Source organism: Micromys minutus, assembly GCF_963924665.1.
Source record: "Micromys minutus genome assembly, chromosome: 17".
Classification (NCBI taxonomy): Eukaryota; Metazoa; Chordata; class Mammalia; order Rodentia; family Muridae; genus Micromys; species Micromys minutus.
The window spans coordinates 45,706,686-45,850,864 of NC_137952.1; the positions used below are offsets into that span (position 1 = coordinate 45,706,686).

The window sequence follows — 144,179 nt, forward strand, 5'->3', positions numbered from 1 at the left end:
AGATTAGACTATTAAAGGCAGAATGTTGGGAAGCTGCTTTCGGGGAGGGGAGGCTCTCCCATGGATTGAGACCAGAGGAGCTGTGGATGTGGGAGAAGAGAAGAAGAACGAAAGACCAAAACATCTGGGTTATAGAGAAACGAATCTCTGAGGTAAAGGCAGCTTAGCCCCTGGGTTGGAGAAGTTCCGTGTTGGGGGTAGGATTCGCCAAGGAGGGACTGAGGGATGCTGGGAGAACCTGGTCGGGTCTCCTTTGGTATGTAAAATATGCGCCTCAGACCCTAGACCCGGGTCCAAAACCAAGCCCTGGGGATGGGACTCCAGTTGCGAAAATACTCAGTAGTATTTCATGAAGACATTATACACAGAGCCTAAAGGTAATTTTGCAACGCATTTTTAAATAGTTTTGAGCATGGTGTAGAAGCAGATCCAGAAATAAGCCTATCTCTCTGCCTCACAAGTGCTGGCATTAAAGGAATGCGGGTCTTTTAACCCTTGGGTGATTGTAATGCAACTAAAGCATTACTGGACTTGTAGAACGAGGTGGAGCAGGAAGGGTGATAAGAGGAGAGCAACCAATAATGGGGGTTTTAGAGTGATCAAGAAATAGGTGCAAGAGGCAATTTGAGGCCGAGGAGTTTACTGACTTTTGTCCTGACATTCCTAAATTAAAATATGTGAATTTAAAAAAATCAACTGCTGGTAATCCCAAATATATAATTAAGAATTCTTGTATTATCCAGGATATCTTCCAAATAATATTTTCTTTCATGGGTGAGAATTAAGAGACAGTTGTGAAATTTATGTTTAAGCAGCACGTTAGATTTGAAAGGGAATGTAGAAACCAGTAAGAGAAAAAAAATTCTTAGTAGTTAAGTTAGTGAATGGTAGCAATAAAGTAGAAATTGACAGCCAGGATCTAGAACAGAAAAATCGATGTTTCTATCCCTGCTCTACCACTTAATTATCACATCCAATGATTTGCTTCCTCCTCCTATTGTTTAATTTCCACATTTTGTAAAATGAGAATTAAAAATTGTTGTGTGAGATAAATAAACGATATAAATAAATAAATAAAAAGTATTACCCCCTAGTGAGTAATCTATAAATGCTATTTGGTTTTTTTTGTTTGTTTGTTTGTTTGTTTTTGTTTTTGAGGAAAAGGCTCACAGTACAACTAAGGACCCTTCCAGGAATGCTCCATCCTCACCTTCCCAAGTGTTGGGATTACATGTAGCTCCATGTTGGTTTAATGAATGTGATAAATGGTAAAGAGGATTTGTTTTACACTTAGTTTATGTGTTCACCCATACCTGCCCAAGCTCATGGTGATGGAATAAACAGTCCCTGTTTCATGTTCATTCTTGACCTCTAAGAAAACATGATTTCATTCCTCCCTCTCCTCTCTCAACCCACAGTATCTCTGTAGGACTGCCCTGGTGTTTTCTCTTTCAGATGCAAATAAAATTGTCAGAGGCAGGTTGTGCTTTTAATCCCAATACCTTAATCCCAGGGAGTCAAAGCCAAACTGATCTCTTGAGTTCAACGTCAATCAAGACTACATAGTAAGACCCTGCCTCAAAAAAAAGTATCTAAAATCGTCCTTGTGTTTCCTTCTGAGTCTACCTCTTTTTCTGAGTCTGTTGTAGTCTCCTAAAACTTTGTCCCTGCAAAAGTGGTATTATATCACCCGGTGACACTCTGGGAACTCCATTGCCCTTGCGTTCACTGACTGTGCCTAATAACTATCACTAGGGATGAAGGATGATTCGAATTTATCTAGCCAAGAGGTGGGCATGTGACTCACACTAATCCAAGGCTGCTTCTTCCAGAATTGGACTCTTTGCTCAGGTTAACGCAAGGATAAAATAGCTGCTGTAATTTAGGTCAGCTCCCAGATTCCCTGCAGCTGCCCCAGCCCTTGCCTTTTCATGTTCCTTTCTTTGCTTTTTCTTTCAGTTACATACACTACCCACCAGCCCCCCAATAAAGTCCTTCCCTCCTTCCTTACGCCTTCACCCCGCCAGCAAGGCAAAGCAATGGTGAATTAGTTGGCTCAGTCTCAAGTCCTGATGACAATACATTGTATCTGGGACTCTGACCAAGATGAGTATAATTAGAAGTGGCCTAGCTGCCCTCTCTGTTTTACCCTGTGGTCTGTCTGTCTGTGTCTGTCTGTCTGTCTGTTTGCTGTGTCTCTGGCCAGTTCTGTCACCATTCCTCATCCACCAGGCAGTCTACATGTGTTTCCTGTGCCAGTTTGTGGTTCACCTTAGCATCTTTCTCCGAATTCTCAAAATGTCACTTTTTAACTATGATTCATGAATGGTGCCCCACCCGCTTCTCTCACAAAATGAGAGATTTATTGATCTGAAACCAAAGAGCTTAGTTAGTATCGGCTTTAACCAAAATATTTACGTTAAAACTGCAGACACATCCCCCCTTAGCTCCCCACCCTACCCCAGCTCATCAGTAGGACACTGCCTCAACTAACCTTGTATCGTTTTTTAAAATTTATTTTGGTGACTAATCATGTCACCTGTGAAGTGAGCTCCATGAGGAAAGTTTGTTTTTTGGTTTTTTGTTTTTGTTTTTTGGGGTTTTTTTCTGTAATCAAAACCAACTTTCTTTTTAAAAATTTTTATTCTGTGTATGTGTTCTGTTGTAAACATTTGCAGTTTGTGTGCCCACAAAGACAAGAGGACACGCACAAACACCATGAAATTAACAGAGATCTGCCTGCCTCTGCCTCCTGAGTTCTAGGATTAAAGGAATGTACCACCCCTCACAGGAAAACAATTTAAACAAAAGTGGTGAGAGAGTAGAGATAGGTAGGAAAAGTTACTTATTTGGTTTTGTTGTTCTGTCTGTTGTTTGTTTTGGCTTTGTATTGTTTTGGAGACGGGGTTTCACCCTTTAGCCCAGGTTGACATGGAATTTACTGTGTTGCCCAGGCTGACCTTGAACTCCCAGAAATCCCCCTGCCTCAGCTTTCAAGTGCTACAGTTACATGCCCAGTTATTTCTGTGCATTCAGTATACTTTCAACAAATATCAAGCTTATCCTTTGTTTGGAAACGTTAGCCTTTATCGCTTTTTATTTTAATGTTTCTTCTTGAGTGTGGGGATGTCACTGAAATGAAATATTTTTTCATATTTATCTAATATTTTTAAAAATTTTTCTTGTGGAAAGTTTTGAAGGAAGCAGGGAGAGTAAAGTGCTGCAGTGCTGCAGACAGCGGTGAATCTGTGCTTTATCTGACTTTATTCTGCTGTTCACACTTTGTTAACGGAAGCCTCTCTGCCCAGGTCTCATCTCGGCTGCCTCTGCGGCAAGCTTAGCCAGGCCGTTCTAATTTGCACAGGCAGCTCGCCTGCATTTCTGTTTCCTGGCTCAGCACAGTGCTGGAGCTGGTTCAGCCTGGAGGCCCAAGCACAGGCCAGAGATACTTGGAAGTAAATATTTTCCCAAAAGTCATCTTTGGACCAAGGAGTAAAAATGCTGTCGGTCCTTCCAGGAAGCTCCAAGAGGCTTCCTGTAGCCTTCCCACATTCTCAGAATATCATGTCCTACGTGTTAAAGAAGTATCTTTCACATAGATCTCTCCTTTTCCACAGCATCACTTGTTAACGTTCTCACCTTTGCCTCCTACAGTAAGAAACCTGTGCCAACAGTCCCTGCTCCTACAGGCTCTGCATTCTGAGAGAAGATCTAAACTGAGGCTGACACTGTTTATCCTGTCTTAGCTTTTGGTGACAGTCAAAGTCTAATATAGTTTACACAATGCACACTTGGCAGACATTTTTAGATGCTGGTCAATATGACTATTGCTATAAAAGACTACATCTGCTTTTCTACAGAAATAGATACCCAACAGACTTCTTTGGCATCTGTTATGAAATTTAATACGGTGACGGGGTACCTGGTGGGCCCATGCCAAGGTGTCCCCCTGAGAAATCAAGCCATGTGGGAGAAGAGTGAGGACCTGGAGAAGGGGTAGAGGCAGATGAGTGGACATGAAGACAGGCAGACGGATGGGAGCAGAGCCGTGAGGGCAGAAAAGGGGGTCAAGGACGGAAAGGGGCAGAGAGATGACGGGAACATGTGGGAACACAGGAAGTGCTGACGATATGCAGCCCACACCTAGTGGCGGTGGCAGGTGAGGGTGTGAGACCCCTTTTGCTGTTACCTGTTGCCAGTATAGTTTCACCTTGTGCCCTCCTCCTGAATTCTCAGTTAGGAAAAGCACAAAACTCTTAGTTTTGGAACCCGTAAATATATTTTTCCAACTGTTACCTAGCCTTACGGCTGTGTCATTATAATGGTTTGGGGTGTTTTGTTTGTAGAAATGTATTCTAGGACCTGGTCTCATCCTCCTCATGTAATTTTTCTTTTCTTTTTTTTTTTTTTTTTTTTGCCAACTTTCTAGTATAACATAATTTAGTAAATTATTTCTCCACCAGTGAAATGAACCAGTTTAAGCCATATTAGATTATATTAAATGCAGGTCTGTCAGAAAATTGCTCTGGGGCAATTTCACTGGCCCAGGACTAAGGCCAGGGAAATCACAAAGGGGAGCGAGAGGGGAGCAAGTGGGAAGAAAAAGAGAGAATGGGCCATCCCAAAGAGAGAGAAAAGAAGAAGAAAGAAAAGAGCATTAAGAGACCAAAAATGTCTGAATTATATGGGGAAGAGCCTCTTGGGCAGGGGCTGGGCTGCACAGTTTAGGGTTGGGGGCAGGGTATTTCAGGTAGGGACTGAGGAATGCTGGGAGAACCTGGAGGCCAGGTCTGCTTTGATATGTAGAATATGCACCTCAGTCTGAAACTAAACAACAATGAACCCTTTTTATCTCAGAGATAAGAATTTTAGTTAAGCATTGCTTGGCTAAAAAGGAAGAGGAAAGGAAAAGGAAAGGAAAAGTGGAAGAAAAACGTGTTAGCTGCTTTTCTGACAACTGTTTCTAAAGAACTAAAGTATGCTTTAGGGACTGAGTGCAAATAACTTCACCCACCCAACCTCATTCCCCAGCCTTACTCCCAAATCCGGCTGGAACACCATTCTAGCCATAGGTTCTGTTAGCATATACTGGCAACCAAATTGGTTCTCAGCACCTTGAAACGTGAGAGGTCACCTAGGTCTTCAGGAACGCTGGCTCTCTGATGGGAGCCAGAGGTCAGAGGGCAGCCCTTTTAAGCCTTGTGTCTCTAATGGGAACCAGATGCTTCAGACTGTTGCCTGCCATCTGCTAGCTCACCTAAGGTTTTCAGCCCTGGTTCTTTTCAGACTACCAGCTGTACAAACAAACTTTTATCTATAAGCTTGTGGGAGACAGATCTGTCTTCTCTTCTGTTAGGGGAGAATGGCAAGGTTGATTCCAAGGTTTAACTCATTAGAATAACAATTATACAAAGGTGTCCCCCTCCAAGCCCCATTTTCATTCAATCTTTAGCTTCAGTTTCCTTCACCCTCAGTAAAAGGCTGAAAAGATGGTAGGGGGTTAATCCACTGAAAGAGCAAATGAAATCTCTGTGAAATGAGAATGCATCAGAGAGATCTGTAGGTTTGTGTGAGCAGCTCATAAAAATCAAGCAGAGTGGTACGTGCCTGTAATCTCCACATTTAGGAGGTGGAAAGATCAACAAGAAACCCACATGATTGAGTTCTGGAAGCAGCTACCAACCCCTGGAACTAGCATTTCACATTTTTTGAGTCTCATTTTCCTTTACAGATAAAATGAAGGATCAAATTGTCAATGCAGGAAATCACAGATTTTGTCTCAAAGGGAGTGAAAAATAGTTTATTCTGGAACTAAGTATGAATGACCATTAACCCAGAACAGAAGGCCCAGGTTACCACAAATTCAACATTCCAGTGTGTCACAGGTCCATGATGTCTTTGTAGTAACACAGGAAAAAAAACATAATCCAGAGCCCTTTTCATCATCAGATATGTGAGTTATAGAAAAGTGGGGGAAACCTTGCCGTAGGCCTCAGATGCTGTGTGATGTCATTTTTTAGTCTTTGGGTTGGTGTAAGTTAGGGCTCTGCCTGTACATTCCAAAAGGAATTACCTAACAGTCACAAAGGATGTTAAGTCTGTTGGAAAAGAATATTCTCAATGTTAGCATTTTCTCTAGGTTCCACCCAACAGTTACCTAGCAACAGCCTAGATAAGAGTCTGAATCTCTCTCTCTCTCTCTATTTCTCTAGTCCTTCCTCCCTCCCTCTCTCTCTCCCTTTCTCAGTCTGTCTGTCTCTGCCTCTCTCTCTCTCTCTCTCTCTCTCTCTCTCTCTCTCTCTCTCTCTCTCTCTTTCTCTCTCTCTCTGTATCTCTCCCCCCATCTTCCTCTTTCCTATCTTCCTCTCTCCCCACGTTTCTTGCCGGCCTCTTTCTTCTCTCTCTTGCTGTTCTTCTCTGTCCTCTTCTTTCTTTCTCTACTCCCTTCCCCAGATCCCCTTCTCAGGTCCCAAATAAACTCTCTTTTATACTAAACCCTTATAGGAGGGGTCAGAGGAGACCTCATGTGGATGGGACCAGGACTGCTAAGGCGCCCCTCCCACTGCATCACACCACATTTTATAAAACATACCCCTCAATAGCAAACAAAACAAGTACTTTTCTGAGCGGTTACTATGTTCTTAGCCATCACTGACTTGTGTGTCCAAGTGCAGCTCCCTGAAATCTTAAGTGTCTTTACATTTTGGTGTCACTAAGCCAGAAAAAGGTAAAATCGGTGGACATTGATTTTCTGTTTTAAAAAAGTTCATTGGAAGTTAGAAAAACTAAAGAAGAGAGATTTATTATGGCCATGTATGAGCTCCTCTATGCTATACCTTTACCAGTACCACCCCTGGCCCTTGATATTTTATTTTCCAGGCCCTTGTGTAGCACAGGCTAGCCTTGAGCTTGCTATTAGCCTAAACTGGCCTTAAACTTCCTATTCTCTCCATTTTGGCCTCTTGTGTTCTGGGATTAAGGGTTAACCTTTTAAATTTTACTGTAAGGCTATTCGTCCTCCGTGGGTTTAGAATTTGAGATTGGTTAGTGTGTAGCAGAGCTGGGACCTAGTCATAAGATTCCAAACTTCCAAACTGGTTAACTTTTCTTCATCCCCCCCCCTCACTCTATATGATGAAAAGTTTCAAACATATAGGCAACTTGGAAACAAAATGCTGAGAATGGGGTCGCGTGCCTCTAAGTCCAGATCTTGGAAGACAGAGGCAAAAGGATTGTCACAACATCTAGACTAGAATACTCTACACAGTGACTTCCAGAGCATCTACACTGTATAGTGAACCCCTGTCCGTCTAAAGAAAGAAGAGATGGATAGAGGAGAAAAGGAACTCATGGTTTTTATCAGAAACACAGTTTCCCAGTAACTAATGCACTACCAAAATGGCAGCATGAAGGCAGAGTTACTGTGACCTAACTACCCCTCAAAACTATTCACCCGGATGGAGTTTCCAATTCATCACACACGTCAGACCATAGCATATGGTAATACTTTACCCCTAATTTAATTGCACTTCCTTTGTGACTTGTCTATCAACTTAGTCATTCATGCATGCAATTCTAAACCTGCCATACTTTTTAAAGGTCATTTGGAACCACTTCTGTGGTGTCATACTTCTGTTTTCATAAGCACAGTGGTTTGTAGGTGAAGCTTGCATGGGCAAGCTGGCTTGTCCTCAAGCATGTATGTGGTCCCTGGTACTATCAGAGATACTCACAACGGGGGCAGAGCTGGAAGCCAGCTCGAAATGATAGTAGGCAGGTTAGAGGAGAAGCCTAGTCAGTATTAACAAATGGCTAAGAAAAATATTGTTACCAATAAGCCTTAGGAAGAAAATAAAAAGGGAGTGATGTTGTAAAAACATATCATGTCAGAGAAAACAATATTGGACTATGCCAAAGAAGATGTATCTCATAGAAGATGTGGCATTTGAAGTATGTCTCAGAGAAGGATGAAGAAAAACATCCCTGTCAAGACCTGAAGGAGGAGGATCCAGGTAGAAAGCACAGACACAAAAGTCCCAGGAGCTCTCACAACAGAGAGACTTGGCGTAGGCTCTCTTGCCTCCTCTTCCTCGTGATCATCACTTTCACCACCAGTAGCCTAGTGGCATATTTGATAACCGGTGCAGTCTTTTGGTAAATTGAATCCCTACATTCTAATTGTGATTGTTGGAAGTAGCACTTCGAGGACTTTGCCAGTTGCTCTCTAGACAAAAATAAACAATCCTAAGAACAGTTTGGTCACACAGAAGCCCCTAAGGCCTCCAGAAACAAGCGGGGGCCCTAAACAGGAGTGTTCTGATCTTTCACTAACTTTGCAAGTTCAGAGAACAGGCTCAGGTTTCATCCAAAACAACCAGAGGTTTCCTACGCTCCTCTTTTAACATCATAATTGGCAGGCTGCAGGCCAAATAAATGTTAGTTTATCTTGTGTAAATGGTTTAAATATGTGTTTTAGCTTTAAAGTGATCCAAAACCAACACGTTGCATTGCTTTCAAGTGCCTTTTTGACTTGCCCTCTGTAAAAACCAGAATAATATACAGTTATATAAGTAAAATGCCTCTATCTGAAGAGGGGCTATTGTGCTCTCTCTGTGATTCCAAGATCATGAGACAGGCCCCTTCTTTTAAGTCAATGATTTATTTAGTTGTGAACTACAGAACACATATTCCAACTTTTAGTTTTATGGTTTTTTAAAACCACACCATGAATAATACCCAAAACATCAACATTAAATCAGATTCATATCATAACTGATCAAGAAAATATTTGGATTGAGTCTGTGGTCAACTGTTTTTTTTTTTTTTTTCCTAGTTCATTCTACAAGTACAATTGGACTAGAAAAATCCAAAATATTTCTAGAAACAGTAAAGCAGAATTTTAAAAATAGAGATTGTATAGAATGTGACCATTTAAATCACAACTTACCACAAAAAAATTTTTCCCCTGGGAGTCAAGCATATTTATGAGAAGCAAATTCTTTAAAGTACCAGAGTATTTCTCTGAATTCTCAGAATATGACTTTTGTTCATGCAAATATTAGTACACTGTCCTTTTACAACAACAGTTCTAAAAATGTGGAAGAAATCACATTGGATACTGTTATGCTCCACCTAGATCCTAGATCCTTCCAAACCCCAGCGTTCATGTTTGTGCCAGCCTCCAGTTACTATGACAAATTCCTGAGATATAGATCGTGTGTGTGTGTGTGTGTGTGTGTGTGTGTGTGTGTTTTGCGGGGGTGGTAACCTTGGAGACCAGAGCTGTGTGTCTGATCCCTTGGAGCTGGAGTTACATGGCCAGGTAAGTGGCTAAGCAGTACCAGATGTGAGCTTCCTCACATGGGCGCTGGGAAGTGAGCCTGGGTTCTTCTGAAGACGTATACATGGTTAACCACTGAGCCATTTCTCCAGCCCTTCTGTTTTCCTGGTAAAAAAAAAAGAAACCTTTGATTTTCTTCAGCTTCCTTTGGCCTGAAGATTATTTTTCTATAATGGCTTTCATGGTTGTCTCTCTCTCTCTCTCTCTCTCTCTCTCTCTCTCTCTCTCTCTCTCTCTCTCTCTCTCTTTCTTCATGTATTTGCCTATGATGTATTTAAGTATGAAATTTTTGTGCTTATCCTAATCAGAATTCATTGAGTTCTTTTTGTTCAGTGTAATGTTTGCATTACATTTGGTGGTGTTTACCTCTTTCCTTAAATTTTGGATGGAGGTATACGTTGGATTCCACCTAACCTTGTGGATCCCGCAGAGACTGGGACCCTGCCTGAAAGCCTTTGTTGTATTCTACCATTTCCCTGTATTTACCCCCTTATCTGATTCTCCCAGAAGTCCTTTCATAGCACATTATCCAAGTGCCCTACTCATCTTCATCTCAGGGTTTGGTTCTTACCCTGTAAGATCTAAGGTGGCATTCTTCAGCTCTAATCCCATCGTCTGGCAGATGCTTAACCTTGTCTTCTAATCATCAAATACTTGTGAGGGCCTTCTGTGCGCTACAGAAACAGATCTTTAGGCAAGTGGAAATGGCAGAGTTCTTGAGCTCAGGGTCCGGGTTGTCTCTGGCTCAGGTTGATCTGGAAGTCTAAAGGAGAGCATTACCAAGGATAAGGTGAAGGACCCTGGGGGCTTTCATCAGACTTAATCCCTCCGCCTCAAGTCAAGGCTAGGCCAAGTTCCATTCTCCACCCACAGTTCCTGGAAAGAGCGGGAACATTCTTGAAAAACCGAAGAATGTGCTGACTGATAGTCACCTGACCCTCTGATTCCATGGCCCTGTCACATGCTTGCTAGTCAATAGATTCAAAGACTAATATGTTTGGGCAATGAATTTAAATTATAACCTTGCTGATGTAACCTGTACCCCTAAAGAGTATAAAAACTGCTTGTAACAGCCTTTCAGGGTCTCCTCTCCTCTGGATGTAGGCCACCCCAGCACACTGGATGAATAAACCTCATGCTTTTGCATTGATTTCCGATCTCTTGTCTCATTTATGGGAGCCTCAAATAGATAAGACTCAATTTGGGTCTTATAAAGGGTGCATCTTAGACATCATTAGCTAGCACTCTGGGAGCTGGAAAATAAGGAAAACCAATGAATATCCATTGGAAAGTTATATCAATCACCCAAACTAATTAAACTCTTTCCTCCCCAGCTTGCATTTGATCATGGTTGTCTGTTACAGTGATAGAAACCATAACTAAGACATATGGTCTGGGGACCCACCATCTTTCTGGAGTACATGCTTTCCAATAACTTAATGACCTCTTTCTGGCTTGCTACCTAAGCTTCTACTGTTTTCTATTACTACTACTACCCTAGAAAGAGCAAGTCTTTATCACATAAATCTTTAGGGACACTTAAGATTCAATGGTTGAAGAAAATTACGGTTTCAGATAGAATTAAGGTTAGTAGCAAAATGATCTTTTAAACAAATTTTTACATTTATTTATTTAATGCATATGGATTTTTTCCTGCATGCCTTGTGCCTGTGGAGACCAGAAGAATGTGATGAATCTCCTGGAACTAGAGATGTAGATGGTTGTGAGCCCACCATGTGAGTAGCGATTGCTCTTAACAACTGATCCATTCCTACAACCTCAAATGATGACACTTTGAATTATTGAAATACAAAAGACTATGGACAGAATGCTTGTATATATTAAAGGAAGATAGTAAAGGGTCTTGGCCAAAAGCAGTTTAAGGAAGGAAGGATTTGTTTGGATTTAGTTTATAGTTTGAGGGTACACCCCATCATGTCGGAGTTAGAGAAACAGTTTTTTGTTATTAATCAAAATTATTCCAGCAAGTACTTATATTTTCTGAGCCTCTCCCTTTGTACCAATTTACTAGTCATCTTAGCTCCCATGTTTCTTCTAGTCTGGTTTGGGTTCTTGCCTCCCCCCCCTTTACAAAAAGGATGGCCTACAGTCATTTTGAGCGTGTGTTCCTCTGTCAACAGTAAGACTGCTGTTTTGAACAGTGAGGAGGCCACTGGTCACACTCTCTCCACAGTGAGGAAGCGGAAAGAGATGGGTGCCGGCATTCAGATCACTTTCTCCTTGTTGTTAGGGTCAGGATTCCAGCCAGGGTGTGTTTTCCTACCTCAATTAGCCAAACCTAGAAACTCCATCACAATCACACAGAGATTTATCTCCTAGGTAACTCTAAATCCTGTCAAGTTGGCAGTCAGTATGGACTATCACATGTGTTATGTTTCACTTTAGTAATGTGTCTGAAGACCCCACTCAGACAGTGTGCAAAGGCAATGAGTGTTTATTCTGCAGAAACCACCAGAATGTGAGGATCAACCAATTTTCAAAATGTCAACCTCCGACAAAAGCCCACAGGCCTTCTTATAGTGAACCAGCGGAACTCTCTTTGGTAATAACATGGGCCTGGAGCATCAACACACATACAAACACACACACACACACACACACACACACACACACACACACTGGCACCACACTCAGATATTCACACGGTTTTCAGTACTGTTCTAGATCATACCTTTGATGGTAATTCAGGTCACAGACATTGACACAGAACCCAGATGTGAAAAAAAAAAAATTATTAAAAAAAAAAAAAAACCCAGATGTGGCAGGACAATGAACCCAGTCATGGCCTTTGGTGACAGTCCCCAGGACCTCACCATGGCCTCCTCATATCTGCTTTTCACCACCACTGAGTGTTCAGTTCCATCTTTCTCCACAGTGTACAGACCTCTTGGCTTCTCTTTCTCTTCCATCTCTTCACCGAGTCCCTTGTCTTTCCCATCTCTCTGTCACACTTCCACCTGCCATAATGAAGCTCAAGGTAGCTGCTTTCGTGTCTGTCTTCAGGTTGCCCAGGCGAGCAGGACCTGCTGTTTCTGGTTTTCGTTTCCTATTTTTGTTTTTGTTTTTTGTTTTGTTTTGTTTTGTTTGTTTATTTGGTTGGTTGGCTGTTTGGTTTGTATTAGAAGAGAGAGGGAGAGAAAGGAAAGCATAAAGATGGGTAGATAAGGAGTGAGAAGGATTTGGAAGGAGTTGGGGGAGGGGTGAAATGTGAACAAATTGTGTAAAAATTAATAAAAGGTAAAGCAAAAAGTAAAATAGAAGAACAAATAGATCTCAGTGCATGGTGTGCTGAACTTTATATCTTCTCCCTCGGAATGTCCAGAGAGCAGTGCTCTGAAATCCTGTCTGGGTCTCATTCTAGAATTTGAAATCTTCCAAATAAGTTTCCAAATTCATGCTTTTGATCGAGCTCACTTCCCAGAATTTGGTCCTAGCCGTTTCCAATTACAGATGATTCTGAAAAGTAAAACTTAATATGAGGCTTTCTTTGTGCCTAGAGAAATGAGTATGCCATGAAGTGTTCTTCTGAGGCATTTCCTAGTGATCGCCATGAATTCAGCAGGAAGTAATTACATTTCCTCTGAAGGAGAGAACACACATCTCACATCACACAACCTGTAGAGTCCAGGGCCAGGAGCTACTACAAATGTTCCTGTTTTTTAAAAAGAATGCGTTCTGACCTTATTTCTAAAGGACTTAGCATATGTGGCTTGAGTTATTTTCCATTTGCTAATTACCAGTTCCTTGTCATCAGGATTTATCATTATTATTATTGGTGACTGAATCATCCTTTTCCACAAAATCTATTTTCCAGGCTCACCCTCCTGAAGGCTGGCTCGAGGTCCATTCATGAGCGCCAACACAAGCCTTTCAGATGAGTCTTCTCTACAGCACCCTGTCAGACCCTTTTGCTCCCCAAGCTGAGACAGAAAGTCTTCTTTGAACGGCTGCCTGCTTTTACATTTTGCTGCCCTGACATTTGTCTTACACTCAAACCAAAACATTCCTTCCATTCTTCTGAGACCAGGTCAGATACACTTTAATAATAAGACATCATAGAAGAAGCAGACCTGGCTAAAGTCTGGTGTCTTCCAGGACAGACCTGTGGACTCTGAATCTTGCAAATAAATGGATTGCCAGGAAAGTTCTACAGACCCACATCCGCCCTGCACTCATAAAATGAGATGGTAACGGAAATTCTAATCAATATTCTAGCTTAAAGCCACTTCAAATACAGATTTGATTTTTTAAAATTAAAAGTCCTTTATTTTATTTTTTATTTTAGGGTCTAGTTAAGAGCACTTGCTGCTCTTCCAGAAGGTCTGGTTCCATTTCCTGGCATTTACATCCAGCAACACAACTCCAGTTCCAGGGGATTTAATACCCTCTTCTGGACTTCTTGAGCACCCACACTCACATGCGTGCACCCCTTCCATAGGGGCATAATTAAAAATAAATATTAAAGTGTGCAGACTAAAAATTTTGACACTCTGAAATAAATTCCAGCAGTGTTGTAAAGCAGCCCCCACATGTGTCTAAGTCAGGGTTTCTATTCCTGTACAAAACACTATGACAAAAAAGCAAGGTAGGGAGGAAAGGGTTTATTCAGGTTACACTTCCACATTACTGTTCATCACCCAAGGAAGCCAGGGCAGGAACTCAAGCAGAGCAGGAACTTGAGGGCAGGAGTGAATGCAGAGGCCCTGGGGGTTGCTGCTTTACTGGCTTGCTCAGCCTGCTTTCTTATAGAACCCAGGACCACCAGCCCAGGGATGGCACCACCCACAATGTGCTGGACCCTCCCCCCTTGATCACTAGTTGGGAAAATGCCTTACAACTGGATCTCATAGAGGCATTTTCTCAACTGAGGCTCCTTTCTCTGTGATAACTCCAGCTTGTGTCAAGTTAACACAAAACCAGCCAGTACAATGTGCCTTTATATTTTTTTACTTGGCTTCTCAAAGGTTAACAACTTACATGGCTGAACTGGTAAGCTTTTGTTGTTGACTTGACACAACCTAGGGTCATGTGGGAATAGAGGCTCTTAGCTAGAAGTTGCTCAGATCAAACTGACCCAAGGCTATGTCATTAAGTGATAGCCTTGATTGATGACTGATATGGGAGGGTCCAGTCCACTGTTGGCAGCGTCATCCCTAGGCAGGTGGGTCTGTGCTATACAAGAAAGATAGTCTGGAATGCTGGAGGGAGCAAGCCAGTAAGCAGCATCTCATGGTTTCTGCTTGAGTTCCTTTCTTAATCTCTCAATAGCTGTGACCTTGTATGACACAAATAAACCTTTTCCTCACCTAATTTGCTTTTTGGTCATGGCATTTATCACAGCAACAGAAAGAAATCTATGGTCGCAGCCTACATATAAATAACCAAAATTTGTAAAGTAATACTGGTTCATTTCTCTTAGCTAATTTACAACTTTAGACGAGTTCACTAATCATCTGTGTGTTTCTGCTCAGATAGGAGAGAATCTTGGGTATCAGAAACCCAGGAACCACACAGCTCTGAGTTGGGACAGTGTCCCAATACAAGGGCATCCTGAGACACGGGGAGCTTAGGAACCACATAGCTCTGAGAGGAAGTCTCCTCAGCAGAGGCGGTGCAGCTCCCAGGGAGGGCATCTCCAGCTGAGCTGGGGGGTTCAAGAGCTTCAGTCCCGCTCCTTCTCTTCATTGCTTCTTTTCTGCTTAGCTTCTTCCCAAGAGAAAGTTATACCAGGCAGGAAGTCAAAGAGATTTATTGGAGGGACCAGAATCCAGGGATGGTTTCACTCTGCTCCTGGGAGCTAACAGCAGGGCAAAGGGGCAGGGCTTCCATAGGATTTTTGGGGGGTGGAGCTTCTACGGGCAGGGGCAGGGTGGCTAAGGGATTGGTGGATTTTACTGTTCAGGGATTGGTGGGTTCTGTGGGAAGTTTGGGGATTGGTGGGTTCTGTGGGAAGTTTGGGGATTGGTGGGTTCTGTGGGAAGTTTGGGGATTGGTGGCTTTTTTTCGCCTCCCTTTTCTCTGCATCTGGCCCATGAGTTAGGGTTGGAAGTCCTTCCCGGCTGCAGCCGGCCTTTGCTGATGCGCCATCTCTGTGGAGTTGCGGGAAAGGAGGCTCTGCCACTGTGGACATCTGCTATGGTGCTTCAGGAAAGCCGCAGGTTGAAGCAAGACGGTGTCAGCACCGTGGACAGCTCCTCTTGCTGGCAGTAGGCTGAGGCAGGAAAGATGGTCAACAGTGTGGATAGCTCCTGAGGTGCAGCTCCTGAGTCAGCTGGAAAGGAGGTACACCAACAGGACCAGCTCCTGTGACAGCAGCAGACTGAGGAGCCTACATTTTGGACAGCTCCTGTGGGACATTTTGCTAAGGTGGCCCTAGGCAGGGAGGGAAGAAGGGGCCTGCTGCTGCTTTGATGGCTTTAATGGCTTTTGTGGGAACAGGGACTACATTCTCTTATCCATGTTGATCACATGTTAAGTAATATCTCTTCAGCCTCTTTACATTTCAGTGACTTAATCCTTGGTTTTCATAACATCTATAGGTTGACTATGTGGAGCCAGTTATTTTGTGGAATGTCTTTATTTTTTAAATTAAAAGAACCCCTTTTTTTGTTTGTTTATTTCCAATAAAAATTTTGAGACAGGGTTTGTCTGTGTAATGGCCCTGTTTCTCCTGGAACACACCCAATAGACAGGCTGGCCTCGAACTCACAGAGATATACCTGCCTCTGCCTCCCAAGCACTGGGATTAAAGGTGTGTACTACCACTGCTGAGCTAAAAAAAAAAAAAAAAAAAAAAAAAAAACACTTTTGACAATTTTTATGCATTTATAAGTATGGACTTTTAGTTGACTGTCAGTTTGAGTATTTTTTTTCCTTAAAGAATAGTGTTTATTCTTGAAATGGCTAAAGAAGTTTCTGTGTAAAACCTGTTGTTCTGGGTCCAATCGACAGAACACACATAAACAGAAAAGTAGAAGAAACAACTTTGCAGAACTGCCCTCTGGCCACCACATGCCCTGTCCTACAATAAATAAATAAATATTGAAAAGGGATTGCTTCTCTCTTCCATGTTCCTCTGGTTGGAATTCTGAAGTACTTCTCTATTTGTGAGCAAATGAATGTTGGGGGAAGGGTGTATGATGAAATCAGATTATTTCCTTCAAAGGTAAGAGACAATTGGGTAGCTGTAACAATGACCCCAGAAAGCAGAACAGGACAGATTTCTGTTCAGTGAGGAGAAGACAGGCATGTTCCCTTCCTTTGGAATTGGTGCATAAACATCTAAGCAGAGTATGTTTCAATGGTTGGGTGTGGTGCACACCTTTAATCACAGCAGTTAGAAGACAAAGGCAGGCAGATCCCTATGAGCTCAGGTCCAGCCTGGTCTATTTAGTTAGTTCAAGACAAGTCAGAACTACATAGTGAAACCCTGTCTCAAAGTCAATCAACCAGCCAACAAACTAATCAATCAAACCTATGTTTTGGGGTTAACACACTTTACACCAAAGGCTTTAGCCTAAACCTCTCTGTTTATAATATATGTTAAAATATATTACATGTAATGCATTGTATTTACATTACTTAATATAATTATTGCTCTATATAATTAATAGCTATAATATATAAAATATACACCCTCTTTGAACTCAATTAAGTCACCACATCAAAGAACACACCAAAATACTCTGATCAATTGGTATAATATAATTTGCCCAACTAGATAAGTCAAATGACCCTATACAATTCCAACCCTTATAAAATATTCATAACAACATTATACATACAGAGATACACCGAAAGAAAGATTTTTGTCTACTTCCATGTTGTCTCCTCTTGAATCCCCCTTATTTCCCTTTCCTTGACTTTTCCTCGCCTACCTTTCTTCTCATCCAACGATAGACTCAACCCGCCTTGTTATATAATGACATCACCCTACATAATGCATGTATTTTACACACACACACACACACACACACACGTATATTTATGTTTATTCCTATGTGTATGAGTTTTTTTGACTGGATATGTTTGTTCCCACAAAAAGGTGTCTAATTTCCTGGGCCTATAGTTACAGATAAATGTTAACTGCCCTGGTGTGATGGTTTGTATATTCTTGGCCCAGGGAGTGGCACTATTAGGAGGTGTGGCCTTGTTGGAGTAGGGAGTGGGCTTACGACCCTCATCCTAGCTGCCTGGAAGTCAGTCTTCTCTAGCAGCCTTCTGATGAAGATGTAGAACTCTCAGCTCCTCCTGCACCATGCCTGCCTGGACACTGCTATGCTCCTGCCTTGATGATAATGGACTGAACCTTTCAACCTGTAAGCCAGCTCCAATTAAATGCTGTCCTCATAAGAGTTGGCTTGGTCATGGTGTCTGTTCACAGCAGTAAAACCCTAACTCAGACACCTGGGGATAGTCAGAATCAAACCTGATTCCCTGGAAGAGTGTTCTTAACCACTGAACCATCTCTCAAGTCCCCCAGACTTCTCTCTCAAAGAACAGCTGTGGATGTCCACAGCTTGCTTGTCATCTCCATTCACTGTTACTCTGCCATCTTGAATTAGCATGTCTAAAGCAACTCTTGGTAACCACCTGTCCAAAGTATTCATTGTCAATGGTCTTCCTTCCCTATACTCCTTATGGCTCCACTGTTAACCCATTTGTCTTGACCACCAGAAATCTTAAAGTTATCCCCCACTCTCTTCCACCCCCCCTCTATCTCTATCTTTATCTCTATCTCTATCTCTATCTCTATCTCTATCTCTATCCCTCTCATCAACTTCCTGCTACACTGTCAAAAACCATCCCAGCTCAGCCACTTCTCACTGGTTCTTCTGCTCACTTCAGCCCATCACCATCCATCACCATCACATCCTTGGAAGCTCACAATAACACACACTGTCCATCTGTCCATCTGCTATCGTGTGTCCTTTCTCCACAAATATCCCATTAACATACAAACATAAAAATGTAAACGCCATGGATTATTTTTGCACAGCCGTGTTTAGCCACCTTTCTAAGAACAATGTGCTGCCCACTATACTTAGTGTACTTGTGACGATACACAGGAGGTTGGAACATGTTCTGTCTTATTAATCACATTTTTAAAAATGCAGTGCAGGCGTTCAATAAACATTTAATTTTCGTAAATAGTAAATCTACCCAGAAAAGAGTGTCAGGCTATCGAGAGAGAAGAGGTGTGAATTCATTATTTGAGTTCCTTGGTCAAGCAGAACCTGAAAAGGCATCCTTGAGACACTGCAGTTTCCTAACCCAGTAAGCTCTTGGGATTTTGCTCTCTTTGGTTTGGTTTTTGAAACCAAAAGCCAGAGTTGTGTGTCCAAGACTGGCTCCAAACTCATTATGTAGCCAAGGACGACCTTGAATTTTTGGTGATTCTTCTGCCCCTACATCCTTAGTGCTCCCATAAGTGTCTGGTCCCACACTATCTCTTCTGTTGGGGATCAGACACAGGCTCCATACACGCTAGACAAGCATACTAACTATACTCCTAGCCCAAAGCTCCTGGTTTTGACTGGGTCTGTTTTGAGTTGAATTTTCAGGAAGAATTTGCAACTGGAAGAACCCTGATATATTTTGGAGCTAAACCTCAAGCAGCGAAAATGGTAAATCTGTTAGCATCTGACAGCCTATTTCAATAGGTCTTGTGACATTTGGAAGGGTTATGAGTTACTCTATATAGAATTAATGTGTTGCAACTGTGAGAGCAACAGAGTTTTGACATTTTAAAAGACATAGACCAAGAAACTATTACCTTTATGTGGTGATAAAATCGCTTGGAGAGAATCTCAGCACTCAGGATGTGAAGCCGTTAGGATCCCCAGCTCAAAGCTAGTCTTGGCTATGTGAGGCCCTGTCTTAAAACACACATAAGACGGTCATACTAGCTGCCTGAAATTCCTCCCAATGGGGTAGGACACAACGGGTATCCTGGGGGTAAATGTGTGAGAGGATTCTGGGAAGCACTGATTCACAGTTTTAAAATAAGATCATGGAATGAGGGCCAGGGTGAAAAACATGAGCCCAGGCTTCATCCTTTGATAGCAGGAGCCAAGAAAATGTCAATTGCTTATCAAAATCTCCCAGATACTTCCGGTGGCACACTCAGAACCAGAAACCAAAGCCTCTTGGCTCTGAACCTCACAGACCTTCCAGTATACAAATGTGTAATTTCTCCATGTCTGGTATTTTTTTTCTTTCTCTCTGTCTTTCTATAAAATTTTTGAAGATAAATTGTAGTTTTATCCCCATTTCAATAGTTGACTGATGGAATACTGTAGACAAGGAGAGAGAGGGAAGAAAGTCTCATTCCAGTGTTCCAGCCTTTTCCCTGCCCAGAAAACCTCAAGAGTTCAAGGCACTGGCTGCCATCTGTGCTTCGAAGGCCCGAAACATTTTCTTCCAGAGTCTTTTGGCTCTGAGGTTTTTAAATTACATTGGTCTTGAATTAATTCCTAAAGACCTTTCATAAACACTGAACTCTGTAATAAAGGAAAATGAAAGGAGGAAAATAAACTCTCAAAGTACAAGGGAAAAGAAAGCATCCACTCAAGTGTGTGGAACTTGAGAAACACATTAGTGAGGGATGGTTGACTGAGTAGAAGCCATTAGGTGACCTATTGAAGAGCTGGGGTCTACTTGTCAGAGAGCTATTTACAGAAAGACCAGCCCTTGGTGAAAGTGTAAAGGGAGTAATACCATCTTTGGTCCCTCTAATCTGTTCCTCTGTGACCTTCCCGTAGCCATCATTCTCCTGTTCCGTTTTCACTATTGGCTCTCAATCTCTTCATAGCCTTTGAAGCGAGAGAAATGTCAAGTTGGCAGTTATGTGGAGACCTGAAGCTTTGCGACTTTACTCCTGAGTCATTTGACTCCACTCTGGGGGATTGTCTCATCCGAGGTCAGAGGACAGCCCACACTGTGGATTGGATATGACTGTGTACCAGAAAGGTTTATGTGTTGGAACACTGGTGTGGTGAGGAAAAGGTGGAAACTTTTAAGAGGCAGGCATTAGGTGGTTGGAGGTGCTGGTCTTGAAAAGTCCTCAGCCTTGGTGTTTTCTTTTAGTAATTTAAAACCAACCAAAATATCACAGGGGAATACCACATACATGACTAACCAATGATCTGGTCCATCCTATCTCTGTGGAAGGAACTAGAACGAGCCTGAAAAGCCATTTCAGTTTCTGATCTCCCCACAGATTGTCTAAATTTGTAACAAGCCTGGAATTGCAATATCTTCTACCCTTCCTTTCCTCGTGCCTTTAATTCAAGGACACCCCCAATCAATGATTTATGGATCTATTGCTGTGTATGTAGCATCTTATTGGTAAAATTCTATAGGGTACATGACATGTTTTCTCACTAATATCTATTTTAAATGAGTACTTGGCTAATTCATAGAGTAGCATTATTCAACTTCTCACTTGAGTTCCGCTGTGACACAGGTACAGTGTACTTATATATAACAAATAAACAAATCTTTAAAAAATAAAAAGATGGGACGATGGGTCATCTCCTCTTGATCAGCATCTCAACATAGGCAGGAATGTCCAAGGCTCATGGCCTAGAAGTCCATCTCTCTGGGAAGTCCAGACCCTGTCACACTGAAAATTAATATTAACAATCAAGGCTTCATGAGTAACAATACATACCACGAAATCCTGATGTCCTAAGTGTAATACCCAGGACCCAGGTAAGGATTCATAGGGTCTCACTGAGACTGAACCAACAATCAGGGAGCCTGCAAGGGAGTCTAACCTAGACCCCCTGCATACATGTTACAGCTGTATAAACTCACTGTTTGTGTAGGACTCCTAACAGAGGGAACAGGAAGCTGCTTCTGACATTTTTACCTGTTTTGGGACCCTTGTTGTCCAGCCTTAATATGAGAAGAGGTGCCTAATCTTATTGCAACTTGTTTGGTTAATATTCCTGGGAAGCCTACGTTTTTGGAAGGGGAATGGAGGAGTAAATGGGGAGGAAGAAGATGGAGGGGGTAATGAAGAGGGTGGAGGATGGAGGGAGGAAACTGCAGTCGGGATGTAATGTATGAGAGAATACATTAATTAAAACAATTTTTTAAAAAAATTACACACACATGCTCCAAGGAAAGGAAAGAAGAACTAATGTATGGAGGAAAAGAGAAAGACAGGTCAGAGAGTATGGGAGGGGGAGACATAGCCCAACGCTGCTGCCTGTAGCAACCTGGGATCTTTTCAGGAACTTCGACTTAAAGATTTCCTTTTGCTCCCTTGCTTAGGGTGTTTTCCTCTGTTCTGTCTCCATGTTCACTTTTCCTTTTCATTTCATTGAGGTGAGAATTATGCAGCAGAACACTAATCATTTTAATAAAAACAATTCAGTGACCAGAGGTTTATTACTTTCACAGTATTGCTTCTACATGCATTCACATGCTGTGTACCTGCATACACACATATGCATCCCTGCATAAATATATTTCTCCTGCGTATGCCTTATTTAATTTGTCATATGTTCTCAAAGTTTATTCATGTTGTGGTATCAATCAGTGACTCTTTTCTTCTTATGGCCATACATTTCACTGTTTAACTTGCTCACGGTAAAATTTGTTTAGTCATTCACATGCTGACGTATCTGTGGCTGTTTGCAGCATTTGGCTATTGTATCATTGCAACAGACACTATACATGCGTCAGATCTCATTAACTATTGGTCTGTTTGTGTTTGGGTAAATATGTGTGTATTTGACACAACTTATATGTGGAGGTCAGAGGACGACTCTTCAGAAGTTGACTCTTGGTACTGGGCTGATGTAAGGCCTCTCATATTTGTCTCACCCTTACCAAAGGTTAGCTGAACAAGGCTTTTGGGTGACTCTCCTTTCTTCCACTCCCATCTTGCCTTGGAAATGCTGGAATCACAGATGTGTCCCACCACATCCAGCTTTTTCTCATGGGTTCAAACTCAGATCATTGATGTAACACATACCTTTTTATCTGCAGAGCCATTTTATAAGCCGGAGCTCATGAAATCTTAATGTCCATTGGTGTTCAAAATAAATCCACAGCTGAAGCACACCCAATCTTAGACTTCTTAGATCCAGAAGTAAACTCCCCATGCTCCATCTAAATTAGATCTCATTTTTGTCAACTTGAAGAATATCAACTACTACAAAACTTTAAAATATCTTTGAAAGCGTGGTCTTTGGATCTATAGAAAGCACTCTGCTCGTTACAAATACTTTGAAACAAAACCAAGTAAGAGTCTCTGAAGCTCAAGGCCCCCCCTGTTCTCAAGAAAACTTGAATAAGAATTTGAAACATTTCTGAACTACTGGAATGAGCTCAGCTAAGCAGAGAACATTCCTTACCACCACAGTGGGAAAATCGTAGCAGAGCCCGGAAGCAGAAGCTTAGGGCAAGCCAGAGTGAAGAGAGGGCATGGGAGGCACTTCAAACTAGAAGTCCAAAAAACCCAGATCTTTCCTGAGTCAACAGGTCGTCTTTACACCCCATCTGCTCCTGCTCAGAAGTCCTGGTCTCTAGTCTCTCACCGTTTGCTTTGTCTCCTGTGGTCAGGGGAATGTCAATGTTTCCTTTGCAAAGAGCTTCCAGGATTTGCCTCCGGTTTGCTTGCTTAAATCCTCTGACCCCCACACTTCTTCAAAAGGACATTGTGTCTTGTTTCTGCTGGAGAAAACCAGAATAGTGAGCGAACCTAACTGCAGATAACTCACCTTTTCAAAGGAGCAGGGCTCTGGTTCATTTTGATCTTGGCTGACTTGGTTAATGAGAACACAAACTGGATCTGAGCCTTTTCCAGTTCCCTGACCCCAGGAGCCGAGGTGATGGGCTAGAGATAAGTTTGTAGCTCTGCCATTTTTGTTTCTCTAGTCACTGACTCTTCCCTCGGGACCATTGTGGGTTCAGAATCACATTCCTGACTCCAGACAAGTAACACAGGAACAAGGAATTCTAATTTTGTGTGGTTCTTTTATTCCAATTAAGTTAATGTGAATTTAGGAACTGTCAGTCATTTGGAAGAATGATGTCTGAAGAGTCACACTTGGAGAAGACAAGGGAGAGAGGGAGGAAGAAGAAAAAATGGGGAGAAGAAGGAGAAACTTTCTTGGCTTGTGTTATTAAAGGTGGAGACTTTGACTTGGGGTGCTACTTAAATGACCTGAAGATACCCAAGGATCTGACGTCTTCCCATCTCCCCACACTGGCAAGATCAAAACGGATGCTCCAAGCCCTCACAGCTTCATACTGGTTTTCTGTCACACAGAAGAAAGGGGTTCAGAATTCCCCCTAAGATTTGAACCTTGTGATACAGGTCACATGCTTGTCTCTGCCACAGGCATGCAGTCATGGATGAGGAGTAGTGGGGATTTTGGTGTCTGGATGAGACTAGGTGACAACACCATTCCAAGAACCAGAACCTATTCCAAGAACCTAGCCAAACTCCTGGACCACCAGATTCCCCCAAAGAAACTTTGGCTATTTTGATAAAGGAAGTGATTACATGGGAGAAATCAACAAATGTCTATGTTCATCTCCCAGGGGCTGGACTCCTCTGTGCCTTCAGGATTCCTCTTAATCCACATTCTTATGAGTTGATAGATTCCCTAGTTTCCATTCTGTTGCTGCGATTAAACATCCTGATAGAAAACAACAGAGGAAACTGGACTGCTCTTCCACCGGATCAGAGATTGGTTCTCACCCATAACCACCTGTAACAGCAGTTCCAGGGGACTCACACTGTCTTCTGGCCTCCACAGGTACTGTATGTAAATAGATACATATGCAGGAAAAACACCAATATGTGTAAAATAAAGAATTTCAAAACAATGTAAGGGAGGAAAGGTCTTTGTTCAGCTTGCAAGTTATAGTCCATCATTGAGGGGTGTCAGGGCAGGAACTAAAAACAGGAACCAGAAGCAGAAACCATGGCGACATACTGCTTGCTCTCTCACTCACAGGCTCATGACTTCTTATGCCAAGACTACTTGTCCAGGGGATGGTGCTGTCCACAGTGGGCTGGTTCCTTAAACAACAATTAACAATGGAGACAATAATCCTCCAGAAGCATCTTGTCCGGGCCATCCCTCAGTTGAGACCCCTTTCTAAGATGTGTCAAGTAGACAGTTATAGCTAAGGAGGACAGTTGAGTTCTGATATTTAGAGCCAAAAAAGTTACTAAGAGGATCAAGAGAAGCAAAGCCACCAGGAACTTAAATTTATGGCAGAACACAGTGGGCTTTGTCTCAGGAATGCTCAGTTTGTGCAAGGGGACAATGACAGTCTAAGCTGCTGGTTTGGTCCTGTGCCATCCCCCCTCTGCCCCATCCCGCTGCTTCTGCTCTCCATAGTGGAGCAGGTGTCAGCTGCTCTTCTTCCGCCAAGTCTTTGTTCTGATGATGTGAGCAATTTGCCAACTAGAATACGATTCTAGTTTATGACATAAAAGATGGCTCAACAGCAGCCACTGATTTAACTATAACTCAACAGAAATGATAGGAATGGTGAAAGGGAAACAGGCTTAGCCGCTGTTCTCTGGTTCTGTACACTTCTGAAGGCATTGAAGATAACGTTTAGGTAATATTTTTCTAAAAGGCATTTGGTGTCCGTTTTGCTAATTGATAAGATATGATTCATCAGACAAACAACTGTCATCAGTGTGAAGCTAAGAGGGTGGACTATCAGTATCACCATGAGCCAGACAGGTTTGAACTGGGTGATGTTACATTGGCTAATCATAGCAGATACTGTAAAATGAGTACTGTTCTTTGTACCAAAGCAGCCTTGGTGACTGAAATCTGGACCCCTGCATACTTGAATGTTGGTGGGATAGCCCACAGAGGTTTGGTAGATAGTGAGAGGTGTCAGAATGTCCCATGGCTGTTAATCTATGAACTGTTTGTTCAGTCTGGGGAAAGTTACATAATTCCAAGAAACCGAGTATTAGGTTTCTACCCTGGTAAAATGAAAGGAAAAATGCTTACCCTACTTACTTTTCAAAGTTATTAAAAATATGTGGCTTGGGTTCGTTTAAACGGTTTGATGTTTTTTTAGAAAGCAGAATGAAAAATATTTATATGGGGAAAAATGCCAGTGCCTGCAGAGAAATTTAGTGAATAGTTTATCATGCAAAATGTACCCTTATACAGTGTACATTTTGTTCACCAAGTGCAAAAATTCAACCCAACAGGAAGTGCAGATTCTCCAGCACCCCAAAGCAATGTTAGTGGAGATAATACTTCTCATTCTATGGGTTGACAACTTCCAGCTATGAGCTTTGACCTAAACATCCTAGTAGAAGTCCACACTATAAGAGATAAGTTTTGCTTCCTAAAGTGAGATCTAATGCTAAGTCAAACAACAAATGAGATATTGGAACCAGGAACCAAGACCTAAACTTTTTAAGCAGAGCAAGTATACCTAATTGGATAGCTCATAACATGAAAGTTTTATATATGTATTTGTTTGTTTGTTTGTTTTGTTTTGTGGTTTTGAGACAGGATCCACTAGCAACCCTGGCTGTCCTAGAAACCACTAGTAGACCAGGTTAACCTGTAACTCATGGAGATACACTTGCCCCTGCCTCCCAAGTGATAGAATCACAGGTATGCCACATTCAGCGCTGTCGTTACAAAGTGGTTTTCTTCTTTAGTTTTGTATTTTATGTGTATGGGTGTTTGCCAGCCTGTATGTCTATGTGCCATGCACCTGCAGTGCCTACAGAAGGCAGAAGAGGGCACCAGATCCTCCTGGAACTGGAGTTACCCTGTGACGCAGTGCTGATGACAAAGTCCTAAACGAAGGACTCTGGCTGGGTAACAGAAGAGTTATTACTGGGCAAACAAAAGCCTAAGGCGGGTTTCAATTTAGCAGAAGAACAGATCTTGTAAGAGCCGGTTTCTGTTTACCAGGAACATCCCTTAACCCTCACTCAAAGGCCTACCTAGGGCAAGGCCATTCAGTCGTGTGTCAGTCCAAACAACCTGTATTGGCTCAGAGAACATGGCCTTTTCATTTTGATTTTACAGGGGATCACAGTTGCGTCTTTGAACTTTGGAGTTTGAAACATTGATGAGACTATTACAGACTATGGGGACTTTTGAAGTGGGACTAAATGCAGTTTGTATTATAACGTAGATAGAAACCTATGGGAACAGGAAGTGGAATGCAGTAGTTTGAATAAAAATGGCTCCAGAGGCTCAGGGACTGGCACTATTGGGAGGTGTGGGCTTGTTGGAGGCAGTGTGTCACTGGGGTTGGGCTTTTGAGGGCTCATAAGCTCAGGCCAGAACGAATGTTCCTGCTTCTCTTCCTGCAGATCCAGATGCAGAACTCCCAGCTGTCTCTCCAGCACCATGCTTCCCACCACGATGGCAATGGATTAAGCCTCTGAACCTTAAGACAGCCCTTACATGTTTTTCTTTGTAAGACTTGTCATGGTCACGGTGTCTCTTCACGGCCACAGAACCCCAAGACAGAGCTTATGGGAGCCACTCTCATTCAGGACACACTGGCCTCACTCTTGCTTCAGTTTATGTTTGTTTGTTGAGACAGGGTCTCACGCAGCCCATGCTAAGTTGGAACTCACTGTGTAGCCAGAGATGGCTTCAAACTCCTGACTCTACAACTGCTTCCACTTTCTGAGTGTTGGCAATTAGAGACATGTATGCCCCAGAGTCTGAATCTCTCTCTCTCTCCTTTCCTCTACCCTGATCCCTCTCAAATTGCACCTGTTAGACTGGGCATGGTGGTGAATGCCTTTAATCTTAGCACGTTGGAGACAGAGACAGACAGTTAAACACAGTTATATTCATTTTTATTTTTAATGTGCCTGAGCGTCCAAGCACATGTGTGGAGGTTGGAGGATGACTTGTCAGGATCAGCTTTCTGCTTCTATCATTTGGTACTCAGGGACTTCCATGAGCCATCACATTGCCTGTCTTGTTTTTCTTTGATGCTTGATTTCTAAGTGTTTATTGAGAGCAGCAGTTAGGTTCACAGGATGGCTTCCAAGTCCCTATGTGACTATTCCTAGCTTTCCTTTGTTATCGCAAAATTTTAGATATCATCAGTTTAAAGGGAGAAAGACTTTACTTTCAGCTCATGGTTTCAAAAGTATGGCCTATGGTCACTAGGTCACCTGACCTTTGTAAGGGTTTGTATATGCTTGGCCCAGGGAGTGGCACTATTAGTAGAAGGTGTGGTCCTGTTGGAGTAGGTGTGTCACTGTGGGTGTGGGTTTTAAGACCCTCATCCTAGCTGCCTGGAAGCTGAAGCCGTATTCTGCTAGCAGCCTTCAGAGGAAGATGTAGAACTCTCGGCTTCTGCACCATGCCTGTCTGGATGCTGCCACACTACTGCCTTGAAGATACTGGACTTGAACCTCTGAACCTGGAAACCACCCCCAACTAAATGTCGTTTTTTATAAAAGTTGCCTTGGTCACAGTGTCTGTTCACAGCAGTAAAACCCTAACCAAGATAACCTTGGATTCCCCTTCTTTTATTTTTTTTTAGACAGATTCTCTTGTAGCTCAGGTTGGCCTTGAATTTGCTAACTTGTTGAGGCTAACTTTAAACTGCTGATCTCCTTGCCTCTGCCTGCAAGTACTGAGACTTTAGATCTGCACTACCTCTGCCTCTGATCTTGGGTTTTCAGCCTCCATATCTATGATTAACATACTCTCCCCTCTTTCTTATTACATAACAATAGGAAGTTGATGGATATTGTTGGTTTGTTTAATGTGCTGCATTCTTAAGGCAAAGGATAGGTTCATTGGCATACAAAGAAATCTGGAGTACATTTCCTGTGTGGTCTCTGATACTTTGAGTTTTTCAGTAGGCCCCTACAATTGTTATAGAATGTAAAGGCTAGGTTATCCATTCAAATGGAGTAACTTATAGATTCATTAATTATTTTCAGAGTTTATACTTGATCAGTGAGTTGCTGCTGGAATAAGCCCATCTTTACCAGACAGTCACACATGGCTGTGGTCGTAGATATTCATGGGGGCTGGAGCAGGAAAATAGTTTGGGACCAAGAATTCAATACCAGCCTAAGTAACACAGAGACTGTCTTAAATCACACGAAATAAAACTTAAAAGTCACTTATAAAAAAGTATCTTTCCTTCTTAATTTGATAATTTTCCCCAAATTTTAATGTATTATTTTTAAAGACAAGGTCTCACTCTGTAACCAAGGAACTCATGGCAATCCTCCTGCCTGAGCCTTCTGAGATCTGAGATTATAGGTATGAGTCACCACAGCCCTCAGATGAACTCTTTGCAGTATGGTAAATTACATTCTTTCATACTGGCCCAAGAGAGAAAAGATACTGATAATTAAGTTCAGATTTTTTTCCTTAAGAAAAATATGACATCTATTCAAGACAAAAATACATACAGTAGAGGGGAAATTTTTACTCTCAACTTCTAAAGTTAATGAAAGCACTTCATATGCCCCAAGCAGGCACTGGTCCCAGCTCTCCCAGCACACACTTCCCAGCTCGTCTGTTTGCTTAGGCGCTGTCACACCATGTAGAGATTTTTGTCTCCACAGCTTGGCAAATTCGGGGTAATGTAGAACCCACACATAAGACTCAACACAGGCTCTCACACGCTTCTTCATTTTCCAATATGCCTGAGTCTGGCGGCTGTTCCTTCATAAATGTTTGGAGGAAGGCGATGATGTGAACCTGGACATACAGAAAACAGTTTGGAAGCAGAATGCCAGGCACACAAGCCTAGCAGAGCCCCGTCTCCTTTCTAGGGGGGTTTGTTTCACTTCTGCTGAGTCGAGTCCACACCCAGAAATCTGGAAACCTCACAGTTCCTAAGCATACTATTCCAGAAACTACAAGTTGCAGACAGTTTGGCCACCATGTAATAGAAAAGGAGAAATGGGGCTGGAGCTGTGTGTAGCTCAGTAAGTCTGCCCATTCAAGAAGCCTAGAGTCTATTAGCTCTACGTGCCCTGGGGTTACACAGGTAATTCCAGGAGTTGGGAGGTAGAGGTAGGAGGCTCAAAGTCCTGCAACCTGGACTATGTGAAACCCTGTCTCAAAAAGGGGTGGTGGCAGCAATATGATTTATGTTGGGGTTCAGGAATCAACACAGAACTCAGACTCCAGTCTCAGTTAAGAAAGAATAGTATATTGAACACCCCCCCCCACATACTCCCACACACACAAGACATATCAGGGTTACAGCGTAGACTTGGGAGCTGAGACTGGACCTCGAATATTTCTCAGGGCCACTTTATAAAGGGGAAATCCACAACGAGTTTATATACAGATAGGTAGGGGTCTCGGTCCTGACTTAAGCTATTTGAGTCTAGATGAAACAGTTTTAATTGACCTTTATGCTGATTGCTCCTTAAGTGGTCGTGGAATGTCTTAAGGTTAACAAATCTGGGAGATACAGAGCTTAACGGGCTCAGCATGGCCCTTCTCTGAGTCGGGTTATTTTTTGCATTAATGACTGGCAAGCATGGAACAAAATGGTTACAGTCCCTAAAGGTTCTAACGCCACTGTGCTGTCTTTGTGTTGAATGGGCTGAAGATGAAAGAGCAAGCAATCATCACCGAGAAACATGAAGATATTTGGTTGTTATGTGTTTGTTTGTTTTAGACAGTCTCAGGGGATAGTCCCAGTTGGCCTGTAACTCACTGGCCTCAGACTCAGAGGTCTGCTTGATACTGCCTCCCGAGAGCCGAAAGGTGTGTGCCACTATTCCCGGCTTATTAGATTTCTTTTACAATGTTAAACTTGGAAAAGTGCTCAGCTGTGAAGGTTTTGGACTGAGAGTCATTGGATGAAATGGTGGCTATACTCTCCCTGCAACACCTTCCACATTTCCAGCTGCTTCTACTTTGATATTTTCTTACCCTTAGACCACAGAAAAGCACTTTTGTCTGAGGATCCAAGATGGCTGTAGATGGTCCTGGAGCAGCGGGGATCTGTTACCACCAAAAGCAAGGCAGTTCCAGGGTCTGAGCTGCCTTTGGTGGATACGTGGGGGCTATACAGGACTGGCCCCACCCCTCACCCGAGCATTGTGTGAGAGCTTGACCCCACTGGCTTCAGTATTGGGAGAGTGCCCCGCACACATGGACCTGCCAGTGATGAGGATACCAGTGGGGGAAAGCTGACCCGGACACTCATCTCCAGTGAGGTGATGTGGATGAGGGAGGAGGTACCAATCCACTGTCTCCTTGCCACTCAACATATGCAGCAGGTAGAAGAGAGACCTTGTTCTTAGGGTCAGGGGGACAGAAGAGCTGGCCCTGTCCCTCACCATCTGCAGTGCGTGGTAGAATGGGCCATACACCATGCCTGGGCAGCCCAGAAGAACAGACCCTGGACGTGGGGGTTGCAGGTGAGCCAGCCCTGAGGACGTCAACATTAGCGAGTTGGCTCTGCCTCTTGTCTGCTCTGCAGTGGCATCAGGAGAGATCCCCTCCTCTGCCATAAGAGTGGGAAAACTGGCCATGTTCCTCACCAACTGCAACACTTGGGAGAGCACACCCTGTACCTTACCTGGGCAGTAGGCAGGTGGCTCTAGTTGTGGGGGGTTAGCTGGGGAGCTTGCTGGCGAGCCAGCTCTGAGGGCAAGAATGGGAGAGCTGGCAGGCTGACAAGCTCAGATATCTCTCAGGCCCAGATCTGGGGCTTTGAATTGGCCCATCCCACCATCTGTGATGGTTTGCATATGCTCAGCCCAGACAGTGGAATTTGATGGTTTGTATAGATGCTTGACTCATGGAGTGGCACTATTAGAACTGAACCTCTGAACCTGTAAACCCTAATTAAATGTTGTCCTTATAAGACTTGACTTGGTCATGGTGTCTCTTCACAGCAGTAAAACCCTAAGATACCATCGATGAACTACTGAAATGCATGAAGGGGCTGGTCCTACAGATCTAAAACTACAGGATCTCCACGACACAGGGCAACAATAGGATATCTGAGACAAGTCCCAGTGAGTCTCTCCAGTATTTATAGAGTATCAGAAGCTAGAGGGTTCACCTCCTACTAAACCAACAAGTCATTGCAATGAACATTTGCAAGCAAAACAGTGGACAAAAGGGAATATACTGTAGGGCACAGTGTGACACATTACAGCTTCCACAAGATTTTTGTTTTCTCTGTTGGGGAGGAGGTAGCAAGGGTGGAGGGCAGGTAGGAGAGGGGATAAGCAGGACTGGGTGCCTGATGTGAAATTCACAAAGAATCAAAAAATTTAAAAAAAAAGGTGACTTTGAAATCTAAGGAGTAACTTACAGACAAAGGGTTCTAAAAGAAAACAAGCATAAATAAAAAACTAGTGGGGACTTAAGGAAGAAACTGGTGGGTTCTCCTGACCCTACCTAGACTCGAGGATGTGACAACTCAGATGATACCTAGACACCTTACATGGGGACCAACTGAATGAATGGACTACTTCCCCATGTTTTCCCCAGTGTTTGCCACCAGCCCACCAAAAAGAACCCAGACTTGTAGCTGCCTAATAGTTCATGTCCTGGAACTCACTCATGCTAGTCAGGAGCTCTGCTTTCTATGAATCTACAATGTCTAACTCAACCTGTGTTACTTATTTAGCTTTGGGTTTTGGCTTTTTGAGACAGGGTTTCTCACTGTAAACAGTCTTGACTATCCTGGACTCTGTAGACCAGGCTGGCTTCAAAGAGCTGCCTGCCTCTGCCTCCTGAGTGCTGGGATAAATGTACCACAATGCTCTGCTCACTCTATTCTGTGAGTTTCATCCTTTGAATTCACCAGATGAGAACTTGGAAGCCACTGACTTAGTCTAAGTTTTATGTGGCCTTGAGTGGCTGGCTGCTGAGCCCCCAAGTTAAAGCTCACCTGAGAAAGTTCCTCTGAAGAAAAGGCATCTTACTTTTCCTACATCAAGTCCACTGAAGAGTGGTTCTGGCCTGTAACCTCAGACCTCAAAGAAGCAGAGGAAGATGTGAGCTTGAAGATGAGGATTACATCCCTATCTCAAAAACTAGCAGTTGGGCCTAGTACACATGGGCTGGGTTTTATTTCTAGTACTCAAAAGAAATTAAACCAATTAAATCTCACCCCTACTTGATCTAAATTAAAGCTAAGAAAAGTTTCCTTAAAAGAATCAAATAAGAACTATCTAAAGACAATCCTCACAAACACCCATTGACTTCATTCTCACTGATTGGTCCACATTGGGAAGTTCACAGATGTATGTCAGGAGCACCATTTGGATGGACGGTCTAACAAGAGTGCTCTATGACAAAGACAATCCTGCTTGGAGCCTTCTATTTTTCTCCATTAGAGAGCAATTTAAGAGGTGCCATTTTTTTTCCTTCCAGAAACTGTTTAAACTGTTATGATTTTATTTGCACCGAGCTTTGAATCTTTAAAAACATGCTTTCTTGGTAAACTTTGTTTTTTGTAGAAAAGATGGCAATGTTACCCAAACCTAGAGGATTTGCATCTCCTTTTAGAGGGGCTGTGTCTAATCGCTACGTCCACTTTGCCTTTTACTTTTACTTATATGTAGCAATCCAGTTTTCCTGTGTGAGTGGTCAGTTAATAGTTAAAGATTTAGAACAGGTAGAACCAGTCCTTTAATTTAAAAAAGAATTGGGGTTTCCTTAAATTTATAGCAGCCTAACCACCCCTCGGAAACACTCTAACAACCTAAAGGGCAGAGGACTTTTTGTACAAACAGGAAGAAGCTGCAGATTCCATAAACTTTTCAAATCCAATGTCCGTGTAAGAACACACCCACCTTTCCACAGAACTCTTCTTACAGAGTTTTTAGAGTAGGTGGCTTTAAATGCATGCAGTGACACAAACCAGTGCTATACAAATGACTGAAACCATCTCACACTTTTATAAATTGGTTCTACAAGCAGATTACTAAGCACAGAAAAACATTCACAGCTTCCATCCTTCACACCAGAAAAATAAATTATTTTACTCGCTTCTCAGATCTGCCTTCAGAGATTAAAGTACTACATATACATATTTTCAATTTTACACAGAAGAACTGACACTGTTTTACATAGACTGTAAATAGTATCTTAGGAAGCTAAATTAGAGTAACTGTAGGAAATGAACTTCATACAATATAAAATTCTTATGGCAAATCTGTAACAATAGTGTAAAACATGAAGTATTTACATTAGGTAAACAGTTACCTAAGGGGAACAGTTTTTCTCAATTTGATTCTAATCTTTTCTTTGTGACTGTTTTGCCTGCAATCATGTTTTGCACACACTATGGGCAAGCCGTGCCCATGGAGGCCAGGACAGGGCTCTGGGTCTCTCAAAACTGGAATTAATATGGTTGTGACTTACACGTGGGTGCTGGGAACCAAACTCAGATGCTCTGCAAAAGCACCATTATTCCTTAGCGTTGAGTCATCTCTCCAGCCTCAATGAAGAACGACTTTACAATGGTCAGAAAAGGGTACTTTTCTTATTCTAGAGAGGTGGCTTTATTCCCACTGTCCTTTATGCTGTTTCTGTGTGCTTGAGGAGATAGCACATGTACGCAGTTATTTAATCTTCTGTTTTTTTCTGGCTTGGAACTGCTCTGTTTTGTTTTTCACAGATTTAATCAGCATGGACAAGGCGGGATCCATGTGTTGCTTCTGTGCTGGCTTTCCCGTGTCCTGCTGTGCTCTCTCTACTGCTTGAATACGTAGTTCTTCTTTCCGTTCTCGATGTCGCGCTTTCTCCTCCAGAATTTTTTCCATAGCTTTGGTTTTCTTGAAGTTAGGATCAGAGGGATCCAAATTGAACAAGTGGGAAGTGTACATTGCCTGAAACCGTGCATCACTGACATTTACCTGAAAATTCAAAGAGAATAAACACGTAAACAAACACAGAGAGCTGCTGCACCCTGTGCATTGAGGTATTAGAACCAACGTCTGTCTTTTTAGTCTAGGCTGAACTAGAACTTGCTGCTTTTGATCATGGGATCCTCCTGGCCTTGGTCTCCTGAGAACTGGGATTACAGGCATGTGCCACCATATCCAGGGCAGACTCAATTCTTTTAATAACAGTTTGTAGGGTATGCTGTTCTCTTTCTCTAAATTAATCTATTTGACTAGTGGCCCATATGTATTCAGTGGCCTATAACTTGGATAATTGCTTTGACTGACTAGAGAAGTGGTTTCCAAGGCAGGGCTTCCTGTTCTTTGCTCAGCATAGGACCAACTTCTAACTTATCACAGACAAGTCAACTAGGACACTGTCTAATTGCCCAGAGTTTAAGCAATAACTACAATCTCGTGTCAGAAAAGTAGCTACTAGCTAGGCCTGGTAGCGCAGAGCAGTAACTGCAGGTACTTTGAAGGCTGACTCAGGAATTCAGATTCAAGGTCACCTTGGGCAGCTTAGCCAAACCTGTTTCAAAATATAATGCAAAATGTTAGCTGCAGATGTTGCTCAATGGAAGAGGGTTTGCCTAAGCCAGTGTGATGTTCTAGGTCAATCAACCCAGGACCACAGCGAAAAAACAATAAAACAAAGAAATTCACCCTTGAGCCCAGATTTGGTAAGGTACAAACCCCAGATTTATCTTCTATGTTTCCACAAGAAGTACTATGGTCGTACCTTGAAAAGTGTACTCTCAATCCAGACAGGCTTAGGAGTGAATGATAAAGAGAGACCTGAGTCTACTTAGTTACAGCGACATTGACAGACACCGTACCAAAAACAACAAAGGAACTCTGATGAAAATTCAGTGTGTGTTCACGTGTGTGTGTGTATGTGTGCATGTGTGTGTGTGTGTAGGTGCCTGAGGGTGAGGTCGGCTGTCGACCTTTTATGCTCTCTACCTTAGTTTTTGAGACAGTTTCCCTTCTTGAAGTGAGAGCTCATCAACTGTGTAGGCTGGCTGTCAGCTGTCAGCAGGCCCTGACCCTTTACTCACCACGGCTCTGGGACTACAGACATCTGCTGCTGCTCCTGGCTTTTACGTGAGCACTGGGATCCGAACTCAGGTCTCGGGACTGTGCAGCAAGTTCTTTACCCACTGAGCCATTGCCAGCCCTCACGCAAAAACTTAAAAGAGCTCATAATAGAAAATTATTCTTTGCTTTTTTCATGAGAATAATTTACTACAAACTTCATGGGAATACAAACACATCTGAAAAGGTGGAGCAGTAATGGTCTTGCAATCCTTCTACATGCTACAAACAATTTTATGTCCTCTGTCCACTTTGACCCAATTCAAACTCACCCATCTTTTTTCTTTTTCTTCCAAATTCACTAGTGGGAACTATCACGTAATTCCTAGTGGATACTTTAAGGTTTTCTGTTGAGGGCTTGGACTCAAGCATACGGCCATGAGGACCACACACCGAGCATATGAAGGACACTGATGAGTGACAGCAACAATATACACAGAAATTAAAAAGCACGGTGCACCAAGTTGGCTACTGTACACAGCGGCTGTGAGGCCTGTCATGTGACCTCTCCAAGCTCAGCTGACTCTCACAGCATGAGCTTCCCTGGTTCTGGCTTTCACACTTAAAGGCTAGAGGTATTGGTTGTAGCATGGCTACCAACTTTCAGGTAACCATCTCATTTAGTGCTCAACCAGAGAACAGTGGTGTGATCCCTCTGGGATGAACTGTTAGATCGACAGTCAGTCACTGCCACCTTTACAGTCCTTGATAAGAGCTTTTTGAGGGTAACTTCATGCCGAATTTCTATCTCCAGAGTGACTTTAGATTTAACTCCACCTTCAAGAAGCTAATAAGGAACCTAGCATAACTATCCTCTGAGAGGCTCCACCCAGCAGCTGACAAACAGATGGGGAGACCCACAGCCAAACACTGCATGGGGCTCGGGGAGTCTTATGGAAGAGCTGGGCAAGGACTGCAGGACCCAAGGAGGACAGGAATTCCACAGGAAAACCAATAGAGTCAATTAACTTGGACCCTTGGGGCTCTCAGAGACTAAACCACCAATCAAAGAACATATATGGGCTGGACATATGTAGCAGATGTGCATCTTGGTCTTTATGTGGGTCCCCCAACATCAGGAGCTGTGACTGTCCGTAAGCTATTGCCTGCCTGTGGATCCTATTCCTGTAACTGGGCTGCCTTTTCTGGTCTCATTGGGAGAGGATGCTCCTAGCCCTGCAGAGACTTGATGCACCAGGGTGGGGATACCCAGGGGAGAGACCGTGTGAAGGGGGGAGCAAGATGTAAAATGAATTAATAAGTAAATTAATGGAAAAAAAGACACTATAATAACTTGTGCTGCTAGTTACCTCGAAGTCATCCTCAAGTAACTCCTTCTTTTTCATGAGCTGTTTCTTCTTCTTTTTGCTCAGATTCTGGTGCTCTACAATCTTGTCATAATTGAAGTGTTTCTTGCTGTCCTCTTCCTCATCCATTACAAGTAAAGCCATCTCAGCCTATGGAGAAGAAAACAAAAACTACGAATGTACAGCTGAGTTTTGCCCAGTTGCTGCTCTGAGACTTGCTTATACTCAGTGAGTGGAGCTTAGGAAGAGGCCCAAGACACACAGCTCAGGTTCATTCCAGGCTATGATGTGAGAACTAGCTACAGGGGAGGAGGGAAGACATAGCTTTTATTCAAAAGACAGGCTTCCACTCCTGTAGAGTAACCTGATTATCAGGCAGAAGGAATGAGAGCCCAGGTCTGTCAAATACATTTCATCTTCACCTTGTTCTTTTAAAGTAATAACATGAAATTTACTTTGTGATACAAATTACAGTTTCCAGATGTGTACTTTAGCAATTAGGAAAATTCTTTTACTCTTTTTTCCCTTGCTTCTTTCAAAGCTAATGCTCTTTCATGAGGCAGTCTCTGCATTTGCTTCTGAGGCTAACCATTCTGTTTCCACTGACCAGGAGACACCTAAGAGTCAGCTAAACAACCACCAGCACTAGAGACAGCACACACGCTGCGGAGCCTCCACATCTCCCTGTGTTACACACAGGAGGCTTTATTCCTCCATTCCTCTCCTTCCATCCCCGACACTCACAAGGGGCTTCCTTATTGAGCCAAGTTCCACAAGCAGATCTTTAAGTAGCTTTATGAGCACTACTTATATGTAATGGATGGAATATAGAAAAATGCATTAAGCTCAACAGTTTAGATGGCCAGTCAAGGCTCACTCCCAGAGTCACATGGGAGCTGCTGACCCCACAGAAGTACATGTACGTTGAAGTTTTGGAATCACTCAGTTATGCATAAATATGCATAATTTCTAATGAAGACTTAACATTTGTACATTAAACTTACAATCACTAATAAAAGAGAAATTATCATTTGACAAGCTATATAATAGAAACAAGTACTGGGCAGATTAAAACAGAATCAAAGGATATAAAAATACTATTAGGTTTTAGTATGTCTCGGTCACATCATGGATGTGAATGAGAACGTCTCTTAGTCATAAAAGTGTATACTCTTAAGTTCATATTAGCTACAGAAATAATTTTATTAATGGCAATATTTAAAAATTATGTAGCTAAAATATTTATCTTATAATGTATTTCAAAATCCACTTGAAAAACCAGTTTTAAAATTAGAGACAATGAGAACTCATGTGAACCACATCATTTTTGCACATTTCAATCATCAATTAACACCCAGCAACAACCATGGCTACCTTTTGTTTTTCTAGTTCAGTTTCTTCCTCTGAAGATGCGCTGTCTTTTGCAGATTTCATTGTTTTCTTTATACCTGGTACAGCAAACCAACACAGGAAGGTTAAAAGACAGGCTCAACAGTGAAAATTTGTTTATACTGTGAATAAAACAGAAAATATCTAGAAGTGATCTTAACAAATGTCAGAACTAGAAGAAGGAAAGACAAACACAGAAAGAAGGCTGTGGTCTAAGCAGAATGTACACGCCTTCTGGAAGGCAACTACGTGTTAAAAAAAGAAGGCACTTTTGTTGGTTTGGTGGCACATTTCTGTAACTCTAGCATTTGAATTTCAGAGGAAGAAGGGTTTGAGTCCTAAGTATGACACATAGTGAGACCATCTCAAAACCGTAGCAAAACCAGTAATGAACAACATGGCTTAGTCCTTTTGCAAAGAAGAAAAAAGCCTCCAAAACCCTAAAAAAAACCCCACATGCTATTCAAAAGCATAAATAATTTGCCTCATCTTAGAAAAAAAGAATTGAGTTATGTTCTTATCTGTAAAACAAGTGCTCTAAAAAATTTTTTTTGGTGGGTGTACATGTACCACATCATGTGTGAAGGTCAAAGAACAAATTGTAAAAAAAAAAAAAAAAAAAAAAAAAAAAGGAGAAATTGTGGAACTAGCTCTTCCCTTCCATGTGGGCCTTAGCAGGGGTCAAACTCAGGTCTTTAGTGTGACAGTGAGCACATTTACCCTCTGAGCTATATCTTGCACATATATGTGTGTACTTAGTGAATGCCTGGTACCCGGGCAGGCCAGAAGAGGGCATCAGATCCCTTGTCAGTTATAGCTGAGCTGCCATTTGTGTGTTAGGAACTGACACAGGATTCTTTGCAAGAAAAGTGAGTGAGCTTTTAGCCACAGAGCCATCTCCCCAGTTCCAAATAGAGAACTCAGTAACAGCAGCGACCTAGAACGCCTGTGTGGTTAATCTAGGGACTCCATGGGTGAGTGAGCTGTAAGAGTGTAGTTACTGCTTTGCTCATAGTGCTACAGATGCCGACAATTATTACCATGATTGCCTGATTATACATATTTGTCTTGTCTTATTCTTTCTCTGATGATCAATCACCTTCAATATATTCAACTGTAAAGTTATTTGAAAATGGATCTGAGGACAGGATGCAAAAACCACTTGTACACTGTAAAGCAGCACATAACCAGTATGCTGTGCACATGTAACGCAGATCTGAATGAGTCAGATGGGTACAATATAATTAACTTTCCTCGTGGTTTATAAAATCCTTAAAGATGGCAAAGCAGAGATATACCTACTTTTCAAATGACCTTCAATGGACCTTTTTCTGCAAAACTATGTTTCCTAGTTCTTATCAGGTGTTTTTCAATGTGTTTTCTCTGCAGGAATCAGCACTATGCTAAAAGATGTACCAGATCATGCCGCTTTCTTGCTTTAGGGCTTATCATAGTCAACAATAAACTCCCAACTTTCTGTCACTTCCCATTAGACCCATTGGAGCTCCACACAGAACTCCCTCTCTGGCCATGCCCAGCCATATGATGTTTTCAATTCACCCAACACTGCACACAATGTTCTTTCTCACACATCCTTCTCCTCCCTGTGCAGTGCCCTTCCCCTAGCACTATATGCTCAAAGTCTCAGCTCAAATATCACTGCCTCAAGGGAGTCTTCTTTGCCTATCCTACTTATGGGACATACCCACTTATCTCTCTTTTCTTAGTTATATTCTCTGTACTAATCTGTTTCTTTTAAAACATGTCATACTTATACAACCTGGTTTCTATTTGCAGTACATCATTTCTAAAACCAGCATTCACGAGAGTCTGTCTTGTAGGCTACACAGCACTTATCACAACACACACCAACAACTTTTAAACCACATTGAAACAATTTTTAAGCACTAAGAAACACATTGAAAGCAAACAAATTCTACCTATACTGTTTTCCCAGAATGTTTGATACTAACATGGGAGAAAGCTCATATTAAATTTAAATGTGCTGTCTTTAAGAAATTGGCTATAGGGCTGGAGAGATGGCTCAGTGGTTAAGAGCACTGACTGCTTTTCCAGAGGTCCTGAGTTCAGTTCCCAGCAACCACATGGTGTCTCATAACCAACTGTAATGGGATCTGATGCCCTCTTTTGCTGTGTCTGAAGACAGCAATAGTGTACTCACATATATAAAATAAACAATTAAAACAAACAAACAAACAAAAAACCCAAAGAAACCAGCTACTTCATGCTACTGAACCATTTAGGTTATTCTTTGAATCCTGCCCAATGTTCTGCAATCTGACCAGATTACACATGTTAAACGAAGCACTTTGGACACAGAACAAGGAAACTTTAATGCTCACATCTCTCCATTATAAACTTTTTTTTAGTCAGAGGATAAGGCTAAAATCCATCTTCTGTAAGAAATGACCACACAGGAATGATAAAAAGCAGAATATGCTAGGTTTCCATTTCCCTTGCCAATTCCTAAGAATCTCATATCCCATAATAGACTTTATTCAATTTAACCTCCTTTTCATCAATAAAATGTCAGTGCTAAGACTATAGCACTAACATTATAACACAGAGCTATAACAACCAGGACATAATTTTAAGCAATTCTGCCTTATCCTGTTGAGAACTGATCTGGCCGACTGGTGGGGGGAAAGCAGGGAAACTTCATAAAATACTTCTCTGCACAATGCCTGCGTGGAGCTGCTCAAAGAGCAGCCTGTGGAAGCTCACGTGTGTGACATAAAGATGAGGGAAGACAAAACACACAAGAGAGACACAAAGATTTCCAGCACTTTCTGCAGTGACTTGACCAAGCACATTCATAGACATCCAAAGGTAAGAATGAAAGCATCTGAAAGCACAAGAGGTGTAAACACACGGAGCCAAGACTCCTTGGATACAGGAAGTAAGACATCTTAGTTGAAGAAAAAGGGAGCTGTGAGAAAAGCTAATTTTTTTATTCCATAAAAGGATAAATGCAAAAAGGAATTAAATATTAAGCATAGGTACTCACTATATCTGAACAGAAAAGGTTAGTATACTGTAATTCCATGTACACACTTAAAAAGTATATGTGTGCCATGACAAACCCATTGCACTCTTAATTCTTCACTGCCTTTGCAGAGATCTGAAGTACAAGTATTATAATGTGGAGACTACTCCTCGTCCTAAATGACGTCGTTTTTCTAGAGTCTGTCTACTAGCTCTAAGGATAATTTCCAGAAAAGAGACCCCAGTAAACTATAACAGTTTATAAAGAGTCTCCTAATGAGGGAGCTGTAGAGATGGCTCAGCAGTCAAGAGTGTATGTAGGGGACCAAGGTTAGGTTCCTAACACCTACATGGCAGCCACAACCATCTGTAACTAGTTCCAGGTGCTGTGGCATCCTCCTCAGACACTGCATGTGGTGCACATACATGTAGGAAAAGCAGCCATACACAGCATAAAAATAAAGATATCTTTTCCAATCTTAAAAAACAAAACAACAACAACAACAACAACAACAACAACAACAAAAAACCAAACACACACATTTATCTATTTATTTTATGTATGTGAGTACACTGTCGCTGTCTTCAGACACACCAGAAGAGGGCATCGGAACACATTACAGATGGTTGTGAGCCACCATGTGGTTGCTGGGACTGAACTCAGGACCTCTGGAAGAACAGTCAATGAATGCTCTTAACCACTGAGCCATCTCTCCAGCCCTTAAAGTTTTTTTTTATAATGGCATTATTTTATATTTTCTATGTATAAGGGATATATTTACTCTTCTCAATGATTCATATGACTGAACTCTACAGGACAGATTTGGTTGTAAAACATTATCAGAGCTATCCAAATTCTAGAAAGTTTTAGATAATTGCTAGTCTGTATTATTTCAACTCATATCCTTTTCTGTGAATTCTAACAGAAAATTACAAATACAGGGTGGCTTACCTATTTTTTTAACTTCTTCAGCAAAGTAGGGATCATTTAAATCAACATCAGAAGGAAGCTCATCTTCACTGGCTTCTTCAGCAAGAGCCTTAAGGTGAAAAACAGCAGTGATTAGCAATAGCTTAAGAGTCACACATGATAGGTTATTCCAAGTACTTAGAATAACCTATTTTCTGGTTAAGGAATATGCTTTCAATTACAAAATTTTAAAACATAAATTGATGCTCTGTTCCTATATTCTGTTTAAAAAATGGTCTTGGACTAGGGAGATGACTCCGAGGTTAGAAGCCATCACTACTTCATCATAAAGACCTGAGTTCTGATACCAGTACCCATTTCAGGCGGCTTACAACCAGCTGTAACTCCAGCTTAAGAGGGCCTATTTGTGCACCTGCATATATACACATATATATGCACATACACTCAAACCCAGAAGAATCTAAAACATCTGTCATTTTAACAAATATGCTTAGATCTTAGCTTGGTCTGCTGTGTTTACATCAGATACATAGCAGACAGAAGAAGCCCACACTTCTAGGTTTCATTGTACAAAAAATATAAAAGGTCACGACAGCACGTTCTTTCGAATCTTCCAGTCCTGTAGAAGTGCACTACAGTGAGTGTTGCCTAGATGAACTCTAGAACTCTGCTGGTTTGAATACGCTTGGCCTAGGAAGTGACACTACTAGGAGGTGTAGTCTTGTTTGAGGAAGTGTGTCACTTTGGGGGTGGGCTTTGAGACCCTCTTCCTAGCTGCCTGAGAGACAGCCCTCACCTGGGTACAGCTGAATCAAGATGTAAAACGCTTAGCTTCTTCAGCACGTTTGCCTGGATGCTTCCTGCCACGATGATAATGGACTGAACCTCTGACACTAAGCTATCCCTAATTAAATGCTGTCCTAATATAAGAGCTGCCTTGGTGTCTCTTATAAGGTCACAGAATGGAACAAACAAAACTAATTTAAAACCAACTAACCAACCCAACCAACCAACCAACCCAACCAACCAACCAACCAACCAACCAACCAAGAAGTTTAGAGACACAACCAAAATCAATAAACTAAAAAAGATGAAAATGTCTGCGTGGTACCCAAGAAAACACAACCCTAAGGCTGAAATGACATGACAAAAAGAATACAGGTTTTTAGAAAAAAGAAATACTGAAGAGACCTCAGGTTGAAATGAAGGTAGAACTGAAAAACTTAATGCAAACAGAAAACTCAGACAAAGTCTTTACAAGTAAAATTGATAGAATATAAGGTAGCCTATATTTTATAGTTTCTATATATCTATGCTACCTACATACCTATATATATATATATATATATATAGGTAAAAATTATATTTAGGTAAAGATACACACATATACAAACAAAAAGCCTCTGAACTACAAAACAAAACATAGGAAAAGAATGATGGAACTCATGAAATTCCAAGTCTTTGAATTTTAATCATAAATGATCCTAGTTCAATGGCACAAACAAGGTGTTCAAAGGAATCATAGAAGAAAACTTTCAAGCTAAGGAAAGATAGACCCAGATGGTCTAAGAAGCGTAGCTGTTAACATAAAATAGACGAGCACAAAGTAAAACTCCCCACATCATCATAGTTAAAACACAAACAAGAACAAAGTAGTGAAAGCTCCAAGAAGAAAATCATTAGTCACATAAAAGAAAAAGCCATCAGAATTACAGCTGACTTCCCAATGGAAACTCTGAAATCCAGAAGAGTACAAGTTTTACACAATTCTATCTAGACTACTGTACCCAGTAAAGCCATTTGCCATAGTTGAAGGAGAAAGAAAAACTTCCTATGATGCAAACAGGCTAAAAAATTTATGTCCAGAAAACCAAGCCTAAAGAGAATACTGGAAACAATACTTCTGTGTAAAAGCATTCACCTGTCAATAGAAAGCTGATTGGCCAATGAGCGGAAGCAGAATTAGAAGTGGACATCTGGCAGAGAGACAGGATTCTGGGAAGGTGTGGAGATTTGCCCTGAATACTGAAGGAGACAGTTGCACGAAACCAAGGAGACCCAACTAATGGTGGAACTTAAAATAAAATAAATAAGTTAGAAGCTAGTTGTGGAGCAAGCCCAAGCTTATTTATTCATAAATAATTAAGTCTTAGAGTTGTTATTTCTAGGAACAAAGAGGCTGGGTGGAAAAACTAATGGTTACAGCAAACCAAACTAAAACAACCAACCAACCAACCAACCACTACCAACACAAAAACAATAAAATGACTGCAATCATCACAGGCTTTCAATAATTTTAAATTTTAATAGCCTCAATTTTCAAATCGAAAGACAAAGGCTGGCTGAGTGACTTAAGATACAAGTCTATCTTTCTGTCATCTACAAGAAACTCAGTTTTAAAGATAAGCATCATCTTAAAGGGGGAAGGATGGAAAAAAGCATTCAAAGCAAAAGTAACAGGAAGCAAGCAGCGCTATCATCCTATTAGCTGACAACATAGACTTCAACTAATTAAAAGTGATAAAGGGCACTTCATTTTAATCAAGGGTATAGTTAAGCAAGAAGATATTCATTCTACTTAGCAGCCACAGAAGTATCTGTATAATAAACCATACCTTATAATAGTAAACAAATTCTTAACAAATTTAGAAAAAAATCAACTCTGTATATCCTATCTGTCCATATGAAATAAAAGCTAAAATCAATATCAAGAAAATCTCCAGTAAGTACAGAAACTTATGGAGATTAAAACCCTGTTACTGAAAAATGATGACACAAAGAAGAAACCAAAAAACAAAAAAACAACAACAACAAAAAAAAACAAAACAAAAACCAAACAAACAAAAAACAAAAAAACAAAAAACCAAAAACCTGGAACTACTCTGGGAGACATTAAAAGCAGCCCTACAAGAGAGATTTATAGCCCTGAGCACCTACATTACAAAACTATAAAAAGTACAAATAGATGACTTAATGATGCAACTAAAATTTTGGAAAAAGATAACAAATTCAGTAGATGGCAAGACACAATAAAATCAGAGCAGAAACCAGTGAAATGGAAGCAAAGAAAACAATACAAGATTCAACAAATCTAAGAGCTGGTTCTATGAGAAGATAAACAAGGTTGACAGACCCTTGGCCTAACTAACCAAAAGAACAAAATGGCCCAAATTAACAAAAACAAACAAACAAACAAACAAACAAACAAAAAACAGGGAAACATTACAACAGATAAAAGAAATTCCGAATATTATAAGGGAATAATTAAAACACCCATACACTATTATGTTGAAAAAAATCTAAAAGAAACAGATAAATTTCTAGAGTCATCCAAATTATCAAAGCTACAACAATCTAAACAGACCCATAACAAATGAGATTGAAAAAGTAATAAGGTTTCTGCTTAAAAAGAAAAAGCCCAGATGAATTCACACTTTCATAGATCTAAGTCAATCTTTAATTTTCTTAAGATTTTAAAGAATAATAGAAACAGAATACTCCAAAACTCCTACTGTGATGCATGCCAACACATGTCGGTATCACTCTAATCCCAATGTCAGGGAAAGACAACAGAAAAAAAAATCTAACCCCAAATGAAAATACATTTTAAAAAGTTCTCAATAAGGGCTGGAGAGATGACTCAGAGGTTGAGGGCCTTGGCTGCTCTTCCATAGGACCCAGATTCAAATCCTAGCACTCACATGGTAGCATGCAACTGTGTAATTCCAAGATCTGACACTTTTATACAGACATGCATGAGGCAAAACACCAATGCACATAAATGTAAATAAATAAATTACAAAAAATATCCTCAATAAATATGTATCAAAAAGATGACCCACTATGACTGTCTTAGGGTTTCTATTCAAGCATAAACATCATGATCAAGAAGCAAGTTGGGGAGGAAAGGATTTACTCAGGTTACACTTCCATATCGCTGTTCATCACCAAAGGAAGTCAGGACTGGAACTCAAGCAGGTCAGGAAGCAGGAGCTGATGCAGAGGCCATGGAGGGATGTTACTTACTGGCTTCCTTCCCCTGGCTTGCTCAGCCTGCTTTCTTATAGAACTCAGGTCTACCAGCCCAGGGATGGCATCACCCACAATGGGCTGGGTCCTCCCCCTTGATCACTAGTTGAGAAAATGCCTTACAGCTGGATCTCATGAAGGCATTTCCTCAGCTGAGGCTCCTTTTTCTGTGATAACTCCAGCTTGTGTCAAGTTGACACAAAACCAGCCAGTACAATGACCAAGTTGGCTTTATCCTAGAGATGCAAGGTTGGTGCAACATATGCAAGACAATAAATACAACAGATCACATAAGTAGAATTAACATGATCAGTAGATGCTAAAAAAAGCCTTTGACAAAAATCAAACATGTCATTATAATAAAAGTCCAATAAACAGTAGTTGTGGAAGGAATATATCTCAGTGTAATTAAGGCATATACGTGTCAAACTCACAGCCAACATCATCCTAAATGGAGAAATAAGGAACAAAACAGGACTGTCCATTGTCCCCACTCCTTTTCAATACAGCTCGATATACTAGATGAAGCAATAAGGCAAGAAAAGGAAATTAAAGAAATACAAATAAGAAAAGGAAAAGCCAAAATATCTGTATTTGTAGATGGCCTAATATGATATAAAAGAGATCTCAAAAATTCTAACAGAAAACATCTAAAAATGATTTTTAAAAATTCAGGAAAGTGACAGGAACCAGAATAAGCTTACATAAATCAACAGCTCTTCTATACACCAACAATAAAGACAGAGAAAGAGATCATGGACACACGCCTATTCACAACGGAAATGGCTAGAAAAATATAGGTAGTGTCCTACCTATGTAAGTGTATGTATGGGTAGAACTCCATTTCCTTAGAAATTAAGGCCAACAATTGACAAGTGGAACTTTATAAAACTGAAAAGCTTCTACACAGCTAAAGAAACAATCAACTGAGTAAAGAGGAAACCCACAGAGTGGGAGGCGTTTACAGGTATATACCTGACAGATGATTCATATTCAAAACAGTCAAAGAAGTAAAAGTAGCTAAGAAATCTTAAAAAACAACGAAATGAAACCAAGCAAACAAGAACCCAACAACAACAAAAAAACCAAAAACATCATCCTTAGAAATTAGGAAAATGTAAGTCAAAACAACCACCTTCCACCAGTCAGAATGACTAAGATCAACCAAACAACTAGGAAGTGTGGAAAAGAGAACCACCCTATTTCTCCTTTGGTTGGTGGGATTGCAATTTGGTGCAGTAACTTCAGAAATGAGTGTGGAGAATTCTCAAGAAGTCACATCCCTCTGCTACATGGCCCAGCTGTAGTACTGCATAGCATATGCCCCAAAGGACTGCATCCTACTCCACAGACACTTGCTCAGCAATGCCTGCTGCTACTCACTGACAGTAGCTAGGGAACGGAACCATTCTAAATGCTTTTCAACTGATGAAGAATAAAAATGTGGGGACATACACACTGTGCAATAGACCTTGAACTTTGCACATCAACAGATGAAACTAAAAACTATGATTATGAGTCTGAGGTAACCAGAAGACTGTCTTCTAGATAGTTCAGGGAAGCTTCACCATGAAATCTCATCAATATGGTGCCTGAACAACAAGAGACCACCATGTTGACATTCCAAAATAGATGGCTGAAATCCTATAAGGTACAATGTATAGATGAAGAGCTACAGGCAATAAACATTTCTCACAGAGGGAGAGTGAGTCTTTCCTAGGGATGAGCATGCCAAATGACTGTGTGTGTGTGTGTGTGTGTGTGTGTGTGTGTGTGTGTACACACAAGGAACAGCAAGTTGCATGTATGTATTATTTTCATATATATGTAAGAACAATAATAAATAAAAGGCCATGAATTTGAATGGGACAGGGATAACATTAAGGGGGAAGAGGAAAGGGGAAAATAGCAACTATACTTTAATTAAATAAGAAAACTCAAGACTTTGCCCAATTAAAAAGGAAAGGAACAACAACCAAAAGAGACTAGACTATGGTGACCCATGCCTTTAATCCCAACACTCAGGAAGCAGAGGCAGGTGGATCTTTGAGTCCCAGGCCAGCCTTGTCTACAGAGGGAGTTCCATGACAGCCAGGGCTACATAGAGAAACCCTGTCTCAAATCAACAAAAACAAGAAGCACCAGAAAAAAGTAAAAGTGTAAGGGAAGTCTAAAGCTTAGAGAATGCTAAAGTCTTAGAGTGACTTCTGTAGTAACTCCAAACAGATTCACGACTTTTACCCACAATATAAGCCTAAAAATTATTTCACGGTAGATGGGTGTGCTAGCTCACACAATTCCAGCCTTAGGAAGAGAAACTTGAGTTATAAGGTGAGAAGCACCTTCTTATACACAGCTAGTATTCAGTAAACACCCAGTCAATTAACATGGATACCTTCTGTTTCTTTTTCAGTCTTTTCTTCTCTTTCTTCTTCTCTAAAAATTGTTCCCAAGGGGTCAGTTTATCCTTTCCTTCCAACTTGTTTTTTACCATTTCTTCTGCACTCTCCTTAAGACCTAGGAAACAAACAAAATCCAAATAGTTTAGTTAAAAATGGTATATCTTTGACCAGCTGAAAGCTTATAAAAACAAAGAGAACAAACATAATTTATGTAAGTAGTAGGTATATACAACAGTGAATGCCTGCAATATCCCAAGACCACAAAATGACAGGTAAATTATCACAGGTAAATTTACTATGGTAACCTTTATTCTGAGAGAGAGAGAGAGAGAGAGAGAGAGAGAGAGAGAGAGAGAGAGAGAGAGAGAGAGAGACAGAGAGAGAGAAAGAGAGAGAGAGAGAGACAGAGAGAGAGAGAGAGAGAGAGAGAGAGAGAGAGAGAGAGAGAAACAGAGACAGAGAGCAGAGAGACTGAGTCTATATATAGTTCTGGCTCTCCTGAAAGTCACTGTGAATATCAGGTTGGCCTCAAACTCCCAGAAATCTGCCTGCCTTTGCCTCCTGAGTGCTAGAATGAAAGGCATATGAGTCCAGGTGCTCAGAATTATTTGATTTCCTTACTAGATAGAGGAGGACCCATGCTACTCTGAGTGGTATCACTCCCTGGACAGCTGGTCCTGAGATATATAAGAAAGCTAGCTAAAGTCTGGAAAGATAATCCATACTCTCAAGCTTCATTTTGACATATTGATTTGTTAGATGCCAAACCAGAAATACAATCGTGAATTCAAAAATGTTTTTGGGGTTGGTGAGATGGCCCAGCAGTTAAGAGCACTCTGGTTGCTCTTTCAGAGGGCCCGGGTTGGAGTCCCAGCATCTACACAGTGGCTCAAAACCACCTGTAACTCTAAGTCAGGGGCTTCAATACCCTTTTCTGTCCTTAAAAGTCAAATATGACCCAGTGTGTATATAAGCAGACAAAACACTCATACATATAAAATAAAATTAAAATAAATCATTAAGACACATTTTTATGAGAAAAAATTTTATAATGCATTCACATAGGAGAAGGCAGTAAGTTCTTTTATAAGTTGATTTCACGTAACAATACAGAACATATAGAATGCATGTAGGTCAGCATACAATCAGTCTAATCTCAAATTTTAAAAGTACAGTATTATTAGATGACAGTTAAATTTTTAAAAACTTTATTATTCTGAGACAAGGTCTGGGTTGGAATAAAGGCAAATGCTACCATGTCTGGCTGGGCATAAAGGGGTTATGTCATTATTTGCATTGTGTAACTGAGGCATTATTTTACTTGGCAACTTAACCTTTTTAATATTAACGATACGTAATAAATAATAAATACAAATTAAATACTTATATGGTTCTGCTGAGAACCTGCACATGCAAGCTCTGTAAACTAAAAACAGGATGTCACACTCTCACATTCTATAACATTTAGCACAGTAAGTACTTAATAAACACGTCTGTCTTGATTTCTCTTGAAGGAAGGACTCTTATTTCCTGCCAAGTGTTTGATCTTTGATATTTAGAACATATTATTTCCAACAGAAAAGGAACCAGAACTTTAAGGTTTCTGTCTCTAAGTGATTCACGTGGACACTAGTTCTAGAATAAGTGATGCAAAATTTATCCTTGGGAAATAGTATTTTCTTCAACTTAGTTTGTTGGTAGCAATAAAGTAACAATATCTTAAGCTCAAGTCAGTCAGTCTGTAGTTTTTTTTTTTTTTTTTTTTTTTTTTTTGCCTGGCTCCCACTTACTACACCAAAATAGAGGAATGACAAACACATTGCAGTCAATTCACCACCATGAGAGCTTAAAAATGCTTTGTTCTCACTGTCATCATGAGGTCATTTACATCTCCTGCCACAGATCACAGTTGTTTATGTTCTAAGTTCTTAAAAATATGCCCATCCCAGAAGTCTCCTGGCAAATGCACAAGAACATTCTTCAGAGCCAGTTTAGCCTTTCACTTAAGAGAAGCCACAATGTGACTTGAAAAACAACTTCATTATAACTGCCTTAGTTTTGTACAAATTTGTTAAAAAAAAAACCCAAAAAGCAAACCTTTAAGCATATATCCATAGACTGCCAAATTAAAGATATCAATAATCCCACAAATAAGGGGTAAAGCCCCTTCTAAAGTTAACCACAACTGCAAATGACTCAATATAGTAATAATAATTCAATAAGCACAATCTATTCAGAACTATTTTGGCAGTTTCTGTGCATATAAAAAGACTCATAAATATTCTTACAAAATCTTCAGGAAGAATATATATTCCTTCTAGCCTTATCCACATGAAATGTTTGAAAAGTCTTCAAAGAATAGGATACAATGATTTAAAACAACTTAAGTAGGTACTGTTACAGGCTTTATTTATAAAAACAAAACGCATGTTTTAAGAGTTCTGATATAGGCTGAAACTGGCATTTTTACTTAAATATAGGCTTAGGACTCATTGGGAATATTTATGAACACTTACATATCAATCTCATAAATTTTTTGTATGTTATAAATTAGACCATGTAGCCTTCAATTCCAAAAGCTTTAAAATGTTACTGACTTCCATCACTAACACCAAAGTCCAAATCTGGAAGTCATTCTGGGTTCTGGGCTTTAGAGAGGAAAAGCACCAGCCATGTCCTGAGGAGCCCTGCCAGCAAGGCACCTCTTCCAACTAACACACTCCTGGAGGTGTGAGGACAAGGAAGGACACCGTCACTCACGTGCCAATGGTCCATATTAGTAGCTCATGAGAGTCCTGGCGTACTGCACACATCTTACAAACGTCCACAGAATAAGGAAGCAAGTGAAAGGACAATGACTCAAATCTGTCCCATGCCACTGACTGGGAGCAACAACACAAAGAACTAAAAGTAAAACAAAAACTAGTTTCAGTAACAATAGTGAATGGCTAAAGCTGCCAACCAGCCAGAGTCAACAAATGCAATCTGGTGGTACTGAATACTGTTAGAACCCTAGTCCATCTACTATGTGAAAAGTACAGTTAAAATGAGGATAATAAGGATAAATCTAAAAGATGATCAGACTGGGAATTTCTACGAACATAACCAAATGTGTATCTCCCCAAATGTTTAATAAATATCCAAGGAAGGTATGCCCAGAGTACTTACTGAACAGATGTTACTTTTTGCTGTTATTGCCTTAAATTATTTCACTGGTAGAAAGGCTTTACATTTGTCTAGAATTTGGGTTGTCTTTCTCAAACTTCTAAATTCCTTTTCAGTCTCCCTTAAAGCAATGGCTTTCAATTCCAGGGCATTAACTTTACCACACATCAAACTGTCTTCTATGCCTGCTTCTGAGCATTCAATTTTCCTACAGTGCTGGTTCAAATACAAGACATGTGGACCTCATTAGAGAGCTATTGTTTCTTGTATTTGTCTGAAGTTTATTTGTAATCACAATAACACAACTACCAAGCTGTCCTCATATAATCAGACTAACTTCTGGCCAAGTCTGGGAAGCCATTCTGCTAACTTATTTATGGCAAATACAGAAAAATTACTTGTTCTATTGTTATTTTTATATATTTATGTCATTTTTATATACTTGTAGGCAAGGTAGAAAATAAATGAAATCTATTACATGAATAGCTAAGATATAAGGAAACAAAAAGACTTCCTGAGTCAGGTCTCAATAAGGAAGCTCAAATAGAAATACTAAACTAGAGAATATCATCCTGAGTGAGATAACCCAGTCACAAAAGAACAGACATAATATGCAGTCACGATAATTGGATACTAACCCCAGAAAGCTCTGAACACTCCAGAAACAACTCACAGACTGTATGAAGTTCCAGAAAAGAAAGAAAAAAAAAAAAACAAAAACAAAAAAAAAAAAAAAACCATTATGCTTAATCTTTACACTCCAAGAAAACTTTGACTAATTCCGGGTTACATCCTGTTTTATATGTACTTTATGCTCATTGTAACTAGTAAGATATTAATGCACACTATCAAACCTTAAAAAAACAAAAGCACTGACAAAGATGTATTTGCATACTTTTATGCAAAGATGCTTAAAATTTGTACATTTATCTTTGTTTTTTGTTTTTTAAAATAAAGTTGTTCAATACAAAAAAAAAAAAAGAAATACTAAACTAGTTCAGAAGCAGGGAGTTTCCCTTGGGGACACACACTAAGCTAATATAGTCTAGTATGGGTTTTGGGTTGTTATGGGCTCTCAGCCAAGGAGGCGGGGGCCAAAGTTTGGAGTTTGATCATGGTGGGAGGTCCCAGGATCCTTAAATGTGCCCCCAGTAGATGATGACCCTCCCCCTGTAGTTTGGGGTAGTACATAGAGATCAGGGGGAGTAAAAATACAGTTCTCCTCTGAGACTTTGTAACCACAAGCCCACAAACCCACAGACTTGTGGCTGGAATTCACACTATTTGTGTGGTCCCAAAAATGTCAACTTAAAAATTCAGTAGGTCTTGGATTAGAAATGCCTCCAGGCACCTGACAAATACTCTCTAAAAGGTTGTCTGACCCAGAGTTCCTGTAAGACAAGAAGATCCCAATCAAATCCCCAGGAAACTAGAGTAAGTAGACACACAGCCAGTAACACAGGGTCACAGACTAGAGACTTGAAATAGACACAATATAAAATCAGCACTGAAGGCAAAGGAAGAAATTATTAGAAGGTTGAGAAGTTTGTAGGAAAGAAGAAAAAAACTCACTCTGGGAGATAAAAACATCACATCAAGTCACTGTCCAAGTTTAAATGCATACATCAGAGAAAGACTCAATGAAATAAAAGCAGAACTGAAGAAATTACCCAGTAAATATGATTTCTAGAAGAGAAATTGGAGAAGATGAAGAAAACCTAGAACTTTAAGGGAAAATTGATAGAGGAACTTTAAACTGACAAAAGATACTATTCAGGACTATAATATTCAACTGATTCCAAACAAGGGTTAAAATATAATCAAAACAATCCTACCATATACACTAAAGTCTAATTTGGCAAAGACTGTAAATATATCTTAAAAGTTACGAACCCAATACAGCACCTTCTGAACTGGCTTCCTCAGATATTTCCTTCTTTCAGGAAAGGGGTTAAGATCCGAGGACCAGCTGAGGATACCCACCTAGAAGGCGCTACTCTCCCCACTCTAACCTGCAACAAAGCCTCTGCAGCCCAGTTTGCTCTAAGAACAGTCCATTTACACTCTCAGCCTCATCAACACAGCTCAAAGACAGTTCCATCAGAAACAGTATCTTCTATCAGTATTCATCTTCGTTACCACAAAACCCACCAATATACATAAGACAAAAATAAACAAATCCTGAGAAAACAAAACAAAAAAAGGAAACAACCATAACTCAACTAGAGAGAAATCAGACCTGGTGCTGGAAACCCTGTTAACCACCTAGGGCTGGTGAACTTGTGTGTTTTAGGAGAACCTACAATCACCACTCTACTAAGCAGCAGAATCCCTAACTGAACATTTGTCACTATACCCGTAGGTAAGTGTAGTACTCACCCCTCATCAAGGGAACTTCTTGCTACAATAGACAGAAGAAGCCAGTACAGCAAAGCACGGAAAATGCAGTTGCAGGGTCTGTCCCAAAGGATGCGTCTACAACCTGAGGCTCAGGACCATTGTGGAAGGGGGGCAGAAAGGCTGTAAGGGCTGGAGGAACTGGTAATTTACTGTGACACGATGTCTCTTATGATTATCAAGAGCTACATTCAGAAAGTCTCACCAACCTGACTGCCTAAACAAGGATGACACCAAAGCTCATGAGTCTCCAACCCCCACAGAGAAGCTGCAGGCATCTAAGGAATGCTCATAGCAGGAGAACAGCACACCAATCGGCTCAACAGTGTCAAATGCTCAGCCCCGAAAACATATGTACAAGAAACAATACACAGAGCGAACAGGTTGTATTTCTACATTTCAGAATTACATGCATGCATGCATGTACAGCATTTACTGACAAAGAGGTCATGATTTTGGAAGAGTTAAGGCGGTTTAGATGGGAAGATATGGGAGGAACGAGAAAGGGAAAGTAAGTAATTATATCAAAGTCTAAAGAAATTAGGAATCTTAAAAAAAAAAAAACTCAGCCCTCGATCTTATGATAAACACTAGAAAAATATAAAGATATAAAATGAAAAAAGAATGTAATATAACCAGCATAAAAAGTACACCCAGTTCCTACTTTAATATTATTAAGAAAATAGGTTTTTCAATAATCCAGGAAACGGAGAAACTGACTATAGACAAAATGTGTTAGAAACACTCAGATAACCCTAGTTGCTTCTCATTTTTAAGATCATTTACTTTATGTGTATCACATTTGGGCAGGACCCCTGGAGGCCGGAAGAGGGTGTCAGAGCCACTGGAACTCGAGTTACAGACTGTTGTAAGCCACAATGTGAGTGCTGGTCACAAACCCCAGGTCTTGCACCTGCTTTTCTTCTCTCCTATTCTCATCCTCCTTCCCTTTCTATTTGCTGAAGACAAGGTTTCTCTGTGTAGCTCTAGCTGTCTTAGAACTAGCTCTGCAGACTAGGCTAGCTTTGAATTCAGAGATCTGCCTGCCTCTGCCTTCCAAGTGCTGGGACTAAAGGCGTGTGCCACCACCTGCTCCTGGTTCTCAATTTTACTACACAGCCCACAAACAATTCAAATGCTATTTACATAGTATGAAATTTCAGCTTATTACCTTAAAAGCTTTCATAGCCAACCTGTTAACTGGATGATTCAAGGATGATGAGGTTATTTAAAACATCTAGCTTTTAAAAAAACTTAAACAAAAAAGATTTTGTAAGTATATTTCAAGTAATGAATACATTGAGAATAAATGCAAACAGAAATATAGCCAAAAATAAATAGTGACCAGGTTCTCTAAAGTATCAAAAATTTAAATGTTTGGGTGAGGGTTACCTAACAAAATGAATCACTACTGATTCAAAACATTGTTTCTGAATAAAGAATAAATAATTCAATAGTCATATATGTTGTCCTTGATATCAATGTAAGTTTCCGGACAGAAGACAGTGAAAGAATAGACAGCAAAGAAAGATTGTGTGTGTGTGTGTGTGTGTGGGAGGGTGTAGTGTGGTGTAACAAAGACCAGATACTAGAATAAAATGGGATCACTATTTTGCAAGGTGTAGGCAGTTGCTGGGCAGTGGTGGTACATGACTTTCCTCCCAGCACTTTAGAGGCAGAGGCAGGTGGTTCTGGTCAGACGGGTTCTCTAGGTTCGAGATCAGACTGGTCTGCAGAGTGAGTTAGTTCCAGGATGACCAGGATATACAGAGAAACTTTGTCTAGAACCTCTCCCCCCCCCCAAAAAAAAACCCAAACCAAAACCTAACCAACCCCTTGCCAAAAAACAAAAACAAACAGAACAACAACAGAAGAAAGGCGGAAGCAGGACAAAGGGGAGAAATGGGTTGTAGCCCTACTCTGTGGCCCGAGAGGCAGGAAGAGAGGAGAGCGCACTCTCTTGCTGGGTCAGACAGGTGCTCTCACTGGCTACCTGCCCCGGCACACAGACAACGGAGAAAGAACTACTGCTGGGTAAGGCAGCAATGAGGCACATCCATTAATTAGATCAGTAGACAATGCTAATTATACCCATCACACAGCTAGTATTCCTAGAGAATCAGACAGGAACTTTACACAGAATCTAGTAGAAGAGATTACAAAGACAAAACTAAGGTATTACAGATTTTTCATGAATCTTCTAATTAATGTTTCTACATACCCTAATTAATAAGGTTGAATTACTGTATCTCCATAGGAACTAAGTACCAACAGAAAGAGTAGTTCACCTTAGTCAAGTCTACGGACAATGGATTTCTGTAAGACCGGAACCTGCTCTCTATTTCTCTCTGGACTCACACTCTGGGGATTACATGCCACATGCTCTTACAGTCAACTTAAACAGGAAGAAGTTTACACAGCATGAAGTAAAGTTTCCTTCAGTAATAAACCACAACATACTCAAACAAGTATTAGGATGACTACTGATTTTTCTTAAGAGTTTAATTTTTGGGATCAAAGCCCCATAAGAACCAATGAGCAATACATACTGTACTGGTCCTCTGTGGTTTAGTCAAGTATAATATCACAGAAGCCCACAGGGTCATAGTAATTGTTACTGAAAACCTAAACTTTTTAAAAGATAAATCTAGCAAAAATACACATGACATGAAATGTATCTTCATAAATGCCTCCAAACGTAAGTATTATGAGTCCTATTCTTCAAATTTATAAACAGTTCCAGCAAGCACATGGTGGCTCACAACCATCTGTAATGGGATCTGATGCCCTCTTCTGGTGTGTCTGAAGACAGTGACAGTGATTCATATACATAAAATAAATAAGTAAGCCTTAGAAAAAAAGATTAGCCAAATTTATTAAAAAATTTTGAGGAGTAGCTTTATTACTTCATACACTACACATAACATGTAAGAAGACCTCCTTCACCATTACAATCACACTCACAAATATGCACGAATGCAACAGGTATCCAAAATAAAAAGCACCCTATTAGGAGCCTTTAAAAATACACTTTGGGCTAGCAAGATGGCTCAGTAGATAACAGTTTTTGTCATCAGACATGGCAACCGGAATTGGTCATGCAGGAAAGGAGAGAAATGACACCTGCAAGTTGTTCTGTGATTTTTCACACTCCACCTACCTTAACACACACACACACACACACACACACACACACACACACACACACACACACAGAGTTTAATATATATATATATCTTTTAATACATTTTAAATTGAGGTGTTCAGTTCTCTAAGAAAAGCACCTTCACTCCATTCAGTGAAATGGAAACAGTGGTAATTCCCTGACACTGGAACTATTACTGACTGCTGAGGCACTAGAAACTGATGAGGAATTTTGGGAAAGAAATCTGACAGTAACGTCAAGACAGAGAAAGTGCCCATGCCCCTTCCTCGTACTTCTCTTTTGGGTAAGCTACTTCATAAAAAATAGCTCACATTATGAAAGAGATCTAGATTACTTGTAACATTTTAGACCAGTGGGTCTCAGTCTGGGGGTGGGACACCATCGGGTGTGTCAAAAGATCCTCTCACAGATGCCATCTAGTATCCTCTGCCAGATATTTACATTACAATACAGAACAGTGGCAAAGTACAGTTGTACAGTTGTGACGTAGCAATGGAAATAATCTCACGGTTGGGGTCACCACAACATGAGGAACTGTATTAAAAGTCAGAGCATTGAGAAGACTGAGTACCTGGCACTTGAGTAGAGCACAGGCTAACCCATGGCATGTGTGAAGGCTGCTATGTGAAGAAGCCACACAACTGACTAGTGGTGAGTCTGAGTGCCAACGTCTGATTCTCACCATGGCCTGGATACCTTCCACTGAGGGGTTGGGGATGGGGTGGGGGACTGATTGTTGTTAAAAAAGCTTTAAAATTAAAAGGCCCTAAAAAAGCAAGCCAAGGCAATGGCTAGGGATAAAAGCAAAGAACGCCTAGAACGAATTAATATTTGTGGCTTTGCAAACTGTCCTGTTTCTTTTCAATGCCGTACGTCTACTGCAGTGAAAGACTAGAAATATGATCAAACATTTGACAACAGAGCAATGGGAGATGGAAGCAGAACTTACCCAAGCCATAGCTGAGTCAGGGTAGTAGAATTATGGGTGGTAATTTTTCATTTTCTATTTTAAAAATACTCAAGCTAATATTAACATTCCATCCAAGATAAAAACACACTAGAGTTATAGCTCCTAATTAACTTCATGAGGGCTATTACTGTATTAGCAAGGATATTTCAAGAAAACCACAGATCAAAATTTTCATCACTAAAATGGGTAATATTTGTATCCATGGATTACATGTCCACCATTTTCAATCAAAGCGATTAAAAAAAAAAATCCTGAAACTATACCTGCACTATTTTGTTTCTTGTCCATACATATATATTTTTTACGTACATATTTATAATTTTTCATATTTTTAAAATGTAAAATATAAATAATATGTATTTTATGTATAATATATAAATATATACATGTCTATATAAAATATATTTATATAATGACAATAGTTTACATGGCCTTTATTTAGTCTTTTAGAAATAATTTTATGTATACAAGGTGATGTATACAAGTTATCTGCAAATGACAGGCCACGTTTTTATATCTGTAGGAGATATTGGAATGAATCCACCAAGAACGGTAAGCGATGACTATACGTAAGTATTAATAGTCTGTAACCACTACTGCTTTCAAATCATGCAGATATGTCTAGAACTCTTGGTGTATGTAAATGAATATTGTATATGACAAATTCTGTTTATCTATCTTTAGATCTGATACTTTAAAATTTGCCCTGTACTACTCTACTAAGACACATTTTTTAAATATAGCAAAACTGAGATGGAGCACTCAATAACACATATATTGGCGAAACCTTATGAATTAACAAACACCAAAGGCTACAGGAAAAGGGTTCTTGAGAAGTATAATTTCCTAAAAGAATTGTAATAATTAGGAAGTACAGTACTTGGCTTCAACTTTCTACATTCTAAATTGAGGAGTCAAACCCAGGAAAGGTCTATGCTTATAATTAGACAGAAATAATTTACAGTTGGTGAAACCAAGAAACTAATCAAACAGAAACTGGAAAGAGAATAAAATACCTATGGCTCAGGGATCTATGGGTAAGAGAAAGTAGAAAGATTTCAAGGGCCAGACAGAAACATCTCTCCCAGACACAGCAGGACTGACACACATGAGCTCACAGAGACTGTGACGGAACCTCCACAGGTTCATCTTAGGTAAAAATCTCAGCACTGAGAAGGGGAAGTGGACACAGGCCTATCCTTAACCAAGAAAATATTTGCAATCGATATTTACTGAGAAAGGGAAAATCAGTTTTCTCTAAAATGGAATGACACTGGGTATATCAACCACATGCTAGGGCAGACCCCATGCTTGGGAGTAGTTGGCTAATACAAAACATAGATATGATGGGGTTTGTTTGTTGTGCATTTAATTTTATTATATATGTGTGTGTGCGTGTCTGTGGTATTTTTCTTTTTAGTTTGTTTTGATTTTCCTTTTTTGAAAATTGTCTTTCTTTGAGAACATAGTTGAGTGAGTAGGTATATGAGGAGGATCCCTAATCTGGGAGGATTAGGGAAAGGGAAAAGAAAATTATCAAATGCACTGTATGATAAAATATTTTTAAGTAAACATAAAAAATGTAAAATGCTAATTCTGAGGTGAATTAACAGAACATTTCTGTAGAATAAACCCTTTTAAAAGTATGCTTCTAAAGAAGAGTTAGCATCTTATTATTCTATCTAAATGCATTCAGAAGATAACTTTTATTTATTCTCACCTGGAACCCACTTGATTTCCATTTCCATATCATTTTCTTTTCCTTTCTTTTCTTTTTCTTGAATAACCTGCAAGAGTTGTCTATACTTAGCAATTTGTTCTTCATCATCCTTCTGACTTTTCTTTGTTTTCCCATCTTCTCCTACGTTGATTCCATCTTCACCTAACAAAACAACCAAATTAATCAATCTCATTTAATATAAGCAGTTACCTTCAAATTTAATGTTTAGATCTCACGATCTCTTTAGGATATGGCTGAAAAGTCATGTCAAAGAAATACTGCAACTTAAAAACGTGTTACAATGAAACCTCAGTCTTGTACTCTGTAAAGCTCAGATGTGATGAAGTCATTGTCAGAGTGTGACATTATTCTGTTCTATATATGAAGGGTGACATTTCATCCTGTCTTTGTTCTCTGTCTGCCATCACACGGTGGCTTTAGAAATATTCTGTTCAATAAAAGGCGCCTGAATGTTGCTAGGGTGAATTTGGGACACAGGATTAACTTCTCAGGTCACAGAAAAGAGGCAAAGGAAGTTGTTTAGAACTTAATCTAAGACTGTGAGTTCTTTCCATCCGAATGTGGATAAGCACACACAGACAAACTAGGAAGCAATTCAATTAATTTTACTGTGTGAAAAGATAATTGATGTTTTTGAATTCTAGCTTCATAAACGTTAGAATGTAAAGACACAGTACAAAACCCACGAACAACAAGTATCAGAGAAAATCAACCCATATTTGTTTGCTCTATAGTTTCAACGTAAATTCTTCAAGCCAGTAACATAAATGAGAAATCTGGATTGTAATGTAAACCATACAAACTTAGCAAGTATATCAAGTGCACCATTTGCAGCAAAGGAGTTTGGAATTGCTGCAGTCCAGTTCAGTCTCCGTAACCGACTACACTGTGAGCTGTGGAAAGGTGATGTGCAGAGGCAAAGTTGTAACTATTTGAAGACTATTTTCTCCCTAAATGGAGACACAGTGGTTGTGGGCATTCTTTCCATCACCTGTCACACTTTCACATGCTCACTCACTCAGCTGAAGCTCACTTTTTTGCTGTTTGTGCTTTGTGCCACAGTAATAATGTTGGATGGAATTCTGTCATGTATCCCGTAATTCAATGGATAAAGCATGAGGAACACATTAACAAAATGGCAATGAACTTCAATTCTATTAAAAGCTTACTTCTGAAAACATAATTAGAAGCAAGATCCTTCCAGGTTGAAATTTTAGTGGTAAGTCTCTGCTGGCTTACTTTAAATTGATTTTTTTCCAGTACTAAATTGTACTTTCTGAAGCTCTAAAATGTGGGATAACTCATGTAGGTCTGCTTTTCTGATTCAAGGACAACATTTTATGGATGCCTTTATAGAACATAAGATTTGAAAAAATAAATCGAAACAATAAGCTATTCTTATAAACAATCAGGAATGTTTAAAACTCAAGTATACTAATGTAGCTATCAGAGGCATTACTAAATTACAGATCAAGCTAAGTTTGTAATCTATTAAAATACTGAAGAAAAAGGGGTGCATTTAAAAAATTACATATTTCAAACTGAAGGAAGTTAATCTTTAGTTTTAAGAGGAAACACGTAACAAAGTACTATGCTAACTACTTTATATACACCACTTCAGTCTTTCTGTGGGCAGGTACTATTATAATTCTTACTTCACAGCTATACAAAGAAAGAAACAGGTGCTAAGAAAACTTGACCTTCATTATTTTACTATGTGGTAGTCAAATTTTGAAACCTGCAGAGCCTAAGGGTCCCCCACCCCATTTTACAATATTAATGGTTAAACGTAGGGCTTCATGAACCTTGGCAAACACTCTACCATTGAGCTGTGTACCCAGTGAATCCAAGATACTAAATGTACTGAAAATTATCACTATTTTCTGATAATATCAAGTTATTCATCAATAATTAGGTGTCCTATTAAGAATTCTCAGAAAAGTACATAATGTCCACGTAGGCATATAAATTTACCTTCCATACTCACAGTACATGAACACAAATTCACCTTCTTATTTATGAGGGAAAGGCTATAAAAGGTCTGTGAGAAGGCTACAATAAGTACATTAAAAAATAAGACTTTCATCAGAAATATTAACAAGCACCAGCCACTAAGGCCTTAAGTATAAAGTACAAAAGAAGTACCACTGCAAATTACATATATTCTTTATTAAAACTTCATTACATTTATTTAGTGTGTATGCATGTGGCATGAGAACTCTGAGAGGCGGGTTTTCTCCTCTAGTAGGTGGGTGCATCCTGAAGACCAAACAAAGACCATCAGGCTTGACAGCAAGAGCCTTTACCAGATGAACCAACTCACATTTTCAAAGAGCATGAAACACTTAATTACATGGTGCTATCAATATGTAATGTATACAAAGAAATAGCAGCTATTAAACACGATTTTCTTTTCCTTACACTAATAACTACAAAACAGTATTTTGTGACAAACTTATAAGGATAAAGTACTACTTTCAGTGATATAAAAGCAAAAACCTATGGACCATTCAGACCATAAGAAAGTCTACGCTTAATGTTAAAACTTTAGTCTTATGTTAAAAGTAGAAATGTATTTCTGTATTATTTCATATGCCATAGGTTATACAAATATTACGCCATGTAAAAGGAAAACACTAAGAAAAATGTTAAACTATACTAAAGATGTTCTTTTCTGCTGATTTAAAGTACTATTATATCAATGTTTAACATTTTTGATTTTTTATTTTCTATTTACACTGAATTCATAGTTTTTAATGTTTCAGAATTCTATTGGATAAAAATAACAAAGATGTAAAGTCGATAACATTCAAAAGCTCACGGGCTCTAGCAATAGTTCAGATGAATCTCTTGAACCACACAAACTAACAAAGGAACATCAGTGGACTAAGGATGCTCAGTTGGTGGAGTGCCTGTCATGCTAACATAAAGGCCTGAGTGTGAGTCTCTAACACTGAAGTAAAAGTGTCCAACCCCAGCACTTGAAGAACAGAGACAAAGCAAATTTGAAGTTCAGTGGCCAGCTAGCTTAGCCAGTTAGTGAGTTCTATGTTCAGTTAGAGAGGAGGAGACCCTGTCTCAAAAAATAACTGAAGATACTTGATGGTGATCTTTGGCCTCTACAGCAAATGTGCACACAACTAAACACACACACACACTGTGGAGATGGAGACAGAGACTAATAAGAAATCTTAACTGAATAACTAAATTGGTATATTTTACAAAATTAGTTCTAAGCAAAAAGCACAATCTAACAAGTGCACAATCATCCACATTTCTTAAACACAGGTAGACCTGAATTACTGCTTCTAATTAGATCAGCTTTTCACTGAGAACATGAAGTTGCGTGTAATATTTTAAAAGTTTTAAAGTGATTACAAATTAAAAGTTTGAAAGAACTGACAAGTTAGTGAAGAATTATCATGTTAAAATTAAGAATAGAGAACAGACTACCACAAGAATGATCACAAGTGTTTTAAGATCTATTGTTTCTGAGCACGTATTTCCTGTTCTACAGTTGTGAACACAACTGGAAGGCAATTGAAGATCAAAAGAACACATGTCCACACCACAGAGGACAAAGTTCAATTAGTTCCTTGAAATTAAGCAGAGATTCAGAGGGAGTACCAGACAAATATCAAACTCAAGTGACTAACCTACCACAAAAGTGGTATTATTGATGTGAAAAACCAGGGATACAGGGCTTCTAGAAGTGAAACAGACAGCAACAATGACAAAGAATTCAGTGGACAGGTATACCAGCAGAATAAACACTGCTGAGAAGACACTATGGAACTAGAAGATATGTAAACAAAAGTATATATCCAGAATAAAGTACAGGAAAAAAAATGATAAATATAAGAGAACTGAAGTGTGTCAGGGATATGTCTGAGGTAGCCAGGTTTACAGAGAAACAAACAAACATCTCAAGAGAAGATACAGTAGAAGAATTTAATGCACATTTGAACAGAGTTCTAGAAAGACCGGAGAAAAATCATATGACTGAGAACAAGATACCACTTTGTGAATTAAGTGGATCCCAAAATCCCAGGTCATCTCTCTCTCTCTCTCTCTCTCTCTCTCTCTCTCCCCCTCCCTCCCTCCCTCCCTCCCTCTCTTGCAGAATAAAATCTTCAGATAACCTTCATAACCACCAGTCAAGTCAGAAGTCAGTGGAGGGTCATTATTAGTGTGGCTACAGGGAAGCCTTTGGGAATCCATTTAGAATTTACAAGCAAAAGCAAAAATTTTGGCACTTCTCACACAAATGAAACTGCAAGAGAGTTTTGACAGTAGTTCCTTCTTACTACAGGCATTTCCTCAGTAAGTACTCAGAGCTGAAGGAGAAGGTTTAGAAAGAAAAGGCTATGGAAGTAATGGAAATGTAAAACAAGGACACCCCATAATAAAGTACAAGAGTTACTTAGGACCCCTACAGTAGGCCTGAGGACGTATCTTAGTGGAATCCTTGCCTAGCATTCACAATGACCTGGTCTGCGTGTGGTTGGTCTATGCCTGTCACAGATCTTGGGAACAGAGGCAGGTAGATCTCTGTGATTTGTGACTTCAAGGTAAACCTAGTGTACAGAGAAATTAATGCAAAATTAATTAATCAGCAATAAAGTGTGTGTATTGGGGCTCTTAAAGGTATTTTACATATTTACAAGTCTAACAGGCTAGGCATTTTTACTAAGCTAGAAATTAAATAAATTTTGTGTCTATAGAAAATTAAACTAGCAAAATATTTAGAATTATTTTAAAGTCTTATTCATTGTCACCATTATTATCATCATTGTAGTCACTATTATTCACTATTACTGGTGCGTCTGCACTAGAGCATGCATGTGGCAGGCAGAAGACAACTTTTGGTGAGTCAGGTCTTCTTTCATCATGGGTTCTGGAGATCAAAGTCAGGTCACCAGGTTTGTATAAGTGCTTTTCCAATGAGCATCCTACCAGTCCTTCAAGCATACATCTATGCACGTACATGCATATAGTTCTACGTACGTACGTACGTACGTACGTATGTATGTATGTATGTATGTATGTATGTATGTATGTATGTATATGCTATGCAGCCAGTCTGGGAATCTTAAGTTAGCCCCAGTTATAGTCAGTCCTGTTGGCAACAAAGGGATTAGCAAGTACCTTCTAGTGCTTCTTCCAGCTCCTCTTCATCCTCACTAGAGGAAGCCAAGTAGGCTTGAAAGTCCATGTCCAATAGCTCATCCTTTTTAAACTTTCTGTTAAGTGTTGTGATTCTTTCATGATCAGTCTCATCCCAAGTGATCTCCACCTTGAATCCAAGAATGAAAATAAGCCCACACACAACAGCACAAAGATAAACCATACTTAGTAAAGCACACTGTTAACTTTGATGCTCAGTACTAAGTTAAAAAGCATGCGTGGAAAATGGTGGCACATGCCTTTACTCCTAGTACTTAGAGGTAGATCTCCAAGAATTTGAGAACAGCCTGTTCTACACTGAGTTCTAGGCCAGCCAAAGATACACAGTGAGATCTTGACTTAGAAAAGTTATAATATACATAAAAAGTCCAGACATGGGCATGTTAATTGTGAGCGGCATGAATTGGTATCCTATCTGTGGACGGAATCACGTGTATCCACTTTTACCTTCCCCAATTTTTAGCTATACGAATGACACCTCATTACTGAGTATGACCAAATACATTAACTGAAGGAAAAAAGAAGAAAGTATGCTAGAAAAAGTTAATATTATTATGAACCAGTGGGATTATGATTCTCATCTGGAGAACTGAAATGACAGCAGAATCACAGACTAATGAGATTTGTTAATAAAGCAACATAATCTCAACGGATACCGTTTCCTAAAAAGATTAAAACTCAGTGATGACAAAGGTTTTCAGATTATACCAATTAAGTCCATTGAAAATATGACTGAGGGAGACCAGCTCCTACCCTGTCTTCCAGTGGTCCTCAACCTCCCTAATGCTGCAACCCTTTACTGTAGTCCTCATGTTGGAGTGACCCACAACCATTAATATCTGTGTTTTCTGATGGGCTTAGGTAACTCCTGTGAAAGGGTCATCTGATCCCCAAAGCAGTTACAACCCACAGGCTGAGAAGCACTGCTTTATTCATTCAACACACAGAAACCTGTTTGTGAAAGGGTCCTGGGAGAGCTTTTATAACACAATGTGTTCAAGTCCTTGTTTTTTTCTATTTAGTCTAATTTCTCCATGTTAGACAACAAGTTAGGTACTAATTAACCAAGGATCCTTAAAAAATCCTTGTGACCCTCTCATAAGTTTTAGCCATTCACAGGGTTTAGAGTTACCTGCACTCTGATAATTAATTCTGTGCTGGTAATCGTCAAATGGTTGCTGTAAGTGGAACAGATATTGGAGATACAGACAGATGAAGATCTACAGACTAAAATAGGCTAGACATGCTGCCTATTTTAAGTACTTAAGTATTGAAAATAACATGATGTGCCTGGATCTTTTAGAATTCACTTACTATGTAACTAATCAATATCAGAATATCCTACCACCGCACAGCACACAGCAGACAGTGGCTGTCATCAGCTTTCTTTATGACATGGGAAGTGCTGCAGGCAAAGGCTTAGGGTGAAAGAAACAGAAGCCATTTAGCTACATAACAAACTTCTGCAACACACAGAAAGCTGGCTATTTGTTATTAATATGAAAACTAGTAGCCTTGAATTATTCTACTTCTGCTGTTTACAAAACTTTTGAAAACCACACCTGCAGAATATTCTGTTCTTATTCCAATGATTACTAGGTTTTTGTAGCTGTCATTTGAGGCAAAACTATGTCCTTCCTTTATTCCCTAGAATCCAAATAACTAACAACTATTTAAAAGAATCGAAGTTAAACCCAGGGACTCCACAAGTGCTAGACCAGTGTTCTACCACCAAAGTACATCCTCAGGACCATATGCTTAAATATCAACACTCTGAAAATATATGCAAACAGTATAGTATCCAATGCACAAACACACTCAGAATACTATTTAATTCCAAAGTTGCTAAAAGCAAGACTCTAACTATACATTTCTTTTTTCTTTTTTTTTAAATCAGGGTCTCATGTATCCTATCCTGTGACTCTTGAGCTCCTGGTAACCCTGCTCAATTTCCCAAGTGCTGAGATTACAGGCATGTGCCACTATGCTTGGCACATATATACATTTTTAAGGCTTAAGAAATACCGTTGATGTTCCCATTGCAGCAGATGTAAAATACTTCGGTTTATATGCCGTTAGATCTACTTCTGACGCCACATCCTTGGGCTCATCATCAAAGGTAATATCGTCTGGTATAAATCTAAAAAAACAAAAAAAAATGTATTTAAACATAAAAAGTAGTGATTACCAGAGTTTAGAATTTCTAATTATAATAGTTTATATACTATACAAGTTTCTATACAAATGTAATGGTTAGAAACAACTTTGGCACAACACCTCTGGAATTTATCAGGTATAAATCTAAAATTTCATTAAATTGAGAATTCTTTATAAAGAGACTATAGGAACTACTAGCTAATGTAAACCAGTTTCCAAAAACCCAGATGCAATGTATGCATCATCCTTAGCTCACTGCAGAGTCCTAAGATCAAACAGAACTAATACTGGGAAAATAGTCTCAATAAAATACAGAGTTCCATAAATGTAAAAGGTCACTGAAAATAAAGAAAAGTTTAAAGGCTGATTAAGAATGATCTTAGCCAACAACTTCATTTCCTATGTCAGCCATGTTAACTGACAATTTTTAGGCATCAGGCCATGGGATGTGGAATGGAAAGGGGAGGTGAGAGATGGCTTACAGTTACAAGCACCTGCTGGCTCATGCAAAGGACCAGGTTTCATTCTACCCTGAAGCTTGCAACTACCTACAACTCCAATTCCAGGAGATCTCACACATAGAATTATTATTTCAAGGATATACATTATGAAAATAGCTTCTAAGTTATTTTTTTCAATCCTTATTAGCATTCTCTTATTTATTTTCTAGAATGCAAGAAAGTATCACTCATTCAAATGTTTCATTGCTTATGATCTTGCTATACTGTAGGATTCAGTTGTTAAAAGATGAACTAATTACCTTAGGTCTATGAAAGAACAACTGCTTTCAAATTCCAGGCCGTCACAGTCTTCGTAAATCTTACTTGCTGTTTCTGGAGAATCACACTCCACTACTGCATAATAATATTTCAATCGTTTGAACTGGTAGTCTCTTAGCTTCTCTCTAGAGGCCCTAACGAGAAAAAAACAAAATAAAAAATATGTATACAATCATCTGTAACTCCAGCTCCAGACGACCAATCCCTCTGGTCTCAATAGGTATGTGCACTTATGTATACAAATCCACATACAGACACACTCATAGCAATAACATAAAGATAAATCTTACATCCGCTCTAATGCCTTGTCTTGAAAATTATTTGCTCTAGAAAGAAACAATTTTTGTATTCATCTATTTGTGGTGTGTGTGTGTGTGTGTGTGTGTGTGTGTGTGTGTGTACACATCAGACAAAACCATTTTCAGGAAGCAGCTTCCTTTTTCTACCATGTGGGTTTTGAGGCCTGAATTCAGGTCCTTAGGTGGTCAAATTCGATGAAAAGTACCTTCAGCCATTAAGCCAGGATCTACACTTTATAAGCTTACTTTCATTTAACTATAATCTGTTCCTCAAAGGCCTTTCTCGGCTACTTTTGTTACCACCCAGTTAAACACCATTTTTATTAAGTGCGCATATAGCTCCACCTAGTGGTGTACTACTTAAGTTGTTTTCTAACATAAAAATTCCTTTATCTTTCTACTTAACACTCAATTAAGGAAACAAACAAACCTAATTCACAGCAATAAAACAATCATGAACTATTTTTTTTACAATACTGCAATCATTATTTCCAGGCACATACACAAAATGTTGGCACAATGCACTGCCAACTGGGATCAGTTATCAGCTGTCCTAATTGTTAGTGTTTTTTTAATTGGATATTTATGAATTTACATTTCAAATGTTATCCTTTTTCCCCTTAAGTGTTAGTTATAAGTGCAAGTTTCAGTCCCATTCATTCTGAATAAGGACACGACTTTACTAGGGTTAGTTTTCTATTCTAGAGTGACTCAGTACCAGTCCTTTTCAGGAGCATCCTCAGGAATACTCAGTAACTCTACTGGTCCTTGAACTTGCTCTTCCTTCATCCTCTCCTTTCCAAACTCCGAAGGATATATCTGAACACAAAAAAATTAGACTGATATTATTCATACATTCTTTTTCATATAATATGCAGACCTATCAAAACTAAGATATCAAGAGTCATGACTCAGCTCAATAAAACAACTCATTTCAAACTCACTGCAGGAAAGCAAACCTCATTTCTAACTACTTGTGATAAAGCATCTTTTAAAATAAGTAATTTAGGAAAGAGATGGGGACAAAACCAGATGGGGACTAAAACAGAGCATCATCAATAACAATCTCCACTCCAACTCCAGAATCCATGGTGGAAGGAAAGAATCTACTTTTGAAAGGGGTTCTTGGGCCGGAGAAATGGCTCAGTGGTTAAGAGCACTGACTGCTCTTCCAGAGGACCTCAGTTCAATTCCCAGCAACCACAAGGTGGCTCACAGCTATCTGTAATGGGATCTGATGCCCTCTTCTGGTGTGTCTGAAGACAGCTACAGTGTACTCATGTACACATAATAACAATCTTAAAAAGGGGGGTCCTCTAACTTCTATACAGAGATGTGTGCGCACGCGCGCAACACACACACACAAATCTAAAATATAAAGCAAAAAACTAAAAAAGTTAAATAATTTAGAAACAAAGTCAGATTTAAATCAAACCACCTAGAAATATTTATGTTAAATGAAATCAATTCTTACCTTCACAGAAAATACAACTCCTCCTTTGGGCTTAAATGAGTTGAACAGAGCCAGCAAATCCTTTGCCTTTAATCTATCCCAGTCCATGTTGCAGACTGCTAGTCGGTGTGTAATCTGAGAAAGGTACAGATTATTAAATATCACAAAGTCTTTATTCTTTCTTCTTCCCTCCCTCCCCTCCTCTCGCTTTAAAGACAGGATCTCACTATGTAGCTCCAGGGTTGTCCTGAAATTCACTATGTAGACTAGGCTGGCCTGAACTCACAGAGATCTGCCTGCTTTGGCCTCCTTAGCACTGGGATCTACATAATTTTCAATGCTTGAAAAACAAAGATCAACAACAAACTATCTTCTTTTTCCAGTTCTGAAGTTATCTGTTACTTAACTGATTTAACATGTGAGGCAAACAGTAGTAAATCCACAACAGATGAGCACCATCTCTAAAGCAGGTTTCTGGAATTTTGAACCAGGGTAAGAACACGAACTGACATTTTAACCAGCTTTTAAAGACAGTCTGCCAGTGTGGAGAAGGGAAACAGGTTATCTCAGAGCATTTCCTTATTGTGCAATAAGAACATAAATATAAACACTTAGCAAAAACAAGTTTAACACTTTCTTGTATTTTAAATTACTTGTAGAAACTCTTGCTGCACATAAGCATATACCTGAAATCCCAACTCTGTAGAAGAGGCAGGAGGATCACACGTTCAACCGCTCATAGAAATGTTCAGCCTCAAAAAGTCTTTGACAAAGACCAACATAAAGTTATGATAAAAAATACCTAAAGAAACTAGGGATAGAAACATAATAAAGTCTACATATAACAAGTATATACCCAACATCACAGTAAATGGAAAAATGAAAAGCATTCCCTCTAAAGTCAGGAAGGATATGAGGTGTCTAGTTTCTCTACTCTGGTTCACAACAGTACTTAAGGCTTAAGTACTTAACCCAACCTGTGGGTCTTAACTTCTTTGGCAAACCCTTCTCTCCAAAAATATTTCCATTATGATTTATAACAGAAGCAAAATTACAGTTACGAAGAAGCAATGAAAATGGATGGGATCGCCACAGTGTGAGGAACTGTATTAAAGGGCAGCAGCATTAGGAAGGTTGAGAACCAATGCCTTAAGACATACATACAGGAAAGAAATTCGCCAAATTCCCCATTTTCTACAACTTCATCAGATACTTAAGTTTTTAAAGGCTCTACCTTAGACCTTGCATCCTGTCTCCTAGAATGTTCTCTTAAACTTGGAGGTGTGTGTGTGTGTGTGATAAATGTTCTCTTTATAGCTGAGCAGTCAAGCCATTCATTATCAACATCTGATCAGTTTCGTCTTTATAATTGCTGCTGCTCATTGTAAAAAGAAGTTGCTGACAACAGCAACAATTTATGGGAATAAACGAAACTATCTGGAGGCAATTTAGCAGGCATGTAATATCCATTTAGCAAAGCAGCTGCAGCTTCCTTGTTAGAGCCTGGGACGCAAGAGGAAGGAGACCAGTGGAGTGGGAAGAAGATAATGGGAGGATGGAAGTGACAAAAATACATCACACACATGTCTGAACATGTCATATAAACCTGTTATTATATGTACTTAATATATGTTCACTAAATACATTAAAACAGATGAAAACAAAACACAGGAACCTACTTAGATTGCTGGAATGCTGGCTCAGTTCAGTGTTTTCTGCATAAGCTTGAGACCTGAGTTCAGATCCCAGCACCCAAATAAACAATGTAAAAAGTCAAGCATACCCATAATTCCCAGGCTTAGCAGGCAGGGACAGGAGCAACCCCTTGGACTTGCTGGCCAGCCAGTTTAGCTCTGACTTCTCTGAGACCCACTCTTGACAAAAAGGTGGAAAACAACTGAAAAAGACGCCTGATGCCTGCCTATGGCACACACACCCCACAAATATGAATTCAAAAAGAAAAAAATGAAAATGACTGGCCTCTGGAAAAAAGACATTAGAAATTGTGTTAAATGAGATATGCTAGTCTCAGAAGACAAATACTAACTGCTTCCTTTTTTGCTGGGTCTTAATTTTTTTAAAATTTTTGGTATATATATATGTGTGTGTGTGTGTGAACTAATGTATAATTAATTCAGAGGCTGACACTGATGATTTCCTGAATCACTCTATGTATTATTATTACTATTTTTTAAAATTTATTTTGTTTTAGATTTACTTATTATATATAAGTACACTGTAGCTGTCTTCAGACACACCAGAAAAGGGGATTACAGAAGGTTGTGAGCCACCATATGGTTGCTGGGATTTGAACTCAGGACCCTGGAAGAACAGTCAGTATTCTTAACCGCTGAGCCATCTCTCCAGCCCACTATTTTTTTTTTTTTTTTTAAAGACAGGGTTTCTCACTAAATAGCTCTAGCTGTCCTGAAACTTGCTATTGGACCAGGCTGGCCTCGAACTCAAGAGATCCATTTGCCTCTGTTTCCCAAGTGCTGGGATTGAAGCATATGCCACTATGCCTGGCTCCATGTTTTTTTTTTTTTAAATAGGGTCTTTTACCAAATGGGGAGCTCACTGGTTGGACTAGCTGGCCAATGAGCCTTAAGGATTAATAGTCTCACTGGAACTCAGGTCCTTATGTTTGCATAGTAAGCATTTTATGGACTGAACCATCCCCCAGCCTGCTAAGTCCAGATTTACATTTCTGCATCTGCATCATGAAACTGGAAAGGGTCCATGAAAGCAGAGGAAGAGATCTGAAGGGACTGAGGGAAGAGAGAGTGAAGGAGCACTTGTCATCTAAAAGCAGAGGGGAAACTACGTGGGGCGGACAAAGGGACGAGCAGGAGCAGGGCAGGAGGGATGGCTCCTAGCACCGTGTGTGAAAGTGTTGCCATTTTTAACAAGTAATGAGAACTTTAACCCCCACCCCAAAAAAAGTCAGAAAGAAAAGGGAAAAAACTTCTTTTCCATCTTACCTGCTTGACACACTGTATACACTATATATGGAGTTGTATACACTATATATGGAGTTGCAGACGCTATATATGGAGTTGCAGACGCTATATATGGAGTTGCAGACGCTATATATATAGAGTATATATATATATAGAGTATATATATATATATATATATATATATATATATATATATATATATATATATATATATAGACACTAGCTCCACTTCAAGGTGCTTAACCTCTCCTGTGCTAGGACTGAATTTAGAGGCTTACATATGCTAGGCTGCTGTATCACTGAGTTTATCTCCAGTCCTCAAGAAATTTTAATCTTAATCATGAATACCACAGGGTCTGGCGATGTGGCTCACAGGTAGATCTTCCCTGAAGACAGGACGTTCTGGGTTCAGTCAACAACTAATGAGCCTCACAAACGTTCACCAATAAAACCTTTCTCACTTATTTTTAGTGTGTTCTTTCTATCTAGTTTTCTTTTCTGAGACAGGGTTTCATTGAGCAGGTTTATACCCCAAGCTGGCTTAGAACTCACTCTGCACTCCAGGCTGACCCTAAACTTACAGCAGCCTGCTTCCTAAGTGATGTCACTATAGGTATGTGCTACCTTGCCACACTTTAGCCTACTCATGCTAGCTAAGAATTCAGCACTGAACTAGCCCTTCAGTTCCTTTCTACTTAATAACATCAACCCATCACCCATAAAAGCTAACTGTAATGTTATTTATAAACAATCTTATTGCAGATGTTACCTCATCAGCCCGAGGAGCATCTTTATCTAATTCTCTCCAGGCATGTTCAAAACCAGGTTCTTCTGGAAATAAATCTGCCAAATCATCTTCATCTTCAGAACTAGTTTCTACATTTCCTTTTCCCCTTGCAAGATCAGGACCACTATCACTTTCATCCTCCTCCTCCTCCTCTTCATCCTCCTCACTATCTTCCTCTTCTTCTTCATCCTCATCTTCATCATCATCAGCTGAGGTTCTATCATCACTTGTGATTTCACCTTCAGATTCCTCATCACATCCTAGTTCACTAGCACTGTCTGAATCTTCCTCCAGGGCATCTTCATCAAGCATTCTACCATCACTGTCTTTTGCCTTTATCACTGGAACCACTATATTCGGGAGGAAGGAGACAGAGAATTAAATTAAATCCGAATTATTGACATTAGATCTAGCAAAAAATGTAACTTTTACAAAACAGAGAAAAAATATAAATTAGTAAAATCCATGCTATACCAACTTATTTGAGTAAAATCATAATAGATAAGATCGTGTAAGTGGTTTTATATACTCATTTAGTATTTGTGGAATACCTGCTTTGTGCTAGGTGTTTAATATAATACATAATCATTGGTAAAAAAAAGGTTATCAATGTTTTCACTTAATTTCCAGTTGAATGACTAGGCGACAAGTATTAAAATAAATAATCAAATCAATATACACACAATGAAACTACTCTAAAAGCATTAAGCAGCTAAATAAAGGATGAAGAGAAATTAAGTAATCAAGGTGAAAAAACGGATGAAGAAAATTTGTTCCAAGCAGTAGGAAATGCATCTGTAGAGATCTGTCAATTACAAAAAAGCAGTAATTGTATGTGTTGTAGCCAGCAAGGAATAAGACATTACTGTCTAACTGAGTGGGACTACTACTGATCTTTCTAAACACATTCAATCCTAAGTTTGCTCAAAAAGTTCTTTGGTCCTCAAACTTAATCCCCTTTCCTCTTCCAATCCCAATAAAAATAATGTATTCCTTAGGGATATTCCTCCGATTACCTTTGAGTGACTAATTCTGAATTTTTCAATTTCATTTATGGTCCTTCCTATAACAATAGTTTATAGTTTACAGGTTTGACATTTCTATCTTAGATCTATGCTGCCCAATATGGTAGTTAACAGTCAAAAACATAAATTTGTTATCATTAATTACATAGGGACGAAATTTGTATACACTAGATATAAAACATTATTCATCTTCTTATTTTGATGTCTTAATGCCACTACCAGGACATCCATCACTAAGCATTTCTAGTGGAGAGCATCACTAGTCCAGGGTTGTCACAGTGTTTGGCAGGTTGTTATCTACCTAAAGGCATCAACAAAAGGGAAAGAAGCTGAAACCAAATCTAACTCCACTCATCAAGTCATGAGCTCTGGGATATTGTACTTACTCAAGGGAAATCAATGTGTTGCTTTACTCAAAAGTGCCACTCTCTCACCAAACTATGAATCCCAGAAAGGACTCTGTGTCTGTGTGTTCAGAGGACATGCTATATTCTGACTTGCACAAAGGCATTCCATACGCTAGCAATAACCCTAAACAAGGTGACTATGCCTTACAGCAGTTGTCACGCAGTGGCTGAATGAACTAACAAGTACCCAACTTCTTTCCTTCTTCAAACACATCTCTTCCTGTATAACAACATATAGCAGCTCTGAGCATTAAGCACCACAAACCAAAATCGTTCACCCAAGCTCCCATGCTTGTCTTTTGGTACCAAAACAGGAGAAAAATCATTGCATATTTTCCTTTAATAACTTTGTATTTTAAGATAAACACTTGACTTTTCTCAACGTACTACAAAAACATTGTTTACTTTTAAAAAGATCACAGGAAAATAGTATAATGCAAAAAGAATAGGTACTGCCAACCAACCTGACTGCTTTTCTCCTTTTGCCTTAGAATGACTCATTGTTGAAGATTTCTCCATTTCAGAGGTACCGGAATCTTTGGTCCTTAGTTTTCCTTTGGGCAAAGCTTCTGCACTAAGGTCAGTGGTGTCCCCTTTCTTCTTTCTATTTTGTACAAATTCTTCACTCTCCTTCTTGGGACTGACTTCTGAATTTACCTTTTGAGATTTATTTGAGTTTTTCATTTTCTGAATTCTTTCAGAATTCATTAAGTTATTTTTATTTATAGAATCCTTTTGGTCAGTTTTCTTGGTTTCTTTCTTTTTCTCTTCAGTCAGAGTTTTTGACTTTGCTTCTTTTTTGGTCTGTTTTTTTTCCTGCTTCACTTTCTTTTGATTCAGTACTTTGCTTTCTTCGTCAGAGAGATCAGAATCTGAGTCTGAAAGGTCATAGAAACGCTTCAAGTCTTCTGTAGTGCTGTGGCTGATAGGACGCCCTCTTTTGTCAACAGCATAGTTCAATTTAAATTTTTTGTCATGAAACATGGCTCGAAACCTCTTGTCAATTTTGACTTTTCGGTCCTTTTCTGGCATTTCCCAAAATCTGGGATCCTTTGAAACCCGCCTGAACCGCTGGTCATCCATTATTTCTTGTTTGGATGACATTTTTAAAGTCTTAATGAAGAAATATCCAGAGAAACAAATCCTAAAAAATAAATAAATACTACAATGATGAATGGTTAATAATTAAAATATTTTAAACCACATTTGTTCATTGTGTATGTATGCATTCTCTCTCCCCCTGCCCCAAATGTACAAAATTAAGACAACTTAAACTTAGTTTCACCCACCCAAACTATACTGGGTCAAACATAAAAAAAGAAAAACATAGCAAAATATAATCCTTCCGTTACAGATTACTAGAAATAAACTTGTAAACCAAACAGAATACTAGGATTTTGGGGAGGGCACTGTCCAATAGTTGACTACCCCCAGAATTTTTGTATTTCTAATCAATTAAAAGATTATTCTTGGTACATAGAGAGTCATACATGTAAAACCCAAGATTCTGAAGGCAGAGTCATGATTATTATGAGTTTGAAGCCTGAGCTTATATAGTTAAATAGAGAGAATTGGTGGTCAGTCTGGGTTACATAGTGAAATTGTTTCAGGAAACCAAAGACAGATGCTGGGGAGAAGGCTGAACCAGATTTGATCCTCTAGAACACACATGCAAAATTCTCAGTGCTGGGCAGCGGGGCAGGAGGCTCCCTGGTCATCCAACTTAGCTTACTTGAGGAGCTTCAGGTTCCAATGAGAGCAACTGAGGAAGACACTAGCAGTCACCTCTGGCTCCACATAAAAGCACCCTTCCAAACATGAACACACAAGTGCATGGGCACATCTACATACGCAACAGACACACATGGATAAAACCAAAAGATTCTGAAATCACAGTTGGTCTAATTGGGTTTTCATAGTCTTGTTTCATTCTCTTTGTTAATCTTTACTTCATAGTTGCAACAGCTTTTGGTTCTACAAAGCCATGTCTCCTAACTAATGAGCGTATTTACCTCATTGTAAATCCTACCTTCTATCAAGAGCCAAATTAGTCTCACAATTTTTCCATGTGAACGGGTGTTATGTCTGCATACCACATCTGTGCCTGGTGCCCACAGATGCCTGAAGAGGGCTTCTGATCCCCTGGAAACTGGTTTTACTGGCTAGGCAGTAGTCAATCATCAAGTGGGTTTTGGGAATTGAACCTAGGTCCACTGGAAGACCAGAAGCCAGTACTCTTAACCATGGAACCATCTACCCAGTCCCAAATGTCACTTCTTATAACATTTTATTCTCAAAGTTTATTGATAGGCTATAAACACACATAAAAGTTTGTATGCCTAATGTTCCCTTGTAAGCAGTCTATGATGGTTTGATTTCTCCAGATTTCAACTTTGAAAAAAAAAAAAAAAAGGCAGAAGTCTCTGTAAGAATAAAGGCTGACTGACCAAGCAAGACAAGTAGTATTACACCCCTCACTTTTGCCACCGTAGGTCATTACAAGAGACTAGCCTAGAACTGCAATTTCTTCTGTCTCAGCCTCAATATTCGGGTTACAGGCGCGTGCCGTCATCATACAGGCCAGTGTTGCTTTACTTCAAAATCCTTTACATTCTAATGAGAAAAGAGGAAAGCTTTTCACGGATGCGCATATAAATTCCAGACGTACTACAACACTTTGAACAACTTTAACAGCTACCACCTTACCCAACTGTAGTGCTGGTATAAATGTTGGAAACTGAAGCCCTCGGCAAACATGGGACGTTCGGAGGAGCGAAAGCAACTAGACCTCACTTCAAACGCTGTCCCTTATCCCTACAGGCCACCCACCCTCTGGCCTGGGAGCTTGTCTCGAACGACCATCCCACCTCACAAACTTTCGGGGCAAGTTACTCGGCTGCGTTCTCTCTCTCGAAGCAGCTCTGAAGAGGACAATGAGGCCAGAAAGGAACCGAAAAATAGACGCGCTACTCAACTCACAAGTCCCAAGGAGATCCCGACGGAAAACCACACAGTTAGTTTCCCACTCCTCTTTTCCGATCCCAGTCTGAGTTCACATGGAGCGCATTCCCACAATCCTTTGCGCTCCGCTCCGCTGCAACGGCACGCGAACTAGGACAAACTACCTCAACCTTCCGCCTTGGAACAATTTTGTCTCACTGCGCTAGTCATAGTCTAGTTGGCGCATGCGCATAATAGAAACCATGCCCTGCTGTGGCGCCGCGGCTAGAGATGCTGCGACCTTTCGTTTTTTCGCGCCTATGCCCACGGCTTGGAGGGCCAGCGGTCTCTGCAGCGAACGGTGGTCGCAGGAAGGTCGCTTCCAGTGTCCCCCCTTCGGGCAGCACCTCGCCCAGAGTTCTAAACATCTTCGACAGGGAATTGAAGAGGAAGCAGAAGAATTGGGCCGCCCGGCAGCCCGAGCCCATGAAATTTGACTACCTGAAGCAGGAGGTGAGGTTGTGCGACCGCGGCGGTGGGAAGTGCGGAGCCCTGTAGGGCGGACTCACCCACCGGACCGTGTGACCTTGAGAAACTTCACCTTCCTGGGCCTTTCCGGTTCTCCTTAAAGGACCGTCGACTCTGAGGGCTTGTGCGGCAGTCATTCTTTTGCTTAACAAACACTGCTTGAATTCCAAGGCAAAGCAGATCATTTAGGAGAGAGCCGGAGACTGACAGACAAGGAGTGTGATTGCAGCTAACGTAAGGTGAAAGAAAAATGAGGTAGTGGTACTGGTGACTGATGGTCAAGAATAGCCGCTATGGCAAAAAGTGTTCGCGATTAGTTGAGCCGAGATGGGACGAATCTCGTAGGAAAGGGAAAAGAAAAATGCAAAACTCCTAAGGCCGAAAGGACCTGTAGAGGCTTTCAATAAGTCCCACCTTTCTGTTCAAGGAAAGCATCTGGATTACAACCCGACTGAAGCCTTTGAGTGTGCACAAGTAGAATATATTCAGTAGAGGATGAGAATCAGTTTTGAAATAAGTAAAATGTACTGAATCCCTTGCCCAACACCCCCTCAAAATAAAAACAACAGTATTCTGAGCTTAAAAATAGTAACCACAAATTCAAAATGTTTATAAGAGACCCGAGTGCAATGTGTGGATAGTTGGCTCCATCCCAGATGATGCCAGTCCAGTGAAAGGTGGTACTTAGCATACAACTTCTTTTATGTTGTGTTTGGGTGATGGTCATCTATACCTTTCCACACTTGGGTGTTTTCTAATTTGTAAGCACTGGCTGTCTTAATTCATTATGTAGTATATACCAGGCTGACCTCGGATCCATATAAATCCATCTGCCTCAGCCTGATTTTAATGCTGGTCTCGAGTTTTTGAGACAAGGGTCTTTTTATTATATACTGGCTTGGAATTCATTTTGTCATCATGTATTTGAGACTGGCATCAGACTTGTAATCCTTCCTCTGCCTCCTGAATAGCAGGAATATAGATGTAAACTGCCACACTCAGCAGATTGTTAATCCTGATTTCATTAAGTTCGATTCTAAAGCAATTTGTATTATGTTCATATTCAGGATTTGTAAAGAAAGTTTCTGTCAGCCAATAGAAAATGGGATAGAAGGAAGCTCTTCTGCTTTGAAACATAAATTTAATTTTAGAGAAAAAGAATTACTGTTCTCTTAAGCCCACTTGGTGTATTTAACCCACTGACTCTTGAAATCTTTCAGGTTGGAAGTCGGATTGCAGACCGTGTGTATGACATAGCCAGGTAGGAGCTGCTGTTTCAGTGAGATGCAGTCTCTCTTTCTACCTGCTGCTTTCTCCCTCCATCTCCTCTCCTTGTCTGTCTTTCTGTCTCTTAGTCTCTTCATCTCTGTCTCTCTTTCCCAAAACAGACTCTTGCTGTAACTCCTAGGCCATGCCTTGAACTGGGCTTGGGCAGTCCTCCTTCCTTGGCTTCTTAAGCATCTGAGAGAACAGACATACGTGCTCCTCCAGTCCTGGCCAAGATCAAAATCTGCTGTTGAATGGAGACTTGAAATTGAATGATGCAAGCTTGTTATGTGGAGCAGCTGAGAATGAGAACTGTATTACCAGGATTAGTGATTTAAATTAAACATCTTTCCTTTTAGCTTTCTGAGAGAGGGTCTCACTATGCAGCCCAGGATGCACTCCTGCCTCAGCCTCTTTAAGTGCTGAGACTATAAGCATACACAGACACTCCTGGTTATTCTTTTTCTTGTCTGGCAAAGCAAATGCCATTTTCTTCATTGTTGAGATTCTGTAAACCCCACCCCTCAGTTACCTAGCAACGGCCAGATATACCCCACCCCTCAGTTACTTGGCAATAGTCAGGTATGCTCCACCCCAGTAACCTGACCTCTCTCTCTTGTTCCCTCTTGTTCTTGCTCTAGCACCCTTCCCCCTCCTCTCCCCCTTCCCTTTTCCCCTCTCCACATGCTCATGGCCAACCTCTGCTTCTCTACTCCTCTATTCCTCTTCTCTCTCTCTCTCTCTCTCTCTCTCTCTCTCTCTCTCTCTCTCTCTCTCTCAATAAACTCTATTCTGTACTATACCATAGTGTGGCTGGTCCCTTGGGGAGGGATTCCAACATGGACCTCCCAGAGGCACCTCCCTGGGCCATATTCCTCACAACTCTTCATCCTTTTTCTAACGTTGGTGCTGAAACCTGAGATATCATCTTTTAACAACATTGGTGCCCCATGTGAGGAGATTAGATTTCCTCATGACCGGATATCTCTTTTTCCTTTCATTCATTGTCACCTTTTTTTTTTTAAACTATGAATATAAAACTTGCAGCTTTCTTTAAGCCTCAATGACTGATCTATTTGATTTAGCCCAAGTTTAATAATAGATTTCTCAAACATGGATCTAAAATATCGACTACATGTGAAATTTTAAGATTTATTAAACATAAGTTTAGGTTTTATTAAAATGAATAATAGAATCTTTTGCCATTTGAGTGAAGGAGAAAGTCTATCGATATGTTTTCCAGTTAGTGTAGGTGAGACCTGTTGGAGAACCCTACTATTTTTTTATTGGATATATTTTATTTATATTTCACACGTTATCCCCTTTCCTGAATTCTCCATATCCTCTGTCCCATCATCCCTCCCCTTGCTTCTCCCACTCCCTCCCACCTGCCCTGACATTCCCCTACACTGGTACATTGAGCCTTGGCAGAACCAAGGGCTTCTCCCATTGATGCCCAGCAAGGCCATTCTCTGCTACATATGCAGCTGGAGCCCTGGGTCTGTCCATGTATACTCTTTGGGAGAACCCTATTATTAAGGTTGCAGTCCACTATATTTGAATAGTTCTCCAAGCTCAGTGAAAAATGGAGGACTTTTTCTCAACGAGGCTTCCCTTTCTCTACCTGGCCTTGTTTGTAGTGTCTCTGAGCACAGATGTCTGAGGGTCTGAGCACAGAACCCTGCAAAGAGCTTCCTGTAAGCACTGCATGATTGAGCATGAGCCCTTTTCTCCTTCCTGTATGCTAATGAGGTCCTGTGCTGTGACCAGTGGACCCTTTCTACCCCTAAACGTCAGCTCTTATATACCCTACCCCTGGATCAGTAAAGTAGAGCTGACCCACTGAAGCTTTCTCCTGGGAGCTTTCTGCAGAAGCACCGTGTGCTCTTAACCACTGAGTCCTCTCTCTGGCCCCCAGCTTTTCCATTTCATAGATGAGGAAACAGACTCAGGAAGGCTAAACCACTTATAGTAACATGTTAGTAAATTACAGATCCAAAATTTGAACTGATGTCTTTCTAATTTTAAAACTAAAATTCAGTTATTGCTCCTTTACAATCAAGACGGAGAACATTAAGTAAAATAAAATGTCACTTGTGGTTTTTCATCTATGTATAGATATTATATAATTTTGTCACACACGCTTTTATTAACTTTGTGTGTATGCATGAACATATGTTGCAGGTATGTGTACTTTGCATTTGGAAGCCAAAGGTTGACATTGGGTGTCTTGCTTGGTCACTTTTCACTGTATTTTTTGAGACAGAGTCTCCTACTGCCTGGAGCTTGTTCATTATGCTAGACCTGCAGGCTAGCAAGCCCTAGAGATTCTCCTCTTATGCCTCTCCAGCACAAGCTGCCAAACTTAGGCTTAACTTCAGTGGGTGCTGGTGGTTGGACTCAGGACCTTATGCTTGCATCGCAAGCAGTTTATCAACTGGGCCATCTCCCCAACCCAGTTTTGGCAATCATTTTAAGAAAAATTAAGCCACAGTCCTTGATCTACTTTCTTCTGTTTACAGAAAACCAAACCATGGCTTACAGTTGATGTGTTTATCAACTTAGAGAAGCTAGCCTAATATAGATATTCACTCTTCTGGCTCTGGGTTCAAAGAAACTGAATCCAAGTGCTGACTACTGCTAACATTAAATGTTTGAGTTTGGGCAGGGAGATGGCTCAGCAGTTAAAAGAGGACTGGTTGCTTTTCCAGAGGACTTGGGTTCTGTTCTCAGTACCCACATGGAGGTTCACAACTATCTGTAACTTCAGTTCTACGGGATCTAAAGCCTGCTTTTGGTTTTCATAGGCACCAGACATGCATGTGGCGCACATACATTGCAGTCATTGATTTTAATAGCTGAGTAGTACTCCATTGTGTAAATATACCGCATTTTCTGTATGTTTTCCTCTGTTGAAGGACATATGGGTTCTTTTCAGCTTCTGACTTTTATAAATAAGGCTGCTAAGAGCATGGTAGAGCATGTGTCCTTGCTGTATGTTAGAGCATCTTTTGGGTATATGCCCAGGAGTTGTATAGCTGGGTCCTCAGGTAATACTCTGTCCAATTTTCTGAGGAACCAATACCAGCTTGCAACCCCACCCACAACAGAGGAGTGTTCCTCTTTCTCGCATCCTCGCCAGGTTGTTACCTGAGTTTTTGATCTTAGCCATTCTGACTAGTGTGAGGTGGAATCTCGTAGCAACAAATGTGCTGGCAGTTAGATGGTCTTGCTGATTCTGACAGTGGCTTGACCATCCTGTAAACCTGTGTGTCAGCCCTACTAGGGGGCCAGTTCTCCCCAGCAGGGTCTGGGTAGAGAGAGCTGTGGCATAGGGTCAGCTCCGGGCACAGACTGTAACCAGAAGGATCCTGTCCCAGATAGCTCCTCAGTTCCTGTCTTCTGAGTGCCTGGGCAGGTTCCTCTTGGGACTAGGAATTTGAGCAGGGGGTCTTCAAATGTTTCTACATAAGTAAATTAGCCCTTGTTTATTTTATGGACTCCATTGCAAAGCTTAGCTTCTCTATCTGTTTTTTCCAGAGATTTCCCCCTTGTACTAGACATAGGATGTGGAAGAGGCTACATAGCACAGCACTTGAATAAGGTATTTATACACTGCTTTACTCAGCTTCGAGGAATGAACTGACTGATCGTGCATGTGTGCATGCTGCTCTAGCACCCGTGTTGGTCTCCCTGCTTCTGTCTTTGCCCCAACAGTCTGTTCAGTAGGGTGATCCTTTTCATATAAACCAAGTTATTCTTTCATTGTCCGAGACCTGTTGGATTTCTTCTAATTCAGACATAGTCATGTGTCTTGCATGTGTGTAAGTATGTGTGTGAGCCTTTCACAACACACATGTGGAGATGAGAGGATGTCTTTAGAAAGTTGACTGTATCTGTCTACCATTTCAGTTCTGGTGACTGAACTTACTTCATTGGATTGGCACCTGGCGTCTTTACTCCCTGAGCCACCCCAACAGCCATTTGTGACTACTTTCTAAAGTAATGCCTCCACTTTTGGTGAAAATTGGTTATTATGGTGCCATGGTGCTTATTAGTCCATGGTATTTGTTAGTTTCTTTTGCGTCTGTCTGTCTGTTTGTACTGGACTTGAGTGTTTTTGTTCATTATTAAAATTACTTCTGTAACCCTTAGTGACTAATCATTACATTATTAGTGCATGGATAGTAAGGTAACGTTAACTGAGTTAGTGTGTAACTCAGTGAAAGAGCACTTGACTACTTCTGGCTCTCCTATACATCTTTTGATATTTTTGTTTTTGTTTGTTTTGTTTTTCCTGAGACAGAGTTTCTTTCTGTAGCCCTGGCTATCCTGTAACTTGATCTGTAGAGCAGGCTGGCCTCAGACTCACAGAGATCCACCTGCCTCTGCCTCTGGAGTGCTGGTATTAAAGGTGTGCACCACCATGCCCAGCCCTGTCTTTTGATTTTAAGCTGAAATCCACTGAAGTCGTTTTAAATACAGAGGTATTTGTTAGAGGTTCTTACATAACTCAGATTTGGAAGGAGAACTATCACTCACAAGGTATTGGGACACTGAAGCCAAGTATGAAACACACCCCTGTTTATAGGCCTTTGGGATTACATGGATGCTACATGCTGCTACTTTTTCTCTTCTAGTTTGTCCCTAGTTTTCTTGATGGATGTGACCCCAGTATATATACCCTATCATTTAAGCTTTTTTTCCAGCTCATGATAGATAATTATCTTTTACCCAACTCTGTTCAATGATAATTTGAAATCAGCTATGGCAGAAATAGTTGTACCATGGAAATTGCCAAGTGCTACAAAATAGTACCTTGCCAAGAGTTGGTTTTTTAGCATAGTACTACTTTAAACTTAAATTTAAAGGTTTGTAGCTCAGAGACCTTTGCCCTGCCTTTACTTACATCTGTTAGTTCAGGTTTTCAAGTGACAGACAGGTAAATTGAGTTTTATTAGCTTAGTCTTTTGCTGCATGGTAGTTTTCAGCAGCTGTCATATTAGAGCCGTTTCTACACCTCTTACCAAGCAGTGATGGGTTGGTAGTGTGAAATCCTCATTAGAGCAGCTACACCAAGGAAATGAACATGCAGGTCGATTTATAAAGCTCTCTCCTCCTCAACAAACTATTGGTAGGGTTTTCTCTTGCTTAGCTGTGAGTAGAGAAAAGTGAATATGGGTGAACTGAAAGCTCCTTCTGTAACAGAAGAGGGAAGCCACGGTAGAAATGACTGAAGAAGCTTCCTAGAGATCTCTGTAGTGCTGGGATGAAGAGATGGTGGCACAGGACTGAGCCAGAGGGAACAGATTGCTCATGCTTGTATCATGAGGGTGCTTTAGTAACACATAGACACCAGGAATTGTGGACCATGTAAGTAGAGTCCTGAATTGTAAACAAAAGCTATCAAGTGTACATTTATTATGTGCAAATAAAACTAACTATATGAAATTTAAATGATGCTCAGAAGTAGGAATTTTTTTCAAGACTGGGAAGCTGATGCCTGTTGTTAAGTGAGAATGTCAGAATCCTTTCTTAGAAAGAACAGAGGATAGTTGAAATGGAAAATGAAGCTCCTTAGTTTCTGTGTTTTCTTTTTTTCTCTGGAAACTAACAGGAGTAAGGATACTTACTAGCTAGCGTTCAGCATATTGAACAAAGAAAATTTCTGCAAAAGTAGTGGAGTAGTGTAGGATATTGGTATTCGTACCTGTATTCTCTGTTTCCTTAAGTATGTTAAATGTATTACATTTTCCTTAAGTATGTTAAATGTATTACATTTTCCTTAAGTATGTTAAATGTATTAAATGTACTTGCATGTGTTTAAATCTGTGCTATTCTTTACATATTTTAAGGAAACTTGCATATCATTTTGGAATTGAAATTAGCTTACAAGACTAAAACTACTCTATAATTTCCTCCTTTGGAAGTTTAAGTAATTTTTTTTTTTTTTTTTTTGCTACTGCAGCTGTCAATGTTTCTGTGTCATCTAATGTACTTTAATTATCCAATTTCAGGAGACTGTGGGAAAGATCTTCCAAACAGACATTGCAGAACATGCTTTGGTAGGTAGCAGTTTGTTTCTGACCTGGTTTAACTTTTAGCTTTTTATTTCTGTCACAATGTAATATTAGTGTAATTATAAATGTATACACATGAAGAAAACTTATGCAGTACAGGGAATAAGAAAAGAGATTCCTAATCTTACTACCCAGAGACAGCTGTTGGTGACATTTGGTCTGCCACGTTTATAAACATGTAACTGCCTCCATCCTCCAAGTTCATGTGAACAGCATTACATTAACATTTTATGTCTTTTATGGCGTGTTATTCTGCTCTGTTTGAATACTCATAATGTATGTGTATTTCTTTTTAATGACCACAGGGCTTTCCAATGTGTGAGCATCACATGGCTGATTTATCTGAGTAGCTTCTAGGTTTCTGCTTAGTTCTAGTTTCTCATTAGCCCCTCATGCTGTTAACCTCATATGGAAAACAACTATGTGAGCTTGATTTATTTGGTTTTGTTTGTTAGACATATTTAAATACATATAGACAGACATATATACAAATATATACATTTGGTAGATGGAGCAGAGCCCCAAAAGCCACACTTTATTTCTTCTCTTAGCCATTTATACCCTCTTAGACAAAAGGTCTGTATAAAATTACCTCATAGATAAAGTACTATCCAAAGCAGGGTTACAGAAGGATGCTGATAGCAAGTTCACAGCAACAGCTTCACACGGCCTCTCTATCACAGTGCACACCTGTGGCCCTGAATCAGTGTCTTTCCTTGATCACAAATCTGTCCTCAGCCCACTTCTCTTAATAGTGTAATGTATAAAAGCTTATCATTGCTTGTCATGCAGCCTTTACTTACTATTCTATGAGGAGGGGCACATTCTCTTCTGGATTCTAACTATTACATCTTTCTGGCAAAATAACTAAAACCATTTTCTTAAACTTTCTTCCTAAAAGTATTTGCATTCTGTAAAGTCATTAATTTATCTAAACAGAACCTATTTATCATAAAGGTTCTTCTTCATGTTGATCTATAGGAAATGATGCCCAGGAATCATTAGGCTGTGTAACAATGGCTGGAAAGGCATTTCAGCATCCAGAAGCAATCCTGAGACAGTCTGTGGGGCTGTGCCTCTCCAGAGTACACCCATCACAGCCATCACCGGCTTGCCAGAGCCTTTCCTAGGTGGCTTCTGTGAGAATGTCCTGGTTGCGTGTATGTGCGTCATTTGCAAACCTAATGCCTGTGGGAACCTAGAGGTGCATTAGATCCCTTGAAACTTGAGACGTGAGCCTTTCTGGGTGCAGGGAATTAAAAGTGGGTCCTGCAAATAACACCAAGTCCTCATTGTTATTTAACTTTGCACTTTTAAAAACGTTTTTGTGACATGCCTACCCTCTCACCTTCATTGATTTGAGCTTTTACATACATTTTTTTCTAGCTCATTTTTAAGACTTTATATTTTAGAGGTGTTAACTCTTTTTTAATAAGTATTTTTCCCATTTTGTATTTACATTGTTTATTGCTTTTTAGAAGTTTTAAAATTGGTTTTTCATTTACAGTTTCTAACTTTTCAGTCATGTTTATGGAAGTTTTTTGAACTGAGTGTGCATTTATATTCCATAGTTTGTAGCTTCATTTTTTGCATCGAAATGTTTAGTTGCCTGAGATTTGTTTTAGTGTGACTGGACGTAATTTTTATATTTTTTGAAGCAGCTGAGTGTTATTTAACAAAAATTTTTGAGTGCTTTTTGTGTGCTACATTTTGTATTTTCTTTTTTGATAGAACTGCTAAGTGAATATAACATTAGCAATGTTTAACAATGATTGTGTTAGTAATTGAAGCTATTTAAATATATTGAACTTTTATTTTTTACCATTAGAAAAATTCCATAGAAACAGATATTCCTACTGTGAATATTTTAGCTGATGAAGAATTCCTTCCCTTCCCAGAGAATACATTTGACCTGGTGGTTAGCAGCTTAAGGTTAGTAATCTATTTATTTGTTATTTTAAAAAATATGTTACAGAGGCTAGTGAGATACTCTGGTTGGCAAGTGCTTGCTGCCTAAGCATGAAGATGTAAGTTTGTGTCACAAACCCACATAAAAGGCAGGTATGGTGGCTCGTGCTTGTCCTCCCAGCTCTGGACAGGCAGTGGCAGGCACATCCCTGGGGCTCTCTGGCCAACAAGCTCAAGTTTACTTGATTAATTTTAAGCAAATGAGAGAAACAAAATGGTCAGAACCTGAGAAGAATACTTGATGTTAACCTCTGGTTTCCACATGCACATGTGTGCAAGCTTATATGTATGTATGTATGTATGTATGTATGTATGTATGTATGTATGTATGTTATAAATAGATCTAATTTATGTTGTAACATTGTACTCTTAGGATAGCAGTGGACTAATACCCTCCCACCTCGGTCCTGGAATTGAACCAAAGGTTTTGGGTATTAAAAACAAATTTTCTCACACTGAGCTATATTCCTTACTGTGATAGAATAAATTCTTTTTAGTTACAGACCAGTTATCTTAGTTTATAGATGTTAAAATGCCTCTGTTTTAACAATTATGGATTCAGGACACCATGTGGAAATTGGATGTACTGTCTTAAGTGTCTTTTGTTCCCACGTTTCTAGTTTACTAAAATTCTTGGTGCTGCACGTGAGAGAATAAGCAGGGTGAGCAGAAAGCACATTATTTAAGAGGTTTATGTATAAGTTTAGAAAGCTTTGCTCGTTTCTCGGCACCTTAAGGATGTTGGATGTTCTGTCTGCGTATTAGATTAGGCAGAAGCCTAACACTGACGACTCCAACTGCTGGCAGGTATAGAGCAGCTGCCTCTCCTTACGCATTGCTGGTGGGAATGCAAAATGGTGTAGGCACTTTGAAAGACTAGTTGATGATTTCCTGAAACTTGAGCATACTTTGTTAGGATCCAGGATTTATAGTTCTTGCTATTTATTTACCCAAAGAAATGAAAACTTAAATCCATGTAAAAACATGACAATGAGTAATATATTACTGTTTCAAAAAATATTTTAGACTTGCTGTATCTGTATGTGAGTATTTTGCCTGCAAGTATGTATTTGCACCACATACATGTCTCATGCCTGTGGAGGCCAGAAGCAGATGTAGGATCCCCCAAAATTGCAGTTATACATGGTTGTAACTACCATTTGGGTGCCAAAACATTGACCTCAGTTTTTGCAAAAGCAACAAGTGCTGTTAACTATTGCAGCTGTGTTAATAATTGCTAAAACTTGTAAGCAACTAAGATATTGTCTTAGTTAGGTTACTGTTGCTGTGATGAAAAATCATGACCAAAGCAACTTGGGAGGAAAGGGTTATTTCACTCACTTCCACATAACAGTTCATCATCAAAGCTGTGAGGGCAGGAACTGAGGCAGGGAAGGAACCTAGAGGCTGAAGCTGATGTAGAAACCATGGAGGGTCCTGCTTATTGGCTTGCTCTCTCTGGCTTGCTCAGCTTACAGAACTCAGGACTGCCATCCCGGAGATGCCACCACTCATAATGCCCTGAGCCTCACCTCATTAATCACTAGTAAGAAAATGCCCGGTGAGCTTGCATGCAGTCCGATCTTATGGAGCCATTTCTTAATTGACTTCCTTCTCTGAGATGATGTTAGATTGTCAAGTTGACATAAAACTATCCAGCATAGATGTCTTTCAGTACTAAGGTATTGAATTGTGATACATCCTGACAATGGAATTAGGTAGCACTAAAAAGAAATATGCTGTCAAAACATGAAAAGAATGCAGGAAACTCAAAGACACATTACCATATGAAAGACTATTCAAAAAATACATGTATGCTGATTCCATACACATCATTCTGAAGAAGGAAAGGTACGGAGAACATAAAAAGGTCAGAGTTGTGGAAATATAGAAAACAGTAATTTCAGGTTTCAAAGTTTAGTACCTTTTTTGGTTTATCCTACTGATAATTATACTAATTAAAGTTAAACAAATATGTGTTTCTGTTTTAGTTTGCACTGGGTGAATGACCTCCCTAGAGCACTTGAACAGGTGAGAAGCCTTTTGTTGTTCTGTTCTGTGACAGTTCATTATCACAAAGTGACAAATGTGTCTATTTTCATTGTTTATAAGTCTGACAGAGAATGGAGTGAAACCAAATATTTTATAAGTTCCATGGTCTGTATAAACTTGGTATGCTGATTCTAAATATGTACATTGAATGACAGTCCTTGAGAACTTTTAGAATATTTATTGTAGAAATTCCTCTAATATGTTTTTGAGAGATTTAATCACTGTGTAAAACAAGTTGGTGTCACAAAGCGTGTGCTATGTTAATTACTGTTCTCTTATTGATTGCCAGTGAGCCTTTTCTGGGTAGGAGCGTGTGTGCATTTCCGTCTGCCATTTGCATGCTCTTGGTGAGTGTCAGATAAGCCCTTATAGAGTGGCTTTTATCAGTGAGCAGAGTGTAGGTGGCAGTGGATGGTGTGCTTTGCTGGCAGGAGGCACGCAGGGCCCTGTGGGAACTGGCCTGAACCAGGCCTGAACCAGCCTGTCACGTACTGCATCTCTTTAGCCAAAATAAGGCACAAGTGCAGCCCAGATTCAGAAGGAAATACATTGCATGTGTTGGTGCGAGTCTCCAAAATGACTTCAGAGGGCACAAACAGGAAGGATCATAACTTTTAAAATTTTTATAAGATTTTGTAAAAAATTGAACCTTACAAAAATTGAAAACATACATCTTATAGATACTTATATCACTAGTGAGTATATTGTCTCTCTTCGCCACTCCTATACAACATACATGTGCATCACACTCCTATACAACATACATGTGCATCACTCCTATACAACATACATGTGCATCACACAGCAGTGACTTTCTTGTCTGATACTTGCTCTCTTTGTAGTCATAAAATACTGACTTGGATACATTCATTCGTCTGATGTTTCTGTCTGTAAAATTTGAATAGTTGTGTTATATTTATTGCAGATTCATTATGTCTTAAAACCAGATGGGGTATTTGTTGGAGCAATGTTTGGAGGTGACACACTCTATGAACTCCGGTGTTCATTACAGTTGGCAGAAACCGAGAGGGAAGGGGGCTTTTCCCCACACATTTCTCCTTTCACTGCTGTCAATGACCTAGGGCACCTGCTGGGAAGAGCTGGCTTCAACACTCTGACAGTGGTGAGTATCAGGAGAACTAAGTAGCCCACAAGTAACCTACTTACTGCATTGTTTAAAAACAAAAACCTTGAAAAATGTTAAAAGTATGAAACAGCATATTCATAGTGTTCTGGAGTGTTTGATAAAGCAGGTTTGAGGCAATACAGTCATGCATGCTTATTACCCAGCTCACTTTTTAAGTGTTTAAAACTTTTCTCACTCCTATACAATCCAATACCCAGCCCCCAGGGAATAGTTCTGCTCATGGTGGACCAGGTCTTCCCTTATCAAGACAGCCCTGATAAGATAGTCCCTCATTGGGCTCTCTTCCCAGGCGATTCTCCATTGTGTCAAAGCGATGACTGGCTAGAAATGTAGTGTCTTTTCTTCCCAGTTTAATACCTGATATTCTATATCGGAGTGTAGTATGTTAAATGGATGGATGTTTGGAGTTGGGAGCATGAATAAGGGCTTGCTCTGCCTACTTCATGCCTGACTTGGTTTTGTAATACCATAAATGGTCCACCTCTTTGGGGGGATAGTTTACAAAAAACAACAAGAAGAAGTCTCTCATGGTGGCAAAGGCCTTCAGTCTCAGGAGTGGCAGAGGTAGGCAGATTTCTGAGTGTGAGGCCAGCCAGGTCTACAAAGTGAATTCCACAACAGTCCAGGCTACAGAGTTAGGTCCTGCCTCAGACAAACAAGATAAAAGTAACCATTTAAACTTAAACAGTTACTACATTTTCTCTTCAAAGTAGACATTGGTACCAGTTGTTAGACTTTTAGAAGATAACATTTATGAAGAATATTAAAAATAAGATGACAGTTCTTGGGGTTGGAGATAGATAGAGCCCAGAGGTGAGCACTTGCCTATTACTGGTAAGTACTTGATAGGAACGTTTTCTACCTACCTTGAGAGTGGTCTGGGAAATAGTTAATAGTTCTTAGCTTAATTTTTGTTTGTTGTTCATGATTATGATTGTAACATGAATAATACATTTTTCTTTAAAAAATAGGATACTGATGAAATTCAAGTTAACTATCCTGGAATGTTTGAATTGATGGAAGATTTAAAAGGTAAAACACAGCAAACATTTTTTAAAATGTCCCCAAGTACTAAAGAGACTCATAGAAACATGGAGCCCTTTTATCTAGAAGCTTAAGACATGGTAATGAAATTACTATTTCTCATTTAGGCTCCAACAATAATTCTTTGAATACAGTGTTTATTTTTTACTGATCTATAATAAATGCTGTGCTCATGATTCATTTCAAGAAAGAAAATAGAGACAAGAAATTAGATCTCTCAGTTGGGAAAGGTTACTGCTCACTGATTTAAAGACACAGTAATTACTCTGCAGTTCTTTGGGCTATTTTTTTTTCTTTCCATGTGTGGGTTTGTTTTTCTAGGGATCAAAAACCCCTTAGCCTTGCACATGTATTCTAAGTGCTCTGCCACTGAACTATGTCTCCAGCTTCTGATTTTTCGAGACAGGTTCTGGCTTTGCACCCTCAAAGTAGCACTTTGGATTGCAGGTTGACCTCAGACTTACTGTCTGCAGGCCTCTACCTCCTCAGTGGTGTATTGTATCTGGATCAGGTTTTCTAATGTCTTGATTTACAGGTGAACTCAACACAGATAGGCATACGGGTATAAGTACCTTGTCTGTAGTCATGCTAAACCTAGGATTAGTTATTTGAATACTATATACTATACATTAATATTTGTGTGTGTGTGTGTGTGTGTGTGTGTGTACTAGTACATAGGTGCATCTCTCAGACAGTGAGATTAGCCTTTCTGTTAAGTACCATAAACTTAGTATCATAGCCGCTTGTACTTTTTAAAAATGTTTTTTATTGTTTCTTTGAGAACTTTCTAAAATATGTTTTGATCATATTCACTCTCCCCAAATTCTCTTAAGACCCACCCACCTTCTCTTTCACTCAGCTTTATGTCCCTGTCCTTCCCCCATCCCTCTCATGGTCAGTTTGTGCTGCTTGGATCTGTAGCCTTCTGCTGGAGTATGGCTAAACCATCATGGCTATACTCTAAGAGAAAACTGACCCTTCCTCTCCCAGCAGCTAACAGTGGCTAATAGCTCCTCAGGCAGGGGTGGGACACTGTATCCAGCTTAATTTGGCATGGGCATTCCAGGTGATGCCGCCACACTGGTTCATATGTGCAGCTGCCCTCTGTGTGCAGTAGACACTGTCTTCTCCTTGTCATTTCCTGCTGGCTCTTCCCTTCTGTCTGATGACCCCCGAGCCTTTAGAACTGAGCATTCTGTAGTCTCTACTTGTGGGTCTCAGTCATCTACAGCAGACAGAAGCTTCTGTAGTGAGGATTGAGAAATGCCCTAATCTGGAGGTTCAGGAAGGCAGGTTTGAGACACATGGTGTCTTAGTTACAGTTCTGTTGCTGTGAAGAGGCACCGTGACCAAGGAACTGTTATAAAAGCATTTAAGTGGAGGTTTTCAAGGCCCAGTCCATTTTCATCATGGTGGGAAGCTTGGTGGCAGGCAGGACAGCGTGGCACATGGTGCTGGGACCTTACATCCTGATCTACTGGCAGGCAAGTAGGGAGGACGTTGGGAACCTCAAAGCCACAGCTACTCCAACAAGGCCATATCTCCTAATCCTTCCCAGATAGCTCCACTAACTGGGGACAACATATTCAGATATGGTTATGGGGGCCATTCTCTTCAGAGCACCACACATGGTCTTCAGTAGATTGCTGCCTGCATTTTTAACCACCTGCCAGATCAAGTTTTCGACCTTCCGTATTAGAATTACCTGTCCACTGGGGTTTTAAGTAGGTCTGACAGTTTGAGGAACTGTTCTGAATGCTTACCCTTTAGAGAGATCTCTTACCTCTACTGTCAGGCCTTTTACAAAAATCATGTTTTTGATGTCTTTTATCTATAAGTGGCTTAAGGAGAATCATATAAAGATAATTTGTAAAAATGTTACTTGTTTAGACAAAAACATTAACTGATGGGTTTTATATATTAACTTAGGAGTCTTCTATAAAAAATGCTGAACCTAAGTGAGCTAAAGTGGGTTTTCCAGGATGAAGAGTAGGGAAAGTTTAGGGGTGGCACCAAGAACGGTGTGTATACAGTCATGGGCTGGAGAGGGCGATATGAAAGGTTATGTATGTCTTACTCTTATGTTGGGGGAACTGTGATACTAATACTGCCTAGGTGTATAGAATGGGCAGATAATGGGGAATGAGAGAAGATCAGAAGTTTCTAGATTTCCTCAGAGGAGCCTTATAGTTTGTCTTGGGAGGATTTTCCTCAGAGATGACTCAGATTGAAGTGTAGTAGAAAGTATGTTGTTTGCCTGCTTGTAAGGCATGATTTATAGGACAGTAAGACAGGAACTAACATGGTCAGTCTGTCCTGGTATGTGAGGAAACTGAGGCACAGGGAAGAAGGACCTTGTCCAAGTCGTAGTGGAGGCAATCAGATTAGTTCATATCCGGAAGTCTTCACTGTTTACCCAGTAGGAAAGTCCGAGGGCCGTGGGAGGTGGAGGAGCAGGGTGTTTGCTGGGGTGTTTGCTGGAGTGTTTGCTGAGGTGTTTGCTGGGGTGCTCCTGAGCCAGCTGGAGGGTGGCGTCCTCCAGTTAGCTTTTGTATTCTATATCTGTGTTGTGTTGGTTTTCTGATGGTTGAGGTGAATCTCATTTTAGCTGCCGTTATTATTAATTCACAGAAAAAAAATGGAGAAGGTTGACCTAATTTTACAAACAAGTTTCATGGCAGCTGATGAGTGCATGAGGCATGTTCAAGGCTTTCACAGTGGTTTTAAGGTAAGTTCAGTTCGTTTAGGGCGATACTCAGCATTGATTCAGTAGTCCACGTTAAAGTTTGTTTTTAACAAGCATTGGAATTTAACCTTAAAAACACTGTGAGAAAGCCAGCAGTGGTGACTCACCTTCATTGCGAGCACCCTGGAGGCAGAGGCAGGTGGATCTGTGTGACTTTGAGGCCAGTCTGTCTACAGAGTGAGTTCCAGGACAATTAAGCTATATAAGAAACCCTTTATTCTTGACAAACCAAACCAAACAAAAACACCACTATGAGAAATCTCTTCTCAGCATTTGGCCAAGACCAAATGTAAAAACCACTGAGAGTCTTAGTTACCAGCCAGTGTCTTTCTGTTCTTCCGAGCTCAGGTTGAGTCTGCCATTACAGTTGTCTTTCCTAGGTGGTTGCCAGTAAAGCTTCCTTCCCCACAGTGAACTACAAGATAGTCCATTTTAAAGATGAAAAGCTGAGTCTAATAAGGTTGAATTGTGCTTATCCTAGGTTATAAAAGGTTGCGATCAGAGTCCAGGTTCTCTTTAGTACTTCACAAAGAACGGGGTGGGGGTTCTGTACAGCAGTGCGTATCCTGAGGGAAGAGTGGGCTCCTGGGGCAAGGGAGTTACTGTGATGCTCTTGAATTTTCTGTAACCGGGCTGGGTCAGACTCACAGAGCTGGCATATGCCTGACAATCTGAGCTAGAATATGCAGGCTACAGTTGTTTGGCAGGCTTTTAAAGAATGTCTAGTGCATTGTGTGTTGTGTTTGTATTTACTACATGTGATGTGGAATGAAGCCAGGGCAGTGGAAAATTGAGCAGGAACTAAAGTTTTGTATCTGTCATTGGTGATAGCGTGTTGGAATGGGAGCCTTGCTTTACTTTGATGCTGTGTGATTGATGTTCACCACGTGAGAGAATATTTTTTAAATGGATGTATAGTGGGTCTAAAATACTTTCTAGGATTTGTTAGCTTTTATTTAATGTGTATGTCTCTGTGAGCATATGGCACACATAGAGGACACTGGAGCCTCTGAAACTGCAGTTACTAGAAGTTACCAGCCTCTGGTGTAGATGCTGAGACTTGAACTCAGGTCCTCTGGAAGAGCAGTATGTGCTGCTAGCCACTGAGCCATTGCTCTGGCCCCCAGTATTTTTTGGTTGGTCGATGGGTTGGAGGATTTTGTTTGTTTTGTTCTGTACTTGAAACTGGGTCTCACAAAGCTAGAGTGACCCTGAGGATGACTGAGATCCTCCTGGCTCTCTTTCCTAAGAACTGGGATTTTAAATGTGCATTACCCCACCCAGTCATATTTTTTTTATTAACATAGCTTACTAGTTTGTGGCTGTTAATGATCTCAATGAATTGGTACTGTTAAAATACAGGACACTGGGTTTATTAGTAGAACGAGTTTCATTATTGAAGCAGTGCCCTCAGAAGCCAGCAGAGGGCTGGATTCCTGGAGCTGGAGTCACAGACTCTTAGACACTGCCTGGTGTGTTTTGGGACCCAAATTCAGGTCCTTAATAAAAGCAGTGTGTGCATGTAACTGAGGCATCTCTCCAGTCTCCTTGTTGATTACTTTTAATAAAACCAATGCAATAAAAATTTAAGTTCTGTTTATTATTAAAATTTTATTTAAATAAAAATTTAAAAATAGATTACTATTTTTAAACTTGAAGAAAAAAACTATTGAAGAATCATTTCTTGACTAGTGAAAGTAAGTAGTAGATACTTGCTCATGTAGTAAACTTTAATATTAAAAATAATTACAGCATTTAAAAATTTTCTTTATTGTAGAATGATCTTAAACATAACCTTTTCAAATAAGTTAAAATGTACATGTAAAGCAAGATAGATAACATTACTTTGATCTTACATTATTTGCAGTACTGGGAATTGAACTCAGGTCTCTGTGTGTGAGTGTTGGAGGGGTTGTATGCATATGAGTGTGTGCACAGCTTCCACATGTGATTCAGTGGTTGCCAGAGATCATTGTCAGTGTCTTTTTCTCTTGCTCCCTCTTTTTTCCGTTTTCACTGAGCCTGGGATCACTGATACTCTGGACCGGCTGCCCTCAGGATTCCCTCCTCCCTGTTCAGCATAAGGATTCAGGCAGATGCCACCACACCTGGTTTTGTGTGTGTGTTGGAGTTCATGGTTGTATAGCAAGCAGATCAATACGTAGCCCCTGCCTCTTGCCCACATATGAGGCAAACACTGTACCACCTCCCTGTCTCTAGCTCTACAACAGAAATTATCAGTAAACAGCCTTTTACAAAACATCATCAACTTAAAGAAAAAGGTCAGAAATTAATTGTAAAACACTAAAATAAGTACCTCTGTGGGAAAATGCACTTAAGTTTGAAATCTGTTGTTAGTAAAGATACAAAACATTTGAAGGCATGGTCATACTAAATGAGTTCCACAGCCCTCATCCAAGTTTACAGCTGTACTTTTATATGCTGCTTAGAAGGAAGGAGGCATTATCACAGTGTCCTGTCTCAAAGAGCCAGCAAAAAGAGGTATACAGTGTGGTTCTCTTTGGAAGACACTTGCCAGTGCTTGTGACCCATCTAGAGTGTAGGTGGCTTTTGCTGAGCTAGTTCACTGTAGACTAGCTGTGTGAAAGGGATCCTGGTGCTTTCCTCCTGAGAATTCACCTTCCCACTGGACTAGCAGTGAAGAGAATTCTAAGGCTCAGCTCCAGTCCTCAGCCTGGCTACAGTGTGAACGTGATGAGTGAGAGTAGGTGTGCTGTTGGAGAAGATGTATCATGTCTTGATGCTGAGCTGCTCAGGGTATTTGCAGTATTTTCTCAAACTGCCTGTGGTCTATTTTTAGGTATGGGTGAGAGCAACTGTTCTTGGAACAGAAAAGCCCTGCTGCACCGAGACACAATGCTGGCAGCCGCAGCCGTTTACAGAGGTGAGCCGCCCGCTCCTACCTGCAGTCATGGAGGGGCTCGTGCTGTGTGGTGTTAACAGAGCAATTTCCTTCTTGTAAGGCACTGTCAGGCTTCATGGGAATTTTGGGTTTTGTTTTCTCCGAGGATATAGATGTTATCAGTGTCTGTTTCCAAGCAGCTCTTGTTTCCATAGTACCAGCTTCTGTATGTTAAGACTTCTTATGTGAGACGTTCAGATCCTGCAGTTGGTCTAGAGCTCAGATAGTCACTGTTGCCGGAATTGAACCATGTTTGTCTTTTTAGAAATGTACAGGAATGAGGATGGTTCCATACCTGCCACCTATCAGATCTACCACATGATAGGATGGAAGTACCATGACTCTCAGGTAACCACGTTAAGGCATCACTTTTTCTAGAGTATTTGTGTTTCTGCTTGCCCGTTGTTGATTGACTTGGGTATACTGTAGTATGCACATCATGATTGGGGTTACTCCGGGTTAGCCTTATCTGTATCTAATATCTTTTATTTTTATTGTTTTCAGGCAAGGCCAGCTGAAAGAGGTTCCGCAACTGTGTCATTTGGAGAGCTAGCAAAACTAAATGATATCATGTCACAGGGGAAAAAATAATAAATATTTTATTCAATTGTCATGTTTCCCAGAATTTTTATCAGAAATAAGTAACTGTCACATCAAAAACTTTGAAGCAAAAAGCAATCTGTTGAGCTATTTACTATCAACCTAATACTAATTCATGCTTAGTAAGTATTTCAGGTTCTCATTTGTCCCTATTTATATAAAGATGCTATTACATAGTGACTGGGTGTCCTTGCAGATTAGCCTGAAAGCAAAGGAAATGTTTTCCTTTGGGGTAGGGAACCTAGAAATAAGTGCACATGTGTGAGTTTGAGATTTGATGGGAAAACATGTCATACTTACATTCTACAGCTTTCTTTCTGGTCTGATGTTTTCTTCTGGTCTGATGATCACACCCCTGAAGATGAGAGGAAGGACAAAGTGCCTGGTCCTGGGAGCTCTGTGCAGCTCAATGAGAAAGAACTTCACAGTGAGTGCTGTAGACACTAGGACACCTCACAGTGAGTGCTGTAGACACGGAGAACACCTCACAGTGAGTGCCATAGACACGAGAACACCTCACAGTGAGTGCTGTAGACACTAGGACACCTCACAGTGAGTGCTGTAGACACTAGGACACCTCACAGTGAGTGCTGTAGACACGGAGAACACCTCACAGTGAGTGCCATAGACACGAGAACACCTCACAGTGAGTGCTGTGGACACAAAAACACCTCACAGTGAGTGCCGTAGACACAAAAACACCTCACAGTGAGTGCTGTAGACATGAGAACACCTCACAGTGAGTGCCGTAGACAGACACCCAACATTTTCATAAGTGAGTACTGTAGACAAGGACACCAATATTTTTTGTTGTGCTTTTTTTGTTTGTTTTGGAGACAGGTCCTACTATGTGGCCTTGGTTGGTCTGGAACTGCTGTGTAGACAAGGCTGGACTCTATTCATATTCCAGGTTGCCTACACTTTTGAAAACATTTTAAAGAATCAGGGGTAAAAACTCATGTAAACATCATTGCCCCGTGATTAACAAACTGTTTAGTCAGATTTTTCTTTGTTATTTTTAGGCCTCCTGCACTGGTATCCTAAATCCAGATTCACTGTCTTGACATCTCAGGGTTAGAAAATTTGGAAGCAGTAAAATGTCCTCACTAGGCTTTGGAACATTTGATCTCTAACTACTACTCCTATTTGGGTGTTTGGAACAGTAGGAGTTGGGGCCTGGCTGGAGGAAGTTGGCCACTAGGGGCAAGCCTGGATATTTGTAGTCCTGTCCTGACTGTGGTCCGTTTGCTTCCTGGTCTGCTTATATAAGAGCAGGTCTACTCTGCTGAAGAACTGGCCTTGCTGATATGCCTGCCCTGCCCTGATGGCTATCCCAAAATAGTCCTCCCTCCAGGAAAAGTAACTAATGCAGTAGCAAGATTTATTATCTTACCAAACTGTTTTGCAAAGTTTGTTAAATTATTAAATGGCATATGCACAACAATGTCTTGGAAACCCTAAGTTTGTTTTAAATTTCTTAGCTAAACATTGTGTGGCCCTGGCTGCTGTAGAACTTAGATGTTTTCCTGCATCTGCTTCCTGGGTGCTAGGATTAAAAGCAGGTACCACACACCCTGCTGTTGTCATTCTCAATAGTTTAAGAATTCTTGCCCTTTCTGCTCTATTGCTGTAAGTTTGGAACTCAGATTGGAAGGTTTTTCAGGACTGAAGTTCATGGTAGGAAAGAAAACTTTAACTCTGGGGAGCACCAGCCTTTGGAATAAAATTCACCAACTTTATTTTAACAGCTCCTGTCTCCCCAGCCCTCTTCTATTTCTTCTTCTCTCATATGTTACGCCCTGACTGCCTCTCCAGTCATCTCACCCAGCATTCTTCCTGTCTCCTCCCCTCCTCCCCACCCCATTCCATCTGTGAAGTCTTCCATTTTTCCTTTCCCAGGGAGATCTTTGTGTCCCGCTACAGGCCTCTTTGATACTTAACTTCTCTGGGTCTGTAGATTGTAGTGTGATTATCCTCTGCTTTACAGCTAATCTCCACTTTTGGTGAGTGCACACCATGTTTGTCTTTCTGGGTTTGGGTTACCTCATTCAGGATGACTTTTCTTTTTTTCTAGTTCCATCCATTTGTCAGCAAATTGCCATGACATCTCTTTGGAAAAAGATATCCAGGGTATGCTGAGTTGTAATTTTCCATGTAAAATGAACGGTTTATTTAAAGTTAGATAAAGGGCATGCATATGAAGTACACTATTGCATTTATTCTCAGAGATCACAAAACCTGAGATAATTATGCCTGGAGATTTGATTCTCAAAGAACAAGCCTCCTCGGGTACACTTTCTGAGATTCAAATTAGTTCCCTAGGAGTATCGGGATCACGTTTCTGGATGTGTGATTGGGGGCTATAGCCATAGTGAAACCACAGTATTTGTGAGAACTGGCCTTGGAAATTCAGTGAACTACATGTACATCCATGGATTCCTTAGCTGGTCCCCTTTGATTGTTGCTGACAGCTCAATATCAAGATGGCTACATGGTACACCACACTTACCAGGTTCTTGTATGAACAGACTGTATGGAAATAGAATGGGCTTTTTTATTTTAACAAAAGAAAGTGTGATAAAACAAAAACCATATTGGTTTTTAAAACCCGTATTTGATCATCTTTTGCAAGCCTGCCCCAGCCTCTCTTTTAAGATTTATTTTACTTCTGTAGTTCTGTGTACATGTGTGTAAGTATATTTGTAAGAGCGCAAGTGCCTGCAGAGCCCAAAAGCTGAGGGCAGTGATGTCCCTGGGACTGGAATACAGGTGATCATAATCCTTCCTACTCAGGTGCTGGGGACAAAGCCAGACATTCCACCAGGCCCTTATGTGCCCTTTCGAAGTAGCAAGTTTAAACTAACCTGTTTCTAGCCTGTTTATGGGAATTGTAGTTTTAGGGTATCCATTAGTCTGTCAGAACTAACATGGCAGAGAGTAAAGACTATCTGAATGGGAGAATGGGCAGAGGAAGACTCCAAGGAAAACGAGGCAGCATTTGTAACTAAAGCCTAGAAACAGGAGAAAGGACTCTGGGAGTTGGGTGGCCTGGCATTAGCCCTGGGCGTGCATGCTTCTTTCCAACACTCCGTTCTATCTCTGGCCTCAGCATTTTTCATATATAAGACTACATCTTTGGTTCTCAGTCTCAAGGGAGGCTCCCAGCTTACCTTCCAAGTTTCTGAGTGTCCAGTGAATATAGTGAGGAGACATGAAAAACATTTCACCCTGGATAAGGCACCAACAACAGACCACCCCAGTGTCCAGCTGGATGAGCCAATGAGTTACTGCGCTTACAGGATAGTGGGTGACCCAGAACAACCACAGCACCAGAAGGTCTCAGCTTCCATACTCTATATACTCCGTAACCTAAGACCAGCCGGAGAACAAGGCTCGATGGTGAATTACAGCTGGGAGACAAGTAGTCACAGCAGGTCTAATGAATATAGTAATGGGTGTTAAGCTCACAGGATGGCTTTGGACAACACTGACTTTTAAACATTTCTGTATGCTTCCCTACTGCTGAGAATGGTGGTCTAAGCAAATCTATCACCGAGGGAGGAAAGGAAGGAAGTGGTCATGAATCACCGGACAGGTTGAAATGAGAGGAACTTTCAGTCTGAGGAACCCAAGAGAAACTGGTGGCCAGGGATGGCTTCCTATCCTTCCAGCTCTTGAACTTGTTTACTTGGCTTTTTATTGGTGGAGTAGCATGTAATGGGTTACATTCTGCAGTTTTCATAGACACGGATCACTGACTTGGCTCACATGCCCTCCATCACGCTCATCTTCCTCTAAGCTGGTTATTCCTTTTCCCTTTAAAAGTTTAATTTTTATCTGATAACAGTAAAGAAACACACTGATTTTCTTAGGTCCTTGCACGTTCTCTCTTCTAGATCCCCTTTTGATGGAAGGTGGTGACCCATGTATCCCAGTCTGGCCTCAGACTTGGGACTTGCTATGTAGTTGAGAGTGATCTTGGATCTGTGATCCTCCTGCTTCAGCTTCCCAAAAGCTGGGATTGGGGATTACAGATAGGAACTACCATGCCTGGTTCTCTGTGGTACTGTGGATTGAACCCAGGGCTTCAAGAAGACTGGACAAACAAACTGACATCTCCAGCCAACACACACACACACACACACACACACACACACACACACACACATGCTCGAAACCAGCTAGGCATGTGGTTCTCAGGAACTTTATTTACCCTTTACCCTATTCACAAACAGCTGCTAAAGTACTGAGCCTCTGCTTGCCAGGCATTGAGTTAATCCATTGATAGACATCCTGATTATCTGTGTACTTCCCTCTGAATGCCAGATAAGGAAGAAGGTGTAGAGGTTGTGAGTATTGCAAGGTCACTTAGAGGGCAGAGGCAGCAGTATTCAGCCTCTATGCTCTTGCTGTGGAGGCAGGACAAAGCAGTTCTAGTATTTGTTGATCACATATGAGTGAAGTTTCCTGAATTGGATTCCAGGGTGGGGAGGGTACATGTTAATTATCTCATTGTGTGGGTTACTTTTCTCATTGCTGTAACAGAAGGACGACTAGTCACTAACACGAATACAGAGGAAGCAGGGACGAGTGTACACACTGGGCCCTCTTACCCAGTTTTCTGGTTTGCTTTAATATGAGGTTTGGGCATCCAACCTCCGTGAAGGGTGGGTCTTAAACGTCTCTGACACCCTCCACACACACATACACACCTGAAAGTTTGTCTCCTAGTGGTTCTAAGTCTAGACAAGTTGGCAAAATAAGTGACACCTGCCACCTTTTGGAGGACAAAACAGGAGCCTCCAGTCTCTCTTCGTGTTTCCTCTCTACCTGCTATAGTTTGGGTCTTAAATGACCCTCACAGGCAAATACGCTGAAGGTCTGGCCTACTTATTCTTCTACTGGTAGGTGATGGGACCTTTAAGATGTGGGGCTGTGTGGGAAGAACGTAAGTCATTAGGGGCGTGCTCTTGAAAGGCACGTTGTGACCCCTTTGGTTTCTGACAGCATAAGGTGAACAGGTTCCTCTTCTGCTTGTCCCTTCTGTGCGAGGCTGCCTAAAGCAGTGGGGCCATGCTTTCATGGAACTGAAGTCTCAGAAACCGTGCTCCAAAATAAACCTGCCCCATAAGTTCATTTTCTCCTAGTTTTTGTTTGGTTTTGGTCTTGGTGGCAAAAGCTGGCATACTAGCACACTCTGTGCATCCTAGTGAGTTAAGAACCCAGAAAGGATTATGACCCTAGCATATGCCCAGTCATCCTGTTCCAGAATTTTGGTCCCTGTATATTTGCCTGCCTGCCACATTCTGGGTCTTCTGCACTCCCAACTGAACTGTCTTTTAAATTCAGCTCAAGTTCTTTTCTAGCCTGCCTTGAACTTGTGTTATTTTGTACTTTATACATTGTTCCTGTATGTAAAGTGTGTTTAGCCTCTTCAGCTAAATGTTTACCTCCTACACTAACGCTGCTATAACCAGAGTTCTAGTAGCACAGAGAAAGCGCAATTACAGACACTGGAATTCAAACAAGGACAGCAGTCCAGGCACGTTAACTGCAGATTCTAAGACCATTTATTTAGTTGGAATTAAGGATAGATTATTACCTACCTCAGAAATCTGAGCACCAAGGAAAATAGTAGTTGGATGTGGACAATTCCAACAGTTTCTGGGACTAGGAAGAGACACATGCAGGAGGTGGAAGGATTCACCCTAGAGAACAAGTTGAATTGTGGGGTCAAAGCAGAATCTGTAGCCAAACTGAAGGGGACCTTAAATGCCTCCCAGAAGCTCCCAAGTTGAAAGCTTGGTTTTCAGATGATGGCACTCTTTGGAGGCGGAGCCTAATGTGAGGCATTTAGGCCATTGGGGGCATTGAGGGCATCCTGGGATCTCTGCACCTTCCTGTCACCCTTCGATTCCTGTTTGCTGTAAGAATAGTAGCTGTCTCCTCTGCAGACTCCCAACTGTGATGTTCCATCTCACCATAGACTCCAAAGAATAGAGCCAACCAACCACGGTCTGAAAGTCCCGAAAGGTGAGCCAACAATTCCTCCTCATAAGTTGCTCATCTCAGCTACTTTAGCACAGTGGTAAAACCCTAATGCCTGGTAACTGCCGAGTGTTCAAAACCAAGCAGGGCCTGAGGAGATGGCGTGTCTGTAGTCTACCGTGCAAATACGAAGACCTGAGTTCGGATCCATATCACTCGCGGATTCTGTAACAGAGCACTGGGAAAACAGGAGAATCACTAGGGGGCTTATTGGCTAACCAGCCTATCTAATCAATGAGCTCTCAAACCCACACACAAATATGAACATGTATATATACCACAGACAGAATGAACAAAGGAAAAAGCAAAATATGTAACATACCATTCCTATTTTCTTTAATATTTATAATTATTTTTTTTAAATGACTTCATGTTTTCCTGTGGAAAAGTTGTAGTTAGCTTTGACATTTGATTACGAACCAGCTTCAAGCCAGATGAGAGCTATTCCAGCACTAAGGAAGCTAAGGCAGGAGGAGTGCCAGGAGTTTGGGGCTGCCTGGTCTATACGGTGGATTCTAGACCAGCCTGGGCTATACTGTGAGGTCCTGTATTAAAGCAAAGCAATAAATAAATAAAGATCAATCTTGGTGGCCACAGGTTCTGTCCCTAAGTGGAGCCGGGTGTGGGGTCCTGTAGCTAAGGATCCTCTCTGCGAGGCCCAGGCCTCCACCCGAAGGAAAGCTTGGTTGCTCAGTGGGCAATGTGACCCATGGTGGCAAAGACTAGGTTGAAGGTGAGGTGTCTGGAGCAGAGACCATTAGCTCGGGTTGTCTGAGGCCAGGCCGCCATCCTGGTGGCCACTTCCCAGTTCAGGCTTGCCTGAGTCTTTAGTCCATCACAACTCTGCCCTGGCTCTGGGACATCCAGGGTGGTTCCCAGTTTCTCCCAACCTGGGACACCAGGTTCCTGAGGCATGAAGAAGTGTAGATCCTCCTTTCCCCAGCAAGCTGGCCACACTCCTCCCGGGAGGTCTCTCCCTCTCCCTAGTCTCCTCTGTCCCCTCTCTAGGCTACCCCTTGATGGATTCCAGCCCCAAGTCTGGCCACAGAGCACCTCATTCAATTATCTCCCTGCTGTCAGATCACTGCACAGTCCCCAGATTGCTTCTGCCAGTCTGCAAATGCCCTGACTTTTTCCAGTGTCATCCACAGCCCCTTTGGTCTCCTTTAATGCAAAGATGAGTCTGAGTTGGTTTCATAGGCCTTTGGTGTTGGAAGTTGCTGGCCAGGCATTCCTCTTTTGGCAGAGGGGCAGTGAGCTCTCACTGAGATCTGGGTGACCCATGTCATATTCGGCATACCAGAGTAGGGAAGAGAGAGCAGGACAGGGCATCGGTGACTTATACAAAAGCTGCCGGAAACCATCCAAGACGTTCAACATTTCCTTCCTGCTGGGAAATCAAAATAACTTTCCTACTGTTGACACTTTTTAGGCTCCCCTGAGGACCTTTCTAAATGTTTCTTCTTTCAAAGAAACGGTTGGATGACAAAATACACTTGCAATCAAGAAACTTTGGGGTAGCACTGTGGTTACATTTAATCGATTAACTTGGAAAAGGACCCAGACACCTGTTTACATGTGTGAACCCAAAATCCAGCTTCTTTTTCTCGTGGAGTTTTCTTTCTGGGATTGATCCTGGTTACTGACTTTTAGAAGTCCATGGTGTGAAGTTCTGAGTTCATACCGTTTTCTGCTAACTCCATGGACCATTCCGGAAGATCGTGAACCTGGAAAGAGTGCCTGTCTTTGTTTTATGGGGCAGCAGCCTGGAAAACTTCAAGACCAAAGAAAGTCTGGTCCCCAATCCCATTTTTTTTTTTTTAAATCAGATGACCACAGAAGAAGGACTCATGGAGGTGTGAGAGCCCACATGTGATGTGTTTGTGAAACACGGGTTTCAAATTCAATAGGTAGTTAAGAATAACCCTGAATTTCTGATCCTCTGTCTTGCGGGCTTGCTGAACGCTGCATGTGTGCCACACCCAGTTGAGGGTACTGACTGAGAGCTCCCAGCATGCTAGACAAGCACTCTACCCTCGGAGCCACATCGCCAGCCTTCAAGGACTTCCCAGATCCTATTCCTTCCTTTGCAATTTGTAGGCAGCAGTAATGTCCTGTCTGCTTGGGATGTTACTGGACTGAGAACAATGCCCCGTGCCTTTCTTTTCCTGCTGGCACTTCCAGGTTTCAGAGCCTTTCCCAAGCCATCAGAGGCCCTAGATGTTAGGGGAGTGAGGGCTGGTGTGTGCTAAGTGCCTTCCTCAAGCCCTGAATTTCTGCTCATTTCTGCTCAGAGTATGGCTTGCTCCTGATGGGTCTTCAGCTTAATTGGCATTAAAGTTTTATGTTGTGGTGTGAGAATCTGTAATGTACTCAAGAAGGCTTGACAGTCATCGTGGAGGTTTGGGAGGGAAGCGATTGGATCCTGACCAATGGATTCATGGTTGACTCTCAGGAGGTGGTGGAGATTAGGGGAGATGGGGCCTGATTAGAAGGAGGAGGAGGGGGTTCTGGAAAGTACCCCAGAAGGGAGCATCTTGTCCCTAGCCTCTTCCTCTCTTTCCTTTTCCACACCCCGCTGTGCTGTGCTCTCTACTTCAGAGGCTGATCAAGGACTGAATTCTGAAACTATGAGAGAAAAATCTGTCTTTTATCCATTGGGTTGCTTTTCTCAAGAATTTTTTGTTGGGGAGGGGAATCTCAGGAACAAAAAGTGATAAATATATAGAGAGTAAATTGGCTCATCCCACAGAGTTCCACAAGTTAACTTTTTTGTGTGTGCATATGTATGAAGTATATTCACATTTATTTCTCTTTATGTTTGCACATGTGTGTGCATGTGGAGGCTGGGGACTGACTCTGAATCTCCTCTATCACTCTCTACCTCATATGTGGAGCTCAGGCAAGGTATCTTCCTGGTATCCAGAGCTTGCTGATTTGGCTAGTCTAGCCAGCCATCTTTCTGAGGATCCGAGGTTCCCATCTCTCAGTGGGCTGAGGACCATAGGAGACCTGCCACATTTACTCAGCTTTTACAGGGTTCTAGGAATTCAAACTCAGATCCTCACCTTGTGTGGCAAATACCTTGCTGGCTAGTCATTTCCCCCAAGATTTTATGTTTTCAGAGGAAGAAAGTAGGCCATAGACAGTCTAAACAGAGAACACAGCATTTTAGGGGAGCCGTTTGTAAGAGAACAGTTGCCCCAGTTGTTCTTGGGCGTTGTTGGTTTGGTTTCTGGACAACTGTGAGGCTGAGTTTACAGCAGACATTAAGCTATTGGGAATCTTTACTAAAAGTATAAGGTATTTGTGGCACATTGACTTCTATGAGAAGGGGAGGTGCCCACACAGTGTCAGGAGGTTAGTCAGACATCCTGCAGTGTGAGTCAGTTGCCTACCAAATGTCTCTGCATCGTCTTCAATTGCAGTGTTCCGTTCCTAGCGACACTCCGGTGTGCTATCCCTGGATCTATGGTGATGCTGAGATACAATATTACTAATCTGTTAAACAAACAAACAAACAAAAAACTGGTTCAAAGTGGATGTGCGCTGACCATTCCATCACTACTTAAGAGTTCCGGGTCTCTGGTGGACAGCAGTTTTTTATAGCCTAAGTAGTTTTACCATGGAAACCATTCTTTCTTTGCTTTATTTTATTTTATTTTTGCAGTGTTAGGAATCTAACATAAGGCCTTTTTTCATGTACTTTTTGGTGGTTGGTTATTTGGTGTGGAAAGAATATTCCCTACTTATGCTCTTTTGATTTCTAATCTTATATGCTTTATCAAAATTTATAATTGTAAGATTATATTTTGTAGTTAAAAAGACCTATAACTTGTTTAAAACAAAACAAAACAAAAAATAAAAGGGCTAAAGAGAGGGTTCACAGGTTAAGAGCATTTGCTGGTCTTGTGGAGGACCTGAGTTTAGTTCTCAACTCCCACAGAGTAGCTAACAACTTTCTATATCCCCAAAACTAAGGCAGCTGACACCCTCTTCCATTCCCATAGAATCCATACATGTGCATGGAAGCAAAGACTAGCACATGATAAATCTCTGAAAGAACGAAGAAGGAGGGCAGGAAAGAAAAGCAGAGCAAACCCCAAGTTCAGATGACATACTTGTGGTTTGAGTCTTCTGTAATATTTGTCAAGACTTCAGGCACATCTTTAAAATATTTTTATTTCTTGAGAATTTCATACATGCGTTGTGCTTGATACTTTTTCTTAATTGAAAAAGTAGGTCTTTATCCTATTAGTATAAGCATCAAACAAAGAAAAACTTTGAAAAATTGATTGTGAATTATCTTATTTTTTTTTGTTCCAAGGTTTGGAAGAATGATGTTTTACTCTAATAAAATTAAGTTCTTATATTTAATTTGAATAATCAAAAGAATTTTCAATTGATAAAGAAAATGACAGTTTCTTTTTCTTTTTTATTTAAAGACAATATATGTCTTTATTAGCTGGTTGATGACTACATTGGGTATTCGGAATTTCAGTGTGTGCTGGATCAACTTTACTCAAGCTAACATTATCTGAGAGAAGGGAACCACAATTTAAAAAATAATGCTTCCACAAGATTGGGCTGTAGGCAAGCCTATAGGTCATTTTCTTAATTAGTGATTGATCAGCGAGGGCTCAGTTCTTTGTGGGTGGGGCAACCTCTGCACGGATGGCCTTGGGTTCTATAAGAAACCAGGCTGAGCAAGTCATGATGAGAAAGTAAATAAGCAACACCCTTCCCTGACCTCTGTATCGGCTCCTGCCCCCAGATTTCTGTCCTTGTTTTCTTCAGTGATGGACTACAATGTGGAAGTTTAAGCCAAATAAACCCTTTTCTCTTCAACCTGCATTTGGTTATGGTGTTTCATGCCAGCAAAACCCCAAGACATGCATCTAATGAATTTTGATTACATTCATCTCCATTTTCTCTCCACCTCTCCCCAGCCCTCCTCCTCATGTTTCCTTTCCATCTCCGAGTCCTCTGTTTTGTTCCGCTATATATATATGCAATCCATCGAGTCCTATTATTGCATGGGTGTGGTGTCATCCACTGGAGCATGCTCACCCTGTCAGGGACCAGACCCTAAAGAAAACTGATTCTTGGTCTCTGTCAGTCATTCCTTAGCTAGGGGTGGGGTCTCATGTGCTGAAGTATTGACTGTCTTGATTTCATGCAGGCATTGAAAGCTGAGTTTATGATTGTGCCAGTTGCCCACTTTCACACCAGTCCCCCGCCATCTGCCTCCTTTTACAGAGAAACATGGTGTCTCTTGCCTAATCACTGTAAGAATGACTGATGTATGTATGCACAGAGACTGTAAACAGTAGTACAAATAACTGTTGGCTGTGTTTTAAATTGAGCCATTCTTTTTTTCCTGTTGTGATTTGAAGTCGTATAGACCTTGAGTGTTGGACACACCTATTTCAGGAATTTCCCTCTCATTTCTGTTTTGTAGATTGTAACTTTCTTCGCTTTTTTCTGCTCACATCCGATTAATGAAGTCTTCCAGTGATTGTAGTTACAAATTACTCTCCCATTCTAGGATGTTAAACATTATTTTTAAATTCTTTCCTCCCTTTTCCTAGACATTCCTACCCCATGCTCAGGTGTGGAATCAGGTCCTAGCACATGCTTGGCAAGGAAATCCCCAGCCTCTAGGTTTCCTTTAGACAGAAGCATGCTATAGTTAACTCACGCTGTCCTTGAACTCTTACGGGGCCCAAGCTGACCAATTTACTGATCCATTCCTCTAACTATAATGAGATTATAGTAGGTATGAGCCAACAAGCAAGCTCACTGGGATATTCCTAATCGTTCTGTACAAAAACATTCTCTCTAATTAGGGTAATTAGTATCATTATTCTTTCTTTGGTGCCATACTCCCTCTGTCTGGTACTATAGCCATCTTTTCCTTTGGTTTCCAAGGTATTCTTGGCAGGGAAAGATAGATTAAGGAGGCACAAATAGCTTTGGGTTGCCTTGGCTTCCCAGAAGTGCCAACTATCACTTTCACGGTTCATTGGCCTGAACTAGTCACATGGGACCAATACACTCATCAAGGAGGCTGAGGAGCTTAGGGGAGCATGGCGGGACGTTTTATTGAGCACTGCTTGTCTGTGCTTCACAGTGAGGAAGTAACCTGGTCTTTCTGAGTTGTCTCAGCACCCTTTTACTTTTGACTATAATTTAAGAGTTAAAAGTTTAGACAATAAAATAACATTCATCTGCCCCAAGCCCCAGCAAATGTGAGGGCTGTCATATTGGCTCCATCTGCTTATTTTTTTATAACAGCTCAAATGGAGCTACAATTTACATAACACACATCTTCCCTTTTGAAGGGAAGATTGAGTCGATTTTAGTGTATTCACAGAGTTGTGCAACCATTACTAATATGTAATGTTAGATCATTTTTATGGCCTCAAAATGCCCATACACATAAAATAGGATTAAGTATTTTGAGAAAGTGCCAGACTATTTTCCACAGAGTCTTGTAGTTGGGAGGGATGTTCTAACAGATACCTGCCATATCTAGTTGGTTTGCAATGCTGAAGTCGTCCATTTCCTTATGATCTGGTAGTAACAAGAGCCCAGTGGACAGTTTATTGCTGGGTCTTCGTTTTTATTCAGTCAAACTTAATCTATTTGGTGTTTTATGTTTGTATAGTTGAAGCTTCCTAAGAAATTGCTCCTTTCACTATAAAAAGCCCCTCTTTCTCGGTGCTACTTTTTGTTCAGTGCTAGGGGTCAAACTAGAGACTTCTACATGATAGACAATTGCTCTACTACTGGGCTACACCCTATTCCTTTTTCTTAATGTAAAGTGCTTTGTCTAATATCTATACCACTAATTTGTGCTGCTCTGGTCACTGTTTGAACTATCATAATTTCTTCTAAAATAGATAAACCTGTTTGTGTCTTTCAACTTAATGTATGTTTCTCTACTAAAGTGTTATATATTTAAATCAATGCCTCTTTAGAATCTAATAAAATTTATGAGGTAGAACGTTGATTCTTTTCTCCTAGCAGGCCACCCCATACAAATTGAAAAGACCAATCTTCATTGATTCGAGAACATCAGTTTTATGGTATTTATCTGGGTCATTTTAGATGACTTATTCTGTTATAACTTGTGTGAATGGTTTAGTTATCAGCAGACTTATAGTTATTTTTTCAGTTTGTTTATTTCATCAATATTATCTTACTTTCCAAGAATGATCTTTTTTATTGAAAATAGGTTTGTTTTCATACAATGTATTCTGATTACTTTTCATTGCTCTACTCCCCTACAAGCCGGATCTACTTGCTTTCTGTCTTTCATTAGAAAGCAAATAAGAATCGAGGGCAAAATACAAAATACAAATCGAGCAAAAATACAATGAGGTAAAATAAAAACAAACACATTGAGATAGGGAAAAACGACAAAGAGAAAGGAAATGACCCTCCCCCACCCCCAGAAGCCCAGGAAACACTCGAGAATTGCATAAAAACCCCAAACCGGACAGCAGACCATTTGGAGGGCTTTGGTGGAGATTCTCTTCTTAGGACTGAGTGTTCCAGCCTCTCATTCTCTGCACATTGCATGCAGGACACTGTTGTGGGTCGGAGGTTTTATAACTGGGTTGCTTTTACCTTTCTCCTTTGGTAGCACGCAGAGTACCATCCAGAACCCAAACCACTAGCCAATGGAGATAAAAGCTCTATGTAGGCACCAGCTCAGCTTCTTTGTGTCCAGTGCATTGTGTTGGGTTTTCAGCAATGGGGTCTTGTCAGCTTATCAAGAGCAATTCCCAGCCTTTGCAATAGCCTGGGTTGTTTGGAAGTTCCCATGGGACCCCCTTTGACCAATTAGATGCAATCCATTCCTGGTTCTGAAGCTTCATTTGGCAATGAGAGGCGTCCAGCTGGGGCTCTGCCTCCTGTTACTTGGCGACTTCATTTAGACGGCCTTCACATATGTATCTATTTCAGAAAGCATCTACTGTGTTAGATTTCCACATGACCCTTCAAATAGCCCTTAATTTTAGATTTCCATCTTCATATTACCTTCTTCATCCCCTTTCTCCCTGTTTGATTCTACTCCAGTATTCCCCATCCATTCATAACTAATTTTATTTGCCTTCTCTAGGGATATCTGTCCCTTCCTCCAGACCATTCCTCTATACCTAACCTCCGTGGTTCTACAGATTGTAGCTTGCTTATCTTTGATTAACAGCTAACACACTCACATAAGCAAATATATACCATGTTTGCATTTCTGGGCCCAGGGTTACCTCCCTCAGAATGATTTTTTTCCAGTTCCATCAATTTACCCATGCATTTCATTATTTCATTTCTGTTAGTGGTTGAGTAATATTCCATTGCGTAAATATATCACTTTTTCTTTTTCCATCCATCCATTGATGAACATCTAGGTTGTTCCAATTTTTGGCTATGATAAATAGAGCATCAATGAACATGATCAAGCAAGTTTCTCTGTGTAAGATGAAGCATCCTTTGAATATATGCCCAAGGTGGTATATAGCTGGATTTTGAGGTAGATCGAGTCTCATCTTCTTGAGAAACCACCATACTTATTTTCATAATGAGTGTACAAGTTTGCACTTCCACACACAGTGTCTGAGTGTTCCTTACTCCATATTCTTGCCAGCATGATTTATTTTATTAATTTTGGTCATTCTGTCCAGTGTAAGATGAAATCTCAAAGTTAATTTGATTTGTATTTCCTGATAGCTAAGGATGTTGGAGTATTTCTCAGCCATTTGAGTTCCTTCTTTTGAAAATTCTGTTGAACTGTGCTTCTCCTTTAGATGTTTTGTGTACTATTGTTCTTTCTAGGAAACCCCATTGTGGTTTTTATTGTTTCTATGTGCCCTTTTACCAATAAAAGATGGTCTATGAAAAAAAAAAAAACTTTAAATTTTTTCAAATTAAAAAAAAAAAAAGAAAATTCTGTTGAGAGCTATACTCCACTTTAAAAAATTGGATTATTTGGCTTCTTAATATCTAATTTTGAGTTCTTTATATATTTTAGATGTGAGCCCTTTATCAGATGTATAGATAATAATATTTTCTCTTTCTATGGTCTGCCACTTTGTCTAAATGTTGATGCCCTTTGCTCTGCAGAAGTTTTTCAGTTTTCACAAGGTCTACCTGTGCTAACAGCGTTCTTCTGTTCAGAAAGTCTTCTCCTGTGCCAATGGGTTCAACACTATTCTCCTTGTCATCTTCTACCAGAATAAGTGTATCTGATATTATGTTGACATCTTTGATTCATTTGCAGTTAAGTTTTGTGCAGGGTGACAAGTATGAATATATTTTCATTCTTCTACATACAATCACCCAGTTTGACCAGCAGCATTGTTGAATATGTTGTCCCCCCCCCCCAGAATATATATTTATTATGAGGTGTCCATAGGTGTATGAATTTATGTCTGGATCCCCAGTTCAATTCCATTAATCAGTGGATCTATTTTTGTGCCAATACCATGCTGTTTTTAATATTATAGGTCTGTAGTAAAATTTGAGATTGGTCATGGTGAAACCTCCAGAAGTTCTCTTATCATTCATTATTGATTTAGTTATTCTGGGTTTTGGTCTGTGTTTTTATATGAAGCTGAAAAGTGTGAAGATCTGTAAAGAATTGTGTTGAATTTTTGATTAGGTTTGCAATGAATCTGTAGATTTCTTTTTGTAGGATTGCCATTTTTACTATATTAATCCTACTGATCCACGAGCACAGAAGAACTTTCTTAGCTTCTTAGATTTCCTCCTTCGACGTCTTAAAAATTTTAATTATACAAGTCTCTCAATTGCTTGGCTAGTGTTACTCCAAGTAACACAAGTAACTAGTGTTGTGGTTTTTTTTTTTGAGGCTATTATGAAGGGTGTTGTATCATCTGTATATAGGAAGGCTACTGATTTTTGTGAGTTAATTTTGTATTCAGCTACTTTGCTGAAAGTGTTTATCAGCTGTAGAAGTTTCCCAGTGAACTTTTCATGGTCACATACATATACTATCATAGTATTTACAAATAAAGATAGTATGATGTCTCCCTTCTTAATTTATATCCCCATGATTGTCTTCAGTTGTCTTATTGAGCTACTAGTTAAGGCTTAAAGCACTGTATTGAATAAATATGGAAAGTATGGACCACCTTGACTTGTTCCTGATTTTACTAGAATTTCTTGGAGTTTCTCTCCATTTAAGTTGATGTTGGCTATGGGCTTGCTGTAAACCGCTTATATTATATTGAGGTATACTATCACCTATCTCTAAAGGACTTTTCTCCTGAATGAGTATTAGATTTTTGTCAAAAGCCTTTTCTGCATCTAATGAGATGATTATGTTGTTTTTTCTTTTAGTTTATTTATATTATGGATTGCAGTTGTTGGGATAAAGCTTACTTGACCATGGTGGATGAGGTTTTTGATGTGTCCTTGTGTCTAGTTTTTAAGCATTTTTATTGCAATTTTTTTTTGCATTTATGTTTGTTAAGGAAACTGGTCTGTAATTCTGATTGTCAGTCTTTGTGTAGTTTAGGTGTCAGAGTCACTGGAGTTTCACAAAATGAATGAAACAATGTTTCCTCTGTTTCCATTTTGTGGAAAAATTTGAGGAGTATTGGCATTGATTCTTCTTTGAAAGTCTGGTAGAATTCTGTGCTAAAGCCATCTGGCCCTGAGTTGTTTTGGGGAGGGGCACTTTTAATGGCTGCTTCTATTTCAGTAGGAGTTATAGGTTTGTTAAAATTATCTAATCTTGGTTTTACTTTGGTAAGGGATATATATTTAGAAAACTATCCATTTCTTTTAGATTTTCCAGTTTGGTGAATTTTAAGTTTTTAAATATGTCCTCATGATTCTCTAGATTTCCTCCATGTCTTCTTACATTACCCCTTTCACCTCTACATTTGTTAATTTGCATCTTCCTTCTTCTGTTAGTTAATTTGGCTAAGGACTTGTCAATCTTAGTGATCTCTCTCAGAGCACCAACTCTTTGTTTCATAGATTCTTTGTATGGTTTTTGTTTCTTTATCTGTTTCTACTTTATTGAGTTCAGCCTGTTTTGTTATTTCTTGCCATCTACTTCTTTTTCGTGTTATTTTCTTTTTTTTGTTCTAGAGCTTTCAGGTATGCTGTTGTTACTAGTATGAGATATGCCTTCTCCCCCTTTTTAAAAGGTAGACAGTGCTATGAACTTGCCTTTTAGAACCACCTTTAATTTATTTCATTCCATACATGTGGGTATGTTGTGTATTCATTTTCTTTAAATTCTAAATTAATTCTAAGTTAAATTGCTAAATTTGTCTTGGCTGCTTTTCATTTGGTGTAGTTAGTTATTTGGTTTTCATGAGTTTGTGAGCTTTCTGCTGTGTCTATTGCTGGTGTGCAATAGAATCTGTGGTGGTCAGAATGCAGGGCGTTATTTCATTTCTGTTCTGTCAGCTGAGATTTTTTTTTTTGTGTCCCAGTATGTGGTCAGTTTTGGAGAAAGTTCTATGAATCACTAAAAAAGAAAGGTATATTCTTTTGGGCTTGAGTGAAATATTCTGTAAATATCTGTTAGGTCCATTTGGTTTATGGGAAATTTAGCTCCAGTATTTCTCCTTTTAGATTTCCTTTGCCTATTGGCAAGGGTTGGGTATTGAATTCACCACTCTCACTCTGTGAGGGTCAGTATATGATTTAAGTTATAGTAGCGTTTATTCTTGATGGTAATGTGTATTTCTTGAATGCAGCAGAAGAATGGATTCTGTTTTTATATCCATTCTGGCCATCTGTGGCTTTTAATTGAAGTATTGAGACCACTGATATTGAAAATTATCAATGAGTGTTAATTCATATTATTTTGTTCTTGTAGTGTGGTGTGTCATCTTCTTTCCCCCCTCTTTGATTTTCTGTTCTGGAATTATTAATTCCGTGTGTTTTCTTGTGTATGGCTAATCTCTTCAGGTTGATGATTTCCTTCTAGCACCTTCTATAGGGCTAGATCTGCAGATACATATTGCTTAAATTTTATTGTGAAATGCCTTCTTTCTCCATCTATAGTGATTGAAAGTTTTGCTAGGTATAGTATTTTGGGCTGGCATCTGCAGTTTCTTAAAAGTTTGTAGAACATCTGTTCAGGCCCTTCTTTTTAGAGTCTCCATTGAAAAGTCAGGTGTTACTCTAATAAGTCTGCTTTTGTATGTGACTTGGTATTTTTCTCTTGAACCTCCTATATGTTTAGTGTTTTAATAATTTTGTGCTAAGGGGACTTTCTTTTCTTATCCTATCTCTTTGATATTCTGTATACTGCTTATACTTTGATCAGCATTTCTGTCTTTAGGTTGGGTAAATTTTCTTCTATGATTTTATTGAAAATATTTTCTGTGCTTTTGACCTGGATTTCTCCTCCTCTATTCCTATTATTTCATCTTTTCACAGTGTCCCAGATTTCCAGGATGTTTCATGTCTAGAATTCTTTATATTTTTACATTTTTTGAGCAAGGTATTTATTTCTTCTGTCTTTAATGACTGAGATTATTTCTTTTATCTCTTGTGTTCTATTGGCGAGACTCAGCTCTGAGGTTTTGTTCCAGTTCTTAAAATTTTTTACTTCCATTTTTCTCTTAGTTTGGGTTCTATTGATTTTATTTCTATTTTCAGGTTTTGAACTTATTTTTTCATATTTAAGGACTTATACAATATTCATAATGGCTATTTTAAGGCCTGTGTTATGGTGCTTCAGCTATATTGCATTTCTCAGGGCCTACTGTAGTAGAGTTGCTGGGACCCACAGGGATACATTGTTTTGGCTGTTACTGTATGTTGACACTGGTGCCTAGGCATCTGGTTTGGGATGATTGTAATTCTAGGTGCTGTTGTCTGGAAGAATCTTCAAAGATATAACTTAATGAACTGGCAAACAAATGTTTTCTGGCTTTTGGAAGCCATTTAAAAGCACCTGTGAGAAGCCCTGATTTGCAGTCAGGTTGGACAGGGTTTTTACAGGTAACCTGACTAGTGTCAGATGTGGTGGGCAGGGCAGTCTTGTAGGACTGAGTCTTTCAGTTCATAGAGTGACAAAATAACTCTGGGTAGATTGTGTTAGAATTGAATGGAATTAAAGAGCACCTTTGGTTGAAGAATTTGTTGCTATGGGAAAACTTCCCACACAATTGGTGTCAGGAGTGTTGTGTGGGTAAAGGAAAACAGGGCTTATTTCCCTTATTTTATTTCATATTCCTCTTTCATGATCTAAGTTTTTTTTATATTATTTGGCATAACTGTTTTTAGTGTTTGAAAGACCTTAGAAGCCAGCTAGGAATCCTATTTAAGTTTTGAGACTGATTATATGCAGGCACACTTCTTGGGGGCTACAAATCTAATGGCGAGCCAATGAAAACAGCTCTCTGCTCCCACAAGAATGTGTGTTGTGGTACATATATAAACAGATCTTCTTATTCCCAACTTGGCAATCACCTCAATGTCTTCTGAGATGTTTGATATGACCTTCCTTAAGATATGTCTGGGTTTATGTTTTCCACAAACCACAGCCAGAATCAAGGATTTGAATGCCAGTTAGTTTATTTGGAGAGGGGGTGGGAGGGAGTGGCGAGGAAGCCAGTAACAAAGTGTTAATGATGAGGCTTCAGCAAGGGGACAGAGCTTCTTCATGCTTGTCATCTTAGTCATTCCACAGAAACACTGTGAAACAACCCACTGAGCAACAAGGAAACCGAGAACTTCTTGTTCCTTCTTTGTTGGGGATTATTTCTAGGAATGTCAACTCCCTGACACTTCTGGGCTCTTCTTAGGACCATTTGTGCTTTCGAAAGTGGAGAGCCTACTCAGGTTGAGGAGCGTGAGCGTGGAAGACAAAGCCCAGCATGGCAGGAGCTGCCTGGTGATGATGCTGGGCTGTGCGGAGGGCAAGCTGCCTAAGGATTTGATACTTCGGACTCCACCCATCTGGAACAGGAAGCACATTTATCCAGAGTAACAACAGAGGAGAAAATGGGGGAAAGTCTGTAGCTCATAGATCACGAGAGTCAATGGTATTTGATCACAATCAAGACTGCACACCCCATTCTGAATTATGAACAAACCAAGTGAAAAAATTAATGATGCCTTTTCCCTTCCTTCCTTCCTTCCTTCCTTCCTTCCTTCCTTCCTTCCTTCCTTCCTTCCTTCCTTCCTTTGTATTTTGGTCATTTACCCTAAAATGACTCAAATGTGATTTTTTTTCTTTTTTTAAGGAGGAGGAGGAGGAGGAGGAGGAGGAAAGGGGTGAGGAGCTGCCAGAGGGTAGACCAGGAGGGGAAATCATGACTGGACTGTAAAAATAGATTAAAGATAATTTAAAAAAGATTTTCCAAAGTTGTAAAGTTTAATTTTCAACTCATTTTAGTATGTTTGAAAGTGAAGATTGTGGCACTAACAGTGAAAAGTGGTTTTGATGATAACATGAGAGGAAGACAGAGAAACAAGCCGGAGACAGTGACACATTGCTGTAAACCTAGCCTGTCAGAGGCTGAGGCATAGACCACTAGGTCAGCTTGGGAAACAGAGCTATATCCTATCCTAAAAATGACGGAGGAAGGAAGGAACAAACAAAGAAGCAAAGAACGGAAATAAGGAAGGACTTGGTTGCTTATCTCCTCTCTGAGCCGGGGGACCTTCTGGTTTCCCCAGAGAAGCTACCGAGGCTCTGGGAAGCTGGAGGCTCCAGGTGTGTGCCTCTGGAAAGGCTGATCAGCACCTGAAGTGTCCCTTGTTGCTTCCGCTGGAACTGATATTTTTAGTTCTATGCTTTTTCTTGTTAGTGACAAACTATTGTTAGAACAGCGCATTTATTTTTAATGTGGGCTGGTACATCTTTTTTAATGTGCCTAGAGGAGGTGAGTACTTTTTTGTGTGTGTGTGTCAATCATGTGTAAGCAAAATACCCAGTGGGAGAAAGAATTTATTCTGGCCAAGCAAGAAATGAAGGGAAGACAGACCTGGAGGGAAAGCTTGTGACTTCTTAAGAAGCAAAACTCAGCATGATACCCAAATATCCCTCCCCATCCTACTTTATTTCTGAACTCTCCAGTGGTTACTTCTAACGCGCTCACATACACACACACACACACACACACACACACACACACACACACAAATGGATTCCCCTGATATCCCACATTTCTTTCCTGAATGTGAACCATTATAAACTTACATTTTTAGTTGGTACACAAACACCAGTTCTTTGGGCTTCAGCAGAGTTTTTTCTCCAACCTACTATTAGTCGGGAGGCCCTTCTCCATTTGGAGGTGAAGCTGTACGTGTGCCACACTAGCAGTTTTGCAAGCCCATCCAACACTCATTTTTCTAAGCAAACTGGGAAAGGAAGAGGTGACATGACCAAAACTATGCCATTGTTCTCAGAGTTTCTAAGGTCGGAGCCATTCGGTGCTGTTCAGCCTACGGCTCACATCTCAGTCAGAAATTGTCAAGGACAATTGTTAAGGACATCTGGGCAAAGCAACCGGACATTCTGAGTCTTGGTTTGATTGAGGCCCATGTCAGAATTAATGAAAGGAGCCAACTGGCCCCAATTTGTAATGTGGGAGTCTGCAGTCTAGTCCTGATCTAGAGCTGCTGATGAGTGGCAGGTCCCACAGTGCAAAGGGGGACAGAGATCCCCCAAAACTTCAGCCAAAGGAGAAAGGTGCGAAAGGAGCCTCTGAGGGTGCTTGATCTGCCATCTCTGTGTTTGAAAACAAAACGAAACCAAACAAAACAAAAGAAGGCTTAACAGTTTGTAGAAAGGCAATGACAGAGTCACCCTCTGGAATAACTTTCTTGAGATGGGGGGATCTAGGCATGTGAAATAATGATTTGGAACATAGAGGTCATAATAGATTTGGATGTGATACAGCCTAACAATAGGGAGACATGAGGCTATGTGCCAGAGCTGGAACAAAAGGAAAGGAAAGCAAGAGAGGGGTCATCAGACTGTTCTTAGAGCTCGATGCATGTCTGCCAACAGCAGGGGTATGAATGCAAAGGGTCAGTAATAGCCTTTCTAAAGACTAATAGCAATCATGCTAAGAAACATGCTAAGAAACATGCTAAGGAAGAAATCAGGAAAACACTCCCATTCATGTTATTCTTAAACAAAAAAGAAATATAACTAACCAAGGTGGTGAAAGACTTCTACTACACCAGATTCTTGTTTCAGTATCTGCTTTGGGGAAATCTTAAACAAAGACAGTAGGTTCTAGTAGAGAATCATGAGAGCCAAGATGGTGAACTTCCACATGAGAGCCAAGATGGTGAACATCCATGCCTCAAGGCTCCTTTACAGGGGGACTTCAGTACCACTTTAGTAAAACCGTTTCCATATTTTTTTTAAAGGTTTCTTTTTTAATTGGATATTTTATGTATTTACATTTCAAATGTTATCCCCTTTCCTGGTTCCCTCCTTTCCCCTCCCCCTCTCCCTGTTTCTATGAGGATGCTCCCCACCCACCTTTTTCCACCTCACCACCCTGGCATTTCCCTATACTGGGGAAATGAGCCTTCACAGGACCAAAGGCTTCTCCTCCTATTGATGCCAGACAATGCCATCTTCTGCTACATATGTGGGTCCCTCCATGTGTACTCTCTTGTCACCAACCCTGCTCCCTTCAACCACAGAAGAGCCAGGGTAGGGAGGGATAGAGAAAACAAAGCTAATAGGGTGGAACCAAACATTCACCACGCTCTTGCCCCCTTTCATCAAGGTTCCATCCACGATCCAGAAGACAAAGCTATATTTAGTTCTAGATGCATTGCTCATATTGTTCATCCTGTTGGGCCCCTTGTTCACTGGGTGGCATCAGAGTGTAGCAATGCCACAGACCGCAGCCTCTGCTGATGGCCATGGCAATAAAAAGAGGGGACATTTAGGAAACATGGGGAAGGAAAGGAGAGCTCTCAACAGCTGGAAATCAAGAACTTCAGCACAATTAGCAACATTTCCTCTGAAGGTTTCTTATGTGTGGAAAATATTCTTAGAGATCTTTTCAAGTTAATAATGTTAAAATAACAACGAACCATGCTAATGCCCAAGTGTATGTGTATTTACCCCCTTTTCTAATATTTTTGAAGAATCTCACAGTACTTTTGTTTACAATAAAAACACTCTTTTCCATGAACCCAGTGATCTAGAACATCCTTATCAGCTATAGTTCTATCTAATATGCCTCAGCGAGGACCCCATGATCTCATTTAAATCTCAGTAACCCTTTGGAGATAGAAACTGATAGTCCACCAAAATCATGAGTCTGTCTGTCTAAACACACACACAGAAAGTTGCACCTCTCTCTTCAGAAGCTCACATACACACTCTTAACTCCCACACTTAAATTTATGTTAAAACCCTCTTTTAAGAAATTCCAATGCCTCTTTATACCGCTTTCTTCTGAAAGTCTTTTCTATGAAGTTAGGAATCCTGAGACCATCTGTGTCAACTCACTCCTCAGGCTGCAGCACAGAGCTGTGGCTTCAGCCCTGCAGCTACGGAGTTCACACTGTCTGAAAAAGAAAGCTGATCATCACTCTACATGTCCATAATACTAGAATAAAAAAAATCACCATTGGAGACTGTCTTGGAGGATGAAGGCAACTAACCCAAGGAAATGGTAGTCACTGACAGTTGGCTCTTCTCTCTCTCTCACACCATACATAGCAAGCTTCCTGAGGATAAAGACCACACAGGACTCGCACTTATTTCTCAAGTTCTTGGCAGAGTATCTGGGACAGAAACGGACATTTCAATGACATGTGAACGTGACATTTTTTAAAGCCTGCTTTCCAAGTTCTCTGACTACTGTTTGATACACCACCGAAGCCAACAAACAGCAAACTCTTGCTGTGACTGTGTTGGAGTATAAAGTATCAAAATGGACCTCTTCATATTGTCACTCAGCATTTTGGCTGGACAGTCACAGGTCACAGAAGACATGCTGACTATCGACTCAGCTGTTCCTTACCCCGTTCAAATTCATTTGAGGGTTTGCGTTTGCTCTTGTGTTTTCTTTTTTTCATTTTATTTCAGTTTTCCTTACTTTATTAAACCACATTCTGTTCTTTCAAGGACAAACATGCAGCCAAGGATGCTACAGTGAGAGAATTTCTCTCATTTGTATGAAAGAGATGCCACAATCTTCAGTGATGCTTCTGATCATCATTCTGGGCAGCCAGGAAATGTTCAGCCTCTAAAGCGACCCAAAACACAGCAAACTCCCATCTGAATCCTTTTAACACCACACTTGTGAAGGAGACATTGCTGGTGAAGCCGCCCACGGATCTCCAATCCTCATTGCAAGCCCCTGGATCCCTCAGCCCTCATGTGCCAAGCTTCTGCATCGTCTCTAATGGTACCATGACCATGTCCATGTTTGTGACCGTGCCCAGCAGCCATGTCTGACAGCAATCTGACCTCCCAGAACACTCACCATCCACCCTTCCCTGCTCTTGTGTTTTCAAAAAGGCTCTCTTTATGTTGTTCCTTAGGAGGGCCTTGAACTCACTGTTTATACCAGATTGACAACTTCCGTGCCTCAGTTTCCCAAGTGCTATGATTACAGATACATACTAGTATGCCTGGTTTCTCCACCCTGAGTGTATATTCAAAGCTACACATTTATGTATTTATTTTTAAAATTACCTTTATTTGTGTGTGTGTGTGTGTGTGTGTATGTTTGTGTGTGTGTGTGTGTGTGTGTTTGTGATGCCTGCTTTTATGTCTTTGCACCATGTGCATGCTGTGCCCATGGAAGCTGAAACAGGGCATCAGATATCCAGGGACTGGAGTTACAGATACGTGTGAGCTGACATGTGAGTGTCTGAAATCAAACCAGGGTTCTCTAGCAGAGCAGCCAAGTGTCCTGAACTGCTGAGTCGTTTCTCCAGCTCCCATTTATGATGTACCTCCTAGGTCCAGGACATTTGCTGTGCTGTGTGCAGACATTATTTCATTTAATCCTCATGCCTGCTGTCTGAGGGCTGTTTGCTTGCTTGTTTGTTGCTTGTCTTTTGGATCAGGAAACTGAAGTCAAAGAGGTCAAAAAAAAAAAAAAAGCTAGAGAGTTACAGAAGTAAGATTCAAGCCTAGCCTTCAACATAGGTCTTGGGCCTGTTGCTTTTCCTCATCCACTAATTCTCTCTGCTTGGTCTCAGGTCCCTGACTTGCTTGTTGGGAGCTGGGAAAGCTAGACCATGACCTGCAGTGAAGCACTGTTGCTCCTCAGGGCGTCAGTTTGCTCCCATGATCATGCCTGTGAAATCTGCGCAGTATCTGTCATCTTCTCGGGTATCTATCTGCCCCTCTTCCCTGAACTCACTCTTCCGTTCATTTCTAGAGCCAAGACAAGTAGCTTATTCTCTCAAAAGGGGATGACGCCTTTGCTATAACCCAAAGATGGTGACCTTTACTGAGGTCAGGACTAGATCACCAAGATGACAAACCTGTGACAACATCTTAGATGACCTGTCCTCAGCATCTCCCTGTGGTCCTTAAATCAAGCAGGAAGTCTGGAGTTGCATCTCTAGGGTGGTTCTTAAGCTTTGTCCACTCTTCATCACAGCCTATGTGGAAAATCTGTAGAGACTGTTGTTTTGGATGAGGAAATTCTTTATTGGGTGAGAACAGCTTGGTATGAACCTATGAGTGGGTTTTCTGATGGTCCAGAGCCTACCTATGGCGATTTCTAAGCAGAAAGATCAGCATGACAACAATTAGGCCAATCACCAGGAAATCCCAGTATGGTCCAACGGCGCTGTCCAGTTTCAGCCATTTCCATTTTGTGGTGAGCTGCTGTCAAGAGGCATTCAGTCAAGAGAAAGCAATTCTAGCACCTCATGTTGGCCTGAATTATTTCTCCTTGCAAACTCACCCCCTTGCCATCCCACCCACAAACCATGCCCCTTGCTACCTTCCATCTTAGAAGATGGGGTGCTTTTCAGAGGAGAGCCCTCACATGGGCTTAATTATCAAGTCAAGTATGAATAACCTCAAGTACCAGGTTTAGCTTGACCTGTTGGTACTTCCCTGTAATCTCTGCTTCTGGAAGGCTAAGGCAAAAGGGTCTCAGATTCGAGGTCGGACTGGGTTAAACATTGACTTCCCTGTCAGCCTTGGCTATATCATAAGAACCCGCCTTCGAAAAAAATTAATTTCTGCTTTTAAGAAACACCGATCTTTGTGTTGTCACTTGCCACTGCCATCTGCTTACCAGTCCCAGATTTCGATGGCAAGAGCGATGTTTTGAACAAGTATATATAGCTCATCTCCGCTTAAGGCTTTGAGCATAGAGTGTGTTAGGAGGAGAGTCTGCTGAATTAATTTACTGGTTGTACTACACATTGTCAGCACATACTCAGCAAGTAAGAACCGCTGTGCCGTAAGTCTACGGTTCTGTCTTCTCCTCACCGAGGAAAAGTTAGCCCCCTTGGTAATCCTCTTCACTTTGTTCCAAGGGCTTTTTTTTTTTTTTTTTTTTTTTTGGAGTTTTTAGAGTTTCTGAAAAAAATCTTATTTGAGACAAACTTACATTAAAAAACAGGATATCTTGGAGCAAATGCACAGTCTCCAGTTTCATAAGGGCAAAGAACACAGGTACGTGGGCATCTGGGCTTGTCTGAGCAGCCATGTCGTACAATCTTCTTGCCAAGTGGATGTCCTAGGAAGAAAACAGCCTGTCCTCATCAGGTACAGATTCTCAAGAAACAGAAACTGTTGTTAGAAATACCACAGTTTATGTCGGATGGGCAGAATTGGCCTGAGGATAGGTCGTGTCATACACAGCAAAGGGGATTTTGAAAATAAGAGGTTATAGACCTTAAAGTAGATTCTCTTGATTATCCACGTGGACTCCATATAATAACCACAGAGGACTTAAACCCAAGCAGCTTGTGGCTAAAGGCAGAAGAAAGTCAGATGTAGTAGGAGAGGGAGATAAAAAGTATGGGCAACAACTTGTTACGCAGGAGAGGCGGGGACCTTCCAGGTGTGGGCTGACACAGCTGTCAGAAGCTTCGAGATACTACTAGCCTCTGGGCACACAGAACAGCCTGGGTTTATGACATCTGTTTTCTCTGTTGCTGGGAAGATTTGTCCCAAACAATCTGCTGAATTTTAATTACTGGCAACATGGAGCCCACATAAAAGTGTAAGGAGACCTGGCTCCAAAAAATTGTTCTCTGACTCTATGCACTCACTAAACTCTAGAAATGACTTCTGGATCTTTGACCTTATCTAACAAAATGGCGGCACCACTAAGGCAAAAACATTTCTTCTTTTGATTTAGATTGCCCTGAGGATACCCAGGACTCAGTAAATGAGTTTTACCCAATCCACTTAGGTGTAACTTTCATGCAATCCATGGGAGTTTATTTCACTTGAAATTCAGCAGTTAGGTTTAAGTGAATCTGTCTCCGAGTCTTTTAAAGTAGGATGTTCCGACTAAAGTATCAGCTGTACCACAGTACTGGTTAATATGTGCATCTGTTCAAAATAACTTCCTTCAGGTCAAAGAGGCAGCAGGCTTCTCCAAGAAGGAAGCCTGGCATTTGAGTTCTCCAGGACCAAATATTTTATATCACCCCAAATTCCTTATAATAAGATAGACTGTCTGAACTAAAAAGATATATGTCTGAGAAATTTATTTTCATTTTCTAATTATGAATATATCACATGGAAAGTGGGGAAACTCTGATATTCTAGGACAGACTAGGAAAAAATGCACCCTTAATCTTGCTGTACTGAGCTAACTACTGAAACTCGTTCACACACATTCTTCCAGCATATGATAGGCTCTTTCCAGAGGGTGTTATAAACTCTTTGGTGATGATTCTTGATTTTGTTCATTACCCCAGAACCAAACATGTGAATGAAGGTTAGACTCATGAGTATGTCACTCTAAGTAGATAGAGCTCAAACCTGGGCAAACATTGAAGGATTTTGAAGAGAAGGAACATAGAGCCTAGAATGTATTTAGAAGAAAAGTGGCATATGAGGCCATTGTTCTAAAAAAAAAACAGTTAAGTCAAAGAAGGCATTAAATTTAAGGTAATAAGTTTAGGATTTGTAACACTAGTAAGATATTTTCAATTTGTGTTTTTGTCCCATCATTGCCAGTGGAGGATGGGAGAGTAAAGGAGGTAATGATTTGACGGAGTTACACTTTATCAATAATAGCAAAGTAGTGTTTGATGAATTAAGTATTCCTAAGGTAATGTTGTCACTTGTAACAAATCAACTCCCCAAATACCAAAAAGTTGCTTTTTAAACTTTAGTCATCGTTTTAATGGAGACGTTCTGGGTGATAGAGGATTTTATTCAATGGTAATTAAAGAATTTGGCTCTTTTCATTAATCGGTTCTGCATTTCCCCTAGAGCCTCTGCTTCTTTCTGCTGTGTTCCAACAACAAAGTGCAAAGCAACTAGGGCAAAGCTCCATTTACCGACTTTACTGCCTTAGCACAAATGGCGCTTTTCACTCAATCTGTGAGAACAGGACACATGGAGGCAAAGGATGCTGGGAAGTGTAGTCTAACTTAGCAGGCATTCCTCCATAATTGTTTTAAGGACTAGCAATTGTAGGACTTTAGGAGGGTGTGGGGTCTACATCTGCAGCTGCTGCAGAGAAGGGATCTATCTGGACAACAAGGTGGCCTAAGGTAATGCAGGCGACTACTAGCTTCACTGAGAGGCACCTCAGCTCAGTGGCTCACATTTTTACACTGATTCCACAAGAATTGGTTTATAGCTCACTTTCATCCCTTAAGTGCAAAGGGTTTACAAAACATGATTGCACCAACCTTCCTTCATCCCTAGAAACTCCCTGGGAATGATATTACACTTATTTCTCTCGCTGGTTTGCTCGAGGCTTGGGAGCAAGGATGGTGAAGGGCTGTACTGAAGAAATGTTACAGTAGCTAAATGGCCATCCTCCTCCCTGGTATAAGTGGAGGAGACAAAGGTATAGTTTTATGTGTTAGCACAAGGGAGAGGGGCTTACTTCCTTCTACATTAATGCCATCTATGAAATTCCTAGCCGTTAGAGATCTTCCCTCCACACACGGCTGTCATTACTAGCTTTGAACCAACACAGTTACCTTTGCAATGCCCAGGCCATGTTCATACATATATGCCAGATTGAACATAGCTTGTGCATTGTGATGCTTGTCTGCTGCGATGCTGTAGTGTGTGGCTGCCGTTTCATAGTCCTTCTTAGTCCCGTAACCATAGTAATGGTAATCTCCAAGTTTTACTCTAGCAAAAGCATTCCCTGAGAGAAATAACACAAGGGATTCATGTAAAACGCTCAGGAAAATCAATAAGCTGTAAAAACACCACATACATATGCATGGTTACATAAGTGCACATGAAATATTCAAAACCTCACAGTCAAGATTACATGTGCTCTATGAAATATAAGACACAGTGCTTAGTGCTAGCATCCTTCATTGAAAGATAATACTCATGATTTAGAATGGTCTGAAAGAAATGACAAATGACACATTTTACCTCTTAAATTTCTAGTTTGGAGATATGACAACTCTTGGAAAAATGGCCATCTTTCCTGTCCCTAGAATTCCTTTCTAAAACTCTGCTCTCATCTGGCAGAAGCCCTGCAAGGGCAAGGGCAAGAACCACAAGGCTCTTAATTACGAAAATTCTTCTGGAGCCTAGTATGGTACTTGATAAATATTTATGGGATGATTAGACAAACACGCTAGGATATTTTTTAGAAAATGCCTTCCACAGAGGTAATTTAGGATATTACTTTCCAACAACCATGGATATTGGGGTACAGTAAGGAGAGGGGAACTGCCATTACCTTTAAACATATGTGACATCATTCTTTTAAAGGTCACTTAGAAATGGCTTGTGTTTTTCTGTCTCTCTGTCTGTCTGTCTGCTTGTCTGTCTGTCTCTCTCTGTGTACACGTGTGTGTATAAATGTGTGTGTGCATGCCTGTGTGTGCATGTCTGTCTGCCTGTTTGTCTGTCTTGGGTGATGGCCATCCTTCTGTTCTGTGGGTTGAGAGGATAAACAAATTCATGTTGGACATTTGTCTCAATTGTGGCCAACCCTTCACAAAATCTGGGATTTCTTGGAAAATAGGAGCTGTGTGTAGTAGAGTCTGAGGTATGTCCTGAGATATAGAACTTCTTCCAAAAGTCTCTGTCCATTTGGCCCAGTCCAGTAGCTAATTTTTTAAAAGTGATACTTCTAGTGTCTTCTATTAAAGCACAGACACTTTAAAGAGATGTGGTACCATGAGCCATCCTTGTTTCCCTCTGAGCAGAGCTAATGTTTTAAAATTCTTAAGCTGATAACGACATTAGGTTTCAGAGTTAGCTTCCCAGATAATTCATACAAAATGTTTAGGTGAGTGGAAGCTAGGGCTGATGGGAATGGTACCCAAGCAAGGGTAACCATAGAGACCAGGAGAGACATGATGCTCCAAAGAGAACCTACTCCATCTCTAATTTTGTTCAAAGCTGTCATCCTGAACTCAAGGCTTCTTCTTGGCCATAGCCACAAAGGGATGGGACAGTTGTGTATTCTTAAACTTTACAGTTAAGAGCAGGAGCCCTCATGCCTCTTAGAATGGAGAGCAGTGAAGGAGCCTGTCCTCAGAGCCATGGTATTCTAATGAAGTGCATGTGACAATTCTGACAGGCTCTTGGATGGATTGGTTGACTAGAGAGAGATTTCTATTTCAATTTCACAGATGCAAGGTAGTGCCTGAGCCCGGATGGCTCAGTACCCTCTTCACTTGAGGCAGCTGCTAAAAGAAGCATTCGTGACTAATTTGAAGTTTTCATTATTAGATTTCCTACCTCTTGTGAGCCACTCAGCAAGCAGCTATAACTTGAGAATAGGCACGTCTGACCTTTGGTGACACCTGATTATTTTCAGTAACCTAGCATGTGCTGTGCTGTGCTGTGTGTGTGTGTGTGTGTGTGTGTGTGTGTGCTCATGCACATGTTCTATTTAATATTAATGTCTCCTCATTTTCAAATTTTCTTTGTTCCAATTTCCACGCCATTTCCTGGCTTGAAATAAAGGCGTATTTGTTGTAATTGAGCTGATTCGCCATGGCTGAGAGATTGCTGGCGTTGTTTTCTCACACCAAATAAGGTCTTTATTGCATTTTAGAAAACATAGAATTTCTCACTAAACTCTCATTGACAGCGCTGCTGCTGTATTACCAGCTCAGCTGGGTCTGTGAAGCCACCAGGGTGGTCCCCCCCGCCCCCTGCTTCATATTAGCATCAGCTGAGAGTCATTTTTTATCCTATTACTTCCTGTTAAAAGGGATGATTCAGCCTTAACAGGAGAAGATTTCAAGAAACCTAATTGGAAATAAAATTGCTCTCCTATTGCAAGAGTCCCTCACACATCCAAATGCCAGCCGGGACAGCTGTGCAACATCTCTCTGATTTTAATGCCATAATTTTAGGGGGGAGGATTGGAAGGGACATGGTGATTCAAATGCCACCTGCCAATGCTGTTCCAGGAGATGGCAGTCTACATTCCTTACCACAAGTGAGACCAGTGAGTAGGGAGGCCTTAAGAATGTCAAGAAAGATGCTTCCCACTTATTTTTGCTTGATTTGAAAACAAAACAATACAAAACAAAAAAACCCAAAAACCCCAACATAGTGGTGGCTAAAAATCTGAAGTGTGTGAGTGTGTGGTCATCATTGGTCGCTCATTTTAGAAGAGAAGTCGAAGGTCTTTGGTGCAAGATTAATTTTGCCTACATATTCATACATAGGTCACATCTCAGATTAGCTCAGTAAACAGCCCAGCAAACAAATGCCAGGCCAAGAAAACTGTTTTCTGGAGTAAAATGATCATGTTTCAAACAACAGTTCTGGTACCATGGAGACAGAAAGTCTTAGGGCTTGCTACGAGAAGGGATTTTGAGATTGAATGAAGAAAGCAAAGTCTCAGAATTGACCTCTAGCAGCAGTATAATTTGAAGTGGCTGCTGTTGACACCTTGACCTCTCTGTCTGTTTCCAACAACACAATTGAAGCAAATCAGATGAACAGACATAGACAGGGCCCAGCCACATGCCTATTCTGATCTGATTTATACCTTGAACAGCGGCGCGGTTCCATAGCAGAAGTGCTATTGGATACATCTTCTCTTTCCCCAGAATCTTTGCTTTTTCTAAAAGAAAAAGAAAAGGGAGGGCATCCCATTGAAAAGGCTTAACTGAGGATGGGGTGTGCATATATGAATATGTAGGGCTGGGGAATTGCAGAGGTCTTATCTTACTAGATTCCAAAATGAATGCTGAATTGCTTTGAGCTACTTCATATCCCATTTCGGCAAGCAATGCGTACTGAATAAGAGAAGAATCTACGTTCCCATCCTTATAGGCAAAGTAGGCTGTCAGGAATTTCTCGGCCCAGTGGCCTAGTTCACAGACACCTTTATAAAGCTGAAGATGGGAAGAGAAATCATACAGGCTCATTAGCTTCACCCCACACATTGACCGACCTGTGGACCTAGTCTTCAGTTTCTGCCGGCCAAACAGGCAAGAACTTTCCCCCCCTAAAACTGCCTGACTTTTGAAAGTTATTTAGGGTGAAGAATTAAAACATTTACAGATAGTTTTGTCTTTAGCAACTTGTTCCCAGGCTCCTTTTAATTTGTGTAATAAACTTTCCTGGTTTGGAGGCTATTCGACAGGATAGGAATATCAATTTGGGGCGCTTCCTTGACTCTGTCATTTTAAAGGCACTGTTGCTCGGCTTGGACAAGGCTACAGGGATGTGGGAAGGAGAAGGGAGGGAGTCAGTGCTGCGGGCCATAGGTGACATAACCGGGAGGGAGCTGTGCGGAGCTCCAAGGGGACAAATGTCAACTTAGCTGAGTAGCCCTTATGTAACCAGAAGAGCTTAGCCATACATAATTCATTAGGAAGTTGGCAAAGGAACAAATCTAAAGATAGATTATTAGCTGGCAGCTTTTGAAATGAGTTTCAGAGGGCCCAGATTGCAACGTGGAGGTATTTATACCGGTGCAGTGGACGCATTTAATAAATCAATGAAGGGCATTAAGGTCCTAAAAGCATTCTTTTGAAAAGTAAATTACTGGCTCAGGCCGAAAGAACCAACCCGCTTGCTCAATTGTCATCCGAATCATCAAAAACCTAAGAGCCCAGTTTTCTGGGAAGGAGTGGGCTATGTCTTCTAAGCCAAAGCCAGCCTTCATCTCCCAAGTAGCAACTCCAGTTCTCACCAGGAGTGCCGGATTGCTCGGCAGATCCTTTGGAGGCTGACACGAGCTTCTTGACTGGAGTCAGAGGCAAACTCAGGAGAGGAAGGAATCATTACCAGCCTTCTCTTCTTCAATTTAAGTTACACTATTGTTTCTCTTCCTGACAAATGGTGGTGTTCACTGCTAACTGCCATAAAAAAAGCCACAAAACAAAGGCACCAACCCACTCTGCATGACCAATGGAAGAGCAGTAAGAGCCACCCGTGTTTACCTCCACGGCTGTTCTGCATGATCTCAGCACTCCGGCGCCAGTTGCGTACATCTCGGCCAGGTAATAAATGGCAAGAGGCTGCCCACTCTGAGACGCCAAGTAAAAATATTTGAAGGCAAGTTTATAATCCTTCCACACTCCAGAACCAGCTGAAAATTAAAATTCTCTTGAGCTACTTATTTATTTTATTAAACTAATGCTTTACGGCTATAACGGTCATCTTAGTACCCACTACTCAGGACAGGATGGGAACAGACCACCAAAGCATGAGACAAACTATTTCAGGTTCACTGTTTTGGGGGGAAGTGGCTGAGTGACTCTATGATCTTTATCCATTCAGGAAATTACGACAAAAGACTATTTGGTTTTATGGATGTGGGAGGTGAGGTCATGCATGACCATGAGAACTACTCTGATATTGTTACACACAAGCATGCATGAGCACACACACAGACACACACAGACTGAAATACACACACAGACACACAAACTCACACACACAGACACATAGACAGATACACAGACACATAGACATACATATAGAGACAGACAGACAGACAGACAGACAGACACACACACACACACACACACACACACATGAGACATGTGTAGAGCTCAACCATCCACAAATACAGAGCAGGCAAATCCCAGGGCCAGGAAGAACAGCTCTGTCTGAACTCAGAATTGGACTAAGGAGAGGCATTTGATGCTGGGCAGAGTCAGTAGATCCCTAGCAGGAGAGATTCTTGGCTCAGCTCTTTTGCTACAATTATACCTCAATCTGAGTCATTCACATCTAGGGACTTCACTTGTGAAAAGGAGGGGGCTTTCCCTGGATTGGATTTATATTTCCTTCCAGCTCTAAAGTCTCATGGCTTTTACCAGCAGTGCCACATAGGAATTAAGCAAGAGCAGTTAACTTAGCCTGGCATAGTGGCACACACCTGCAGTCATAGCACTCCGGAGTCTACGGAAAGAGGGTGGTCAGTCCAAGGCCAACTCAGACTACATGGTGAGACTCTATGTCTGAATAGATAAGTAAATAAATAAAAATTTTTTAAAAAAATTAAAAATGACAAAAAGGCTGGAGACAGATTGCTTGCAGTTGAATCCCAGCTTGCCTATGTAGTCTTGGGTAACACGTTTAGTGCTGCTCATCTGTAAGCTGCTGGGGTATCCATACGTCGAGAGAGTAAAATGAGCTTGACCATGCAAAGCCATTATTATCACTCTTCTTTAGGAATAGTACCATTGAGGAATCAGATTGTAAACCGAGGACTTGGGAGTGAGTTAGAACAGGATGTCCAACACAAACAGGACAAAACAGGCCCTCTTGCTGGACCACAGTGGAAAACACCGACAGACTTCTTGACTGGATGTGACCTACTTGGTAGAGTTGGCTGTTGACTCCACCTCTGATGTGAAGGACGTGGCGAGGGCACGTTCAGATCTCTGTGATGTGTCCAGACCCCTCCTCCTTTACAACCCCACAGGAATTACTGTAAATGTTCATCACTGTCTGAGGCCCTTTACCCTAACAACCTCGATATTGCTTTAAGAAGGCAATATTTTTGCTGGTGAAATAGTTGAGGACAACTTTCCTTCCTCGCCTCCCTCCTCACCATCTTACTCCAAAACACACAGACAGAAATACACATGGACACACAAACTCACACACACAGACAGACACATAGATAAGCAGACACACAGACACATAGATACACAGATAGACGTATAGACACAGACAGACAAACAGACAGACAGACAGACAGACAGACAGACAGACACACACACACACACACACACACACACACATGATGGGAAATCCCACTTGTTTATTAAGACCACGAAGCCACCACCTGCCCAGGGTCAACAGGATTCTGATTCCACTGACTTTTCCCAGAACCTCCTTTTACCAGTTCTGAATGTAACCATCTCTTCTCATTTTTATAACAATTCCTTCTTGGATTTTGTTCCCTTCAACTCCTTCTTCCTCTTACAGGTACACATTTGGAAATAACATTTCGATTCTTGAATTTCTCACTTTGCATTCACACCCTAACCCATTCCAATAACTACAATAACACCAAGATTCTCCATATTGACCAAACAATAAGGATTCCGAATCACTTCCCCTTCTTCTCCTCCTCATTCCCTCTTCTTTCTTCTCTTTCATTTGCTTTTCCTTGTCTCTATGCCCCCCCAGTTCTCCTCCTCCATTATTACTGTTATCATTAGACTTTGTGCTACATTATCAGAAAAATGCACACAGTCTCATTCACTTACTCTACCTGAAAAGTTCTATCTTTTCTGTCCTTTTGGATCTCTCTCAACCCCTCTTCCAGGCTTTTCCTCCCTTGATGGTCACTGTTCTTTGGCTTATCTATTCAAAATGCCAAAAAACAGTCACCAGATTTGGGTGTGGCGACATCTCTTCCCCCCTCACATTTTTTTCCATTGCAAGGTCAAGTACTTTTCATTCATACCTATATGTTTTTGTCTCAAATCTTTCTCCTCGGCTTTGTCCTCTCCTGTGTTTTTCGCTATCACCAGAACCTCAAAGCTAAGCTTGCCAAAGGCAGGCGTCCTGACCCTATTCCATTACCCATTCGTCCAAACTTTTAGGTCTCTTTAAAGCTCTCTTTAAACCAATGCTGCCATGTCCTTTCAGGCTACTCAGACCAACCCTTTCCTGTTTGTTATATGGGGAGATGACTCCCCAAGGCATACATCATTCCAAGTAAGGTAGCCATATTTGTGGTACCTACAGTAGTACATGAAGCCTAGCTGGAACTGTGCATTAGGCCATCCCTTCTCTGCAGCTTTCTGGAAGTATTTAAGTGCTTCACCATAATTCTGCAAGGTAATTACACCGTATTACTCAAAGCTGTATGCATAACTCCATGGCAACAACCATTTCCCAGCTTAAGTGTACAGTCAGTATTCTATAGGCTAGTTAAAACAACACCAGAAACATAATGGTTTCATTATTATATTAGACTCTCTAAAGAAATAATTACCTTATTTATAAATCGTATTTGTCTGTATTGATAGTTGGTTTTGTTAGCTTAAGCTAAGAAGATAACTTTCTCTACCAATAAAATTCTCAGGAGGCTACTGTTTCCAAAGCTAGTTTGACCCCATGAGTCTCAGACACAACTGTGGTTGCTATTCTTGTCACAGGTTTGTTCCTCTTTCTTTGGCAAAGATTTTACTGAATCACTTAATTCTCTGTCAGATGTACTAGTTTGACTAGCTAAGCAATAAGAACTAATTATACGTTAGTGCATGACCATTAATTTTAACCCCACAACTGCTGGCAATACATTGAAGGAATGATAAGCTTATTGAACATACCACAGGAACACCTTTTCCATGGAAGTAAAGGAGACCAAGTCCATGAAGACCAATTGCATTGCCCTAGAAGAGTTTAAAACATGGGTGATGAGGAAAATCACAGCAAAACCTTAAAATATTTCAAATGTACCCAGAAAGAAATGGCCAAGGCCATCAATCAGGCAGATGGCTCAGTATTATGGCCTTTCACACCTTCATAATCCCCTCTGACTAGAAAAGAAAAGGAGGAAATGGGAGTCAGACAGCGAACTCAGTCTCTCATTCAGCACTTAGCCCTTGCTCTATTGCTGATTCCATAAGAGGCACTGGGCAGAGGAAGAGGTAACTTGTGCCTAGGACTCCTAGAGTGTACAGATTCCTGGGATCTGAGCCGTAACAAAGAATGGGGTCAGCTTCCTTTCCCCTCCTCTCCTTCCATCCTCCCTCCCTTCCTCCCTCTCTCCCTCCCTCCCTCCCTCCCCTGCTCCTGTTCTTCCTTCCTTCCTAACTCGGTATTTTGTTTGTTTTAGAGGTCTCACCAAGTACCCCTGCTGTACTCAAACGTACACGCATCATCCCGTCTCAGTCTCCCAACTGCTAGCTAGGGTTATAAGCCAGCAGCACCATGCCCAGTTAGGTGGATCTAACTTCTTACTCATGCTAAATGTAGTAAAATAAGCTGGGAATGCGGTGGGCAGATAAAACGGGATACTTGACTGCTTAGTTCATGCTAGGAACTTGCCAGAATCAAAGTAGTATGCTATTGATATTGAGCCAAGACTCAAAAGATGGATGCATTTTCTAGGATGGGAAGGTCTAGTCAGATAATTGTCACCTAATTAGGCTGAAGGGAGTTGACATCAATGATCAAATAACAATTCAGAATGTTGGATTTCAGTGAAACCACTGTTAACAGTTAATAATTTATTTTTGTTTATATGTACTATATTTGCTAATTTATGTGGTATGTATTTATTTAAATTCAATAGCTCATAACATCACCAATTGCTACTTGATGCTAAATTACCATTTCTTTTTCTCATCGATATTGAACACTCTAAAAATGGGGTGCTTTCAATAAGAGGAGGGCAATGCTCAACTAGCACATGATTTGGTATGTCAGAATTTAGTATCTTAGTCCAGGATGAAGAATGAGCCTTAAAATGACTTCTTCACAGGCAGATGGATCACTGGGTAAAACTGTTTGGTTTGCAAGTAGAACAACCTGAGTTCCAGCCCAGGAACATATGGAATCCATATATTCCTGAAATGTTCTCTGATCTTTATGAGTGTGTGTGCATATAACACACATGCATACATATACACACAGATACACACACACACACACACACACACACACAAACACACACCCCTGGTGACTTTACAACCAGAGTTTCTTTTTTACTTAGCACCCCACCCCCCATGCCTTGCCCTCTGGTGTCTGTGTTAGGAGCCAGGGCTTGGCTACTTGGCTTCTGGTCAGCATATTTATTTGTCAATCTGTTTAATAGACTTACAGAGTTTCCTCAGGAAGCTAAATTCTGATATAAGGTTCTCCAGTGTCTCCTAACAGCCTACATTTAGTTCTTGTGAATGCAGCCAGATCATGCCCCTCTGACCAGGGAAAAACACAGAAACAGAGAAGGCATATTTCAAACTCCAGCTCAATAATCCCAGCTTTGAGCCTGTGCATTTCAAAGGACTTATAAATCCACCAGATATTTCATCAATATCAAACAAGTGACACAAATGGCCTTCCTGCTTGTTTTGTGCTGTGCATTAATCCTGAGACCATGAACTAAACAACCATTTTATAATCTAGGTACACCTGTGTCTTTTCTTCTCTGTTCTCTTACATCTACATGTGATCTTTAGCAATCAATGTCTACTCTGTTCTGAAAATAAGACCTACTGCAAGGGATGTGGCAAAGTCTAGTGTGTCTACAGTCTAGGTGGCATCATTTAAATGTTGAAAAATGACAGGGGAGGGAAGGAGAGGAAGGAGGAAGGGAGAGAATTATAACAGCCAGAACAAAATATATTCCTTCTTTCATTGGAAATAAGGCTGGAGCATATATTTAGAGTCTTACGACAGGGGTGGCCCACTCTAGCATCTCCATGCTCTGTGCTGGTAGTGGAAGGAGTCGCCAGATAGCATCCTTTGAGGGTGACAGCCATTATTATTGTCATTAGAATGGCTGTAGCTCCTAGCAAGAGATCTTCATAATCTGGCCTACTGCTGCCACCAGAATTTCTGTTCAAGATTCCAGCTTTTTGGTTTACACCCTCCTCCCCAGTGTATGGAATTCAGCTTCAGTAGTATACCATCTTGTGGTTTGTGGAGAGCGTGAAGCTATCAGGAAGCCACTGTCTGGGCTGCACTGGGGCTTTCCAGTGGCGTGGCTGCTTTGGGATCGCCCATATTCCTCTGAGACAGTGTTTCTCCACCTGTGGGTCATGAACAACCCTTTCACAGGGGTCACTCCATCCTGCATGTTGGATATCTATATCATGATTCTTAACAGTATTGAAATTATAGTTATGAAGTAGCCAATGGAGGTAATTTTATGGTTGGGGGTCGCCGCAACACGAGGAACTGTCTTAAAGGACCGAGGTGTTAGGACGATTGAGAACCATGACTCAAAGTCATCCTTACTCATGCTCTATTATAATAAGTCAATAAACTCACTGGTTTGATGAGCTGAATTTGGGTGGAATCATACTTTGATCTGTCATTGAGTTCTGTCTGGGACAAGTGAACCATTAGCAGGATCCAACAGTCCATGGTTTGATGAGACATTTACTGTTTTTCAAAAGTACCTTCTGAGATGAACAAAACATATGTGTAGCTAACTCCCCAATATACAACTTCCATGTTAGGGCTTCATGTTATTGACTAGTTAAGTGACACGGATGTAGGGAGCACATGGTCATTAATCTGATGTTGAATGAACTTTAGCAACATAGGGCCTGGTCCTCCTCAAGTTGAGGGGACATGGAGTTCAGACAGTGGAAAAGAGGCCACAGGGCAAAAAAGTCTAGAACCCCAGGGTAGAGGGTGAGAGGCTAATTCAAAAAAACGTGGTGTGTTGGGGGAAGGATTTTGTGAGCTGAAGGATGTGGGGAACTTTGTGGTGGAAAAGAAGACTGAACCCTGCTTAGAAAGAGAAGGACTTAAAGTGAGGTTTAAGGAAAGGAAGGGCAATGGTTGTGTATGGGCACAGAGTTTGGCCTGATGTGTTCCATGTGGGCTAACAAGACAAAAAGGTTTGCAAACCATTGTTTAGTCCTGGCTCTGATAAAATTTAAAGCAAACACACAGACACACACACACAGACACACAGACACACACGCACAATTGTGGAGACAGGTTGTCCAGGTCAGCCTTGAACTTGACATGTAACTTTTGATCCCCCTGCCTCCACCTATGGAGTGCTAGGACACATTGGCTTTATGCAGTGCTAAAGAGGAAACCCACGATTTTGTGCTCACCAGGCAAACAATTGATTGACTTAGGTATAGCTCAACCCTAAAAATAGAATTTTCTTTTTAAGTTGCAAAACAGAAATGTGTATGAGAAATCCAGCAAGTTGTTCAAGCGGTGACCACCGGGTATGTGGCTGTGTTTTTATTTTTTTTATCTTTATCTTCTTTGTTCTCAACACCACTGAGAATAAAGAAGAAAAGCTAAGGTTAAAATATAACCAGCCTAGGCCATTGCTACTCATAATCTTCAAGTACTCAGGGAGCAGAGTTAATTTACACACCCTGATCTCTGGCATTTTTCTTGTGGGATAACAAATCACCATTATTTGCCAGGTTACAAGAGATTGTCCTCTGATACCTCCTTGTCATCCCAGTCCCACCCCTGTTTGCCTAATCTAATGGTACTCCAGATAACTGTCTCTCTGAGCAGCAATTTCATACAAATTGCAAGCAAGAGGTGCAAAGGACTAACCTCTCTGTAACTTAACCACAAGAGCGGTAGCCACAGGCTGCTTTTCCTTTTTAAATAGGCTCCTAAGGCAGTGCACAGCTTGTGAAAATGAAGAACAGTTGAAAGAATTCTTGATCCAAGTCTATCTTGGTTGCCAGTTTACAGAATAAAATTATATGACAGAAAAAAATGCTTCCTACTATGGCTGCCAGAGAGTTAATCAGAGCGTTTTCCAAGACCAGGTTAATGAGTGTTAGATGATGTCTCAGTTTGGGGTTCTGTTGTTACAATGAAATGCAATAACCAAAAAGCAAGTTGGGGAGAAAAGGGTTTATTGGCTTACATTTCCACATTGATGTTCATCACTGAATGAAGTCAGGATAGGAACTTAAACAGAGCGGGAACCTGATGCAGGGGCCATGGAGGAATGTTACTTAACTGGCTTGCTTCCCCTTTCTCAGCTTGCTTTCTTATAGAATCCAGAACCACTAGCCCAGCGATGGCATCATCCACAATGGACCATGCCTTCACTTACTGATCATTAATTGAAGGGGAGATTTAGAGTTGGATCTCATGAAGGCATTTCCTCAACTAAGGCTTCTTTCTGATGACTCTAGCTTGTGTCAAGTTATTTATCTATCTATCTATCTATCTATCTATCTATCTATTTATTTATTTATTTAGTTTTCTCTGAGACTGGGTCTCATCATGTAGCTCCATATAGATTGAGCTCATAATGATCTACCTGCCTCTGCTTCCTGAGCGCTTGGATTGAAATTGTGTTCTACCATGCCCAGCAAGGCAAATATTTCAGCAGCAGAAAACACAGCATGCATGCCCCCAGTTCCTAGGTATGGTGTGTATGTGGGGGGGCAGGCTTTCAGACCACCAAATATACCAAAGTCCTTACACAATGAACCTCTCACCCTTGATCACATAGCATTGCATATAGTCTACACATATTCCCTGTATTTTGAATCATCTCTTCATAACATAACAAATACAGTCTCAGGGGTTGCAAACGGTCATTATATGGCTTGGAGTATAGGACACATACAGACAATGACTGTATATGTCCAGGTACAGTTCGGGGGTCTGTAGTTAGTTGGATGCATGCCCATGGAACATGCTATACAACTGTCACACTTTCTGTGTTTCCTCAGAGCTGGCAGCCATTCTGCCTTGGCTGTACATCCGGACCACAAAAGACAACAGTTGATACCCAGCAACTATGATACGCCAGGCAGGGCTTAGTGTTTTGTAATATTACGGCATTAAGGAAGTCTTATGTTCCCAGCTTAAGAATAGGGAAAGTGAGGCATTAAAAGTTAAATAATTCAGGTTAGCAAAAACTATTCTCAACAAAAAAAGGAACTTCCGGGGGAATCATCATCCCTGACCTCAAGCTTTATTGCAGATCAATCGTGATAAAAACAGCATTGTATTGGTACAGAGAAAGGCAGGTAGGTCAATGGAATAGAATTGAAGATCCAGAAATGAACCCACACATCTATGGTCACTTGATCTTTGACAAAGGAGCTAAAAACATTCAATGGAAAAAGTACAGCATCTTTAACAAATGGTGCTGTTTCAACTGGCAGTCAGCATGCAGAAGAACGCAAATCGATCCTTTCTTATCTCCCTATACAAAGCTCAAGTCCAAGTGGATCAAAGACCTCCATATAAAACCAAGTACACTGAAACCTTAGAAGAGAAAGTAGGGCAGAGCTTCGAATGCATAGGCACAGGGGAAAATTTCCTGAACACAACACCAATGGCTTATGCTCTAAGATCAAGAATTGACAAATTGGACTTCATGAAATTGCAAAGTTTCTGTAAGGCAAAACACACTGTCAAGACAACAAAACAGCAACCAACAGATTGGTAAAGGATCTTTATCAATCTTACAAATGATAGAAGGCTAATATCCAATATATACAAAGAACTCAAGAAGTTAGACTCTAGAGAATCAAATGATTCTATTTAAAAATGGGGTACAGAGCTAAACAAAGAAATCTCAACTGAGAAATATCGAATGGCTGAGAAGCACCTAAAAAAAATGTTCAACATCTCTAGTCATCAGGGAAATGCAAATCAAAACAACCCTGAGATTCCACCTTACACCAGTCAGAATGGCTAAGATAAAAGACTTAGTTAATATTAGATGATGGTGAGGATGTGAAGAAAGAGGAACACTCCTCCACTGTTGGTGGGATTGCAAGCTGGGACAACCACTCTGGAAATCAGTCTAGCGGTTCCTCAGAAAATTGGACCTGAGGACCCAGCTACACCACTCCTAGGCATATACCAAAACATACTCTAACATATAACAAGGACATATGCTCCACATGTTCATAGCAGCCTTATTTATAATAGCCTGAAGCTGGAAAAAACCCAGATGTCCTTCAACAGAAGAATGGATACAGAAATTGTGGTACATTTACACAACGAAGTACTACTCAGCTATTAGAAACAATGACTTGATGAAATTCCTAGGCAAATGGATGGAGCTTGAAGCTATCACCCTGAGTGAGGTAACCCAGTCACAAAAAACACACATGGTATGCACTCACTAATAAGCAGATACTAACCCCTAAAGCTCTGAATCACTAAGAAATAACTCACAGACCTTATGAAGCACAAAAAGAAGGAAGGCCAGAATGTGGATGCCTCAAACCTTCTTAGAAGGGAGAACAAAACACTCACAGGAGGAAATGCAGGGACAAATAGAGGAGTAGGGATTGGAGAAAAGATCACCCAGAGACTGCGTCACCTGGGGATCCATCCCATATGCAGCTACCAAACCCAAGCGCTATTGCTGATGCCAAAAAGTGCTTACTGGCAGGAGCCAGATATGGATGCCCTGGCAGAGACTCTGCCAGAGTCATACAGATACAGTTGAGGATGCTTGGAGCTAACCATAGGACTGAACACAGGGACCCAAATGAAGGAGCTAGAGAAAGGACGGAAGGAGTTGAAGGGTTTGCAACCCCATGGAAAGAACAATATTATCACACCCTCCATAACTCCCAGGGACAAAAACACCAACCAGTGAGCACACATGGCTCCAGTTGCATATGTAGCAGAGGACAGCGTTGTCTGGCATCAATGGGAGAAGAGGCATTTGGTCCAGTGAAGGCTGGTTCTCCCAGTGTAGGGGAATGCCAAGGTGCTGAGGTGGGAGAGGGTGGTTGGGAGAGGGAGCACCTTCATGGGAGCAAGGAGAGGGAGAGGGAGGATGGGAGTGGTAGCAAAGGGGAGAACATTTGAAATGTAAACACACAGAATATCCAATAAAAAAGTTGCTTAATTCATTTGTGGCCTGGAATAGGCTGTAGGCATGACTCTCAAGCCAGAGTCATGTTCTTCTCCTTTCCTTGGGTACCGCCCTGACAACCTCACATCTGGGCCGCTGAGGCTCCAGCCTTTAGATAACCCGTGCTGGAAAGCTGAATGCTCACCATGTTTGTATTAAACTTACTGCAGTTAGTGATTTAAGCGTTCTCTCCGCCCCTACCACTTTACTTCCTCTTCCCAAGCCATGGCTTCGTCTGCCCATCAGGGTAGAGGGAAGCTGTGCTTCTGTGTCGCTTTCTGCTGGCTCCAACAGGGGTGGGACCGGTCATGCTCCCTTCACTTACCAAAAAGATGGGAGACACTCGAGCTCAGTGCTTTATTGCAGACGATATACTTCCCTCAGACACAAAATTTCTTTCTCGGGTTATTGTGAAGTGCAAAAGAAACCGGATAAATGCATGGCGCCTGTTAGTATACCGAAGCACACTGTGGCCCTCCGGGTTCTTGAAGCTTCGAAACTGTTACAGAGTCCCTGCTGCTCTGGTGGCTCCTCCCAGCTTTTCTCCCTGAGAGCCCTGCCCTCAACTTCTCCAGTTTATGGGCTTTCCTTCCCCCAGATTCTCACTCCCATGAGACCCTATGATTTCCTCCATGCTAATCTCTGGCCTTCTTTTGTCTTCCTTTATTGGTCTTCTCTTTGTTCTCTTTCTTGATCCTCTCTCTCCCTCCCCACTCCCCTCCCACGGTCCAGTTCTGTCTGCTGGCTGTGTTTAAGCTACTACTTTCTCTCCCGGCTCTGGGCTCTTGCAGACACCTCTAGCTATACTCTCCCTCTTATCGACAATAAAAACCTTTTCCTCCCCACATCCCTTGGAATGGTCTTCACTTTACATACTTCTCACAAGGGCTTAGGACTTTGAGGTCAATTCCTGGAAATCGATTCTTGGGTCTGCTTGAAATAGAAGCCACTTATTTTACATGATTACTGCAGCGGGCTGAGGGCATACCTTGCTGGCCGCCATGGAGAAGTATTTGAAGGCGGTGGCATTATTTTGTGGTGCCGCAACATTCCCTTCTAAATACATCTGCAGATGAAAAAGAGGTTGTAGATAGCAAAATCGCTCAAGAGTGAGGTGAATGTTTTTAAGCTAAGTAGCACTAATGATTGTTACAGTATTGGGAGTATAGTAACTATCACTGAATTTTCCATTTTAAAGTAGTACACGTTATTTTAGTTTTACATCAAGTAAGAAAGAAAGCAGAAGAAACTGTTACACACACACACACACACACACACACACACACACACACACACACACGGGGGGGAGAGATTGTATCAGAACAAACAAACAAAAAAATGGACCCTATGTGTGTTTTCTCCTGTTCCTTGCATCTAAATTACAGTATGGGACATTTCTGGAAGCAGGGTATGCATTCCCATGGTAACTAATGCAAATTGGCTGTAGGGAGCCAACGCAGCCCTGGGGAGTGGAGGGAGTGACATTTTTAATGGAGGGAATGCCCCATCAAATGGTCCATAAGGGCTGATTTTGAGTTTGGTTGGGGTAGAACTAACTGTTTCTCACTCAACGGGTAGAGGAAAGACAGACACCCTCTGACTGGGCCAGGGTTTGTACCATTCTTGGATGACTGTTAGCTTGTTACTCTTGGGCCTAAGGGAAGCCCATGGGTTCATAGTTATTCTCTGCAGAGGACTCCAGGCCAGGTGTACTTCAAGGTTTTGTGACTGCCTCAGATAAAGGCTGATGTTCTGATCGGCTTCTTCCTCTTACCTTAACAGCACCAGCCGCTCGCTGCCCACAGCTTAAGTGCG

General features: G+C 40.7%; 3 protein-coding genes across 5 annotated transcripts in view; 1 reads left to right on the top strand and 2 right to left on the bottom strand.

The window, feature by feature from the left end:
* Positions 1 to 33,235: 33,235 nt before the first annotated feature.
* Positions 33,236 to 77,968, bottom strand: ESF1 (ESF1 nucleolar pre-rRNA processing protein homolog). Of its 2 annotated transcripts, none has more exons than XM_080931115.1 (14): positions 77,876 to 77,968; positions 75,361 to 76,040; positions 73,447 to 73,814; positions 69,739 to 69,852; positions 68,983 to 69,083; positions 67,947 to 68,099; positions 67,055 to 67,169; positions 64,991 to 65,138; positions 59,822 to 59,983; positions 48,397 to 48,518; positions 41,994 to 42,081; positions 38,021 to 38,094; positions 36,650 to 36,796; positions 33,236 to 34,214 (listed from the first exon to the last, which is right to left on the bottom strand). In XM_080931115.1, the coding sequence occupies exons 2-14, from the start codon at positions 75,998 to 76,000 to the stop codon at positions 33,921 to 33,923; spliced, it is 2,526 nt and encodes an 841-aa protein (XP_080787241.1). In that variant the 5' UTR covers positions 76,001 to 76,040; positions 77,876 to 77,968; the 3' UTR covers positions 33,236 to 33,920. The 2 variants fall into 2 exon arrangements, with proteins under 2 accessions (XP_080787241.1, XP_080787242.1); XM_080931116.1 differs by having other exon boundaries at positions 77,764 to 77,928.
* Positions 77,969 to 78,084: 116 nt separating this feature from the next.
* On the top strand, positions 78,085 to 98,221 carry NDUFAF5 (NADH:ubiquinone oxidoreductase complex assembly factor 5). Of its 2 annotated transcripts, XM_080931597.1 has the most exons (11): positions 78,085 to 78,349; positions 79,585 to 79,625; positions 83,171 to 83,234; positions 85,648 to 85,695; positions 87,539 to 87,642; positions 89,670 to 89,709; positions 90,656 to 90,853; positions 91,849 to 91,909; positions 97,489 to 97,572; positions 97,856 to 97,938; positions 98,095 to 98,221. In XM_080931597.1, exons 1-11 carry the CDS (start codon positions 78,128 to 78,130, stop codon positions 98,179 to 98,181), a joined length of 1,032 nt encoding a protein of 343 aa, XP_080787723.1. In that variant the 5' UTR covers positions 78,085 to 78,127; the 3' UTR covers positions 98,182 to 98,221. The 2 variants fall into 2 exon arrangements, with proteins under 2 accessions (XP_080787723.1, XP_080787724.1); XM_080931598.1 differs by lacking the exons at positions 97,489 to 97,572; positions 97,856 to 97,938; positions 98,095 to 98,221 and adding an exon at positions 94,553 to 94,650.
* A 25,725-nt stretch (positions 98,222 to 123,946) lies between these two features.
* SEL1L2 (SEL1L2 adaptor subunit of SYVN1 ubiquitin ligase) overlaps positions 123,947 to 144,179 on the bottom strand; it is a gene marked incomplete at both ends in the record, with an annotated part of 118,032 nt that continues 97,799 nt past the window's right edge. The window contains 9 exons of the mRNA XM_080931432.1: positions 123,947 to 124,066; positions 124,806 to 124,934; positions 127,372 to 127,544; positions 130,374 to 130,448; positions 130,557 to 130,722; positions 131,776 to 131,924; positions 134,544 to 134,631; positions 135,133 to 135,195; positions 143,353 to 143,430. Of these exons, the coding sequence (XP_080787558.1) occupies positions 123,947 to 124,066; positions 124,806 to 124,934; positions 127,372 to 127,544; positions 130,374 to 130,448; positions 130,557 to 130,722; positions 131,776 to 131,924; positions 134,544 to 134,631; positions 135,133 to 135,195; positions 143,353 to 143,430 (1,041 nt within the window). The remainder of the gene's footprint in view (positions 124,067 to 124,805; positions 124,935 to 127,371; positions 127,545 to 130,373; positions 130,449 to 130,556; positions 130,723 to 131,775; positions 131,925 to 134,543; positions 134,632 to 135,132; positions 135,196 to 143,352; positions 143,431 to 144,179) is intronic.

What these genes read in the sequence shown, in the direction of transcription:
- ESF1 (XM_080931115.1), bottom strand. Translation starts at nt 76,000, where the DNA reads ATGTCATCCAAACAAGAAATAATGGATGACCAGCGGTTCAGGCGGGTT. An exon ending in AAAAGGAGAAAAGCAGTCAG is followed by an intron (nt 73,815 to 75,360) that starts GTTGGTTGGCAG and finishes TCCCGAATATAG; the next exon opens with TGGTTCCAGTGATAAAGGCA. An exon ending in TGTTCTTTCATAGACCTAAG is followed by an intron (nt 67,170 to 67,946) that starts GTAATTAGTTCA and finishes TTGTTTTTTTAG; the next exon opens with ATTTATACCAGACGATATTA.
- NDUFAF5 (XM_080931597.1), top strand. Translation starts at nt 78,128, where the DNA reads ATGCTGCGACCTTTCGTTTTTTCGCGCCTATGCCCACGGCTTGGAGGG. An exon ending in TAGCACAGCACTTGAATAAG is followed by an intron (nt 83,235 to 85,647) that starts GTATTTATACAC and finishes ATCCAATTTCAG; the next exon opens with GAGACTGTGGGAAAGATCTT. An exon ending in AGCCGCAGCCGTTTACAGAG is followed by an intron (nt 97,573 to 97,855) that starts GTGAGCCGCCCG and finishes TTGTCTTTTTAG; the next exon opens with AAATGTACAGGAATGAGGAT.